We start from the raw sequence: 144179 nt of genomic DNA, 5'->3' as shown, positions 1-144179 counted from the left end.
AAATTCTGCTACATTTTTTTTCTTCTTCATACTACTACAAAATATTAAATTACTCTAGTACCAATAATAATATCCACAATGTCATCTCGGACCCAAAGTAGGTACCGTGGATACCTGTCCATAAATACATACTATCTAGGTAGCGGAAAACATAATATACTTGAACCTTATATACAATACCAGAGTTCTACTTTCTCCATAATTATACATGTACATTCCCAAAACCCATAAAACATCCTAGGGATTACACAAAACATATCCCCCAGCTCAACCACTTACCCTAAAACTAGGACAGTACCACAACCTCCTCTACCTCGGAGCTTGCTCTACTCGTCTGTCTAGATTTCTTGAAATGTTTGAATTCTGGGGTGAGACACCTCTCAGTAAGTGGGATAGATTATCATTAGTGTGTGGCAACATGAGTTCTATTGTGTATCATAAATATATGTTATGCATAGCTAACTGTAACAACTGTATCTTATAATTAGGTAAATTTGTACTCATACTTATATAAATCTGGAGAAATCATATTTTCGACATAAACATACTATGTTATAATAAATTACTAAAAATATGTAAATCATCTACTATATTTGTATAATACTGAATTTTTTCCCTAGATGGATAGCTAACTGATATCATGTATTACCCCCCACATGATTGGGTTATGCAGCCTGTAGGCGGGACCTAATAATGGTTGGCCTACCATGCTAAGCCAAAACTGACTCGTCTATAAGTACGATTATTCTACCTAGCCTAGTCTAGACTGCTAGGGTGCACAAGACTCTTCTCTAGGCTCAATCGACTATCCAATCACCAACACTCTATTTGAGAAGTGTGGTGGCACTAATCTGAGCTGATAACTACAGTACCATGCTCTGAAACTAAATTAAGCCATCAGGGTTCTGCTATCATATTGTATATTTCATAAATAACTGTAACATAACTCGTTCCATGTTTCTGTGTAAAATCTGTCATATTAAAATTTCTGAATAAACTGTTATATATATCTAATCACGGCACTAGGCCGGCTGAGCTATCACGATACTAGGTCGGCTGAGCTGTCACGATACTAGGCCAGCAGAAATATTGCGGAACTAGGCTAACTAATCTGTAATAGTATACTGAATAATATCATATTTTCTATGATGCTCGTGTCATTCTAAAAATCATTATCAAACTACATTTGTTTTGTATAATCATAAAATATTTTGGTCCGTTTATACATATTGTAAAATAATCACACTCATGCCACACAGGTGAGTGTTGCCTTATAATATACTAACTATCTGGGGAAAACATATTTTTTATGAAAAATGATATCATTTCTGTTTTTAGAGTTTACTCAATTCAAACATAAGATTTCCCAAAACAAACAATAATTCGTAAATTTTTGTTGACTTTTGATTATGACAAACCACAGTATCTCATCTGTGTGTTTTGAGTATTTGAGCAAGTTTATGTTTCAGTTAGCACAGCTGATGATGTAATTTGGAAGTCATAAAGAGAACCTAAACGAGCATACCCCAGCGTATTCCAAGGAATTGCAAAGGAACAGTGCATGAAGAATGATTTTTGTTTTAGGTTGTACTTTTATTTATCAAGGGTCTGTAATATTTATTAAGCCAAAGTCTATAATAACTAATGCATGTAGGAACTAAAGCTCAAAACGACCTTAGAAAGACCCTAGGTCCATGCACAAGCACTTAGGATTATCCCCACTATCATATATGCAATCAGGGGTATCTTATGGTCTAAAAATATGACTTAGGTTTTAATTTGACCTGGCTTTGGGTGACCGAACCTTGGTGTTGAAAACGCCTCAGTCGGTTGAACGTAGGGAAATTCAAATAGTTGACCTGACTTCGAGCGACCAAATCGAAATGAATTGAGTGTTCATGGTCGACTGAACTCAAAATGAAGACTTTTCCAACGAGTCGGGCGCCCAAACTTCATGGTCATTTTGACCTCGAGCGACCAAACTGAGAAGTTTGGCAGACTGAACTTAAGACTAGGCGACTAAACCTCGAGCAGGTTGGAAAATCGCCCATACTAGGAAATTGAATGTTTCACTAGGCACCCAAACTTCAAAAGTACCTTTTCTCCATGTGTCTGTTCGGGCGACCGAACCTATAGGTCAGCCGATCGAAACTCTCGGGTTGCTCAAATTTTAACTGCGGTAACACGAGGTTATTAAGGTTAAATTGGTTTAAAACATTTTTAATAATCCCCTATGTGTCTTAACAGTCACTTTTTTTAGTGAGGCTATATATATGCCTCCATTTGGAAAGATTAACAACAAGATTAAGGTTTTTGATGAAAAATTTTCTCTGAAATTTTTAGAGCTTCACTTCCACATACAAGCCCATATACCCCACCCTTTTTTCATTTCTTTGTTAAAACCAATTTGGTGAGAGTATTTTTGAGATTATCTACAAGCTTATACTCTCATTGTGATTGTTGTTTTTAGGAGATTTAAGCCCAAAAGTTCTCCCCATAGATTTAATCAATAAATTCGTTTTGTGGGGAAACTTGTTAAGCTTGTGAGTCTTTGCACTTTATTGCAAGACTCTTGAGCTTGCTTATGTTTTTTGAAAAACATTTTTTTTTACAAGCTTTTTTTGCAAATATCTTTTGTGCTTAATCTTTTGAAAATCATTTTGAGATATTTTATTATACTTTTGGAAATCTTTGAAACATTATTTGTGGTTGATATATTTATGCAGATTGTTTCAAAGAAACTTTGCTAGCACACTCTCATACATTGATTGCACATTAACATAGTATTGAGAGTAGTTTCACATATTTTCATTGAGCTTATATTTCCTATCATATGGAAGTGCATTGGTTATTGCATGTGTGTATTGGTACGAATCTTCTTGTGTTTAGAAGTATTAGAATTGTACACAAAAATTTGATACTCATTGTTATATTCTAGGCGTGGCTTGTGGGGGCGTTGATCTAGCTCGTAAGGATCAGTAGGGCCTTCTCCACCCCGTAAGGAGAGTTTGTAAAGGTTAAGGTCAGCCCTGGAAATTTGATCTAGTTGTAACTGGTGTCGCTCCACCCGTTAAGTGAGCAATAGTGGTAATCCTCGAGCTTGCGAGTTGAGGCGAGGACGTTGGCAATATTGGCCAAACCCCGATAACATATCATGCGTGTACTTTATATTTCCGCAATTTATTTTCTACACTTTCATTTTCAGCACATGTGTGTTGTATGTACGATTCATTATATGTTTTACATGTGTTGATTGGGTTTACGATTATATAGATGGACCCTAGGTTGTGTATTACTGTTGTTGATTTGGATAAACCTAAGAATAAATTTTTAATACCCAATTCACCCCCCTCTTGGGATCACACTAATTCCAACAATTAGTATCAGAACCTTGTTGCACTAGACTTAAATGTTTTTGCAAAAGATAGCAGGTGTATCCCCATTCGGTATGAGACAGTCATTTTCTAGGCCTCATGTATTTTATAGTGTAAATTGCACCCATAGGAAAATTCGAATGAGCATTTTTTTATAAAATCAAAGGACTGGGGGGCTTGGCAGGTGATTGATAAAGGAATTTGTATGCCTGTAAATGAAAATGATATTACTTTGATGCATGCAAATTCATATGCCATGGATTTTCTGAATTGTGCTTTAGATTCTAATATTTTGCTTGAGATTATGGCATGTGCAAATGCGAGAGAGATCTAGGTTGAGCTTGAAAATAGATATGGAGAAACCTAGAAAAAGGAGACCACCACTCCAAAAGTGTCACCCTCAAATAATCAGAATGTGGTAAATCATGGGACAACTACATTAACAGAAGTAGAGGTATATGAATCTATCTCTACCACTATTGATGAACCTTATGCTGAATGTTGTGATGTGTCATATGCTGAACCCTCTCTTGAAAATACTGATAATGGTGCATGTGATGATTCTGGTGAAAAATATTGCTATATATCATATGATGAATCATCTGATATTCCATGTGATAAACTTAATGGCAAAGCATGCATTGATTCATATGATTGCTATAGAAATAAATCTTGTACTGAATCATGCAATGAGTCTAATGATAATGGCATGCCCTTTAGCAAAGAACTAGAACGTACTTTATCTAAAATTCATAAGCTTCTAGTTCAGATGTCTAACCAGAAAGTTCTTTTGAAAAATCAAAACAAAAGAATGGCTAAACAATTAGAGGAACTAAAAGCTTATCATGCCATTTCAGAAAAGAAAAAGATGATAAATATATTAAAACTTATCTACAAGAAGGGAGAAATGGGAGATGATAAATCCTTAGGAATTAAAAAGAAAAATTTTTGTGAAAAGGATTTAGGGTCATCATATAAATCCCATAATCATGCCTCATCATGTAAACATAAGATTAGTAGGCATAGCATTTCACAAAAATTCAAAACTTGTTTACAACATAAAAGAAAAGGGCACATCGGGTTTAATTGTATAGATAGAGGTGCCAGAGGCATGGAAAAAGAAATGAAATGGATTATCAGCAAAGCGAGCCCTGTAAGACCTAAGGAAAAATGGATTTAAATTAATATTACTTAATTATTTAATTCTTCCTTAGTTCCTAGGTTTAAGGGTAGTGAGTCTGTAGGCTTGGGAAGTGGTTGGTGCTTAAAATGAAAATTCTTAGTAGATGCATTCACTATACTTTATATTAAATACTAAGAATCTTAGATAATTAAGTGAATATGAGTATTCCAGTAATATATCCAACCTGAACTTAATACGTATATATATCACAATAATTGGATAAAATATTAAAACACCAGCTATAGTATACTCAAATAAAATCCACTTCCAAATGGACAAGGCAACTGTGCCTGGCATATAATTCTTAATGCTTAACTCATGCAAATACATAAATCTTAAGTTAAGCATACATTTTCCATCGCTCAAGCTTATGGTTTAGGGGATCCATCTCATACTATATATCATTTAATCCTAAACTCATCCTTGAACTTAAAATCCTTGATCAAAATTCAGCCATCACTCTATGTTAAAGCACTCATGATCATAAATGCCTATTATACAAGTGCAAGTTAAAAGACATCCTCCTCGTAATCAAAATTAGAGGCATCCGCTAAGAGAATCAGGCTCCTTATCTAAGTAAATCAAAATATTCCCTTTGTGCTTAAAATATAAAAATCCTCTTTTTTGGTTCACCATCCCATTCATAGGACTCTTTACCAAATCACAATCATATCTAGTAAAAATTATACCTATCCATCGGTTTGTATCCTTGCTACAAATCATGAGCATATCTATAGGATACTTTCCTTTCTCCGAAGAGCATTGTTCAAGAAAATTCATATACTCATAAATGCTCTTTGCCTAAGCAGTTGGACGTATTCAATACCACGTGAAAATCATGAATCATGTCCACTCATAATAAATACTCTTCGAACTTAACAGAAATTTTGATCCTTAAGAGTATTTAATCCTATGCCTATCACACGCATTAAGATTCATAAGAAAAGAGGCAGACATTGGTTTATCATGTTAACAAATATTCATTGTGACTTTTTAGTTTGATAAGCCTAAAGCATTCACTGCCAAGATTAAATCATTGATAATCTTTAGAACCTTGGCTAAGATATTTTGAGATGAAAAAGGCATAAAATGATTAAGTGCATAACTTAGGGGGAGCATTACTCTTTCATGACTTTATAAATTAAATGCTCCCATTATCTTATAACATTTATGCCCATATGCCTTTATGAATTACAGCATTGCACTGAACTCAAAACTATCCACTGTTCTTGACTATTCATATTCTTTAATGGGTAGATTTTATTTCTATGAATTGTTGATTGCTATCTAATTGCATGCGTAGTCTAGAATGCCTCCTGCATGGACGATGTAGTGATGAGAATTGTATGCTGGTAGTTGAATTTAGGTTGTTGCATGCTTTATATGAATATTTTGTTTAGAACAACCATCTATCAGGTACAGGTTCTATAGGAAAATGTCTAATTTACAAACGGCATGCTGCCAAAATTTCGATAGAAATTTTCCTAAAGTAAAACCTTGTACAAAGATGATTATGAAAGTTAAAGTGTAGTCCCAATAGGGGGGGTGAATTGGGTTATTAAAATTTTCTTTATAAATCCTTCTATGAATTCACAACCTTTTGTTAATTTAGCAAACACATAATGATGCTTAGATATTTAACCAATCCATAATCCACACAATCTAAACACAAGAAAAAAATAACCAAATAATCCAACCAATCACAATAAAAAAACTACAATACTTTGTTGATTCCAAACACTCAAAGAAGAGTTTGGTTATAGCCCTGGGTGAATGAATATGATTCAAGCCCTATTATGAATGAAATTTGTTTGCTTTCTTTCAACTAAGATTTTCGCAAACGATTAATCAACGTACTCCCTTTAAGGTTTCCACAAAGGATTAATCAACATACTTTTTTAATTTAAAAGTCTTCCTAACCTCGGTTTTAGCTTCCTGCACTTTAAATACACACCCCACAATTTATATATGCAGAAAATAAAGAGAAAGGGTAGAGAGTGAGACCGAGATTTTTACGAGGTTCAGTTTATACCCAGCCTATGTCCTCCCCTTAGGCCAATACTACCTAAGGATTCCACTATGTCGTTCCTTTCCAGGCGAAACAAACCTTTTACAAACCCTCCTTTAGGGTGAAGCCCCCTCTCCAAGCAATTCCACATGCTTGGTCTAATGATCCAATCAACCTTGAATCGCCAAAAACTACAAGAACAAGAACAAGAACTTGTGTACAAAAGATGCTCTCAAAAAGAGCTGATTAGTACAATTTAAATTACTAATATACTTCAAAGTAAAAATCAATATGTAATGAAATTGAAGCTCAAAGTAAACTTATCACCGGGTTGTTCCTTCTATGATTGAAAGATTCAAACTTTGTGCTCAATTTCAGTGAATAAACCTTAGCAATACTCAGTAGAGAATGTTAGCAAGATGTGAATAAGAGAGCCTTTGAGAGTTGAGAGAAATTGAGAGTATTTGATTGCTGAAAGTATTTCTTGGTAATTAAATCTTTTGCCTTTGGGGCTATATATAGAGTTTAGATAGAGTATTCCTTGTTCCCTAAGTTTACTTGGAGTATTTCCCAAGTTTACACGAAGTTTGGTGCCCTTGAAACTAATTTTAGAAACTTTCCCACACTAAATATTTTAAAAATATACAATTGGCAGTCACCTGTCAAAAAGGGGTTAGGCGCCTGTCGAATTAAAATGAGTTTAAATTTGAAAGTCAATGCATTATCAGTCGCCTGGGAAAACATAGTCAGGCACCTTAGATTGCACAGTTAAGCGCCTGTCAGGACCAAGTCAAGCGTTTGGCAGCATTCTGTTTGCCCATCCTAAAAAACATATAAAGGTTTGTCGCTTGAGATATTTTGGTTAGGCGCCTTAGCATTTCAAATTTTTATTTTTTAAGACTTTTATTTCAAAAACTCATTTTGCTCTTTGGACCTTTTAAATTGTAACTTTGAAAATGATTTTTCAAGGTCTTAAGAGTGAGTCTCTAGGTTTTTGATTATTCCTAAAGAGCTTCAATGCATTCATATTGACTTTAAGTTTGAGTACTTACATAAGATTTCCTTAAGACTCTAAAACATTCAACTCTTGAAGACTCTATGTGTAACCTTGCTTTGAGTCTATCTTGTCTTGAGCTTCAACATTCTTTGTGCTTTCATAGAATTTGCCAAACTTTTATTTGTTGAGCTTTCCTTAGATCATTTGATTTGGATGTAAGCTTTCAATGCATTCTTGTGATCATTTGATGTAGGCTTTTTAACATTCTCTTGAGAATACTTGATCTTGAGCTTCTAAGATTTGTTTCCTGAAACATCACCACTTGAACCAAAGCATGTTAAATTCCTTTGATTTGTTATCATCAAAATAAGAGTCGTAAGCCTTGTTAGGCCAACAATCTCCCCCTTTTTTATGATGATAAATAAGGAGCAAAAGAGAGTGAACCTTAATTAGGCTCCCCCTTACAATAAGCATGCTTGTAACAATAACCATGAAATGTTTCTATATTCAAGGTTAAATTTCAAGTAATTTTATTTTTCAAGATCCATGAATAAAAAAAATAGTACACTCAAGCTCATTATATGTTTAAACAATATACCATGTTATCAAGCTAGCATAATTTTTCTTTAATCTTCTTTTGCTCACAATGTTTCTCCCCCTTTTGACCTCAATCAAAAAGAGAAATAGAAGAAAGCAACAACAACTGTAGATATTGAATCAGCACACACAAAAGAAGATATTGATATTCATCCAGAGTGATACAAAGTGGAAACAAAAATCTAGAGAGATGAACCAAAACACAAAAGTAATGTACTGAAAGTGAAAAAAAAAAAAAAACAGAAATCAATCATCATCATTATCTGCTTCGGCACCATCATCTGCATCAACTGTAGCTTCTTCAAAGTTTCCCATGGAGGCATCATCATCTTTTTCATTTTCCTCAGATTCAGCATAAGATTTTTCCTTGGGTGCATCATCACTTTCTACAGTTTTCTAAGATTCATCATCAGATGCAGCATTACTAAGAGGTGCATAACTGATGTCCATAGGAGCTACACCCCGGGAGGAACTAGTAAGATGTTGTTCCATATGATTAAGTTGCTGATCAAGTGAGGAAGATTGATTCTAAACAACTGTGACCTTCTCCTTAAGAGAATTAAGACCAAATAGCATCTAATTGCTAAAAGGGGTGTAATGATGATAAAAAGGGAGGAACCATGAAGGCATGTTCTCTTCCTGTGGTGCAGCTATGGGATGCTCAGGAACTTGTTGGGGTTTCTTACTTCCTCTATAAAACCAGCCTTGAGTATATTTCTTATATCCCATTGGCTTAAGAGTAGTTGCAGAGAATATGTCATAATGAGTCCTTTTAACAACTTGGAAGATGGTGTGGCTACTTGATAGTGTGCAAACAATAGAGACAAAATCCCACCGTATGGAAGAACAACACATGGAGCCTCTTCCTTCATAATCATCCATTTAATAATGAGACTCAACAAATCCAAATTTTTCCCTTTGAGAAGACACCACATGACAAAACAATCTAGGAATAAGACGTGGTTATGTGATCCAGCTCTTGGTAGGATGTTATAGGTGATGAGTTTGTGTAAGATCAAAGCTTGAAGATTCAGTTGTTTGTAAAGTGGGGGATTTCCAAAATAAATGGATTCTTCCTTCATAAATAGTGGCAAAAACTCCTATGGAGTGAATTCTTGTTTCATTATCCACTATTTTTCAACAGGGTTGCATTCAAAATCACCTTGTTTTATACGAAGTATCTTGCCTAATGATAGAGGAGTGAGATTGATTTGATGCCCCATAAGATCAATTGAAAAACCCACATCCTTTTTCATCATATCAGCATAGAAAATTTTGATTAAATCTAGATAGTATCCAATGGCTTGATTCTTGATGAATTTGTCCCAACCAATATCTTTAAACAAAGATAGGATTTCAAGAAAATCAAAGTCAAAAAAGGCTATGTCAATAACTTTACCAAAGATAGGATCCATGTTCTGAATGTGATTCTGATATAGTGTTTTGGCCTGAGTAGTGGTCAGCCACTTTTCTACTTCATCATCGTTGGCATGTCGAGAGGAGGAAGCCTTATTCCTGGTTGTCTTCGTTCGTGGCATGGTGCTTTGTGATGAAAACCCTAGATTCTGATGAGGAGAGGTTGCTGGAGTAGTGTGAGGATGGAATTATGGAGGAGAGAGGATGGTATGGGAAGGAGAAGGATTTTTGGAGTCAGATGGAACAGAGTGAGGCAACTGAGTAAGTACCAAATGAGGAGTTTTCATGTTTAAGTAAGTGACCCGCCATGAGTCAGGCACCTAATGACTTTATATTCATCGGGCAAAAACATGTCAGGCGCCTAACCTCAATATGGCCAATCGCCTATCCCTCATACTTCTTCTATACTTAAACTATTTCTCTATTATGAAGTAATCCTAACTCACATCTAATAGATATAAACCGATCCTCTGAAAGTGGTTTTGTAAAGATATCCGTCAATTGATCATTTGTATGCACAAATTCAAGAATTATATCCTCTTTTTATACGTGATCTCTCAAGAAATGATGTTTAATATCGATATGTTTTGTTCTTGAATGAGATATTGGATTTTTGGAGATATTTATAGAACTCGTATTATCACACTTAATCAGTATAGAAAAATATTCTAAGTTAAAGTCCTTTAATTGTTGTTTCATATACAAAGTTTGTGCACAACAACTCCCTGCTGCTACATACTCAGCTTCAGCAATGGATAAGGCTATAGAATTTTGTTTCTTAGAAAACCAAGATACTAGGGATTGTCCTAAAAAAGGACAAGTGCCACTAGTACACTTTCTATCTATCTTATACCCAGCGTAATCGACATCCGAATAGCTAATTATTTCGAATCTGGTGTCCTTAGGATACCAAAGTCCTAAATCCATAGTACCTATCAAGTATCTTAGAATTCTTTTAACAACTATTTGATGTGATTCTTTGGGTGCTGATTGGAATCGTGCACACGTACACACACTAAACATTATGTCAGGCCTACTAGCTATTAGGTATAGCAAACTTCCTATCATGCCTCTATAATATTTCATATCCACTGTTTTTCCTTTTCCATCTTTATCAAGGCTTGTTGAGGTGGCCATGAGAGTTCCTAGGGGTTTACTTCCTTCCATGTCAAACTTTTAAAGCATATCTTTTATATATTTGGATTGACTTCTAAAAGTTCCATTCTTTGCTTGTTTAATTTGTAATCCTAGGAAGTAGTTCAATTCTCCCATCATACTCATCTCAAACTCATTTTGCATACACTTTGCAAATTCTTTACATAATTCATCATTTGTTGCACCAAATATAATATCATCGATATAGATTTGTATAATTAGCATGTCTTTATTTTTGGCTTTAATGAATAAGGTACTATCCACCTTTCCTCTTGAGAAGCCATTTTCTAGTAAGAATTTGCTTAATCTCTCATACCAAGCTCTAGGAGCTTGTTTTAATCTGTACAATGCTTTGTTAATCTAAAGACATGATTAGGATGCTTTATGTCCTCAAAACCTAGTGGTTGTTCTACATAGACTTCTTCATTTATAAAACCATTTAGAAAAGTGCTTTTTACATTCATTTGATATAATTTGAATTACTTATGAGATGCATAGGCTAAAAGCATTCTTATAGCTTCCATTCTAGCTACGCGAGCAAATGTGTCATCGTAGTCTATTCCTTCTTCTTGGTTGTATCCTTGAACTACAAGTCTTGCTTTGTTTCTTACAACTATGCCATTTTCATCCTTTTTATTCCTAAATACCTATTTAGTTCTAATTATTGAGTGGTCATCGGGTCTAGGAACTAATCTCCATACTTTGTTTCTTTCAAATTGGTTCAATTCTCCTTGCATAGCAATTACCCAAGAATCATCACTTAAAGCTTCATCTACGTTTTTAGGTTCTTCTTGTGATAAAAATGCATAGTGATTACATAAGTTCTTCAGTGATGATCTAGTAGTTACTCCTCTAGAAGGTTCTCCTATGATTTGATCTTGAGGGTGATTTCTTACATATTTCCATTCCCTTGATAATTCAGGATTTTCTATAGGATCATCTTTTGAAATTTCCTCATTGTTCTCTTCTTTTTCTTCTTTGATTTCTATATCTTCTTATTTTTGTGAAATATCATATTTTTCTTCGTTCTCAATTTCTTTTGCAAAGGGATTGGATTCATCAAAGGTAACATTAATTGATTCTATAATTGTTAGTGTTCTCGTATTATAGATTCTAAAAGCCTTACTATTTGTTGCATATCCTAGGAAGATACCCTCATCTAACTTAACATCAAATTTCCTAAGTCATCTTCGTCATTAAGTACAAAGCATTTACATCCAAAAACATGAAAGTAAACTACGTTAGGCCTTATTCCTTTCCATAATTCATAGGGAGTTTTGTTTAGACTTGATCTAATGGACACTCTATTTATTACATAACACACTGTATTTACTGCTTCAGCCCAAAAATACTTAGGTAGTTTATTTTCATTTAGCATTATTCTAGCCATTTCTTGAAGGGTTCTATTCTTTCTTTCAACAACTCCATTTTGTTGTGGAGTTCTAGGTGCTGAGAAATTATGATTAATTCCATGATCATTACAAAACTTTTCAACATCTTTATTTTTGAACTTTCTTCCTTGATCACTTCTTATATTTGAGACATTGTATCCTTTTTCACTTTGAAGTTTCTTGCATAAATTTATGAACAAGTTACAAGCTTCATCCTTGGAGGCTAAAAATAATACCCAAGTAAACCTAGAGTAGTCATCAACTATGACAAAAGCATATTGCCTACCTCCTAGACTTTGAGTCCTAGTTGGGCCAAACAAGTCTAAGTGAATCAGCTTTAAGGGCTTGCTAGTGGAGATGTGCTCCTTCTTCTTCTTCTTAAATCTGGTCTTAGTTTGTTTTCCTAATTGACAAGCAACACAAATTTTATCTTTAACAAACGGGGAATTAGGGAGAGACTCAAGGGGTGTGAGTAGTAATTAGGGTTGATAGTAGAAGCTGATGAGAGGGGGAAAAGGGGGTGGGGCAGAAGACTGTTCGTTCCTTATTTTTTCCTCTTTTCCGCACGTCCGCCCCACTCACTCTGCCCCCATTCTCCTCCCATCCCCTATCACTCCCCCACCCTTAAATCCGTTACCATATCCCATACTGGCTCTCTTCACCCGCCTCTTCCGTTTACCCCTCCAATCTCCCATCCCACCCCACCCTTCTCATTCTAATCTTCAATCATTAATCTCTCCGCCCTCCACGCCCCCTTTACTACGAAATGTTCCCCCTAGCCGGTTGTCACCCTCGACAATCACCCCCCCTCTCCCCCACTCTAGTCGCCCCCTTTCTAACCCTTCCTAGTCTCGTTGTATCTATCCCTTTCCACCGCTCTTCATCCCTCTTTTGTTTTCTTCTCCTGACCCTTTTCTCCTTAAGTCCTCCAATTCGCTGTCCTTCATACGTACTCATCACCCTGCCTCTGTCACTACTCGTACTCTCTTTTCTACCCCCACCTCCCGTTCCTTCCAGCTGATTCGACCTTACTCGCTCTATTCGCCTTCCCTTCTGTAGCAAGGAGCTGAAACTTGTATAAGAGCTAGTTTTCATATCTTGATTGAATATTTTGTGATTGATTACTTTGAGTTATTAAAGTGTTGAATCTTGAAAACATTGCTGGAATCAATCTAACTTGTGTATTTTGTTTTAATCATTTTGGTTGAATTGAATTGTTGGAAGAATATCAGAAAATCTACAAAAGCATTCAAGTTACCATACTTACACTTATTTATAAAGGTTTATAACTTAATTAAATTTCCACTGAACTTGTATAAACCAAATTTGTGTTGTGTTGAAGTATTGATTAATTGTCCAAATAAGGTTTGGTTGTGTGATTGCTAGATTAACAAGAGGTTAAGAATTCACGAAAGGAATTAAAAGAAATTTTAATAATCCAATTCACCTCCCCCTCCTAGGACAGCTCCTTAACTTTCAATTAGTATCAGAGTGGGGTTATAGAAAATCTTAATTAGTAGCTATATAAAGATCTAGATAGCACATATAGGAGTGGCTCCCTTTGGAGAGAGTCAATCCTCAACTAGGCCTCCCATCTTTTATGGTTTAAATTACACATTTTGGAAACAACGTATGAGAATCTATCTTCAAACAATGGATTGGAAGGCTTGGAAGGTTGTCACACATGGTGACTTAATTCCTACAAAACTTGTAGATGGAAAAGAAGTACCCAAAGAAGAAAAAGACATGACCGACAATTACCATAAGATGTTACAAGTAAACTCAAGTGCTATGAATGCATTATATTGTGCTCTTGATATAAATGAGTTTAATAGGATCATGACATGTAAATCGGGCAAAGAAATATGGGATAAACTAGAAGTAACCTATGAAGGTACTATAGATGTTAGAGATAGTAGAATTGACATGCTCACAAGCGAGTATGAGGCTTTTAAGATGAACCTAGATGAAACCATAACAAATATATACACTAGGTTCACTCACATAATAAATTCCTTCAATGCTTTAGGAAAAACATACTCCACCTATGAAATGATCTGGAAAATCCTTAGAGGACTTCTTCCAATATGGGAACCAAAAGCCACAGTTATAAAGAAAGGAAGAAATCTCAAAAATACATCCCTAGATGAACTCATAGGATCCTTTCTCATGTATGAGATGTCCATGAATGAAAGAAGTAGAAAAACTAAAGCTCAATAATCAATAGCTTTTAAAGCATCAAATGAAAACTCTAGTGATGAAGATGAAGAAGATGAACTAGCCTTCATATCCAAGAAACTTGCAAGAATACTAAGAAGGAAAAATAAATTCAAAATAAAAATCCAAAACTCAAGTTCAAATGAGGAATAAACTAAGAAGAAATAAACAAAGAAAGAACTACCTACATGCTATAATTGCAAGAAAGTTGGACACCTAAAACTGGATTGTCCAAAACTTAAGAAAGATTTTAAAAAGAAAAAGAAAAAGACAATGAAAGCAACTACTTGGGATAATATGAGTACAAGTAGTTCCGATAACGAATCAAGTGACAAAGAGGTTGCTTATACTTGCTATATGGCATGGGATGATGAGGAAAGCTCCTCATCCAAATCTTTTAATAGTTCTTGCAGTGAGTCATCTAATGAATCTGATGATGAAAGTATGCCTTCAAAATGAATTATTCAAGGTTCATAAGATCTTAGTTAATGTGACTAAATGATACATATCATTGAAAAACAAGAATGAAGGTGTTATGAAAGAGTTAGAATCTTTAAGACTTGCTGAAGGTGAAAAAGAGTTAAAAATTCATAAACTAGAAAGCAAGAATGAGAAGGTAATAAAAGAACTAGAAGAACTTAAGTCCAAAACTTCCATGGATAATGAAAAAGACTTATATATTTCTGAATTAGAAAATAAAATCAGCAAGATGTCTCTAGACCAAGTAAAACTACAAGAAAATGGCAAAAACATACAAAATTCAGAAATCTGTGATCTTAAAGGAAAAATTGAAGATCAAGAAAAAATAATTTATAATTTCACAAAAGGAGAATAAAACTTTGATAAAATGATAGGTGCACAAAGAATGTTTTTAAATAAAGAGGACATAGGATTCAATGGAGTTGAAAATACAAAGAAAAAGAACCTCGATATGGGGTACTTTACGGAAGCATCCAAAAACTATGCTAGCACCTCTTCTAATGCCTATAGTCACACTATATGCTACCTATGTAAAAAGAAGGGACATATAAAGTTTGAATGTCCATTAAAGAGGAAAAATGTGAAAGTAAACAAGTTCGGAAAGTAAAAGAAACATCTCTTGTTAAACTATCCGGACCCAAGAAAGTATGGGTACCAAGATGAAAGACTAAATCATAAAGCAATGACATTAAAGATATTTGGATTAGTTATTCCCCTTAGAAATTAAGAAAGTTACTTAATCCAAATCAAGGAAATTAAACTAGTTGAAATGAAAAATCTCAAATAAAAGTTTAAAAGCTCACTGACAATTATATCATTGAAATAAATACAAACAAAATGGCATTCTTGGCCAAAATCATAGGATGATTTGTACGAGGGTTAACTTAGAAAATATTAAGATTTGGAAAGCAATATTCTTATGAAATCAAAAGAAAGAAAATCTGAAGTATTTTGATTAAGAGAAGATATTTAAGAATAAGAAATACTTAAGAAATATGAGAACAATTTGAACAATTGAAGTACAATGCACAATGCAATAAATATATGCTGATATGCTACATGCTAAATGCTGATATTCTGATATGCATATGATACTAATATGAACTATATGCTGATATGTTATGCTAAAATGTTGACATGTATGATTTTTTTTTCCAAAGAAATGATTTTGACCTGACGCATATGAATAATCTTAAGGCTCACTATACATTGCAAATTTGAGTATGAAATTATTGAGCATGGTTATAAAGCATGAATCTTGGCATGATAAGATATTAGTATTGGTATCTATGAAATATATTGGAATCTATGAGTATGATAATTGATTCTTGAGCATGACAGCATATTTGTATCCATGAGCATGTGATAATATTGATATGATATTGATATATGAGTATAAGATTAATTCTTGACCATATTAGTTTACATGCTAATAATATATCACATTATCTCTTGCATGATTGACTAATGGATAGACATAAGCATGTTATGACATAGACGATATTGGTATCCATGAGCACTTAACATGAAAATAATTTTTTTGGAGTATGGCATGATAAATTTAAAAATACAATTGGTATGTTTATAAATACATAGCTTTCAATTGGTATTGAATATATTATAAATTTCATTCAAGGGGTGTTAGACTTGTTAAAATAATGATATCATGATTTATGCTTATTAATGGAAATCAGCGAAAATTATGTTATAAAATCTCTTGTATTTTCTCATGCTTCCTTGGAACTTGTTGTCTATCTTTTCATACATAATGAATGCAAACTTTTGATTACGGTTTCTCAATGCCTTAATATTTATATTTTTCTTATCTTACTTTTTTTATTGATGTCAAAAGGGGGACAAATTTTGGGCAAAAATTGAGCATGATACTGCATACTTAAGATGATATATTGGTATCTTGATCTTGAATGATATGATTATTGATATATGAGCATGATATTAAAATTAATATTGAACTTGATCTTGATATTATAAATATTGTTAAAATGATACTTATTGAAAAGGGGAGCCTTTTTAAGGCTTACTCAATTTTTTGCTCCTTATTTGTCATCATCAAAAAAGGGGAGATTGTTGGCCTTACAAGGTTTAAAATCTTGTTTTGATGATAACAAATAAGATAAACTTAACATATTTGGTTAAATGATGATATTTCATGACTCAAGTATGTGAATACAAAGTCAAATGCTCATGAGGATCATTCAAAGCTTATACTTCAAAGAAAGATGATCAAATGAAGCTTAAAGAGTCAAGGCATGGATTTAAAGATAATCTAATAAAGCTTGAAGATTATGAGAACATAGATGTTAAAGAGGACTTGCTAAAATTTTAAAGTATATTAAAGCTTGAAGACAAGATGGAGCCAAAGGAAGACAAAGCAAGAGAGCTCAAAGAAAGACAAAGCATAAAGACTTAAGAGCTTAGAATCTCAAAAGTCATAAGTCTTTATGTACGTACTTCGTATTTAAATATCTTATGGAAATATGATGAAAGCACTTCCAGGGTTAATTATGGAGTTAGAGACCTTATTCCAAAACCTTGAAAATGTTTTATAAGCAATCAAAGTAAGAGAGCAAAAAGGATTTTGAAAACTAAAATAAAAATTATGAAGTTGGTCTGCCTAGATGACTGAGGTGTACCCTCAGAAGTCTGAAGATGCAACCTCAAACGACAGAAGTTTTACTTCAGACGTTTGAAGAATTTGTTCAAACGACTGAAGAATTAGTTTAGTCAACTGAAGATTTATTTTTTGAAACACAGAACAGGTAGAACACCCTTAGAAGACTGAACCCTCAGTTTAGTCATCTAAGTTGAAACTTCAGAAAACTGAACCTGCAGTTCAGTTGTCCGACCCTATGTCCATACTATAATTTTCAGTGCTTTAAGGAACATCATATGACTGAACCCGATAGTTCAGTCATTTGAGCACTATTTAACAACTAATTTTTTAAATGTTTTAAAAATCCAAATTAAGGTTTCTTATGCCCCAAAATTAATGAAAACTTGGGAAATACTCCAAGTAAACTTGGGCAACACGAAATCAGTTTTAGAAGCCTATAAATACATGGTTTTTCAAATCAAATTATACACCAAGAAAGAAAGAATTAAAAAATCTACTGAAAGCTATCTTGCAAACAAAGCTCTTTCTTGCTCAACACTTTACTCAACTAAATTGCTGAATTTCTGAAGTGCTGATCCATCCTATTTCTGAGTTCTGAGTTGCCAATTCTCATCTAGAAGGAACTCGATGATAAATTCTATTGAGCTCAATTGTATTTCATATTGATATTTAATTATTTAAGTACATAGTGATTAAATTTGTACTAATCTACTCTTTATGAGAGTGTCATTGTACGTAGCTAGTGTTTCTTGTTTCTTGGTGATTCCAGGTTGTTGGATCATTGACCGAGCGTGGAGTATCACTTGGAGAGGTCTTGCTCTAGCCTATTGAAGGAGTGACTGAGTGTGGGGTATCACTTGGAGAGGTGTTCCTCTAGCCTACTAGAGGAGCGTTTAAGTGAAACGACCTACTAAAAAAATAAAATATTTTTCCCTAGTTTTAAATTCAGTCATTAACCTAAATAGTGGAAGGTCAATCATATAAAATAAATCCACATATAATACAATACCAGAGTGTCAAATCATCCCACAATATACAAACATTGCTATTCTCTCGAAACTACCCTTACTAATACCAAGGGTTTACAAAAACATGCTACCCAAAAATACTTACTCTCAAAAAGAGCAGTACAACAACCTCTCTACCTGCTAGCCTGCTCCGCTCGCCTAGCTGGTTCACCTGAAAAACAATTCAACACTGGGATGAGCCAATGCTCAATAAGACGAGACATGCTATTACTAGTGTGTGGCTACTGAGTTATATTTCTATATTTATAATCTGTTTTAAAAATAATATCATGAATAACTAGAATTGTAAATGCTGGTATAAGGAACATATATTAAAATTATATAAATTTACTTTTCATAATACTGCTACTATTTCTAGAAATCTACTTATACTTATAATATTTGAGAAACTTTCCCTGGATGGTTGTATGTCATGATTTAACCCCTCATGATAGGATTGTGCGGCCTGAAGGCGGGACTTGTCTTGGATGGCCGACTAGGGTAAGTCAACTAAACTCCGATAGTCCGATCGGCCCCCTTAGTCCATATCTGATGGAGAGCCTGTCCCGACGTGGGCACGAACGACCTCATACCACTTACTATCTGCTTAAAGTGGTTGCACTCTGAACTGAATATCTGTAGCTACGGTACCGTGCTCTACTGTCTGATCCATCAGGGTCTAATACTATATAGGTAACTAAGATCTATAATATACTATTTTTACTGTGGTTTCTAAAATAATCATAACCCCATAGAATTGATCTAAAATTCTAAATAAACTGACTAAAAATTTGATTTCTGAATAACTGAACTGCTGTCTGAATATTTGTTTATTGGGGCATTATAGTACTAATAAACATGTTATTCTAAAATCACTGAAAATGCATATTTCTAAGTATACTGTACACTGAAAAATTCGTCATTTTATAAACATGCAAATATCATGGTATTTTTGTTAATAACTATAGACATGGTATTCACAAATTCTATAAATATAGTACTGTTCGGTTATCCACTCAAGCCACACAAATGCATATTAATATTATCAAGTTCTGGAAACTGTACACACACACACACACACACACACACACACATATATATATACATATATATATATATATAATCTGAATAATAATTTGATAAAAATATATAATTCATACTGAAATTGTAAAAGAGTTTCCGAGCATAGCATATTTCCCTTACCTGACTACTAGAAAGCCCCTATGGTACACTGGTCCAACACTCGCAGGGCTTTCTACTCAATACCTTGAAAATAACATTTTCCATAACAAAACATCATTATTTCTTTATCTCTGTCGTTTTCTATAACTGCTAGAAGGCCAAAAACTGAATAAAAGGTCTTACCCTAACTCTAGGAAGAAATTCAACTCAATCCCACCGACAATCCGCCCTGGTAAACTTGGAGAGAACTTCGCCAGGAGCGTCGTCGTGGCCTCAGATTGTCAATCCAACATCTGATGGGGCCGAAATTGAAGAAAGATGGAGAAGAGACCGTAGGAGAGAGAGAGAGAGAGAGAGAGAGAGAGAGAGGAAACTTGCATTGATTTTTCTGCGATTAAACTGAGTTTAGGGCTATTTATACTGCGGGATTCATTGACAAGCCACGTCACCTCATCAACGAGTCCTGTAGAAAGTCCGTCGACAAATCTGCACCCTCGTCGATGAATTTCAGACTTCCCACAAATCCTCTATCGGTATATTCTCGTCGACGAGATCCTAAAGAACCCTCGTTGACGAAATCCGTGTTCGTCAACGAGTGCTTGGAAAATTTCTTAGGTTATTATATCCAAAATGTAATGTCATCGACGAACGCGAAGCTGCCTCCTTCTGTTTCTGTTTCCATTTCCCTCCCTCTTTATTATTTAATTATCATTATTCTTCGGGTCGTTACATTCTCCCATCCTTATAAAATTTCGTCCTCAAAATTTACTATTCATATGATTCCTCCTTCTTAGAAGGCAAAGCGGTCTACTTATTTTATTACCTACCCGCACTTATGGCGGAGGAATACCATGGTTACATGGGTAGTTCTGAGAGATTACATTTATAAAAGAAAATTCCCCCAAAACCAAAATACCACCTATCCTATACACTACATTACAATTACATTATACAAAACAAAATAAAATTACTACTACTCTAATCTATACATCACCGCTGTGTTCACTAAATAAGTGGGGATATTTCTGTCTGATCTCATCTTCAAGCTCCCACGAGGCTTCTTCTACCGCGTGATTCATCCACAAGATTTTCACTAATGGAATCCTTTTGCTGCGCAATACCTGCTTTTTTCTATCTAGGATCCGTACCGAAGCTTCTTCGTATGCTAGATCATCACCAAGTTCCAATTATGCATAGCTAATAATATGGGAAGGATCTGGGAGTATTTCCTTAACATAGAAACATGAAACACGTCGTGAATCCTAAATAAAGATGGTGGTAAAGTTAGCCAATAGGCTACTGACCCAATTCTCTCAAGTATCCCAAATAGGTCAATGAACCTAGGGCTCAACTTACCCTTCTTCCTAAACCTCATGATCCCCTTCAATGGTGCGATTTTCAGAAATACATGATCACCCACTTCAAATTCCAGTTCCCGACGATGAGTATCCATGTAGCTCTTCTGCCGACTCTATTCTGCACTGATTCTATCTAGAATGTGTCGAACTTTTTCGCACACCTACTGAACCATCTCTGGACCCAAAACTCCCCTCTCGCCAAATTCATCCCAAAAAAGAGGAGATCGACATCTTCTACCATATAACACCTCGTATGGTGCCATGCCGATGCTAGCCTGGTAACTGTTATTATAAGCAAATTCAACTAGCGGCAAAAATTGAGTCCAGCTACCCCCAAAATCCAGTACACATGCTCGCAACATATCCTCGAGTACATGAATCGTTCTTTCTTTCTGACCGTCTGTCTGAGGATGGAAAGCGGTGTTGAATGCTAGTTGAGTCCCTAATGCCTCCTGTAAGCTCCTCCAAAATCGTGATGTAAAACATGGATCACGGTCCGAGACTATGGATACCGGTACTCCATGGGGTCGAAGAATCTCCTATATGTAAATCTCTGCTAACCTATTCATAGGGTAGCTAACTTTAATAGACAGAAAATAAGTCGTCTTTGTTAGCCTATCAACAATCACCCAAATGGCATTTTGACCATGCGGCTCCGACAGTGACCCAGTGACAAAATCCATGGATATGTGGTCCCACTTCCATTCAAGAATGGAAAGTGGCTGCAACTGTCTTACCAGCCTCTAGTGCTCAACTTTAACCTGCTGGCACGTCAAACACTGTTGCACAAATTTTGTTATTTCCCTCTTCATGCCACTCCACCAGAAATACTCCCATAGATCCCTATATATTTTCGTATTTCTAGGATGAACAGTGTATAGAGATTTGTGTGCCTCTTCTAGAATTGTCCTTTTGATACTATCATCTGTAAGCACACATAATCTGGTGCGACATATCAAAGTCCTATCGCCAAAAATGCTGAATTCCTCTCCCTGACCATCCTAAACTCTGGCTAGCACCTTCACTAATACGAGATCATTTCTCTGAGCAGCTTTAATTCTTTCATACAATGTAGGTTGTACAACCAAACTAGCCATGAACGCCTGAGGATCATCTGCTACTAACTCCACACCAAGCTTCCAAGCCCATCTGAATCGGGTGTTGAATTACTGCTGCTACCTGTGTTGTATCCTCTAATTTACGGCTCAAAGCATCAACCACCACATTTGCTTTACCTGGGTGGTAACTGATGGTACAGACGTAATCCTTGATGAGTTCTAACCACCTTCTCTAGCGCATAATCAACTTTTTTTGTGTGAAGAAATATTTTAGACTCTTATGATCAGAAAATATCTCACACCTCTCACCATATAGGTAATGTCTCCAGATCTTTAGTGCATATACAATCACAGCCAATTCCAGATCGTGAGTAGGGTAGTTCTTTTCATATTCTTTCAACTGCTTGGACGCGTACACTACCACCCTACCATGCTGCATCAGTACACAACTATGCTCTTTCAAAGACGCGTCACTGTAGATAACATAACCATCACCTCCAAATGGAATCGTCAGGACTAGTGCAGTGATGAGCTGCTATTTTAATTCCTGGAAACTCTGCTCGCGGTCTTCATCCCACACAAATCTGGCATTTTTCCTAGTCAAACGTGTGAGAGGTCTTGATAAAGCTGAAAATCCCTCAGCAAATCGACAGTAATAACCTGCTAGCCCCAAGAAACTTTTGACTTCCTACACATTCCTCGGCCTGGCCCAATTCACCACCACATCAATCTTGTTAAGATCCACTGATATACCGTCTCCTGAGATCACATGACCTAAAAATGCAACCTTCTCAAGCTAAAACTCACACTTACTAAACTCGGTATAAAGTTTTTCCTCTCTAAATGTCTGCAGTATTTGCCACAAATGCACCTCATAATCCTCGAAATTCTTCAAGTATGCCACTATATCATCAATAAAAACCACCACAAACTGATCGATTTCCTAGTGAAAGACCCTACCTATTCATCAAGCTTATGAAAACAGTCGGGGCAATCGTTAGACCAAAAGGCATAACGAGAAATTCATAGTGCCCGTACCTAGTCCTAAAGGCTGTCTTTGCTACGTCCTCTACTTTTACTCTCACGTAATGATACCCTGTTCAGAGGTCGATCTTAGAATACACCTGTGTACCCTGGAGCTGATCAAACAAATTGTCTATACGGGGTAGAGGATATTTATTTTTGATAGTAACCTTGTTGATTTCTCTAATCAATACACATCCTCAAAAACTCGTCTTTCTTCTTTACAAACAACACTGGAGCTCCCCATGGCGATACACCGGGTCGTATAAACCCCTTGCTCAGCAAGTCCTGCAACTACTCCTTTAATTCTCCCAATTCAATTGGAGCCATACGGTAGGGAACCTTAGAAATAGGTGTTGTCCCTGGAGGCAAATCTATAGGAAAATCCACCTCGCGTTAGGGAGGCAATCCTGGTAGTTCCTCAGGAAAAACATCTGGAAATTCCTACACGACTGGGGTACTGTCGAGCTTTTATTCATTTTCTAATGTTTCCTTTATAAAAGCCACAAATCCCTGACTTCCATCTTGAAATAATTTGCTTGCCTGTATAGCTGATACTATTTGCAATGGGGCACGCACACGAGAGCCAACGAATCTGAAATCCTGCTCACCAGGGGGTCTGAACATTACTTCTTTCTGACAACAATCAATGCTGGTGTGATTAGCAGCCAACCAGTCCATACCCAGTATTACATCAAACCCACACATATCCATTACAATCAAATCAGCTGGTAGCACTCTCCCTTGAATTTCTATTGGATAGCTTCTAAGTAACCTTTGACATCTCATCACTAACCCTGATGGTGTAGCTACTGACAATGCTATATCTAACAATTGGGTCTCACTTCCAGATAATTTAATGTAAGATGTAGAGACAAAGGAATGAGTGGTACTTGAGTCAAATAGAACAATAACTGGATATGATAAAACAGTTAATGCACATGTCACCACATCCGCGGCAATCTCAGCATCACTCGGCGTCAGAGCGTAAACTCACGCTGGGGCTGCATTCCTCAAGCTGCCTAATGTCCTCCTCAAGCTGCCTAATATCCTCCTCGAGCTGCCTAATGTCCTCCCCGAAAGGACCTGGGAGCTGGAACCTGATCCTGAGGCCCTGGGCATGCACATGCCATATGATCGGGTCTCCCACAACAGTAATATACACCTCTTCCTTCCAGGCACTCCCTCGAATGACGTCTCCCGCATATCACGCACACTGGGAAGGTCTGTATACCTTGGTACTCCCGAGGTCTTGTCATCTTCCTCTAATCTCCTCTATTATGGCCTCCTTTCCATGGACCCCTACTAAAGCCAACCTGATAACCCTGAGGCGTCAGCCTCTTCCTCTGGCTCTGAGCTTCTAAACCCCTCTGAATACCACTCTTAATAATCGCAGCTCTATCTACAACCTCCGTAAATGTCTGAGCTCTGAAGCCAATCACCTGCTCAAACAAGTTCTGCCTCAATCCCTCTTCAAAATTCCTGGCATTTTTCTCTTCATCAGGTGCTAGATGTCGAGCAAAACGTGACAACTCGATAAACCGAGTTACATATTGGGATACGGTCATCTGCCCCTGTACCAGATGCAGAAACTCAGTTGCCTTCACCCTCTAAACGACAGAAGGAAAATATCGCTTGAAGAATAGCTCCTTGAATCGATCCCAAGTCACTGGGACTGGAACCGGTCTATGTTCCTCTATTAGTCACGCTGACCTCCACCAGTACTTCGCCTCCCCTATCAGTTTAAATGCTGTAAATACAACCTTCTGCTCATCCAAAAAAGGAAGCACCGCCAATGTCTCTTCAATATCCTGGACCCAGTTCTTAGCTACAATTGGGTCATCTCCTCCAGCAAAGGATGGGGGCTTCATCCGTGTAAACTGCTCGATCTAACAGCAACGCTCCCTAAAGCTCCTAGCCATCTCAGCCATCACCTACTAGGTGACGCTGTGCAGCACTGCATCGGTATCGGCACCTCCCATACTGGAAGGTCCTGCTCCATCCCTCCCAGCATTCGTACTGCTACTTCCTGGATCCATCCTGAAAACAAGAACACACTTAAGAACCTTATCTCCTGCATAGACCTAATCCATTTTATTCTACTCAAATCCTATATTTATAATTAACTACTCTCCCCATTCTTAACTCAAAATCCAGTTCTGCAACCTAGACACATGACCTGATGATAGTTTACTTTGGTTTTCCTGAAATTGTCACCCCAGCAAAAAACACAGAAACCACTATGAAAAATCCTATACCCAGACCACAGAACAAACCTCAAATTCTTTCTTATACTCTAGTTTTGCTTTCGTTGTGCTCTAAAGTCTACAGAACCTAGCAACCGAGGCTCTAGTACCAAATTGAAACGACCTGCTAATAAAATAAAATATTTTTCCCTAGTTTTAAATTCAGTCATTAACCTAAATAGCGGAAGGCCAATCGTATAAAATAAATCCATATATAATACAATACCAGAGTGTCAAATCATCCCACAATATACAAACATTGCTATTCTCTCGAAACTACCCTTACTGATACCAAGGGTTTACAAAAACATGCTACCCAAAAATACTCACTCCCAAAAAGGGCAGTGCAACAGCCCCTCTACCTGCGAGCCTAATCCACTCGCCTAGCTGGTTCACCTGAAAAATAATTCAACACTGGGATGAGCCAACGCTCAATAAGACGAAACACGCTATTACTAGTATGTAGCTACTGAGTTATATTTTTGTATTTATAATCTGTTTTAAAAATAATATCATGAATAACTGGAACTGTTAATGTTGGTATAAGGAACATATATTAAAACTATATAAATTTACTTTTCATAATACTACTACTATTTCTATAAATCTACTTATACTTATAATATTTGAGCAACATTCCCTAGATGGTTGTATGTCATGATTTAACCCCTCATGATAGGGTTGTGCGGCCCGAAGGCGGGACCTATCCTAGCTGGCCAACTAAGGTAAGTCAACTGAACTCCGACAGTCTGATCGGCCCCCTCAATTCATATCTAATGGAGAGTCTGTCCTGACGTTGGCACGTTCGACCTCATACCACTTACTATCTGAGTAAAGTGGTTGCACTCTGAACTGAATATTTGTAGCTACGGTACCGTACTCTATTGTCTGATCCATCAGGGTCTGATACTATATAGGTAACTAATATCTATAATATATTGTTTTTACTGTGGTTTCTAAAATAACCATAACCCCATAGAATTTATCTAAAATTCTAAATAAACTGACTGAAAATCTGATTTCTGTATAACTGAACTGCTGTCTGAATACTAGTTTATTGGGGCGTTATGGTACTGATAAATGTGTTATTCTGAAATTACTAAAAATGCATATTTCTGAGTATACTGTACACTGAAAAATCCGTCATTCTATAAACATGTAAATATCATGGTATTTCTGTTAATAACTATAGACATGGTATTCACAAATTCTATAAATATAGCATTGTTCGGTTATCCACTCAAGCCACACAAATACATATTAATATTATCAAACTATGGAAACTATACATATATATATATATATATATAATCTGAATAATAATTTGATAAAAATATATAATTCATGCTGAAATTGTAAAAGAGTTTCCTAGCATAGCATATTTCCCTTACCTGACTACTAAAAAGCCCCTATGGTACACTAGTCCAATACCTGCAGGGGTTTCTACTCAATACCCTGAAAATAACATTTTTCAGAACAAAACATCATTATTTCTTTGTCTCCGTCATTTCCTATAACTGCCAGAAGGCCAAAAACTAAATAAAAAGCCTTACCCCAACTCTCAGAAGAAATTCAACCTGATCCCACTGAAGATCCGCCCTAGTAAACTTGGAGAGAATTTCGCCAGGAGCGTCATGGCCTCAGTTTGTCGATCCGACATATGATGGGGCCGAAATCGAAGAAAGATGGAGGAGAGACCATACAAGAGAGAGAGAGAGAAAGAGAGAGAAAGAGAAAGGAAAGTTGCGTTGATTTTTCGGCTATTAAATTGAGTTTAGGGCTATTTATACTGCGGGATTCGTCAACGAGCCACGTCACCTCGTTGACGAGTCCCGTAGAAAGTTCATCGACAAATCTGCACCCTCTTCGATGAATTTCAAACTTCTGAAAGATCCTCTCTCGGTATCTTCTCGTCGACGAGTGCTTGGAAAATTTCTTGGGTTATTATATCCAAAATGCAATGTCGTCGACAAACGCAAAGCTATCTCCTACTGTTTCTGTTTCCATTTCCCTCCCTCTTTATTATTTAATTATCATTATTCTTCGGGTCATTGCATTGAGCATGGGGTATCGCTTGTAAAAGGTTTGTTCTGCCCGGAAAGGGGTGGCATAGTGGAATCCTTTAATGGTACTGGCCAAAGGTGAGGACGTAGGGATAAGCCAAACCTTATAAAAAATGTGGTGTCACTCTCTTTCCCTTTTCTCTTTAATTTTCAACAAATATTAACTACGTAGATGATTTAAATTTCCTAATCATAAAAACTAAGTGGATTGGCTTTTAAATAAACTAAAGATTAATTTGTTTTTGGGACTTGGAGAAACTGAAAGGAAGTACGTTGGTTAATCAATATTAATTGCGGAAACCATAAGGGAGTACGTTGATTGGTCAACACCTAAAACCTTTTAACTGTAGGTTTATTTGAAATTAGATTTTTTGAAAGAGTGTTGAATGTGATATTACTTATCATCTTGAAAGACCAATTTCATTCTCTATAGGGCTTAAATCAAATTCATATATACAGGGCTACAAAAGCTTAAACTTGTATAAAACCTGGTTGTCATATCTTGATTGAATATTTTGTGATTGATTACTTTGAGTTATTAAAGTGTTGAATCTTGAAAGCATTGCTAGAATCAATCTAACTTGTGTATTTTATTTTGATCATTTTGGTTGAATTGAATTGTTGGAAGAATATCTGAAAATCTACAATAGCCTTCAAGTTACCATACTTACATTTATTTATAAAGGTTTATAACTTAATTAAATTTTTGCTAAACTTGTATAAACCAATTTTGTGCTGTGTTGAAGTATTGATTGATTGTCCAAATAAGGTTTGGTTGTGTGATTGCTAGATTAATAAGAGGTTAAGAATTCACGAAAGGAATTAAAAGAAATTTTAATAATCCAATTCACCCCCTCTTGGGACAACTCCTTAACTTTCATGAAGGATTCTCGCAAATCTCTGTACATTTTCGTACTTTTGGGATGTACCGTGTACAGAGAACGGTGCGCCTGTTCCAAGATGGTCTTTTTAATTTCACTGTCCTCCGATGCACACAACCTACTATGAAACCTCAAAGCTCCGTCATCTAAAATATTAAAATCTACTCTATGTCCACTCTGCACTTTATCCCTACTCTTTACCAATTCAGCATCTTATATCTGTGCAATCTAATCTTTTACAGTAAAGTGGGTTGTAGTACCAGTTTAGCAATAAATGCCTAGTGATTACCCTTTATCAGCTCGATACAAAGTCTTTCTAAATCCATTCTGATCTGATGTTGAGCCACCACTACTGATGCTGAGGCACTCCCTGACTTCCGGCTCAAGGCATCAGCTACCACATTAGCCTTCGCTGGGTGGTAACTGATGGTACAATCATAGTCTTTAATCAATTCCAGCCACCTCCTCTGCCTCATATTCAACTCCTTCTGTGTGAAGAAATACTTCAAACTTTTATGACCTATAAATATTTCACTTTTTCCACCATACAGATAATGCCTCCAGATCTTCAATGCATACACCACTACAGCCAACTCCAAATCATGCGTCAGGAAGTTCTTCTCATACTCCTTAAGTTGCCGAGAAGCATATGCCACAAATTTTCCCTACTGCATCAAAACACAAACCAGCCCCTTCTGAGACACGTCTTTATAAATCACAAATCCACCCTCTCCTGATGGAATGGTCAAAGCTGAGGGGGTGACAAGGCGTTGCTTTAATTCCTAGAAACTCTACTTAGAATCATTGGTCCCCTCAAACTTCACATTATTCCTCGTTAGCTGTGTCAGAGGACCTGATAGCCTAGAAAATCCCTCTACGAATCGGTGATAGTATCCTGCCAAACCTAAGAAACTTATGATCTCTTCAACATTCCTCGGTCTCACCCAATTCACTACCACTTCTATCTTGCTCGGATCTACAGAGGTACCATCCCTAGGTATCACATGCCCAAGGAATGTAACTTTTTCTAACTAGAATTCACACTTTCTAAGTTTAGCGTACAATTTCCTTTCTCTCAACTCTTGTAACACCATCCTCAAATGATGTTCGTGCTCCTCAGAATTTTTTGAATAGACTAGAATATCGTCAATGAAAAACACAACAAACTGGTCTAGGTACTGATGAAAGACCCCATTCATCATATCCATGAATGCAGTAAGAGCATTCGTCAATCTGAATGGCATAACAAAAAACTCATAATGACCATACCAAGTTTGAAACGTTGTCTTTGGAACATCCTCTGCCTTGACCTTCACTTTATGGTACTCGGATCGAAGATCAATCTTAGAGTAAACTCGTGTTCCATGGAGCTGATTGAACAAATCATCAATACAAGGTAGAGGATACTTATTCTTAACTGTCACTTTATTAATCTCCCTATAGTCGATACACATCCTCATCATCCCGTCTTTCTTCTTTACAAACAAAACTGGTGCACCTTGTTTAATAATTCCCGCAACTGATCTTTTAATTCTTTTAACTCTGCTAAAGCCATTCTGTAGGGTGCTTTAGAAATCAGTGCCGTCCTTGGAAGTAAATCAACAAAAAATTTAATTTCACGATCAGGAGGTAATCTGGGTAACTCCTCTGGAAAGACATCTAAAAATTCTCTCACTATTGGAATATCAGTAAGTTTCAATTCTCCCTCTAAGATTTCCTTTACACAAACTATGTACCCCTGGCACCAGTCCATCAGTAGCCTCCTCGCTTGAATAGCCGACAATAACCATGGTGAGGAGCGCACACACGACCCAAAAAATCTGTACTTCTGCTCCCCAGGTGGTCTAAATACTACTTCCTTCTTATGACAATTGATGCTGGCATAATTAGCATCTAGCCAGTCCATCCCCAAAATTATGTCAAATCCATGCATATTCAACACTATGAGGTCGACTAGTAACACTCTCCCTTGAATATCCACTAGTCCACTAGATAGCCTTTGAGTGCTTTTCTACAAACCACTACTACTCTTGTCAGTGTAGCCACGGATAATATGGCATCTAGTAATTGAGTTTCTATCCCACACAGTCTAATATATTCCCGAGAAATAAACGAATGTGTGGCCCCTGTATCAAATAAAACAGTAGCTTTAATTGAAAACATAGGAACATACCTATCACCACATTGTTGGCCGCCTCTGCGTCTCCTGGTGTTAGTGCATAGACCCCCGCCTGCGCAGTATTCGTCTACTAGATGTCTTGGGGTACCTGGTTATTTCCCCGAAATTGTCTAAAAGAGGTAGCATTGCCTGGCTACGCATGACAGTCTAGTGCCATGTGACCCAGTCTACCACATTGATAGCAGGCATTCCTACATCTAGGGCAAATAGGGTAGGTCTGATCGCCTTGATACCCACGGCTTCCCATCTCCTGTCTCTAACCCCTGTTGTATATGTCTCCCCTACAAGGGCCCCGACTGGTACCTGCTCGAAGTTAGGAGGCATGGGTCTCTTCCTCTGCCTCTGCACCCCAGCACTCCTCTGCCTGCTTACCTCCACTACGGAGGCCCTATCCACCAATTCTGTAAAATCCTGCACCTTCAAAATTGCCACTTGTTCATAAATTTCCTGCCTCAAGCCTCTCTCAAATTTTGTTGCCTTTTTCGCCTCATCTGGAACCATGTATGAGGCAAAGCGAGATAGCTCAACAAACTTTGCCACATACTGTTGAACCGCCGGTACCCTTAAGTCAAATTCAGGAACTCCTCCACCTTAGCTTCTCTAGTGGTGGCTGGGAAGTATCGATCAAAGAATATTTCCTTAAACCGGCTCCAGGTTATGGCTACTGGTACTGGTCTTTGCTCCTCCAGTAATTTCACAGCTATCCACCACCACTCGACCTCACCAGTCAACCTAAATGTGGCATAGAGAACTCTCTGTTCATTAGTGCAATGCAGCACTGTCGATATTTTCTCAATTTCCTGAATCCAGTTCTCAACTATAGCTAGGTATACTCCCCCTAAGAAAGCTGGAGGATTCATACGAGTGAACTATCTTATCGTACAGCCCTGATCAGTGGATGGGCAGTCTTGTTCTTTAGAATTCCATGCTATTTCTACCATTACTTGTTGGGCAACACTGCGCAGTACTGCATTAGAATCACTACCGCCCATACTAGAAGACCTTGAATCATTACCACCACCAACGTGTGCATCGCTACTTCCAGGGTTCATCCTGAAATAGAATGAAAATAATATGAGAATCCTAACTTCATAACACAACTAATACATCAATCTATCTAAGAACCACAAAATATTATCATACCACCAATCAACTAATTTAAGGTTTAGTCTTACCACTCAAAAACAAAAATCGATGATAGTTTACCATGGTTTTCCTGAAATCATCATTCCGGGAAAATCACAGAAACCACCCCGAAGTCTTTGCCTCCAGGCTGCGAGACAAAACCCTAAATTCTCATCTTATTCTCCTTCATTTCTTAACCTTATCAAGATCCATTCCTATACTCTGGTATTATTTTCCGTTGTACACTAAAGTCTACAGAACCTAACAACCTAGGCTTTGATACCACAATGTAACGACCCTAAAATTCTGCTACATTTTTTTCTTTTTCATACTTCTAAATTAAATTACTCTAATACCAATAATAATATCCACAATGTCATCCCGGACCCAAAGTGGGTACTAGGGATACCTGTTCATAAATACATACTATCTATGCAGCGGAAAACATAATATACCTGAACCTTATATACAATACCAGAGTTCTACTATCTCCAAAATTATACATGTACATCCCAAAATCCATAAACATCCTAGGGATTACACAAAACATATTCCCCAACTCAACCACTTACCTTGAAACTAGGACAGTACCATAACCTCTTCTACCTCAGAGCTCACTCTATTCGTCTGTCTAGATTTCCTGAAATGTTTGAATTCTAGGGTGAGACACCTCCCAGTAAGTGGGATAGATTATCATCAGTGTGTGGCAACATGAGTTCTATTATGTATCATAAATATATGCTATACATAGTTAACTGTAACATAATTAACTATATCTAATAATCAGGTAAATCTGTGCACATACTTATATAAATCTGGAGAAATCATATTTTCGACATAAACATACTATGTCATAATAAATTACTAAAAATATGTAAATCATCTACTATATCTGTATAATACTGAAATTTTCCCTTAAATGGATAGCTAGTCGATATCATGTATTACCCCCACATGATTGGGTTGTGCAGCCCGTACACGAGACCTAGCAATGGTTGGCCTACCATACTAAGCCAAAACTGACTCGTTTGTAAGTACGATTGGTCTACCCGGCTTAATGCGGACTGCCAAGGTAACATGAGTTCTATTGTGTATCATAAATATATGCTATACATAGTTAACTGTAACATAATTAACTATATCTAATAATTAGGTAAATCTTTGCACATACTTATATAAATCTAGAGAAATCATATTTTCGACATAAACATACTATGTCATAATAAATTACTAAAAATATGTAAATCATCTGCTATATCTGTATAATACTGAAATTTTCCCCTGAATGGATAGCTAGTCGATATCATGTATTACCCCCACATGATTGGATAGTGCATCCTGTAGGTGGGACCTAGCAATGGTTGGCCTACCATACTAAGCCAAAACTGACTCGTTTGTAAGTACGATTGGTCTACCCAGCCTGATCCAGACTGCCAAGGGGCACACTTCTCTGGGCTCAAATGACTATCCAATCACTAACACTCTATTTGAGACGTGTGGTGGCACTAATTTGAACTGACAGCTATGATACCGTGCTCTGAAACTAAACTAAGCCATCAGGGTTCTGCTATCATATATTACATTTCATAAGTAACTGTAACATAACTCGTTTCATGTTTCTATGTAAAATCTGTCATATTAAAATTTCTAAATAAACTGTTATATATATATATATCTGATCACGACACTAGGCTGGCAAAGCTGTCACAACACTAGGTCGGCTGAAATATCATGGCACTAGAAAATCATTATCAAACTGCATTTGTTCTGTATAATCATAAAATATTTTGGTCTATTTATACATACTGTAAAATAATCTCACTTATGCCACACGAATGAGTATTGCCCTATAATATACTAACTGTCTAGGGAAAACATATTTTTGCTGAAAAATGATATTAATTCTATTTTTAGAGTTTACTCAGTTTAAACATCAAATTTCCAAAAACATACAATAATTCGTAAATTTCATTCCCATATACCTAAATGTCCATAAAAATCATATAAATATTTTTTATAATCAAACATTGTATTTCAAACCGGTAAATTTCCTAAAATACCTGACATAATCTATCCCCTTATTTGATTCTTAAAGAAAAGCCTACAGGTATCCTAAAATCGTGCCTGCGGCATACACACAAAGCCCTATATCCATAAACCCTAATTTAATCAACTCAGCCCCAAAATAACAGCCATTTAACATTCTTAGACCCACATACTTCCAACAACTAACTAAACTTTAAAAACAACTTTCTTACCCTAATTTTGGGGTGGTGTCTGGAATGCCTGATTTATGAAATCATCGTGGTACCATTGACGGTTTGGCCCTTTTAACCAAACCATTTCTTCTATTTTACCCTTACCCGGCCACGGCAACTCAAAATCATCGATGGTTTTCTGAGCGCTCCCAAAACCGTCGACAGTTTGGCCTTGCACCAAACCAATTTCTCCTTTTTCTTTCTTATTATCATTATTATTATTATTATTATTATTATTATTATTATTATTATCATTTTTCGGGTCTCTACAGGGGAAGGATGACAACTACAATATTGAGAAGTGGCTTGTAACTCCACACGCGAAGCGGCTATACAAAGAACATCTTTCTACTGAACCTATTCTTGGTAAGGTCTTAGACACAACTTTCTTTGAAGAAGACTTTCCCAACATTTTACCTATGTTTAGAACCTTAGGATGGAAAATTTTATTACTTGTTAGGCTAAAGGACTATATCTGAATTTAGTCAAAAAATTTTATGCAAATATGGTTAAAGGAGACACCGTAACCACTACCGAAGTCATGGGAAAAGCAATTGCCCTTACACCATAAACCTTAGCAACAATTTTCAATATCCGACAACGTGAGTTTGAGTGTCTATCTTTTGGACAATCTTGGATTATGGCATAGGATTTCACCCATAAAGAATTTCTACCACTGGTCATGACTGAGGAACCTATCTATTTTGGTCATCCTTCATTATACAAACAACTTAATCTTTGGGCAAAAATCCTCCAAAAGCTGATTATGTACAACATTTTGCCTCAAGTAGGATCACATGACTACATTTCATATTTAGATTGTTTTGTCATGTGGTGCTTACTCAAAGGTAAAAAGCTTGGTTTACCAAGCTTAATTCTCAAATGGAAGCCTACAGAGTAATTCTTCCATATGGTGGCATTCTAAATCTCATATTTGCTCATCTAAACATCACTTCTCCATCTGAACACTTAATTAAGTGAACCCATTATGATCTCTTTTCATCCACTACACTTAATCAAATGGGTTATGAGAAACTTGATCAAGGTTGGTTTCCTAAGTATAATCGTAGATGACTACAGGCTCAAGAACAACAACAACCAGTTCCGCAACCAGCTCAGCAACATGCTCCTCCAACTGATGATGCACCTTCATGGTTCCTTGCTTATCATCAACAGTTCATTGATTTTAGTGGAGAAATGAGATCTGACCTTAGCACACTTCAAGACAATTTTGCATCACTTCAAGTTAACTACTCTTCATTGGATCAACGACTTGGTCATATTAAACAACATATAGCTAGTTCTTCACAAGGAAAGGACCCAATGGAGATAAGTGAAATAGGAACTAAAGATCACAAAAATGAAGAAGATGATGCTGAAGAAGGAGATGAAGAAGAAGGTGAAGATGAAAATGACGAAGATGATGATGTAGATACTAGAACTGTTTAGATTTACTTTTCTTTGAACATTCTATGTTTGTAGTACAAACCTGCTTTGTTTTATGTTCATTTTACATGCTTTTTGGATTTATTACTTATCTATTTAAGCATGCTCCATCATATTACTCTTATGTTTTCTTTTACTACTCTTTGCCTTAGCATTTATATATTTTATTTTACTCTTTTTGATTGATGTCAAAAGGGGGAGAATTTTTTGGCAAGCAAAAATTGAGCATTATGTTTGAGCATTAAGTATGATCCTAATTTCTTATATGATGTGATATTGAGCATGACATCACCGAGCATGATCTTGAATTCTGATATAACATGATCCTGAATTCTGATATGACATGATATTAAGTATGATATTGATAGTAATCTTGATATATGAGTATAATATTGAAATTGATCTTTGAAATATACACTGAGTTAGTATGCATTCATGATATATATGTTTAAACACTGACATACCTTACAAATATTGTTGAGTTGATGCTTATTATAAGGGGGAGTCTTATAAAGGCTTACTCATTTTTGCTCATTGTTTGTTATCATAAAAAAGGGGGAGATTGTTGGCCTCACAAGGCTTAAAATCTTGTTTTGATGATAACAAATCAAAGGAACTTAACATATTTGGTTAAGTGAAAATTCATGACTCAAGTGTTTTAGATCAAGATCAAGTGATTCAAGTTTTTTAGATCAAGATCAAGTGTTGGACAAGTCTTTTGAAAGCTCGAACTCAAAGATAGAAGACATGATGAAGATAAATACTATTGAAGCTTGAATTCAAGATAAACATGAAGAATGAAAGCAATGCATGAAGACTTAGTGTTTAGAAAGTTATAGTCTTAAAAAACCTCATGTAAGTACCTCGTAAATTTCAATATAAATATTTGAAGCACTTAGGAACCATATTGACTTAGAGACCTTTTTTGAAAACCCCAGAAAATATTTTAAAGTGTCATTTAAAGTTTTCCAAGATTAAAGATTAAAGTGATAAAAATCAATTTTTTTGGAAAATTGTATGATTAGACGACTGACCTGACACCATCAGGCAACTAACATATTTATGCTAAAGTGAACAAACAAAACAAGTTCAAGCGACTGATGAAACACTATTGGGCAACTGATATTTTTATGTTGTTAAATTTTGAACATACAGAATAGAGGCAGGAGACTAATCTCATAGGCTCATGCGACTGACCTCATTCTGTGTTTGAATAAAACGTTGAATTAAAAGGCACAAGCGACTGACCCTGTGAATCTCAGTTGACTGACCTTCGTATTTTCAAATTTAAAATAACAAGGGAAAGTTTCCAAATTTGATTACTTCATACCCAAACTTTGAGAAAACTTGGGAAACACTGCAAGTAACTTAGGGAATACGATAATTTACTTTTTCTATCTATAAATACAAGTTAAACCTAAGGATTAAACACACCAACAAGCAGCAATCAATCAAATTCTTATACATTCAAAGCTATCTTGCTGAATAGTTTTGCTGAAAGTTCTTGTTGATTAAAAGCTCACACTTCTTGCTCTTTCACTAAGATTTTCAAATCTACGATAGAACCCTAGTGATATTTTCTTGAGCTTCATTCATTATATTGTTATTTTGCTAAAGTATTTTGATCTTTAACAAGTACAAATCTGCTTTAACTGAAAGTATCTATTGTATGGCAAAAAGTTTGCTACTTTGTATTGTTTTCTTTTTTATGATTCAAGGTTGTTGAATCGTTGCCTAGCAAGAAGGGGTATTCTTGTTAGAGAAGGATCTCCACTTGAGAAGGAGAGAGGTTGTAACTTTGCCTAAGTAAGAAAGTTGGAATCCTCACAGCGGTTGCTTGGGGCAAGGACATAGGTTGCAGGCCAAACCTTGTAAAAAATATGGTTCTTAGGTCTTCTCCTTACTCTCTTTAATTTTTTGCAAGAATATTATATGCATGTATGATCTTTACATTTTGCTAAATTTTGGGGATTGTTGGAATCTTGTTTTTTGATCAATATTTGAAATCAGCATATTATAAATTGTTGGTTAGTTTGAAATTTTCAATAAGTCTGATTTTTAAAAATTAACAACTGAAAGATAATTTGAATTAAAAGTTTTACAAAATCAAATCTCTAGAAATTGCATTTCATTGATTGAAGTAAAAGAATAAATTCTGAGTTTGAGTTTAAACACTGAAGTTTGTTTCTAAACTATCTTAACTTGATTCTTGAAGTTTACCAGCTAGATCTCAATATTAAAAATTGAATTTGACTTGAACATAAATCAATTATCAATAGAATAGTAATTGTAAAGGGTGATTAATTACTAAAAGTAAATATTGTTGAAATTAAAATTCAACTAAGGAATTGGCAATACAAAGCAAATAAAGAAAATTTTAAAATCCCAATTCACCCCCTCCCCCTCTTGGGAGTATACCTAGATTCTCAAAAATTATTGTACAAGAAAGCTTGGGTTTTTGCTCAGACGGATTTTTGCAATGAAGAATATGAGCTTTTGACTCTTGTAATGAATGTGCAAAGATTCTCAAACTGTAACAGGTTTCCGTAAAAATATTTATCAAGAAAATATGTGCGAGAGACCTTAAGCTTCCTCTCAAGGATGATTTAAAAATAAAAGCATATGTGAGAGTAAATGCTTTTGAATGAAATAAACCCAAATAAAAACTTCTTTCAACAATCCCTCAAATGCAATCAATTTGCAGATGAAAGAAGTGAAAGGAAAGATTAAAGCTCTCTTAGAAGAATATTTTTCAAGTGAAAATAAAGAGAGTATAAGAAATAAGGCATAAAATATTTGAAAGAATTTTTGGGCTAATTTGGGGCTAATCAAGCTTATGGCAAGGGTATAAATAGAGTTTTCCAAAAATCTGACCATTAGGCACACAGAGGGTATTTTTAAAAAGTTTAATTAAAAATTTAATTACTTTTAAGCGTTAAAAAATAGCCAAACCTGAGAGGGTCAGTCGACTGAGGAATGTGTCGGTTGACTAGCTTAGGGCAAAATTCAAATTTTCATGGGGTTCAATCGACTGAGCAAGGGATCGGTCGACTAACCTAAGGGGCGATTTTCAAACCCTTCGATACTCGGTCGGTTGTCCAACTGACCGGTCGGCGAGGCTCTAATGGTCGGTCTGTTGGCCTTACAAGATTTAATATCCTATTTTGATGCTAATAAACAAGTATAACTTAACATATTTGGTTAAGTGTTGTTATTTTCAGGACTAAATAAAGAATGCAAGGATAAAGAGTTCAAGAGAGCTTATACTTCAGAAAAGGATCACTATATCAAGCTTGAGGCATGGATTCAAGAATAAAAAGACAAAACTCAACATGGAAACCTCAAAGTTCAAATGAAGCTCAAATTTCAAATGCTATATCTTGAAAGCTCACAAGGATCAAGGAACATGAAAGCCTTATATAAATGCAAGTGATCCAAATTGAAAGCTCATAGAAGTCTGGAAGATCAGAAGTTCAGCAAAGAAGAGCAAGAAACCTTAAAGCCAAGAAAATGTCAAAACAGCTTAGGTCCAAGTCTTTGTAAGTACTTCTAAAGTTTATTCAAATATGAAGTTTTTCATTTTGAAGCATTTTAGGCAAAGAGGCTTAGAGACCTTAAAATAAAACTTGGAACAAATATTTCAAAGTCAAACAAATTCATATTCCAAGATTAATTGATTAAAGAAAAGAGAATTTAAAAATTTGGTTGAAATGCAAAAATATCAGTTGACAAACGACTGTCTGTTAATGGACCGATGACTAGCCAATTTAGTGAAGCTTAACTGAAGACAAAAGTCTGACAGACGACTGTCAAGGTTCTGATAGACGACTGCTAGTGCTAAGTGAGAAGTCTGTGAGTGTTTTGCCAAACGATTGTCCACTACTCTGTGTATATTGAAAAATTTGAAGTGTTCATAGACAGACGACTGTCACCATATGGACAAACGGCTGCCACCTCATTGAGTTGTATTATAACTACATTATACAGGTGACAGGCGACTGCCACTTAAGGGACAGACGACTACCACTTCTCTGTCTATATTTTTTTTTTTCTATTATAACATATGGACAGACGACTACCAGGACTTCACAATCGTTTGCCTTGCAACATTTTTCAAACTTTCAACGGATATAATTTTTGAAATTCAAATTTTTGGAAACTTAAAGAATTTTAATATTTGGAAACAACTCTAAGTATTCCTGGGGAACAAGCAAGCAAGTTTTCTACCTTCATAAATACCCTCAAGGATCATTGTTTCATATACCAAGAAATTAATTCAACTCTCATTCTCTCTCAAAGCCTACTGAAATTCTGAAAGTGTGCTATTGCTCTCATCACTCATGAAATTTTCTGAAAGCTTTGCTAAAGTTTCTCACTGAGTTGTGCATCAAGTTGTTAATTCTTTCATCCATTGAAAGATATCTACGGTGATAAGAGCTTCATTCTAAAATTCATGTTCTGAATTTACTTTAGTACATAAGTGTTTCAAATTTGTATTAATCAGCTATTTGAGAAGCAAGTTCTTGTACGTCTTATTTTCTATCTTTGTAACAGGATTAGTTAACGGTTCGAGTATTGAATCGTTGGCCCAACCAAGGGGATATTGTTTGGAGAAGGCAGGCTCTAGCCTTACCTAAGGAGTGCTTGTAACTGGTCTTGTTCCGCCTGGTAAAGGAACAGTAATAGTAAATCCTTTGGTGGTTTTGCCAAGGGCAAGGACGTAGGCTGTGTTGAAGCCGAACCTCGTAAAAATATATGTGCTCTTTCTCTACTCTACTCTACTCATTATTTTTCTTTTTACAAAAGATATAATCTGTGTGGATACTTTAAATTTTAATTCTGAATGTTTGGTTGTTAAATAGACCGGAAGGTAATTCGTTTTGGATAAATCGGCATTGATTGTGGAAACTGAAAGGGACTACGTTGGTTGATTATCTTTGACCTATTAATCTGAAAGTTTATTTAGAAACTGAACATTAGGAAGAAGAATAATTGTGATACAGGGTTTATAACGAGTTCAGCAAATTTTCACATATATACAAGGTTATTGTTACATAAATTGAGTAATTGATCTTGCTATGTTAATTGTGATTGTATCTAAGTTTTGATTGTTATTATAACTCAAAAGAACTAAGACTAAAGGGAATAATTTTTAAAAAAAACCCATTTCACCCCCCTCCCCTCTTGGGAGGTTATTCCAATTTCACGGTCGATTAAGGCAAAAAAATGCCTAAGATGGTCAGTCGACTGAGTTTTGTAATTCTTTGATTTTTAGCTGAAGGCATGGTTGGTCAATAGGGGGTTATATAACATGAACTAGTCGGTCGATCGAGGTCAGTGAACACCTCAGTTTTTGCCCTGATTTTAACCCAAAAGTTATTCCAAAAGCCCTTGTATGATTTTAGATTTTATGAAAAGGATTTTTTTATTAAAGTGCCCTAAGGTCTATCTACGACCTTTGTCTAAGCATTCATCCATATCATGCAAGATATGCATTATTACACATTAAATTTAAGCTAAATGCATTACAAGTAAAACGTAAGTCTTCTTTTCTTTTACTCTTCAATCTTCATGGAATACGCCAAGTTGAGATGGTCTTTAGGCTTCCATTTTCCATTCCCTTATGTGTGTGTTTGAATTAAACTTGCTTAAGTGCTTAACAATACACATAAGAGACTTGTGTTTTGTCAGCATCAAAACAAGGATCGGACCAAAAAGTCAACAATCTCTTCATTTTTAATCATGACAAACATATAAAGAGAAAAATGGGTTAAGCCTGAAAAGGCTCCCCCTAACAATATGCATAGCTTAAAAGATGAGCATTGTAGCTCAAGCATATCAAAAGATAGAATATATTTCAAATAATCACACATTTAATTTTAGCATTAAAGCACATTAAAGCTCAAATATTTATCCCATTTAAAAAAATTTGCCCTATCAAAAATTTTCCCCTTTTGGCTTAAAGTCATTTATCATTGTGCTCATAAAATTCTTCCCCTTTTGGCATAAAAAAAAGTGCTAAGCTAAGTGTAAAAACAATTTGAGCATTAAAAAATAGCTTAAAAGAGAACTCCCCCTTATTTAATACAAATACTGGCCATAGAATTTTGCACACAAAAACATTATAACTGGTCATTAAAAGATTAAAAAAACATGTTAAACATGGTCAGACCAGAGATATCCACAAACCTTTGCAATTTAAACATTTCATAAGACCCATAAAAAAAATAATTGAGTTTAAAACATACGACATATGATAACATGTATAGGTTTGAGCATAAAATCGGTTTAACTAGTTCACATGCTTTTCATATAAAATTAATAAACCAGCTATGCAATGTCTTTTTTAAAAAAATTAATAATTTTTAATTCCATCACACAAGAGTTTAAAACAGAAAAATCACATGTCATGAATTTCGTTAAGCACACTAGCAATAGATAAGATATATTTTAGTTTTGAAGCTCTCTTGCCAAAATTTTTTTTTTTTCCTTTTTTAATATTTTCAAAAGGTACTAGGGACGATGCTTGCTAAAAAATAAACTTTAATATAAAGCTTAAGCAAGCAATGTTTTTTTGGTTTAACATTTAAGAACAATCCACAAAATACTAGAAAAATCAATTATATAGATCCCGAAGATATCAGAAAATTTAAAAACAAGGATCATATGGCAATCCAAGAATAGTTGTGGCTAATCAATATATTTTTAGTTAAAATATTCTATAAAATCAATAGAGTTAAGCACATGCCACAATGAAGTAAAACACAGATCTAAGCCTTAGAGTAGGTGAGCGCGACTAGATAAAAAGTTAAGTTCAGAGGCCCCCCCTATAAATTTAAATACGAGCTTAGATCCTATGAATTTAAGAATTACTGTGGGTAGAAAGAAGTTCATTATGCTAAAATTACGAGTCATAGTAAGCTATAAGTCTAAGCCAAAGATAGGGTGAGTACAAAAATTGGAATTTTATAAAATCTCCCTCTTTAGATTTGAAGGCTAGCTTAGATGAAATGACCTGCTTATACTTATCAAGACTGCTTTCATTAATAGTGCCAATCAGTATAAGCAATCATTTTAAATCTTTTAGCACCACTATTCTGAATATCTATTAACTAGTTTTATCACATGACCAATATAGTCTTCCTATTGAACACACATGCATCTGAAAATATATATTAAGACATTCTATAAAGTTCATAAACCTTAGAACACTCCATATCTAATCATAAAGCTTTAAAAAGCTGGATATGATGTTCAAGGTTTTCAGACGAGCCTCAATATTCAAAAAGCTAAACATGTATGATGCATATGAGTCATTTATGCTCTTTCTATAGGGATGGAACTCAGCTCCCCAAATGTGCAATGATTATGTAAGGATGAAGTTTAAATTTTCATTTAACATTCACTCATCCTTTCAAAAAAATTTTAGTATGCATCATTTCATAATCATTTTTGCACATGATCTACGAACTTTGATTACTTTGGGAAAAGTCTAACAAAATTTCGGCAGGATGTCGTCTGTAAATAGGACATTTCCCAAAAAGACATGCATCAAAACCTGGTTGTTTTCAACAAATAAATCACTTCAAGCATGCAACAACCTAGAACCACTACCAGTATGCCATTCACAATACGACATCACCCATGCAATTGGCGTTCCAGTTTAAGCATGCAATCCAGTAGTCAAAAGCATTCAAACAAAATTAACTATCCATCAGACAGTATAAGCATTAATCAAGAATGGATAGTAAGCTACAACACTGTTCTCATCAAGGCGTACGAGCATAAAAATATAATCATGAGATCATTTAATTTATATAGCTATGAAATTACAAAGAGAAATGCTCCCCCTTAGTTAGGCACTGTCATCATCTAATGCCTTTTTCTTCTCTTCATTTTTCAGGCTCTTAGCCAAGTGCCTTAAGATTTTCCATGATTTAAACTTGGCTTTGAATGCCTAGTCTTAGAGGACCAAAAAGTCATAATGAATATTTATTTAGATGTACTAAGCCTATTTGCCTCTTTTCTTATGAATTTCAACTCGTGAGAAGCTCAAGTTTAGAATGGCTTTGGAGTTTTATTGTTCATGCATAGGTTTTTATGAATTTTGTTCCATCATCTAGATTGAAACCTATAGCAATCATCTTAGCCATTGAACACCACTTTAAGGATATAAAGCTTTTTTAATGATCTAATTTAAAGTTTGAGAGCTTGTGAAATGAATTTGAATAAATACTCTTAAAAGTTAAATCTCGCATTAAGTTCAGAAGAGTATTTAGGAGGATTTAAGAATGGACAATATTCAAGATGTATTCATGGAAGAGAATACGTCCAAATTGTTTAGACAAAGAGCAGTTAAGGGAGAATATGAATATTTTTAAACACTGCTCTTTGGTCATTTTTTAGTTCTCCACTAATGGAATGTATCCTTTAAATATGATCACAATTTAGAACAACGATACGAACCAACGAGTAAACAAATCTTTATCTAATGTGATCGTGATTTGGTAAAGATTTCCTATGGGGGAAATGAACCAAAATTAGAGACTTTTCAAATTTACACACAAAGGGAATATTTGATTTATCAGATGAAATAACTAAATCCCTTAGAAGATGCCCCCAAATTTGGTTATGAAGGATGTCTTTAAATAAGCACCAGTAGATAAGGAATTTATGATTATTAGTGCTCATGACCAAAGTGATGACTATATTTTGATTAATCATACTAGGCTCTAATATGAGTTTAGGAATAGATGATATATGATATAAGATTAATTTTTTAAAACTCAAACTTATGCAATGGACAAAGTATGCTTACTTTAAGATTTACATTTAAGCATGAGTTAAGTAGTTAAAGTTATTTACCAAAAAAACTTTGTCCATTTTTGGAAGTGGATTTAACTTAGCATGCTTCTGAGATGTTATTCAAGATAATGATTTATGATTTATATCTTAGAAATACAAGATTTCAGATATATTTGATAGTTAAGTCCTCAACCTTTACTTTGAACCACTCAGAGAAATGATATGAATTATGTGGAAACTGACGTCCACTCAAGAGAGATTAATTCATTCCTTTTGGTTCAAAGTTAGCATGCTATAGCCAATATTTACATATTTTAACCAATCACCATGATTTATGTGCATTAAGTTCAGATTGGATATATCATTTGAGTTTTCATATTGGCTTGATTCTCTAATGTTTTTAGTATCACAATAGTGTATAGTGAAGGCATATACTAAGATTAAACATTTTAGGCACAAACCACTTCCTACGCCTTTAGTCATCACAACCTATTAAACTAATCCTAAGATCTAAGGAAGAATTAAATAATTATGTAATTTAAATTTGAATCCATTCTTCCTTTGGTCCTGAGAGGTTTGCCTTCATGACAACCCAGGCCATCTTCTTATCCATGCCTCTGGCACTTTTACATAGACAAGTAAACCTAGCGTGCCATTTCTTTTTATAATATAAGCAAGTATTATGTATATGTGAAGAGTTTTGCTTATATCTCCTATTTCTATTTGATGAGGCATAAGAGTGGCCATGGGAATTAAACGATGAATCCTTTTTGAATGAATTATTTCTTTTAACTCCTAAAGATTCATTTGATTTGTTCTTTTCATTTGTAACTTTGAATTTTATGCCAGGATAATTTTTCATTTGTTTCTCTAAGCAAGTGATTATCAATACTTTTAAGTGATTATCAATACTTTCTTAATCTTTTTTTCTTTTCTAAGATGACATGATATTCTTTTAGACTTTCTAATTGATTTGCCAACCTTTTATTTTCATTTTCAAAGAGGGTTTTCTTTTTAGACTTCCTAATTAGAAACTTATGAACATTGATGAATTTCTTTCATGGTTTCTCATAAGATGTCTTACTTTCAATATTAGATGCGCATGATTCACTACAGGATTTAATATAAACATTATCACATAAATCAGTGCATGCCTTATTAACAAAAACATCACATGAGCTATCAGATGATTCAATATAAGAAATATGACAATATTTGTCACAAGAAATACCCACAATAGTCGTGAGCCCCTGTATCTGTAGACCTCTCAGGGCAACCCCACAACTCTTCGGCCACCTCACCGGCCTCCAGCTCGCTGTCGTTGCTCATGCACTTCACGATCTCCCGTTTGTCGCCGGCGAACACCACCGTCATCAACACCCACGTAGAAAACTTAGCAACTGCCACAGGAGTAACAACCCAACAGCTCCGTCCCTCCAACTCTAGCCGCGAGACACCCATGACCAGCACCCTCCGACAAGGAGCTTACACACACAACCCCATCCCGCAGCCCAGCACGGCGTCACCGTCGTCGTCGCTTCTTCTTCGGCATCGTCGTCACCACCCTCGCCCAACAGTTTCAGCCACATAGTATCTTTGGCCATCCTCTCGATGACTCCCCTACCTGCACACGCACAACACTTTGTTTATATACACATGCATACATGTTTTTTTTTGTTTTAAAGTTCAAATCTTTTTTGGTATTAACATTGTATATATGTTAAATAACGCTTTGTTGGGTTAAAATTTGTTATTTAAATATGTATAGCCTAATGTTTAATAATTTGGGGTAGGTTGTAGGGATTCATTATTATAATATATTTATATACTTGTTTATAGTTTTATTATTGTGTATATTAAATCAATTTAATACTGTTGATGTGTGATTTTTTTTTTTGTTTTTCTATTATTATAGGGATATTTGTTTTATTGTTTAATGTTCAAGTTTAAGTTTTGTTGATTAATATTATTATTGTAAAATTATTGATGTTGTAATACTAGTTTTTGTTTTTTTTGTTTTTATTTTTATTTTTATTTTTATTTTTATTTAAACATCCATGTGTATTATGTTAATATTAATTGGTTTATTATGATTGTCGTAGGATTTTAATAATTATTATCCTTGATTATATTCCTGATGCTAATATTAATTGACTTATATTTATTGTCTTAGGATTTTCAATAATTGATGTCCATATTTATACTATTGTAAATATTAATTGGGTTGTTCTCATTATTGTAGGATTTTTTTTTTTTTTTGTGTGGTGGTAAGTATTCTATTGTTTAGTATTTGAGTGTAGTAATTTTTGTTGTCGTATATTATTAAGTACGTAATAATCATATTATATGTTTAATATTTAGGCCTTTGGTTGTATTTATTTAAATAGGCAATATTTATGTTGTATGTTTAATATTTAGGATTTTTTTATATCATGTTTATTGTTATACGGTATTATAGTTTTTTTATTATATTATTACTGTTGTTTGTTATTGCTGATTGTAATTATTTCGTGTTTATAGTTATGTATGTTTTGTGGTTTGAACCGGTTTCCTATATTTTCATGTTTATTATATTATATTATTTGTTTGGGTTTTAAAAAAATGGATAAAATATTAGAAAAATAAAAAAAAATCATGCAAAAATTAGGAATTTTTTTTAAAAAAAATATTTTGATGCTAGGAAATTATTTTTACACATTTTTCATCCAAAAAAAATAATAGAAAATGATTCCTAAAAATCTCCCAGAAAATTTTATTATTTACTTAGAAAATCACATAAATTTTGAAGCAACTCTGGAAGTTTATTTTCATAAGATATTTTCTCGATTTTATCCTTATAATTTTAAAGAAAGGGTATGAGCTTTTTAAAGCATCCCGTACCCCAGTTTTGAGGGAATATATATTATGTACATTTTTGTGTGATTTATTTTTTCGCATGTGCATTTCATAAATTCACGAAAGGGAGTAATTTTAAAAACTTATTAAATTTAATTGGTGGGATAATTTTCGATTAATTAGGTACCGTTCGTAAGAACGGGGGCGTAGGGGGTGCTCATACCTTTCTCTCGCGTAACCGAACTCTCGATCCTTACCTTGGTAATGCAGACCGATTCTACCCTTAATTGGGTAGTAATCAAGTGTTCTAATTACATTAAAATGTTAGTAGCGACTCCATTCCTATTTTTTCTGAAAATTAAACTTACATTTTTTTTTTCATTCGCCGACCCCGGGGCACCCTCGCTCCTGGGACGTCGCGACAAAGGGAAAGACTTTACTATATAATGTCTTCTTCCTCTTATCTTTAAGCATTACAAAAAATTTTAACCCTAAAAAATTGTATAATTCGAGAATGATTAAGATCCCGACCAACAAAGTTAGACTGAACGAACTATATTTGTCTATTGAATCTTTTTTCCAAAAAAATTTTTTCAAAAAAATCTAAAAACATGTGTTTTCCAATGATTTTCTTAATTTTTAATAGGCGAATGATGAAACCCTAACTTTTTTCAAAGATCATGCATTTCATCAAATCATACTTTTCAACTCAAAGCCTCTTTTCAAAACTCACTGTTTCCACTACTTCCATTTAAAGACTGGTAATAAGAATTCAGTGCCCTTTTCTTGAACTTTAGTTTTCATGTCGATCATATATATTTGACTTTTTCAAACTACCTATTTTCATCATCCATCATCATCATTTAATCATGCTTTTTAAAAATTAAAGTTTTGAGACCAACCCCATTTAGAACAACATTCTAAAATTCTCAAAATTTAATTGAAGTACTTGGACAATGATACTAACATTGAAAGGCCAAAAGATATTTTTTTCTCGTTGTTATTTTTGTTTCTCTATTTGAAATCACACATATAACTGCAGTAACTATTTTACCAATAAGTACAAGGGTGCTAGTTAGTTAATCATCATTGAGATGATTGGTTAATCACCTTCCCTATGTGCAAGTATACTCTTAAACCCTAACTTTGGTTTACAAACCTTTTTCGATATTTTTATTTTTTCTATATTTTCAAAAAATAAGATGGCGATTCCGTGTCATGTACTTTTAACTCTTTTACCTCATTTTTCTTCAAAAATCCTATCGTTTAGGGACACCATTATTTCCTCCCATCGGCACCCCAAACAGAATCCGACGTTGACACAAACCTAATCTCTTTTCAAAAAGTTTTCTTTTATTTTGCTTTAAAAAAAATTAAAATAAAGTAGTGACTCAATTTTTTAAAATAAAAGGATAAGTTAGAGAATCAATGATTTGGTTATCTATGCTTGTTTAATTTCCAAATGGTCACCAAAATGTTGGCTATGCAAACGAGTTTTCAAAACTTGATGTCAACCGTACTCTTCTAGTTAATTGTATTAATCTTTGTTTTTGCATACTTATATGATTATTTTTGTTGTGTATTCTCACATGCTTGGTAGTGAGCCACATTTGGCGAAAATGCATATCATATACTTTAAATTGACTGTTATTCTATAATTTTGTATGGTCGACCATTTTTTTTTTTATTAAATTGACATGCTTTTTTTTGTTTATAAAAAAAAAAATCAATACATACCTAAATCATTTATTGATTAACTTATAAAAGTAATCGTAAACTTTAGTGTAAAAATGGTCTCAAACAAAAACATAATAATACCCAAATTTTACACTAAACCAAACTAACAATCTTATTGAAAATAATAAGAAAATTTTGGTACAAAAAATTTAGATCCCTATCAGGTATCGTTGTTGTTTTTTTACTTTCTATTTCCACTTTTGTAAAATAAAGAAATAAATTATTAAACCATATTTGTTTATGTTGTCATTTTTTATTTTCATTATCAATTTTCAACTATTTGTGAAAAATTGAATACCAAATTTTATGATTTTTAGTTGTTTTGAAAAATTGTTCATAGAAAATTAATATTTAGAAATAATTTTATTTGATTATATCATTCAATTTATGCATACTTTTTAAAATAAAAATAAAATGATCATGTGAGTTCAAATATAATTAAAATAAATATGTACATAAATTTTAGAAATTAAAAATAAGGAAAGGCAATTACAAAATATTTTTACTGTTTTCAATTGTCATGTATAAGATTAATGTTGTAAAGTGATTTTCAAAATATAACAATTAAAAAAAATAATTATATAATTTTCATTATTGTAATATTTTTTAATTTTTATTATAGTTCAATTTTATAATTTCAATCATAATTTAAAAAATACTATTTGATTTAAAGACGAAAATGTATACTTTTAATTGATTTTTAATTTATTTTAACTTTACAAATATTAACCAAACAAATTTTGAATTTCTATTTTTAATTGTTTAGTTTCATTTCTAATTTTCATTTTCATATTAGATAACCCATGACATCTATTTAGTTGTGAAAAATATTTTAATTTTTAATTTTTATAACTTTCAATTAATTATAATAATTTAAATTAATTTTTAAATTTTCTAAGTTTCTTACTAAATAGATAGAAAAAAAATGATAAGTTTGTTTAGTTTTGCAAATATTTTTTTTTTTATTTTTCTATCTAGATTTCAATATAATTACAAAAAAGACATTTCAATTTTTCAAAAATTACACAAGCTAATATTTGACATCATGAATTTTAAAGTCTGAATTTGAATTTATTTTGATTTGAAAGAAACTCAATATATAATCTGTTTTTAAGAAGTTAAAATTTTAAGTATTTTTTATTTTTTATATATAAATTTAGAAAATTGAAAAATAATGTGACTTTCCATAATTAGTGTCCTCAAAATTCTCAGTACTCGTCACACCCACGCGCCGAGCAAGGCGCCAAAGCCAGCAATTGCCATTTTATCTTCTATCCAGAGAGAGTAGACGCAGAGTGCCGCCTCTGCTTCCTTCCCCAGCTGCATCAAGTTCAGCTTGCGATTGCTCCCAAATGACGAAATTATCTATCCTGCGATTCCCAATTGACGGCATTCACCGCGTCGTCGCTCAGAATCGGCTTCCATGGCTTCTCTAGCTTACAATCCCTACTGGCCCGAACTCCAGGCCAGGTTCATGGATGTCCCTGAAGCTCCTTCTCGGCCTCACCGTCATTTCTTTGGTCGACGCAGTCTCTTCTGTTCTTGGCTTCTTGGCACCGAAAGGATTCTATCACCGTACGTTTCATATCCCTAGTCTTGTCTTTCTTGTTTGGACATTCTTCTTCCCGGTGTTTGTAAATATGTCTAATTTGGCTATAGTTGCGAAAAAAGCTATTCTTTCTGGTAATTTCATGAATTAGATTTCGCGCATATCAAAAGTTCTTTTATTTTGTTCAGTTTTTATTACATTGCTACAGTTTTCTAGCACTGTTTCGAATTGCTTAAATGGTGACTGCATAAATTCATTTTGTTGTTTTTGTTGGTGTTATCCTCCAAGATTCTCCAAAATTTCCGTATTTTTCCAAACTGATAGTAGTTTCAAGACAAATTGTTGAAATTCCGAGTATCCGTCCCAATAGTGAGTAAATTAGGAAAGTGGGTAAATTCTAGAAATACAAAAATTGAATTCCGTTTACATGGTATCAGAGTTAGGGTTTCTCAACCTTAGCTAACTATGGCCAGCGGCACCGCCAACAGCAGAGGGTCGACCTCTTCTGAAAATATTGATGGCGACTCAGAAGCCACATCTGTTGGGGGTTTGAATGGACTAGACAACACAGCCTTTTCACTCTCAGTGGAGAAATTAAACGGAAAAATTTTTTTGAGTGGGCTCAATCCATAAAATTGGTGGTTGAAGGACAAGGGAGACTAGGTTATCTTATCGGCAAATGGAGGAAACCAGACTCTATCGATGTTGTAGCCTTGCAAAAATGGAGGTCTGAAAACTCCATGGTCCCCGCTTGGCTCGTCAACTCGATGCAGCCGTCAATCGGGAAAATATACTTATTCTTGCCAACTGTGAAGGATGTCTAAGATGCCATTCGTGAGACATATTCCGACGTCAAGAGTTACTCACAGATCTTCAAGATCAAGACCCGATTGTGGCAGATGAGGCAAGGTGAGAGGCGTTACTGAGTATTTCATGGAGATGACTCATCTCTGGCAGGAGTTCGATCTAAGCATCGAAGAGGAATGGGAGTGCTATGGCGACAGTTCACTATACAAAAAACGACTCGAAAACGAATAGGTCTTCGAGTTTTTGGCCGGCCTCAACCGAGACCTGGATGACGTACGGGGAAGAATCCTTGGCCAACAACCTCAGCCATCAACCCGAGAGGTGTTCGCCAAAGTAAGGCGGGAGGAGAGCCGACGACGTGTGATGCTGAGGCCACAGATGGATCGTTTCGGGCCTAAAATACTAGCCCTAAATTCGAATGGGCCTGAAGTCTCGACCTTAACTTCAAAAAGCCTTGCGGGATCTAGGCAAAAGTCACAAAGAGGAAAATTATGGTGCGGGCACTGTCGTAAGCCAGGTCATTCAAAAGATACTTGCTGGGAGATTCATGGAAAGCCTGCAGAATGGAAGCTGAGACAATATAAAAAAAATCGTGGCTATTAGGCTACTACTAATACTTCAACTGAAAGGTCACAAGGTGAGAAAAACAATAATACCACTCCAAGTGGTTTATTTAGTCCTGAGCAGTTGGATCAGCTATATAAAATGTTTTCTTCAATTCAAATATCAAGTCAGTCTTCCACTGGTTCTTTAGCTCACCAAGGTAATTTTTTGTCAGCCCTAAATACTATATCCCATTACAAATCCCTATGGATAATTGACTCGGGTGCATTTGATCATATGACTGATTCTTATCAATTGTTCTCATCCTATTCACCATATGCTGGAATTCTGAAAGTTAAAATTGTAGATGGATCTCTCTCACCAGTTGTCGGCAAAGGAAGTATTCGCATATCTGATTCTATAACTTTAAAATCTGCCCTACATGTCCCCAAGTTATCTTGCAACTTGTTATCCATTAGCCAGTTAACAAAAGACTCCAATTGTTCTACTAAATTTGTTTCATCTCACTATATTTTCCAGGACCTATCATCGGGGAAGACGATTGGCAGTGCTAAGGCGTATGAGGGACTCTACTACTTTGAGGAGGCAAGAATGAGTGAACAATGTAATACTGCAATTTGTGATTCTGCATCTATTTCTAGAGATAGTGAACTTTTGTTATGACACTTTAGGATGGGTCACCCAAATTTTCAATATTTAAGAAGTTTATTTCCTTCTATTTGTTCAAATAAAACGTCTTCTGATTTTTAATATGAAGTGCGTGAGCTTGCAAAACACCAACGGACTTTTTTCCCAACATCCACATACAAACCATCTCGCCCATTTGTTATGATTCATAGTGATTTGTGGGGGCCCTCACGATCCTCCAATCGCACCCATACGAATGGTTTGTTACTTTTATTGATGATCATACTCGTATTTGTTGGGTTTACTTGTTGAAAGAAAAAACTGAAGTTCGTTCCATTTTTGTTAGTTTTCACTCCATGATTCAAACACAATTCCAAATTGGCATTCAAATTTTACGTACTGATAATGGTACGGAATATTTTAATGATATTCTGGGAACTTGTCTTCAAGAAAATGGGATTGTTCATCAGAGTTCTTGTGTGGATACCCCTTAACAAAATGGGGTCGCTGAACGAAAAAACAAACATATACTTTAAGTAGCTTGGGCATTGATGTTTACTACAAATATGAAAAACTATTTTTGGGGAGATGCTATCTTAACAACTACACATCTCATTAATCGAATGCCGAGTTGAGTTCTTTCCTTTGCCACTCCTCTCTAGAAATTCCAGGAACATTTTCTTACCTCTCGACTCCACTTTAGTCTCTCTCTAAAAATCTTTGGATGTACTGCATTTGTTCATGTTCATGCTCACAATCGGGATAAATTGTAACCTCGTGTTGTTAAATGCATCTTTATTGGTTACTCTCCTACCTAGAAAGGCTACAAATGTTATGACTGTATCTAAAAAAAAAGGTTTGTTAGCCTTGATATCACGTTCTTTGAAGCCACTCCTTATTTCCAAAAGTCCTCTCTTCAGGGGGAGAAGTGGAGTGAAGATCGGTTCTTTGATTTCTTTACTACTGACTTTATGCCATCTACTGTGTCTCCCATTGCATCATTCCCTGACCCATCTACTGAGTCTCCCATTGCATAATTTCTTAACCTGTCATACACAAAAGATCACTTTACCTTAGGGGGAGATGCATAAAAGCAAAACGACACAAAAATACTTGTTTACTCAAGAAAGCCGAACACAAAGAATAGGGAGAATCTCATACTTGAGGCACCAAGAGCGTTGGAACCAGTGATAGCTCTGAGCAACCATGAGCCCACGCTCAATCCCGATCTGGTAATAGATAGTCATGAGCTCCCTTCTGATGAGCCTGTACCTAATGACATCAATTTACCCATTGCAATCAGAAAACAAACCAGGTCATGTACTCAATATCCCTGGTCTAAATATATGTCTTATAAAAGCTTGTCTACATGATATCGTGCTTTTACCTCTAACCTTGACAGGATGACAATTCCAAAGAATATTTAGGAAACCCTGGAAATTCCTGAATGGAGGGAGGCTGTCATGGAGGAAATGTGGGCCTTGGAGAAAAATGAAACTTGGGATGGAATGAATTTGCCGAGAGGGAAGAAGCCAGTTGGTTATAAATGGGTCTTCACAGTGAAATATAAAGCTGATGGGACGGTTGAACGATATAAAGTCAGACTCGTTGCAAAAGGATTTACATAGACTTATGGTATTGACTACACGGAGACATTTGCACCAGTGGCACACTTGAATGCAGTTCGGGTCCTGTTGTCCTTGGCAGCCAACTTAGATTGGCCATTACAGCAACTTGACATTAAGAATGCATTTCTAAATGGCGAGTTAGATGAAGAAGTCTACATGATGATACCACAAGGTTTCAGTAAGAAAGGTGAAGAAAATAGAGTATGTAAACTCAAGAAGTCCTTGTATGGACTCAAGCAATCTCCCAGAGCTTGGCTCGACAGATTTTCAAAAGTAATAAAGAACCAAGGATATCGACAAGGGCAATCAAATCACACTATGTTCTTCCAACAGTCTGAAAGTGGTAAGAGAACGATTCCCATAGTGTATCTTGATGATATAATCTTAACTGGAGATGATATAGTAGGGATGGAAAGATTAAAGAAAGTCCTAGCTACTGAGTTTGAAGTTAAAGACTTGGGACAAATGCGGTATTTCTTGGGCATGGAAGTTGCTAGATCAAAAAAGGGTATTAGCGTCTCTGAGCGAAAGTATATCACTGATCTCCTAACCGAAACTGGCATGCTTGGATGCAAACCTAATGAAACCCGATTGAAGCAGTAAAGAGGGTCGAAGATTGCGGAATACCAGTTGAAAAGGAGAGGTATCAGAGATTGGTTGGTAAACTAATCTACCTATCACATACTAGACCCGATATTGCATTAGCGGTAAGTGTGGTAAGGCAACAAATGCATTCACCAAAAAAGGCTCATCTAGATGTTGTGTACAAGATCCTTAGATATCTCAAGGGCTCTCTAGGCAAAGGATTCTTCTTCAAGAAATGTGAAAGCAAGGAAATAGAAATTTTTACAGATGCAAATTGGGCAGGAGCAGTGGAAGATAGAAGGTCTACCACCGAATATTGCACCTTCGTATGGGGAAATTTGGTAATTTGGAGAAGCAAAAAACAAAATGTAGTGGCTTGAAGTAGTGCTGAAGCTGAATTTAGGGCAGTTGCTCAAGGAATATGTGAAGGACTGTGGTTACGGAAACTCTTGGAAGAGTTACGGATTCCGATGAAATTTCCTATCAAACTCTATTGTGACAACCAAGTAGCCATCAGTATCTCTCTCAATCCAGTTCAACATGACAGGACGAAACATGTGGAAGTGGACCGACATTTTATCAAAGAGAAGGTTGAAGAAGGAACCATCTGTATGACTTATGTACCTACCAAGGGACAAACTGCATATATCTTTAGTAAAGGGTTAGCACGACAAAACTTTGATGGTCTCATTAGCAAGTTGGAGATGATTAATATCTATGATCCAACTTGAGGGGGAGTGTTGAAATTCCTAGTATTTGTGGGAATAGTGAGTAAATTAGGAAAGTGGGCAAAAGTAGAAGATTGTATATTATTCTATAGGGAGATTGTTTCCTTGTTTATAATAGTTGATTGTATTATATATTGTAAGATTGAGATGTACATAATTCAGAATTCAAGAAATACAGAAATTGAATTCTGTTTACACAAATCAGTTGTTTTTTCTTTCTTTCTTTCTTTTCTCTTTCCCATCTCGGTTCCAGGATCTGTTTAGCCCTTAGTGCATGCTAGACAGCAATTATCACATTCAGAGACTGGCTTATCAGAGGACGTAAAAACTCAACATTATACAAGGGCTTATATGTCTCTAATGCTGTCCTGCAATTTTTATACCTTTCCAAAGCTGTTAGCCTTAACCTAAAGTGACTAATCATCTTTTATTTAATAAACCAATGTATATTTTGAAAGCTGATAAGAGATCATTAAGTAGACAAGCAGTATATGTAAATCAGTAATATGCAGGGGGAGATGAGTGGAGGTAAAGAAAAGAGGACTATGCTATAGAGTCTATAACTGAATGAAATCAGAAAGGATATGGTTTTGAATTCCTCAAAAGAGTCATGATGGAAGAAGATATTTTTCGAGATGGCTGAGATGAACCTGCTGAGACTTCTCCCCACTGACGAATGCTCTACAGTTTCTTTCCTACCAAACCCAAAATAAGGTGGTCAGGGTTGATATCTAGAGAAATTTGTGTCCATTATGTAATCTGGGACACTGCCGGCGTAGTAAGAAATTTTTGACAAAGAGCAGCGTCACCATCTGATCTTGAGAAAATTGAAAGAGACTTAGTTCATTTGATGTAATGGTCTCTGTGGGTTGAAAGATTTCCTTGCCGTGGACAAATACGATGCACTCCAGTTGCTCCACAGTTGATGATGGCATCAGAAAGACAAATACATGTATCTTTACTCCAGTCAATCTTTTCCCCCTCAATGTCTTATGCTACCTAAGCCACATGCATAGTGCACAAAACACACATAAAATATAGTATTGATAGTGATTGGGTTAAAAAAAATGTGGGGGAGCCCATTTGCAAATGTTAAACACTTATGGCTGAACATACAAATGACCTCTCTATGTGTGCATGTGTGCGTGTGTGCTTGTGTGTGTGTGTGTCAAAAGGCACTAATACTTTCTACCATTGAGGCAGGTATACTTGCCACCAAATACAGGAGCATGTATTCAAATTCACTCTTCGTATGGGGGGTTATAATTCTCTTATAAAATCCCCTGTGATGTCTATCAGGAAAGGTAATATAACATTCCCTTTCGAACCTATGCTTTTATTTTAGATTTTTACATTGCCTATGGTTGAAACATTACTGTTTCAAAAGAAAAATAAAATTAAAAATCTTGGAAGATTACATTGCTGAGTTTTTATTTGGTCTGTGCCGAGACAGTTTATGGCATTCTGCATTTAATTTACAGAGTTTGCTGCACTGATGCGTTTCCCAATTAATAGCATCAAGTATGACTTAATTATTGAACTAGAAGGCTTGAGTGTTTGAATTGACCTAGAAAACTATGTAATCTAATCTACTACCTGATTCAAATTGGTTTGAATTATTCACTTCAATTTACTACTTGTTCGATTTGGTTGAGGGGTCAAACTCAACTAGCGAAGCTTCCAGTTGTCTTTGCAGAACCTAGTAATACTGCTTACCCTCAATGCAAAAGGAACCTCAAACAGCTTTTTTATAATCTCTGTGTACATTAAACAACACCATGGAATTTTTTTTTAAAAAAAATTATGCAATTTATTTATTTTTTTTTTTTGGGGGGGAGGGGGGGAAGAAAATAAGATACTTGGTTATTATATGTGTATATGAGGGACCTTTTTAGGTCATAAAGTGGATGCTAGGAATGAACTGATACAAGGGTCTGAAGTTGGGGCATAATTTCTTTTTCTCATGGGCTAATTTGAGCCTTCAGGTGTTGATTTGTATGCCTTTTTAGGCACTGGTGTGTATGAGTTTCAAATTTTAAGTTTATAACTCGAACATCTCAAGAAATTTTTTTACTTTATATGTCATTTTTGGATTCTTAGAGGATGCGTTGCTCCTGTACTTCAAATTTTGAGTGGCTCATAATTTTTCACATTCTGATTTTGCAGGAAACTCAACAAACGTCAAAGGATTCTGCAAAGTAGTTTGGGCTGTAGAAGCTGATTTGGCAGATGGTCAGCTTCTGTACATAACTGGGGATCCTAGTGTCTTAGGCTGCTGGGAACCAGAGCTGGCTATTCTAATGGCCCCAACTGACCATCGTAACTTATGGAAAGCTGAAGTCAAGGTAGTATATCCTGGCTGTAATAATTTTCATAATCTATATATGTGTGTGTGGGTTTTTTTGGGGAGGGGGGGTGCATTAACCTCAAACATCTCATTATGTTTCGTACTAGCTACTTCTATTTATTAAAATTTACTCTAAGCTGCCACATGTTGACACTAGTGGTTGGATTGACGTTAAAAGTGTAAAATCTGTTATATAGAAAGACAATATTTATTCTTTTGGAGGGCTTTGCAAGCTTATGAGCCCTACACATATGATTAAACTATGATACCATGATGTACCATGCTTAGCTCAAGGCTCTTTTCCATCTGGAGTTTTCTTTGCCTTTCATCTCTGGGAGGTGTCATTTTTGTGAAAGGTTCACTTGCACGCACGCAAACATAAACACACATATTTGGCTTAGATGCTAAGTAGCATGTTGCACAGGTCATCTGCTTTTACCATCATTGGAACTGCTAGTCACAATCATTGAAGGAAGATACAAGATTAGGACTGACAGTGATCAATTTTTAACCAAACGCAAGTTTTCATAATTGAAGCACTTGGATGTTGTTGATAGGGGTGTACAAAAATTAGCAAAAACCAAAAACCGGGCCAAACGAAACCATATTCCAAAATGGATTGGTTTTTCGGTTGTGGTTTTCAGTTTTGGTTTTTTATTTTTAGTTTTTGGTTTTGGTTTCAGTTTTATAAAGAAACTGAACCAAAATACCAAAATATTCATACTAATTTATGTTTTTTAGTTTTATTTTTATAATGGTCATTGTATATTACATTTTTACTTCTTTTCTCATTTTGACTACTGTTTATTTTTATCCAACTTTAATTTTTAACAACGATGTTCAAATTTTAATAAGAAAGAAATTTTGATAATACACATGGTGGCAGAGAAGAGAGGGCTTTTTTGCATTTTATGCATGAGAGGAAGCCCCCAATACATTATGTTCTTCTCAATGTAGGATGGTCTGCATCCCTCCGGCCCTTCAATTCTTCCGGAACAAAACAATGGTACCTACTCGCATAGAGACCTTGACGCACACATCTGTATCCTATTTTCACCATCTCATGCCCACACAGACCTTGATGCACTCATGAGTCATGAAGCTCAAGAATGCCATGGTTGCACCAACTATTCTTCAGACCTTGATGAATGGAACCTCACTCCCTCTCCTGCTGTCACTGCTTTTTCTTTTTTTTTTCCAGTGTCTCGTGGGTCGATGATTTTCGGGTGTTGTCTCTTATCATAGAGTACTTAGCAGGAACTACTTGTCTAGTGATATTCTGGCTGTCTACTTGGAATTTTAGAGTTTGGAGTACCCTATATATTATTTTTTCGTCCTAGTTCTTTTATTTATCTATAATGATTCATGTTGACAGCCGGTTTAGGGGGCCCATTTTAGTTGCCAACATTTTGGTGACTATTTAAAAATCAAACAAGTATAGACAACCAAGCCATTGGTTCTTTAACGTGTCTATTTATTTTAGAAAATTGTCACCACTTTATTTTAGTTTTGAAAAGGCAAAATAAATGAAAACTGTTTTGAAAAGAGATTAGGTTTGGGAATACTTTTGTGAATAGGGAAGGTAATTCCTTAAATTTTTTTGTTGGAATTAAAAGAACTAGCACCCTATAGCACCCATTCTATTAATGGTTATTGTACTTACTTTGTGTGCGTGTTTGTAGTTCCTCTTTTTGAAAGCAATTTTCTAAAAGAAATGGTTGGACCATGAAAACATTTGAAAAAAAAAAAAAAGTTGCATGGTCAGGCTGGCCAACCGCTTGCAGAGGCCGGTTGACCGCCCCTTTGCAACTTTATTTGATTTTATTTATTCTTTTAAAAAATCCTCCAACCCTTAACCCCTTTGAAAAATACTTTCATAGGATCTATACAAGGGACTTAACCTTATTAAATCTTACTACTTGATGCCTATTCAAAACGAACATGCATATATGCATAAATTAGAAAATAAAGAAGAGAAGAAAATAAAACTTTTTTGTTTTTTGTTTGGTATGGTTGGATCTACAAAGTAGACTGCCTATGTATCCTCAAAAGAGGAATCAAGCCTGTTGAGATTTTGATTAAAATGAATGATCTCACTTGAAGATAGGTCTCTCCCTCTATTTATAATACAAATTAAATACATTTTAATGACAATAATACCCTTACTAACTCTCACTAATTAACCTACTAACACACTTAATAATAATAATAATAATAGACTTAATAATATAAGACATAAATAACCTCTAACACTCCCTCTCAAGCTGGAGCATAAATGTCATATGCTCCTAGCTTGTTACAATTAAATTTAACACAAGCACCCCACAATGCTTTGGTAAACGAATCAGCAAGCTGCATATTAGACTTCACATAAGTGGTAGTAATGAGCTTTTGCACAAATTTCTTCAAAAAAAGTGGCAATTAACTTCAATGTGCTTCGTCCATTCATGAAAGACTGGGTTGGAGGCAATATGAAGAGCAGCTTGATTGTCACACATCAACTTCATAGGTTGAGAATGTAAAATACCCAATTCTTCCAACATGTTCTTCAACCAGACAAGTTCACAAGTAATGTGAGCTATAGCTCTATATTCCGATTCAACACTTGACCTGGTCAACCACAGTTGTTTCTTACTATTCCAAAAAACCAAGTTACCACCAACCAAGATATAGTACCTGGTTGTGGATCACAGGTTGGAATGGAGATAAGTAAGACCCTGATCACAATATAAAAGATCTCTCCTGGGTGCACCTTTGGGATATCTCAAGATGCGAATTATTGCGTCCCAAAGGCCTGTCTTCGAAGAACTAGAAATTGACTTATAACACTTGTTGCAAAAGATACATCCGGTCGAGTGATTGAGATAATTCAACTTTCGAACAAGTCTCCGGTATTGTCTAGGATTAGGTAGCAAATCAACCATATCTAACACTAACTTGTTAGGATCCATGGATGTATTAGCCTGTTTAGATCCCAACAATCTAGTTTCATCCAATAGATCAAGAGCATACTTCCTTTGTGACAAAATAGTTCCCATAGGAGATCTAGATACTTATATACCTAAGAAGTATTTCGACGGTCCTAAATCTTTGGTTTGAAACTTAGTTTGTAGAAAAGGTTTGAGACTCTAAATACCTTTATCATTATCACTTGTAATAACAGTATCATCCATATAAACAACAAGAAGGATCCTACAATGAAGTATGACAATAAAACACAGAATGGTCCATTGCACACCGTCCAAGACTAAGCTCAAGTACTACAACACTAAAACAACCAAACTGAAAACTAAGGTGTAGTCCCGAGAGGGGGGATGAATTGGGTTTTTAAAAGTTTCTTTTAAATCTTTTTACAAATTCACAACCTTTTGTAAACTTAGCAAACACACAAGAATGAGTTGTTTTTTAATGCTTAATTAAACCAACCACAATCCACACTTAATATCAACACAAGTCAATGATTCTTAATGAGATACTTTCAACAATGTCAATCAATCAATCAATCAACCAATTAACCAATCAACAAGTTGTTTAACCAATATATAAGTTTCAACAGTACTTCCTTGATTCAGCGTTTGTATAACTCAGCGTGGAGTTTGATAAGAGCCCTGTATTTATGGATTTTATGCACTTCCTTTTAACCAAGGTTTCCGTAAACGATTAATCAACGTACTCCCTTTAAGGTTTTCGCAAAAGATTAATCAACATACTTCCTTAAATTAAAAGTTTTTTCAATCTCAATATTTCAGCTTCGTGCACTTAGATACACAACCACGCAATTTATATATGTATATGCAGAAATTTAAAGAGTAAGGGTAGAGAGTGAGACCGAGCTTTTACGAGGTTCGGCTATACCCGCCTACATCCTCGCCTTAGGCAAGACCACCTAAGGATTCCCACTATAATGCTTCTTTACGGGCGAAGCAAACCGTTACAATCCTTCCTTCAATTAGGGTGGAGCCCCCTCTCCAAGAGATACCCCACGCTCGGTACAAAGATTCAACCAACCTTGAATCGTCAAAAACTACAAGAGAAACAAGAAACAATTTGGTGTACAATGACACTCTCAAAAGAGTAGATTAGTACAATTGAAATCTATATACTTCAATCAAAATCACAATATAGAAAGATGAAGCTCAAGAAGATATCACCGGGGTTCTTTCTTAGATTGTAAAACTCAGTTAAGAACACAAGAACCGTGGCCTTTAAATTAGCAAAATCTCAGCAAGAGTATGAGCAAGAGTATTCAATGAGAGAGCTTTGAAAATATGAGAATTGAGATTGATTTTCTTGTTGGGTGATTTTAATTCTTGAAATCAACATGTATTTATAGAGTTAAAAAGTATATTTTCGTGTTGCCCAAGTTGCTTGGAGTGTTTCCCAAGTATTGAAAGAGTTTGGAGCCCAAGAAATCTACTTTGGAAACATTCCTTTGCTGTTTTAAATTTGAAAAATCGAAGGTCAGTCGCCTAAGGGGTTGGGTCAGTCGTCTGAGCCTTTAATTCAGTGTATTTCTGCAACACAGTATAGGGTCAGTCGCCTGACCCTGAGAGGTCAGTTGCTTGACCAGGTTCTGTCTGCTTGTCAGTCGCCTGAATAGACAAGGGTCAACCGCCTGACAACTTTGAGCACCCTTCAGTATTTTGGTCATAACTTTTTCTATACAACTCCAAATTAGACGTTCTTGGTATCAACAGAAAACTAAGAGAAAATCCCACAACTTTTATGTTGAACATTTTTAAGATAAGGAGTGTTTGATAGATAACAATGCACATCAATGCGGATATAGAAAAAATAACAGAAATTGGAAAATCCTGTTTTGGTGCTTTTCATTCCAAAAATAATTTTAACCTTTTTGAAATAACTTTTGACCTTATAAAAATATTTTCCAAGTATTTTAAAAGGTATCTAGGTCCAAGTATTTCACCTACGAGCTTCATGCATCCATATTGAAATCGCTTGAAATACTTACATAGACTTCTTTATTCTTTGACATTCTAAGCGCTTAAGTCTTCATGTTTTTCCATCTCTTAAGCCTATCTTGACTTCCAACTTTAATTCACTTTAAGCTTCATCAAATCATCTTTGAATCCATGCTTTAATAGTATAAGGTTTATGAGATCTTCTTTCTTTGGAGTATAAGCTTTCAATAATCCTTGTGTGCACTTGACCTTGTATTCACATACTTGAGTCATGAAATATCATCACTTAACCAAATATGTTAAGTTCCTCTGATTTGTTATCATAAAAATAAGATTTTAAGCCTTGTAAGGCCAACACAAACCATGCTCGAGGAGACTGTTTTAAACCATATATAGAGCCTTCTTGAGCAAACATACTAAGCCCGATTCTCCCTGAGCAACAAACTCAGTTGGTTGCTTAATATAAACCCATGGTTCGAAATCGCAGTTGCGGGTAACGTCGCGTAACGGTCGTGGGTGTCGCGGGTCGCGGGAGATGCGAGTGTTACGTAACGGGAAGCAGGCGTAACGGTCGTGAATTTTTTTCACGCATGCACAATCATGCCAAAATCGAAAAATAAGCATGAAATTCATTAATACATTATTTTTAATGACTTTTGAAGGCTTTCATTCAATCTACAAATGCTTTTTAATAGGCATTATGATTTTTATATTAATTTTAGTACGCTGTTTACAAAAAAGAGCATATTTTTTTTATAGTTTACATTACTTTAATGAGTAAAAAGATGTAGAAATGTAGGAGTCAATTAATTAAAGTCATAAAGTTACTAAAAATGAATCAATAGACTCAATACTCAATATACACATTACACATACATGAATTTAAAAAGTGATTAATATCAAATATTAATAAATAGTTGAAAATACATGAATACAATATTACAAATTTATAACATAACACATGTCACCACCAAAAAGAATGACGTGGAGGGTCTTCAGAATTTGCATCTGTATCTTGAGATTGGGATGAGAAATTATCTCTCCATCCTTGTGGAAATACATAGTTGAATAAACCCAAGTTTGCGTCATTTCGTTGTTGCTCTTTGAAAATGTACTGGTGGTGAAAATCCTCCTGAATAATGTCCATAAGTTGGGGTAGGGGCTGGCTCTGAGTAGTGTGTAGAAGAAGACTCACTAGATCTTGAGATTCCTGATCCACTAGGATAAAAATGTGAGTCACGAGATGCATAATGTGGATATGTTGGATGAGATCCATATGATTGTGATGATGAACCATCTAAACCAAAGTCGCCAAAAGTACTAACCACACCATATGAATCTTCAGTTGAATCAATAGGGTCACCACGAGCACTCCTTCTCCTGGGTTTTGAAGATTGGTTCCCTGGAGGAATACCCAAGTCATAATTTTTAGGTATGTCATGTAGTCCATAAGGATCAGAAGGATGTATATCCCTTGCAAATGATGTCCCTGTGTCATATCTATAATTATATTCTACACCGCCGCCTCCACCACGACGACTGCCACCCCCCCTAACCCCAGCTCCAGCACCACTATTACCATCATCATCTTTTGGTGGGCTCAAACCAAGATTGTCATCACTTTGTGTACGTTCAGGGCTTGAACTTGAATCATCATGCGCGTTTATTGGTGGTTGATCACCTCCTTCTGTAGTACCACCAACTTCTTCATTTAACCAATTTGAATTGTCCTGACCATCGAGTAGTGGTGTCTCTCTCTCCTCTAACCATTGACTTAAAGTATCATTTTCTTTGAAAATGTAGTCCAAATTGATAGGATTGAAACCCTCTTCAATTTCTCGTTGGCTTCTTCTCATTGTACGTCTTAACTTTAACCTCATGTTATAGTGTACGAAAACAAGTTTTTGTAGTCTCATGTACTTTAATCTATTTCTTGTTTTCGTATGGATGAGGCTAAAGGTGCTCCAATTACGCTCGCAATTCGAAGCTGATGTGGTCTAGCTAAGAACTCTGATTGCTATTCTTTGGAACTCAGGAGCACACAAGCCATAATGAATCCACCATTCAGCTGCATGAATAATTAAAAAGAGTTTTATGTTAGTATAGCGTATATTTCAGAAGTCAAATTTGAACATAAAGAGAGAAAATAGAGTCATTCATCCATTATTTAGCTATATAGCCATATTTATCAGGATTTGTTTGTTTCACTGCCCTTTGAGCCAACGGGGTTCCAAAAGTCTCCTGCCTATCTCAATATAACAATAACTAAAAAAGGATGATTGTGAAATATAATTAATTAATTAGATGTATTAATAATTATTTTTGAAAGTATTACAGAATACTAGAACAATTCATTATTCAATTTAATGGAGCCAATACTTACTTGATTAATAGCTTGAATTTGAATATTTATATCGGGTACCAACTTGGTTATCACTCTTTAACCCAATCCATGACTTCTCTAGCAATTTCAGGAGAGGGTGGGGCACCATAAAGAAATTGTGGGTTCAAAAAATACCCTACAATTAAATTTAGAAACATATTAATCAACAGTTTTGTAATGCAACTATGCATAATTTAAAAGTTAAAATAATAAGAAATTGTATTTGATTTACACTTACCAGCAGCGTGCAAATCTTGGTGCAACTGAAAACTCCACCGGTTGTCAATAATTTTCCAATAGTCTTTGTAAAACCGGCAATCTTTTTGAATGACGAACTTCGCCCTATTAATTGTCTCGTATATGAAGCCCATGGTTGGTTTTTCATCACCATCAACCAATTTAAGAACTTTCACTAAGGGTTCTTGCACTTTAATTATATCAGAGACCTTTTGCCAGAACTCTTTGCCTAAGATAATTTTCTTTGAATCATATGTTGGGTCTGATTTTGTCATCCCAAACCTTGAGTTTTTCCAAGCATCAGATGTAAACATTTCCCTTAATGCTTGTTTATGCCTGACAATAATCTCCAAAGCAATGAAATTTGTGGCAAATCGAGTGAGGCCAGGACCAAGTAACTCTCTATTATTTGTGAATTTTTTCATGAAATTCACTGTCCATGTGTGGTTGTAAATAAATGAGGTTATTGTTCTTACATCTTCTAAGACCTTCTTCACGTTACTTTTCTTACTAATATTTTCAAGAATAAAGTCTATGCAATGAGCTGCACATATTGTCCAATAGAGATTGGGCCTCTTCTGCATTAATAATTTTCCTCCTGCCTTCATTGCAGCTTCATTATCAGTCATTACTTGGACAACATTCTCCTCTCTAATTTCTTCAACCACCTCGTCCATTAATCTGAAATGAAATTATAGATTTAATAATTACTACTATTTAATTAAAAACATGCAAGTTCATAATACTATTTGCATATACAATTAAAATTAGGAAATTACTTGAAATAATATTCAGCTGTTCTATTTGACACATCAGAAGCATCAACTGATTTATGAAACACGGTGTTTCTATCGCAATAAACTAAAAAGTTATAATGTGTTTTCTAGTTGGTCCTGACCAACCATCGCACATAAGGGTTACACTTCTCTCCTTCCAAATTCCAGCAAAAGAAGTTATATAATTTTCTATTTCTTGATACTCTTGCTCCAAATAAATTTTAGATATTTCATAGGTTGATGGACCCTTCACCCCCTTTCCAACCTCTGCAGCAATATCAAGCATAGGTTGCATAAATGGAGAGTCAGCTACATTCGCTAGAATCCGATTATAAATTAGGAATTTTCCAACTACTTTTCCTAATTTACTTCTTAAACCTTTCGGTAACTTAGTGTTGATTTTTGGTTGTTTCGCTCTCTTACTTCTTTCTAAAATAGGATCCATTACCTTTAGTCTAGCTTCAAGGGCATCAGGATTGATCCATTGTCGTCCACTACCTCCAACTTCTCGACCACTATAAGATCGAGCTCCTGCTCTATTGAAACCACTAGTAGTACCATTGCCAGAGCCACCTCCCTCTTCATAAATATTATCCCCTCTAGATGTTCTTGCTCGAAATCTTTGTCTCTCTTCCCATTGTTGCTGTGATCATATGCCTTCTTGTCGAGCAAATCTCATACTTTCTTCTTCCAAGTCTTCTTCATCGCTCAAATTCTCAAAATCTCCTCTAATTTGGGCTTTTGCTTCTTCTTGCCTTTTTTGTTTTTCTCGTTTCTTCTCAGCATACTGTTGTAGATGTTTCATCGTTTGTTCTCTGACTTGTGTGGTCACATTTGAGCATTCAGCTACTTGACCTTTTTTATGTGCCAAGTGTTGTTTCAAACGTGTAATGCCCTCTTTAATTATCTTCCCACATAACTTACACATAATAACATGTCTATTACCGTCCACCGTAGTACCAAAATGCCATCTAATACTCACTAGGTAAGTTCTTATTTCCTCTATCACGTGACATATTGATAGACTTAATTTGATGATCTCTACACAAAACATATAGAAAATACAAAGTTACAATCTTTCTAAAAAAATGACAGGAATAATATTGTAATTAGTAATTTAGTAAATATTAAATAATAAGTACTAAATAGTCCTTCTAATTTTAAATACTTATTATGTAAAAATAAAATATAATATTTGATTAAAAATAATAAGTAATGCTTAATTTATTTTTATATTTAAATAAACAAAATTATAAAATATTAGATATTTTATTACAAAAAAATATATTCCTTTATCTTTAAAAAGATATTTTCATTATTTTTTATAACTTGATTTTATTTTCATTTATAATTATAAGAAATTAACATTGTAATTTTAAAGGTGGAAAAGACTTTTGCTCTACTTTCATATACATCGCAGCGTCAATAGAGATCCATACAGTACAAATTGACTACTTAACTTTTTAAGCATTTTCTCAGTATATGGATTAAAATAAAATTTTCCTACAAATTCCAGTAGTAAACTAGTAATTAGTAAAAATATGAATTATTAATATATTAACTATTAGGTTAAAATTTTATTTTTTAAGTTATCACTTTTTACTTTATTTGATAACTAAAAACAAAAAATAGATCATGTAATGATTTATTTTACCTAATTTTAAATTTAAAGTCAAAATGATGTTTTAAAACTTAAAAAATATTTATGAGCAGGAAATATGTGATGGAATTAGATTTTCCTAATTACCTTTCAAAAAATATAAGACAATTAAAATATTTATAAAATAAGAAAAATTTATTTTACATAATTATTATTGTTTTCTAATTTTTACTCTATTAAATTACTCTTTTTTTTAACAATTTAACAAACATAATTTACAACAAATTATAATTAAAAAAAAAAACATAATAAAAAGTTTAAGATGTGGGTGTTGAGTGTTGATTGAAATTTTAAAGCTATCTCATACGCTGAGATGAGCAGAGGCCAAAGAGTCTGAGTGAGACCAAGAGAGGGAAGGGGACTGCCTCGAAGCTTCGTGCGACGACTGGCGGAGGGCTGGCTGGTGGCGGCGAGTGCGACGACTAGTGGAGGTTGCCGAAGGGCTATCGATGACTCCAAGCTCCGTGCGGCGACTAGCAGAGGGCTGGCTGGTGGCGGCGAGTGCGACGACTGGCGGATGAAGCTGCCTTCGGCCACTCTCAAGCTTCGAAGAACTTAGTTAGGATCAGGATTCAGGAAGGCTAGACGAAGACTGCGAAGATGAGTAGATCTGGTCAAGCTTCGAAGAAGTGAAGGCGTGAAGCCTTCTTATTGCTTCGGCGGCTCGGCCAACAAACTTTCAAGGTATGTTTTTTTACTCTTTGAATGTTAGATTGCCAGATGGATGGTTGGGACTTGGGAGAGGGGGAAAGGAGCGCTGTGCAGCAGAAATTAGATTTTGCAAGTTGTCGGCATGTAACGGTCCGTAACGGACTGTTGTGGAGTGTAACGTTGGGGTAACGGCCGTTACGGCTGTGAATTTTTTCCGAACCGCATTATCGGCCCGTATCAGTTTTGGAGCCCTTGATTTACGTTACGTATCGGCCATTACGTAGCGTAACGGCCGTTATTTAAAACCATGTAATAAACCTCCTCCTCAAGGTCACCATGCAAGAAGTCATTCTTCACATCTAACTGATGTAGAGGCCAGTGACAAGTAGTAGCCAAGGATATGAATAGATGTACTGATGTAAGTTTGGCAACCGGAGAAAAAGTATAAGCATAAGACAGACCAAACACTTGAGTATAACCCTTAGAAGCAAGGCGGGCCTTTAGACGAGCCACAGAACCATCAAGGTTGACTTTCATAGTGTAAACCCAGTGACAACCAGCCACTAACTTGTCAAGAGGAAGAGGTACCGAGTCTCAAGTGCCATTCTCATGTAAAGCATTCATCTCTTCAACCATCGCATTCCTCCACCCAGAGTGGGCTAAGGCTTCCGAAATAGATTTAGGAAGAGTAGTAGATGATAGAGCCGTAACAAAATAATAATAATAGGAGGGGATGTTGAGTACATGTGCCTTTACCTTTCCGAACAGCAATGGGAGGATCAACATCATGGAGAATATGATCATCAAACAAGGAAACCAAAGGCGTGGTAGTAGAATTTAGAGGGGACTCTCTTCCTTGGAGTCGCCGTTGTGAATACACCTGCAAATTAGGATGATCAAGATGATGAGAAGGACTCGAACTACATGGAGACTCAAATAGTTGGTTGGGCAAGGACAACAAAGTAGAATCTAGAGGATTAGGCAAAGGAGGAGACTCATTGAGCTCAAAAACATTCAAGGAATGGGTGTAGTAAGGTGTAGACTCAAAGAAGGTAACGTTGGAAGAAACAAAGTAGGGATGCGACACAGTACTATAACAACGATATCCCGTTTGAGTATATAAGTAGCCGAGAAATACACATTTTATAGCACCAGGATCCAACTTATCCACCCTGGGATTTAGTTGATGAACAAAGGACACACGCCTAAATATATAAGGAGGGAGAGAGAATAAAGGTGAATTAGGAAAAATAAAAGAGAAGGAATTTTACCACGAAGAATAGGGGATGGCATCCTGTTGATTAGATAACAAGTAGTAAGTACAATATCACTCCAAAACACTTTAGGTACATGCATTTGATAAAGTATGGTGCGAGTGATTCCAAGAATATGTCTATTTTTTTTCTCTGCAACCCCATATTGTTGAGGAGTGTGGGCACGGGATGATTGATGGATAATACCAAATGAAGTCATACAAGTAGTGAATTTTGCACTGATATGCTCTTTAGCATTTTCGCTTCAAATTATTCGAATTGGAAAACCAAATTGAGTCTTTATTTCAGAACAAAAGGCACAAAATACATGAAATGACTTGGGACGATCTTTTATTAAATATAACCAAGTCATTCTATAATAATCATCCACATAGGAAACCCAACTTGGACACAACTCTACTAGGACCCCAAACATGAGAATTAACTAACATAAAAGGGCTTGCAGCCTTTTTATTGACGCAGGAAACTGAAGGGACGCGAATGTGCTTTCGTAACTGACAAGACTCACTAGACACTGAACTCAAACTAAGAACTAGACATTTTAACTTTTCTAGTGAAGGGTGACCAAGGCGACAATGAATTTGGAAAGCTGTGGCAACAATGTTGGTGGTAGAAGGAGATAGCTGCTCAAACTGATAGAGCCCACTAGCTCCATGTCTTCCACTGATTGTCTTTCTCATCTTCAAATTTTGAATAACCACAAAATTAGGGAAGAATGCCACTGAACAATTCATGGATTTAGTAATCTTGCTAATGGACATAAGATTGAAAGGAAATTTGGGAATATACAAAACCGAAGGAAGAGAAAGAGAAGAAGTGGGATTCATTATCCCAATTACCCTGACCGCAATGGTGGATCCATCAGCAAGAGTAACACAAGTTAAATTTACAGGATATTAAAATTGGAGAAGAAGCTAGGTATACATGTGATATGATTAGTGGTAGCGGAGTCTATGAGTCTATGACCTAAGGACTAGGACGAGAAGTACTAGATCACAGGCATACTGTGGGATTACCTGTTTGGGCAAGAGATCCATAGGAAGTGAAGCTTGTTGTGACGCTTGATACTGTTGGAACTTGAAATACTCTTCCTCTGACATGGATACAGTACGTTGCCCCCCACTCAGCCCCAAAGTTGAAGAGTCGGTGGTGGTTGCATTGGCTGCCCCCAAAGGTGTGAAGTCGGTTGTTAGAATTGGTGTATTCCCAAGAGGGGGGGTGAATTGGAATTTTAAACTTTTCTCCTAGGTTGATCTAGATGTCAGTTGAGTATAACAACCTAGGGTCTTTCTATCCAGTTCCAAATACGCCGATAAATATAATATGCGAAAATTTAAATCAAGCGCATCATTCACATAATAACATACACGTGCGGTAAATATAAAGTGCGACAATATACACAAACACACGATATGTTATCGAGGTTCTGCCAACTGTGCCTACGTCCCCGCCTCTAGCTTGCAAGCCCGAGGATTCCACTAATAGCTCACTTAAGGGTGGAGCGGCACCGTTTACAATCAGGTCAAATTAATACAGGGCTGACCTCAACCTTAACTAGGTCAATTAGTGGAGCTAACCTCAACCTACACGCCTTAACAGGATGACGCACTTAGCTTTCCTAACCGGGTCTAAGCCAATCCGGGACTATTCTAGGGCTAGTCTCTTTCTTTAAGCTCGTGCCTGGAAATACAACAAATGTGTATATAATCAAATGGTACAGTGATTGTGTTTTCGTGTAAAGCAGATATGTACCCAAATACGCGCAATAACATACACCACAATATGATTCAATATGTAAGCTCAATATGGTCTAGATGGTTCAACTCTCAAAAGTATTTTTTATCAGTGTAATGCATACGTGAGAGTTTCAAACAAGCAATCTTTGTATCATAAGATGTTCAGTCAATAAGTTCACACAAAGATGTCAAGTCTCAAGTATTTCAATCAGTAGGATGTTTCAAGCATGTGAGTATCAAATGAAGTATATGCTTGGTTTGCAAAAGATGTGTAATCTTTGTATTTAGCAAATAATATATGAGTGAAAGAATATTGCAGCAAAGACCACTATCTCATAAACAAATATCTCTTCAAATATATTTATCAATATAAACCACACTAGATATTTGAAAAGATTTTGCAAATAAAATACTATACGATCTTCTTAGGATATTGCAATGAAGGTGCAAGCTTAGAAGATCTAACAAAGTCTTCTTAGAATAGACTTATCAACAAAGTCCCCTAAGAATCCTTAGGTTTTGCTCTCAAATAAAATCGTGTTAAGAAAATAAAACAAGAAGAGCAAACCCTTGCAAACAGACACTCAATCCACTTACAAATGATTTAGACACTAATAGAGGGTAAGCTTGAGTGAATGAGGCTAAAAAATGAATAGTATAGGCTTTTGGGTTTTCAGAGAATTCTCCCCTAATCAAAGTGGCTAATCATGCTTCTTTTTCACAAATGATCTCATATATATAGGCATGAGAGAAAATATGACCGTTGGGGACCTATTGGGTATTATTAGGGAAGTTTAATGATGTTTAAAGCATTTTAACCCTTTTAAAAAAAATATTTAACTGCGGTAAAAATCAGGGCAACCCGAGAGGTCCGGTCGACCAGAACTCGGGTCCGGTCGACCAGAACAAGTTCGGTCGACCAAGTCTCATATGGTTCGGTCGACCAGGGGACTTTTGAACTGAGGGCTCGGTCGACCAGGAGAAGGTGATTTCTCAATTTTCCGAGGTTCGGTCGACCAGGCCATTTTGAACTGGCTGGTTCGGTCAATCAGACTGTTGAGATTTTCTCGAGGACCCTCGGTCGACCAGGTAGTTGGAGTACAAAAATGGTCCGGTCGACCAGATGGTCAAAATGTTGACCAGAGAGGGTTTCGGTCGACCGAGGCTTTTTGAACTACCTGGTTCGGTCGACCAGGTGGTCAAAATGTTGACCAAAGAGGGTTTCGGTCGACCGGGGCATTTTGAACTGAAATGGTTTGGTTGATCGAGAGTTGACCTAGGTCCGGTTTGGTCGACCAGGCCAAAATGAACTATGTTGGCCGGTTGACCGAAAGTGCACCAAGTGTGCATTTCGGCCCCGTTTCAATACACATTCACCCTATTCAAGTGCCTAACATACATAGGTGCAATGGTGAGTGTCCTAGGGTCATTTATGGGTCCTTTTGAAGACACCGAAAAAATCTGGTGTCTGTCTAAGGTCATTTTCATTTTGAGCTTACGTATTAAGCCATGCAGGTGATGCATTCAATTATTACAATCAAAGTCCTATTTATTATTACAGACCTTTCCTACTTCAATATTACAGACCCGAATATAAATTACAACAAATTAATTATATCTAGGGTCTTCAGAGTCTTCATTTTCCTCCGGGTCTGCGAGTGCCATCATAGGATATTTCCAAGATAAACCTGCACATCAACTCGGCAGTCATTAAATACTTGAGTATTTGTCATAATCAAAACATGGTATGACCCATAGGGTCAACATCGGTGATGGCTACATTGGCAACTTGTGAAGGTCTTCTGTGGAGATCCCAGCATTGCTCAATAGCATAATTACTCTGTCTACAATGAGTGCACTTGCCAAGAGTACCTCTACCTCGTCCATCTTTACCAACACGACCACTCGAACCACCTTGATAACTTTTGCGATTGTTTGGTAAAGAACTAGAATCACCCTGTGTAGCAAAGGCTGTCCTCTCAGTGCCGGATGCAAAAGCAAGAAAATGTGTGCTAAGGGAAGCATGAAGGGCACGAGAATAAACATTGACAAATGATGGCTGCTCAACACTACTTAGTATTTGGGACTGGACTGCCTCAAACTCGGGTCTTAAGCTAGCTAGAACACAGAGGACTATCTTGCTTCCTTTCCTTCTACATCTCACGAATGTCGTCAATTATAGGTTGTACGATGTTAAGCTCCTAATGAATATGCTTCATCTCTCCAAAATAATCTACAATACTCCCATCTCCTTGTTGTAACTGAAAGTACTCTTGGGATAAATCATACATACATGTAACGTTACTAGAGTATAGAAGCTTGACATAATCCCAAATCTCCTTACACGTATCTAGATGCATACACATTTGTGCAATCTGTGGATCCATTGAATTTCATAAGAGAGAAACAATTAAGGCATCTTCTTGAACCCACACTTCTTTTTTCTTCTCATCAGAAGGATCAGATTGGAGCAAGTGGTCAGATTTTCCTATTCTTGCTAAATAAACCTGAACAACTTTAGACCATTGAACATAGTTCTTTCCATCTAACTTTTGAGTCATTAGCTGTGGCAGCGATGTAGGAAACATATTTTTGGGATTCATAGATTCCATCCCAACACTCATGAATCAACAGCCACATAATGTCAAACAAGAAGAACAATCAAAACTAATCGGGACAATCACAACCTATGTGAAGCACTGACACAACCACGGACGAGGTGAACAACACACTGCCACAGCCTCACAACTGGACATACGAACACTGCCACTACTCCAAGAAACTCACAAAGAATGTAACGGAGTACCGCAAGTGCATGGTCGAAAAAGGTTGGATTTTTGAACAAAAAACAGGCCCAACAGCTGGGTAATATTGTTGATAGAAGGAATCAGAACATGGCATAAGAGAGAAAAAAAAAGTGGCTGAAAACTCTCTCGTGCGCCAGCCCATGGGGCGGCACTGCCGGCAATTGGCCGGCGTGTGGTGGCGCATAGGAGCTTTTTGGGCAATGGGGTTTTGTGGGGTTAGGCTTCAAAGGGTTTTGTGTTTGGGTATATGATTTGTTTTGTGAAATAACAAGGGGTGGAGGTGGATCTGAGAAGGACAACGATGGGAATGGATTTTCTGGCAACAACTGAGAAGAATAGGATTTAGGTTGGATCACGCTCTAATACCATGTTGAGATTTTGATTAAAATGAATGACCTCACTTGAAGATAGGTCTCTCCCTCTATTTATAATCCAAATTAAATATATTCTTATGACAATAATACCCTTACTAACTCTCAGTAATTAACATACTAACACGCTTAATAATAATAACACTAAAACACATAAATAACCTCTAACAAAGCCATCTGTAGTTCCCCCCAAAAAAAAAACATTGTTAATTTTAATTTAAAAAATTGGATTGTTTTGTGAAAACTCTTGAATTTGAATGATTTGGTTTCTTTGGGAGGAAAACCATGAAACCCAACTTGAAAAATATCATTTTATCTTTTAGACAAGAGGCTTTTTAAACAATTCAGCGGCCATATCATGAATGGTTCATTAAAAAGTTAAATTTTCTAAAAGGAAACTTTGATTTTTTGCAAGGAAAACCATAAAACCTAACTTGAAAAAGTGTGGATTTTCAGAGGGAGAATTACAAACCCGCCTTGACATCTTGTTTGGAAAGTTAGCGAATATCCAAAAGTTGCATCATGGATGTATGACTCCAAGAATGCTTTGAAAACTTAGCAAAAACATGGAAGCTTTTATGAAAACTTCACATAGATTCATTTCTTGATGAAAATTTGGTTTTTTATGGAGAAACCATGAAAATCTCAAGTAAAATAGCATTCATATTATAGCAAATGCACTCTGAGTCCAGAGAATAAAAAACACTTGATAATCTGGAGAAAATCAAGAAAAAAAGTGCAAAAATAGCACTCTTGGGATTTGGTGGTCAACCACTTGTAGGGGGCAGTCAACCGCCTGGCAGCAAACGACTACTTTTTCAAAAATGGCAGGGGGTAGTCGACTGCCTGAGTGAACGATCGACCACCTGCAAACACAATTCTACACAGCATGCAAAATTTGACTTTTGAACATGCTTTTTTCTATGCAATTAAGATAAAATCATGTCCAGCACCTTCTAACATGCATATTTGACATGAATTAATGGAGAAATCATGAAGCATTGAACATAAACATACAAGGAAACATCAAAATGCTCCAACATGTCAAAACTCATAAAACAAGTGGAAATGAATAGTAGAGGGTTAAACGTTGACCTTATTGAAGAACAATCTTCTGTAGATCAAGTGGAGGACACCCTCACTTCAATTCACTCCCTAAACACACAAAACGAAGTAAGAGATATGTGATTTTCACTCCTTTTTTCTTTCTACAGAAATCTCTCTGACCCCACGAAAACTCTTGGAAATCTTCTCCTTGGCCCCACTTGGACATGCCCCCTCTCTCTCTCCTAAGGGGGTCCTTTTATAGCCTCCAATTGAATGGAGGAAAAAATTCTTTTGGATTTGAATTTTGAAAATTCAAATTCAAAAATAACTATCAATAATTAACAACCACCAATTGCCAATGTTGTTACTTGACATGTGACATCATTGGGATACGTGGCAAACCCAAATTCTCTAGTCAATCATAAAAATATAATTCAAAAATTTGAATTTTGCTGGGGCCGGTTGACCACCTGAAAGAGCCAGTTGATCGCCTGAAAGAGCTGGTCGACTGCCTGTGGGTGGCGCCAAGCAAACAGAGGTGGAGGGAAAGCCGGTAGATTGCCCAAAAGGGCTGGTGGACCGCCTTAGTGAAGAACTTTTCTTTCTCTTTATATTTCTTTGATTTTTGATATCTTCATTTGAGTTCAGATTTGTTTGGTCAAAAAATGAATATCGACAATTAAAAATAAGAAAGCTCTTCCTTCTCCTTCCCATAAAAATCCACCCTGAAACGATTAAGCCAACCATAATTGGGTTCCACAATTTTTTGCGGGCGGAAGTTCAAAAGCCCCACATTTGGCCATTCATTTTTGGAAAATGAAATAAAAATATTTAAAAAAAAAAAAAACTGATTAATAACCAAATTGACTGATTAACTAGCAGTTTGTTATTCTTCAAACTGACCGTTTTTGGTTTGGTTTTGGTCTACAATTTTTGAAAACTGATTAGTCTGATTCGGTCTTCAGTTTTGGTCAAAACTGAACTGAACCGGATGATTTCTCCCCTAGTTGTAGAGAATGCACTCTGTTTGTTTAAACCATTTGAGTTTTTCATGGAATATATACAAGCATATTATACACCCTTGTTTAGGATATCCAAACATGCAGGCAGATCCAGAACGAGTGCAATCTGATGCCAGAATGGAGTACTCAGGACTTTTGTTTCCTTCATGGTCTTTTTTGGCTTGTTCTAAAATGAATAGGTTCTTGGTCTGCAATCTTGCTTTTGTGTATGAAATTGATAGGATAGACCTTTTTCCACGGCAGCTAGGGTTTGTTTTTTGGATCTTGAACAGATCCTCTCATGAATTTTTATCTCCCTGGTCCTCATTGCAGGAATAACTGCTGATATCAGTTATATCCAAGCTGAATGCATGAGACCAAATGGATCCACCGAAATCATTGGTGATTTAGGGAAGCAGAGTAAGTTTGAAAGAGAAAATCTGCACCCCTTTTCAGAAGGGTATTTAAGTCTTGACAATTAAAGGGGTATCGCATCTTATTATTTAGCTTATTATAGCATTTATCATGGAAAATAATTAAAATGTGGCTGAATGTAATTTTCCCTGTTTATAATGCTTGAAATGGAATAGGATTCGAAAGGAATTAGTTTATATTCATTAGGGGTTTCTCCTGTGTTATAATATCTTTGTTGGTTTACCTTGTTCTTGCAGTGGAGAATTGGTCAAAAATCTGGGTGTGCTTTATTGTGTTAATCTATTATCCTAATGTTACAATAGAGTCTATATGATTTCTGAAGTCATGTTACGGGATTCTTATTATTAATGGAAAAGTTATTTAATTAACTTTTAATATTTACTTTGAATGATAGGAAGGAATGTTGTTATTCAAATAAATAGTTGAACTTATATCTTTCTTTTTAGCATAATTCAAGTGTAGATGCTTGAGATGCTTTATTAGCTAGTAATCACAGCGGCAAATATTTACCGGTTTTGTCTACCCAATCATCTTCTTTGTGTTGGCAGATAGCTTGTGGCATAAATTTCAAGTATAACTATTTTATAAAAGGAGATACATGGTCCTCATGTGATATTATTTGGAGACCAGGACCTGAACGCTCTCTCTCAATACCTTTACTTAGAAAACAAGATAAGAAAATTGTAGTGAGGGATTCATGGATGAGATTTGAGGCCACAGGGCCTTCAGTGCCTTTGTGGGGGTCTTGGATGGAGGAGGCAAATCTAACCTTGCAGCCTTTAATCTCAGATCCAGCTAGAGGTAATTGTCAGTACATTCTGTCAGATACTACTCCTTCTCTTGTTATGTTTCTGAACACTCAAATGTTTCCAGTGTTTTGACAGATGAATGCAAGATTTTTAAAGGCTTTAGAAGTGATTCTTTAGAGTCAAAGCAATTACCTAATGAAATCCCTGTCAGGGATGACCAATGCTCTGGTAATGAGGGTGCAGTTAGTGCTGTTAGCATGGGTGCAGAGTCTATTAGGTCAATTTCTCAAGAAGACCAGCCTGTCGAGGAGCCCTGGTTACTACATTCATCTTCTTTCTTTATTGTGCCCAAGAAGAAGATGGGTTCTGATGAAATCAAAAGGAAGGAAGCTATGCAAGATGAGGTGCATCTGCCACAGTTTCCTAATCAGCAGCTTATGGATGTGGAAAATCTGTTGCCTGAAGAAGGGGCTAGTCAAATCTTCATGGATGACTCTATTTCTACTGTTATTCTTATTAACTCTTCAATATGTACGATGCAAAGGATTGCTGTATTAGAAGACGGGAAATTGGTTGAATTGTTACTGGAACCAGTGAAAAATAATGTTCAATGTGATAGTGTTTATCTAGGGGTTGTCACAAAGCTTGTTCCTCATATGGGTGGGGCATTTGTAAATATTGGGAATTCTAGACCATCTCTTATGGACATAAATCATAATCGGGAGCCATTCATATTTCCTCCATTTCATCATAGAACAAAAGAAAAAGAAATTGATAATTCTGTGTTTGGTGCGAATAGAAAACAACCAGGAGCCTATGAGAATGAATGCAGTTCACATGAAGATATCGATGTAATTGATGATATCATAGAAGTTGATTTTCAGGATGATCCATTGCAATTTGAAAATGATGATTTTGAGGAGCATGAAGTTGAGAATGACTTCTGCATTCCTGAAGTTCTTAAGGAGAATGTGAATGGTGGTATACTGAATCGTGCTGGCGTAGAAGCTGATTTTGAGGACTACATAGATGGAGCAGAGCAGCGTCTGGAAGGTGATGCCATTAATAATTCTTGTTATGTTGAAACATGTGGTCTTAATGATTACCAAGTGAAGGTTTCCAGGCATGCGACCATCAACAAGAAGTGGGCCGAAGTGAAGAAAGGCACTAAAATAATTGTTCAGGTTGTTAAAGAGGGATTGGGTAAAAAAGGTCCTACTCTGACTGCTTATCCGAAATTGAGGAGCAGGTTCTGGGTAATTCTTTCTTCATCACTCCCTTCTTCCTGGGATATTTGTTCATCTGGTCAATTATCAAAACGTTGATGAGGTTGGCTTTCGCTTGTTTCATTCTTTTGTTTGCAGATATTGATCACACGATGCAATAGAGTTGGTATTTCAAAGAAAATTTCTGGTGCTGAGCGTACTCGCTTGAGGGTCGTAGCAAAAACTTTGCAGCCTCCAGGTTTCGGTTTGACTGTAAGAACTGTGGCTGCTGGTCATTCCTTAGAGGAATTGCAGAAAGACTTGGAAGGCTTGCTCTCAACTTGGAAAAACATAACAGAGCATGCAAAATCTGCGGCTCTTGCTGCAGATGAAGGTGTGGAGGGGGCAATTCCCGTTATTTTGCATAGGGCAATGGGTCAAACACTCTCCATTGTCCAGGATTACTTTAATGAGAAGGTAAAGAACTCATCTAAATGTATTTAACTCGTGATCTTCTATTTATCTATTATGTGCCTTTTAAGTGCTTTGTATTTAAGAATGTCAAATAAATATTTCTTTATATTGTGATCTTAGTATGATGTTTCTTCAGGTGATGCGCATGGTAGTTGACTCTCCAAGGACTTATCATGAGGTATGCACCATACTAGAACATTTGATTCAGGAAGAAAGTGAATGCATGTTGAATGCTTTTTCTTGTTTTGCCAATTGCTTAGGATGCACGGTGCAGGATAGTAGGACAATTCTTTCTTATGTTATGCATGTTTTTATGCATTGGATGATTGGCAATGCCGTGCAGTGGGGGGAAAAAGAAGAGGGAAATTCACAATTCATTATTAAATGATGTGGTAGTGATTTTTTATATATGCTACTGGGTAAATAGTCAGTCAAAACATTTAGGTCAAGTTAAAAGCAAAGTATATATGTATTTGAGGATTAGTTAAATTTATTTTTATTTTTGATTTATAAATCTTTTATATCTTGTTTTCTTAACTGTCCTAAGGCTGAAGTTAAGAGGCCCTCCTCAAACGGAGAGCAATGCCAGTGATACAGTGGTTTTGGAAGCTAGTTGATGAGCACAAGCCAGTAGTTAGAGAGAGAGAGAGAGAGAGAGAGAGAGAGAGAAGTTAAGAGGTCCTTCTCAAACTGAGAACAATGCCAGTGACACAGTGGTTCTGGAAGCAAGTTGATGAGCACAAGCTGATGGAGAGATAGAGAGAGAGAGAGAAAGATGAATTGCTGGATTTTTGTGAGGTTACTGTGTTAAGCACTGGAGTTTTCAGTTTCACTGGAATTTCACTACTTGGCTCCTCACTATACGGAGATACTATTGTAAGGCTGAAGTTAAGAGGCCCTCAGACTGAGAACAATGCCAGTGATACAGTGGTTTTAGAAGCAAGTTGATGAGCACAAGCTGACCGTTTGTTTGTTAATCACTGGAGTTTTCAGTTGTCACTGGACTTTCACTACTTGGCAAATCACTAAAAGTTATGGAAATACTGTCATAAGGCTGAAGTTAGGAGGCCCTCCTCAGACTGAGAACAATGCCAGTGATACAGTGGTTTTGGAAGCAAGTTAATGAGCATAAGCCAACAGTTTTATGGAGAGCTTTGGGTCCTTTCTGTTCTGAGTCTTGTATGTTATGACAAATAGACGGAACAATCTCAGTCTGACAACTTTGCAGCCATTGGAGTTTGCCACCTGCATCCCCAGAACTGATATCTGATCTCACCTTTCAACCACTTCCACGGCTCAAGGAAACACACTCATTTCCATGTGGCATTCTCATGATTTTGAATCCAAATCAAGAAAAAGCATTTTTTTTTTGCAATGGGTGTTTTCGAATCAAGATACCTTTTTGCAAACATCCTAACCAAGTATTTAATTTTTTTTTTTAAATAAAATTTATGGATTTTCTGTTTTCTGTGTTTTCAAATGCAGAAATATATTTTTGAATTAACAATACAGGCTCTGATGTTCTGCAGCAAATCTATCAATTAATATCTGTTATCTTTTTATCTAATATCTGAGTTGTGTATCTAGATAAGTGCTATATTCTGTTTGCTTACTTTCTGAAACAGAGTCTTTATGTTTTTGAGCTTGTGCTGACTGGGTAAGATGGAGGAGCAGTATAGCTAAATCAAAATAAAGAAATGAACAAGTCCACAGTAAGTTAGGAGTAGCCCTTGTTGAAGAGATGGAAAATGAATTTTAGTTTAGGAATTTGCAGCATAGACCAAATAGCACAATGGTGAGAAATAGTGCTTTGGTTGAGGTTAACGGCAGTAGGAGGCTGAGGGGCAGAATATAGACCTAGGAAACCTTGGATTGAGCTAGTAAGAAAAGATTTGATGACCCTTAACTTTGGAGGATATTGCCCTGAATTGAGTTGAATGGCAGAAAGGATTCACTAACCAACCGCAAGTTGTGTGGCTTAATGCTTTGTAGTAGTTGTTGTTAATGCTGTTGCTCTCTTTACCTGTTATTGATGCCCAAACATTGATTTTGCCATGTTATTTTTCAGGTGACTAACTATCTTCAGGAAATTGCCCCCGACCTTTGTGATCGAGTTGAGTTATACAAGAAAAGAATCCCTCTTTTTGATGCATTCAACGTTGAAGAAGAGATCAATAATATCCTTAATAAGCGGTAATAATCGGTCAGCATTACTTACGGTTTTGGTTGTCACATTATGTATGTCCAAAGAAGCATTATTAGTTACTGACATAAAGATGTCATAATATATTAAATTATTGTGAAAAAAGTATTCTATTGTTTTGATATTAAAGATAATTTCAGATATAGTTTTTATCAATATGTTTATAAAAATTGTAGTCATGATTGTGACAACCAACGGTTAGTAAAGATGCATTGTAGTAGCCTAGTAGGGTTTTGATTCTGTGCAAATGTAATACCCTGATTAGAAATTTTGTCGATCCCAATTTCTTTTTTGTGTACACATCGATATCTAAAAATGAATGAATTACAATGCCATACTGGTGCCATTTACTCATGAGTGGCCATAGCATTCTTCTTCTTTCAATGCCTACTATAATCATGATTTCAGACATGAACAGAATTTGCAAAATTCTAGGCCTTTTGTGCCATTATTTAGCTCATTTCTTATTATGTTTAGTCATGCTTTAAAGTTCAGTTCATGTCTTCTACATCTATGTGTTTAGTCATGCCTTAGAGATTGCTGTTATGGGCTTTCTCCAGGGGAATGATCCAAGTCTGAGACATATCATCAACTACTTTTCCTCCCTCTTTTATAGCATATAAATATCAAGCATAAGAAGAGTAGAATGCTTGCTAGCCTCCAGCTTCGTAGTAACCTTCTATTCTTCAAATGATGTTATGCTCATTCAGCTTTTGCAAAACTTAGGAGATCTGAATCCTGTAGCTTTCCTCACACCAAACAAGGAGTTTCTCTTGGTTGCTTAGAGAGGCTGCATGCACTCAGGTGTCTGGTTCCCAGCAGAAGAATCTTATGAGTTGAACTAGTTGAAGCAGTTGGGAGGTGGTCTCCAAGTTCAAGCCAAAGCCATGTGATGGGAACCAAGATAGGCTTTGACCTTCCATTAGTACAATTACAATGATAAGATGCATAATTAAGCAACTTAAAACTCGACATTCTGTGGCCTAAAATATTAAATCAAATGAAAACAAATGTATTGCCAATCTAGATTTTTTGAGGATTCAACCTCCATTCTATATACTTAACCAAATGTAAGATGAATATGCTATTCAATACTTGTCTACCTTGCAAGCCCCCAGAGCATGGGATATTAAGTTGAAGCATGAGATAAATAAAGGAACCCAGCCAACTAAGGCCATTTTGCATTAGACTTGTACTAATGCCGAGTTTTGTGTAGCTCACTTACTCCTTGAATCAGAAGTATTTTATCAAATTTCTCATGTCATTTTCTATTCTCAAACTTGGCTACTTCCCATGAAGTTGTTAACCATAATTCTATATATCATTTTTCCTATCCTGATTCATCAATAAATATCCCATTTTGATAGGGTCTCGCTTGCAAATGGAGGTTCTCTTGTGATTGAACAAACTGAGGCATTAGTCTCTATTGATGTAAATGGAGGACATGGTATGTTTGGTCGTGGGATTTCACAAGAGAAAGCAATTCTTGATGTCAACCTTGCAGCGGCAAACCAGGTATGTTGGCTGCAAACTTTAGTGGTCACTATTTTACATGGACATAACAGTATAATGGGCTAGATAAGTTTTTTTTATACTTGTAATGTCAATAAATATTTTCACGAGCATGCTGCTATAGAGTTCTTAAATATATTTAGAATTTTTTTAGCTTTTCATATTGCCTTTGTCTTAAAGACTAGTTGATGTTTCAATTTGCCAGAACTAAAATTATTTTTTTTGAAATATTGGATTAGTTTGTTCTGTGCAACTATGAAACAATATTGTGACAATTAGTCAAGGCGTACTTGTCTAACAAAGTTTCTTAACATAGCTTGTGGTTGTTGCGTACTAATATACTTTTGTATTATAGATCGACTTGTGTAAATGTGTAAAATTATTGTCATGCCCTTTTATGTCCCACATTGAATTTTCATGTACATACTTATGAACTAGTTGTTAACTATCTTATGTGTGACTTACTACCATCTCGATCTTGATGTGTTTTAGAGAGACTTGGTTTTGTAGGGCTCAAACAAAGGTTCATTAAGGGGAATATTGACCTCCTAAGCCTTTTCCCAAGCTGCCCAGTTGTATGCCATGACACATCTCCTTTTTCTTCTCTCGCCCTGTCGGTCAACAATCTATTTTTTTTTTCACTGGTTGAGACGTAATGTCGCATTCTTTTATTCAAGGATGACAACTTCCATATGTTTGCTCTACTATATACATACCCATACCATGGGGCCTTTTGGTGCTTTAGCAATTGAATCTCTCTCGTTCTCTCTCTCTCTTATCCCTCTATCTTGGAATTCTTCAGCTTAGGGATTCCCTCTGTTGTAAGATTTTCTTCACCTGCCACCTCTCATGCTAAAGCTTAGTAGGGATTGTTTGGAACCACTTATGCAGATGTGCTTTTCAAAATAAGTGTAGAATTTAATAAGTGTTGAACTGGTAAAGTGTTGAAAGTTATAAGTGGTATTTGGTTTTAGTTAAAATAAGTGGTATTTAGACACTTACTTTCCATATGAGGTACTGTATGATTATTTTAAAACATATTTTAAATTACAAATATTAATATTTTTTAATTAAAATTTTCGTTAATAATTATTTTAATTATTTATAATTAAAATATAAATATTTTATATTAAAAAATAATATAATATTATTTCTAATTAATAATAATCTTGTTATTAATGTATATTTATAACATATTACTATCATATTAAATTAAGATAAAAATAATATTATTAATTAAATTTAAAATTGTAATTTTTTTTTTTAATTTAAATTAATAAATAGTTCTTGTTCAATCCAAAATTGAATTATAATAACTGATATATATTTTTAAATATATTTTATTTAAATAAAAATATTAATATATTTATAATTAAAATTTTAAATGATAAATATATCAATTTTCTAATTAAAATTTAATATTTTCTATTAAATAAAATAGTATAATATTATTTATTCATTAACAATAATCTTGTTAGTAATGCATATTTATAGCATTTGATTACCACATTAATTTATGTTAAAATAATATTAATAACTAAATTAAAATTTTAGTTTATTAATGTTAAGTTAAATTTATAGATGGTTCTTTTTATTCATTCCAGAATTTAATTATATTTTATTAATAATTAATAGGTTATAATTCATAATAAAATAATATATGATTAATTTTTGATTAACAGCTTAATTAATAATTATAGTAACTGTTATTTTTATTTAACATTTAAATATTTTCATTAAGTAAAAATAATATAATATTATTTTTCATTGACAACAATCTTGTTCTTAGTATTATTAATTAAATTAGAATTTTTAATTTTTAGTATTAATTTAAATTAATAGATGGTTCTTCTTCTTCATTCTAGAATTGAATTATGCTTTATTAATAATCGATGTATTATAATACATAATAAAATAATGTATGATTATCTTATAATGTATTTTTTAAATTATAAAATAACCACCAAATTTTCTTTTATTTTCAAAATTGACCCCACCTATGAACGTGCCACTTATAAGTTGACCAAAAAGTTATCTTAGATTGCTTCTCAAAATTCACTTAAATGGTTCTATAAAAAAATTTGTTTTGGAAAAGCACTTTTTACAATAAGTGTTTGTTGTAGCACAAGCCAAACAATACGTTTTTGTAAGAGTGCTTATTTTAAGTGATGAGTGCTATAAGCACTTTTTTTTAAGTGCTCCCAAACAGGGGCTTAGGGATTGTCTAGTTCTTTTTTTAGAATCTCTTTAGAACATCCATCACTTGTACAATGTAGACGGGGCCTTTTTGCAACTCTGTTGGAGTGAATGTGATTGTATACGGTAATGGAAAGAGAAGGGAAAGCAATCAACCATAATCTTTAGACACTTAAACTACCCAAGACACCAAAAGTTGGGCAGACTTGGGTGATCACAACACCAAAAATCTTAGGAATTCGCTACCTACATGTCCCATATGTTCTAATCCTCCCGCTGGAAGATGTTAAGGAGAACCCCCCCCCCCCCCCCTAAAATACTTGATCAAGTGGGGCCACCATCACCAATGGTTCTTGCATGCACCTTGGTTTTATAATCTCAAGGGACTACCTTAACCTTTTCAGGTAACCCACTTGCAAGTGGGAATAGTGACTATGCTGTTCCTTTTAAGTTTGGAAGGACATGATAGTCGCGCACATCAGCCCAGGGAGATCTTTCTAACTTGAATCCTATCATTGTCTACAATGAACCACCTTTTTGGGGATGTGTTCCTATCATGCCTCCTACAAATGCCACCCTTGTGACTGGTTTAGCATGGGAGATCGACTTTGTTTGATCCTTTGGATCTCACGTTTGTACTTTCAAATCCTATTACATTCAATTTCACCCCCTACATCAATAAGGAGGAATGGAACAAGATTGTGGAAAGGAAATAGAAGAAGTTTTTTATCTCCATGTGAATTTCAATTTTTGTTGCACATTAGATTGCTTCTCAGACTTTCCTAAGGACTATCACACCCAAATTCAAGTGTCCTTAAAATTGATAATGCCAAGGAGAATATGTTGAAACTTCTACAGATGTCTAACATCTATGGGTTTGATGACTCAACCTCAAGGAATCTCTAAGTCTTTGTTGAAAACTTGGAGTCAAATGTGTCACCTTTTGGCGAGGATTTATTTTCTTCTTTGGCGAAGGTGACATGGTGACTTTCATGGACTGTGCAAGGGAAATTAGGACTCTAGAAGGGATTTTATAGGCTGCATGGAATGTTTTCAGGAATGGGTGGTAAGCATCTAAATTCCTTTTTTCCTTTGCAAAGGACTTCGTAAGGAGTAGCACGACAAACTTATTGAGCTTCTTAAGCTTATTTGAATATGTTTGCTTGGATTTATGAGGAGGTATTGGGTCTAGATGAAAAGTTAATGATGCGAAGATTGGAGGTTACTTTAGGGAATGAGCTAGTTAAGTAGTCCTAACTAGCTTTTTGATTAGAGTAAAGTGGAGATCAAGAAAATATTAGAGGTTGGATTCATCAACCCTATTCAATGCTTTGTATGGCTGCCAAATACAATTCTTGACAAGAACATCTTGATTTGAGTGTGTGGACTTTAGAGACATCAATAAGGCTTGTCTCACGAATGATTTCTCTTTTCATAATATTTTTGCCTCAGTAGATGCAATTGTGGGATATGAATTGTTGTTTTTCGTGGATGGTTCCTACAAAATGTCCTCTTTCATGGATGGTTTAAGTGGGTATAATAAGATGACTTCGGCCCATGAGGATATGGATAAGATTGCCTTTAGAACCATAGTTGGTAATTTCTACTACATGATCATGTTTTTCGAGGTTGAGAATGGAAGAACAACATGCCAGTGGTCTATGAACCCATCACTACACTTTATATGAGATGATGCATAATATCATGGAAGACTACTGGATGACATTGTACTAAAATCCATGGTGAAAGATCACCTAATACAATTGAGGAGAGTGTTTGGTCCATGGTTCAAGCTAAGGATGAATCCTCTTTAAGTGTGCCTTTAGGGTTTCATTTAAGAAGTTCTTGGGTTCATGGTTAATTAGAAGGATATTTACCTTGTCCCCTACGACAAGAAGAAGGCTGTTCAAGTAATGCCTCCCCCAATCCACTAAAAATAACTCAACAACTTTATGAGCAAGGTGTTATACATAAGGAGGTTGATCCAAGCCTTGGTTGAGATCTCAACACCATTTAAGAACTTGTTAAAGAAAGATGGCCCATTTGAGTAGGGAGGTGAGCAGGAAGCTTTTGATAGAATAAAGAGGATGGTTTCTATCGTAGCTACCATAACCATGCCAATGAAGGATATTCTCATGGGGGTGTATCTCACATCACTAAGAACTTTGTGAGGCCTACTGGAACAAGAAGCAATGAAGAATGCCCAATTTATTACTAAATTTGATATTTTCTTGAGAGTGATGATAATTACTCCACTCAAAAGCATTGCTTGTCACTTGTCTTTGCCACTAAAAACCTTTGGCATTATCCATTGGGCACAAGATACTCTTGGTGATGAATCCTAATTTAATCAAGTACCTTCGTAGTTCTCACTATGCCAACTCTTTTTGGAACAACAACCAAATGGTTCTTACTACTTGGTTGACGTCATGGTTGCTTTGCCATAGCTTAAGCTCTTGCATACCTTTTGGCCTAGTTTCATCTCAACATGGTGAGGTTATATTTGACACCATTGCACGAGGAGTCCTGACTTATTGTAACCAAAAATCAAAGTAGGACTTATATTTTGATGTTGAACGATTGCTTGAGTAGTCATTGGAATGGTGCTTATATCACTAAGTTTAGTTGATGATTCCATTGAGTTGAGTTAAAAGCCTCTCTCCCTAATCTAGGTCAACAAACCATCTCCTCGAGGCATGGTGGAAATTTCATATCCTTGACTACTATTCTAGGGGAATTATTTCTAAAATCATACATTGGTCAAATCTTAATCATGCGTCAACAACTCCAATTTTTGGTTGAAAGAACATCTTCATGGACTTGGGTTGAGATTCTCTCTATGGCTTTGGGTCCAAGAGTGCTATCCTTAGAAAAAAGTTTCAACGCTTCCCCAATGGTGTCAAGACATGTTTTTTTGGAAATTAGATGTGGATTGAATCTCATTGGTGCCTTGTCAAGGTCCAGCCCCTAGAAAAAACATTGGATATTCATTGTACAAATAATGAGGCAGAATATGAGTTTTTCATACTTGAACTTCTGGTCATAACTAGTCTTAGAATCTAAGCTTTATGCATACATGGTGAGTGTATTCTTGTTGTCAAGTAGATGAAATGGAACTTTCCTCTTATGGAACCTCCAATTGCTCCTTACATAGGTGCATTCCCCGAGGAATAAGTTTTGAGCCATCAAATGTGTATATGCACCAAGGTTGCTAATCAACATGCAAATGCCTTGGCTACTCTAGTGTTTGCATACTGGTCCTAAAAGGTAAACACAAGTTTGGCATTTCCATCTATTTCCATCTATAGGAGAACTTTCACTTGTAGAACAATGAAATTGTTAGTTTTTTTATAGTAGATGATATCTTGTATAAGAAGGAAATTCTTTCAAGGAGCTGGTTTCTTATAAAATTATGCTAGTAATCCTCACCCTTGCCCCTTGAAAGGGCAAAAGGCATTGACCTCCCTTGAGGTTTGGCAAAAAAGACAGGGTCCTCCCTTGAGGTTTAAAAAATTCTATAGACTTCCCCTAAGGTTTCAAAACTCCCATGGCCCCCTCCCCCTTACATTTGATTTTTGGGACACTTACACCCCTTAAAACTTTATCTTTTTGAAAAATATAAGGGGAGGTTAATATCTTTTTGGCAAACCTTAGGGGGAGGTCTATGAAATTCTTGAAACCTCAAAGGAGGTCCTTGGGATTTTTGAAACCTCATGTGAGGTTGGTGTCTTTTTGCCAAACTTCATAGGAGGTCAGTGTCCTTTACCCCTACAGTTAAGGGTATAATAAGGTGCTATCTTGGTGTGTCTCCACTCAAAAAGATTATAAAATGTTGAGGCAAGGGCATGAACATTATTGAGGAAGGTCTATCCTTTATTGTGAACTTAAAAGGTTTGGAATCTTTGGATACTTCTGGTGCACCATGTTTAGTGATGCATCTCAACTTTATATCATGTGTGCTAATTGGGGATAGCCTTTGACCCTTAGGAGTGTCACTTATTGAAAGCTCATAAGGATGCCAACTTCTTTCAGAATGGGGTACTCTCCGTTGTATGTATATATTTATGTAGTTTTTCTTCCAATAGTGATTTAAGGCAAAAGTGAAATTCATTGCCCTTGCTAAACAATGTAAGTTGAACTAAAAGATCCAAAATACACTAAAAACTCTTTTTAAAGAGTTAAGGAGTTTAAAACAGACAAGTTAAGGAGTTTAAAACAGGCAAAATATACCAATACACAAGATTGTGTGTGCTTGAAAAAATTCACGATTGTTACACCTTCTTGCTGTTATGTAACATTTGCTACTCTCAATTCTTGTTACTCCTGTTATCGCTACGTTATGCTACCTGCTACCGCTAGTTAAAACCATGCTTGAAATAGAAACAGTACATCTGACTAGTACTTGGCCAACAGCCGAAGGTTGAGTACTGCCTGCAATAAGCTAGTCAAAAGAAGATCCTTCCAAGGAGGTTTTGCTTTGTCAGCAGCCAATCATGTGTTTTGTGGACTTTATGTACATAGATTCTCTCCTAAGGTGTTACATAGTCCATGAAATTCCTGTAGCAGGCACTGTAATTTGTAAATTGATCAATCAAAAACTGAGCAGTGTAACTCCTCCAATCAACATTCAGTTATAAAGAAATTTCATTTGTAAAATTTTTCCAATCAACTTTCAGTGAATAAAGAAATTTCATGAGTAATATTGTAACGTGCAAGGCTCTTCTATTGTATGTATTCCATGCCAAGTAATGAGAGGAAAAGAGGAATATTCAGTTTATATATGTTTATGAGAAGCACTATTTATTTGTGGTTCCTTTGAATTTTCTGTTGTCTAAAGGAAAATAAAGAAGGAAGACAAAGAGTTCCCCCATTCATTCACTGCAAGTCATCCAAGCATAATCATAGGTAAGAAAAGAGAAGCATGTGCATAAAAACACTTGAGGAAGAATACATCAACCAAGTCAAGAGGAAGAATACATCAACCAAGTAGAAAGTTAAGTCCTGGCCATCACGTTGAAGGTGTTTTGTACCATCACGTTTAGAGGTTTATCTTTCATTGTTGTGGGTGTCAGCAAATGGATTCTGTCACCACATCTCTTTGGAAGACATGCACCGGGACTGGTTGGCTCTGTTGCATTCAGCTTGATTTTTGGGCTTAGGCTGTGAGAGTTGTAATTATTTACTTTTGATGTAAAGGGTGGATTTTATTCTCCCTGATTTTTCTTTTTCGTTTTTTCTTCTTGTATATTCTTCCCTCTCTAATAAAATTTCTTTGTTTGCCAAAAGAAAAAGTTTCTTGGTCTTTTAGATAAAGATGGATGAATACTTGCTAGTGCGATTAGGCGAAGCCATGTTACAACTTGCTAGTGTGTAGGGGGTTCTTGAGAGGGGAGGAGAGTTCTGTTGCTCACAAATAATGGATGTTCTAGTGACAAAGAGGAGATATAGGCAATTGCCAAGAAGCTCAAGTGTGGATTATGGCATGTGAAGGTGTTCAGATGGATGAAGGATTAACTAGTGGGTTCCTAATTGGAGGTAAATTGGCAGCATGGTTCAAGTTAGCCCCTTGAGGTTATGAAATCGTGGTGGATGTGGGAACCATTTAACTGATGGTAGCCTACTTATTTAAGTATTTTAGTGTCCTCCTAAACACCTTTTGTTGGAGGTTTGAAAGCATCTACAATTCTACATTATACAGGCTATGTAGGTGGCAAAGTCTAGACATTCTTCACGGTCAGCAGGAGATCGACAAAATCCAACCCATTCTTAGTATCTTGAGTAGGTTGAATATTTGAGTGCCTACTTTTCTCTTAGCCATGATCTTGCGCGCGCACACACACCCAATTATTGACTGAGTTCGGTCATGACACATAATTAAGGTGAGAGAAAATACCCTGATTCAAGCCCACCAAGCCAGGCCTCTTAGAACATCTCACAATTGGGATTGGGAAAGACCCCATCACATGTACTTGTGGGCAATTGCGAAGCGCACTGCCAATTTTGACTTGCAAGAATACAAACATAATATAATTAATAATTAATTTAAAACTGTGCATGTGCAAATTTGACGTTGCTTGTTCGTCGATTCCACAATCTACAGCAAAGCAGTAATATTGCACATTTACAAATCACAACCAACCACTGCCAATTTTGACCAGCAAGAATGATAACATAATATAATTAATAGTTAATTTATAACTGTGCAAAAGCAAATTTGATGTTGGTCAATTCCACAATCTTGAGAACAGTGGTTATTTTGCACGTTTACAACTAGCAAAATGAGTTTGAATTCCGGAAGAACTTGAACTAAAATTAGACAATCCTGATTTTGATGTGGAAAATCTGGAAAGATGAAGTGATTCTATGCTCAAGGCGCTAAGAATGTGAAACTTCAGTTTGGTTTGAAGGTGTACAATGAGCCAATCAATATTAATCCAAGAGGAGGATCCCTTGCTTGTCCGCTCCCTTCTCACTCTCCTCTTGACAGCATCCATCCTCACTATTGCTATGCTCGCATTCTTTCTTAGAGACTCCATGCATCCCTAGCTCATCTCCCCTTGGGATTTGTAGCAACCTAACCTCCAAGAAGATATCTGTCAACAAATTAGAAATTGCTTGCATCCATCAAAATCGTGTCACAAAATGATGTGCCAAGGCCTGATCGTATCCAAAACGAAGTGCTATATGGAGTGGAAGTATAACTGACTGGACACGCACCCATTCAAGTGGGTAAAAAAAATTTAAGTTTTAATCTTCCAAAATTTCTCAACTAAATATCATGTGAAAATTCTCCCAGGTAGATAACTACCTGTGAGACCTTGATAGAGGGCGAGGCGGCAGATAATGGTGGAAGATGAAATCCTTCTCATGGTTAATGAAAGTCTATATGCGTCTCTTAGGAAGAATCCTCGGATCATGAATTAAAGTTAGAAGGAGAATCCTGAGTTAAAGATAGAAGGAAAATAGTGCTTGGGAGCAGTAAACTACTTCCAGGGAAACATCTACAAGAATGAAGACTCAATGTAGGTCATCTATACAAATTGACCCATCAATCATAAATCTTGTCTCATTATACATATCCATGTGATGGTTCATGGAACCTTAGAAGGCATCTATTTCAAATGACCCTTCTCTACTTTCATGATTGTAAGAAAAACTCCTAGGCTAACTTCCTCATCTTGGCACATGTGAAAGACAGCAAGAGAGCCAAGAGCCAACATTTGACCGCCTGACCCCATCATCTTGAATTGGGAGAGCTAATAGCCAACTTGTGATCCCCTGACCCCTTCCATCTTGAATTAGATGACCATGTGCATGTCTTGCTTCAGCACTGGAAAAGGAAGATCCAGTAGATGAAGATTGTCCTTCTAGGGGTACTACAATGTCTCAATTCTGTGATGCATCCTTGTAGGAAGGTAATGGTTGTCAAATCTACCTCATCAAGACCATCAATTTGTCTCAAATCTATCTTTGTAAAGCAATTCAACCTCATGACATCATACACATCCACTGGGGTTAATTCGGTCTCACATTAATAGACCAGAAGAGCATAGGTCATCATCCTACCAATCAGGATATTTTAGCACATGTTCATATCTTTATTTGGTTGAATATCTAATCAAGCACTAATAAGTATTGCATCCAGCAACCTTGCCCATCAATTTTTCCCTTGCAACTGGATGCAATTGTGGTGCACTGAATCCCCCCAATCGGCATAGTGATCAAAGGTGTGTGAGGTGCATGTTATGCATGTTTACCTTATTCTTTTTTTAATCCATCTTTTAATCTCAGCCATCTGAATTGTGTGTGTAAAAAATGGTGAAAAGCAATGGTAATTTCTTCTTTTATTTTGCATATGATGTCTCTCAACTCTATGCGAGTCAGCATTCTCTTGCAAAAAAAATAAAAAAAAAAAGGAAAGAAAATTCTCAGTATCCCATGAAGCTGGCAGGGAGCTGCCTCTGAAGGCTAATCCTAGATTCCCAATGCCAACTCTCATTCTCTTTCTTGATTGACAAAAATCAGTGATTCTGCTGCTCTTAGTAAGAGCAGCTGTTTTTTGCTGTTACTTTGGAATTTGGCTATTTTCCCCAAAATTTATGCTCTTCTCAGTCTTCTTTTCTTCTTCTTCCTCTAGCCTCGTCTGCAGCTCTTTGTCAGAGTTGTATCTCTCTTCTTCTTTTTTTCTTTTTAAATTTAATTTCTCCCCTTTCTGTCTTTTGTTTTTTGAATTATTGGCACTCTGTTAAATTTCTGATATTCTGCTCTTTGTCTTCTTTTCTTATTCTTTCTTCTTCTGGACTGCTCTGCTGCCCTTGGTCAGAGCTGCTCCCAGCCTCCTTTCATCTTTTTTTATTTTTTTTCCTGTTTTATTTGGAACCTCTGCAGCTTTTTCTCGAAGCACTTCTTTCTCTTGGCATTTCTTCTTTTTTATCTGAAATTTCTTGCATGAACACTGAGTCCTGTTTTCTGGAATTTCTAGGTCAGAGCTGCTCTGCTGCTGCTTTTTCTCTCTTTATTTTATTTTTATTTATTTATTTTTCTTGCTGCTTATTTCTGCTTCTATGTTGTGGAATTTAAACCATGACATTGCATATTAAGGAAAATTTGTTTTATAATATTCATTAATGTTCAGTATTGAATATTTTTGGTTTTTTTTAAAATTCAAATATTAATGGGAATGTATACAAAATTTTTTGATAAATGTGTACCTTATCTTTGTGAGGTGTGTGCCTTTGCTTTGCATCTAGGCTCTTGATACCCTTTATGCCTCAATGTGGCTTGTGCCTTTGAGTACTTTGCCAACTCGCTTCTCCCTACACTTCTTGAAGCATAGCATTAAAATCTGAAACATAAGCACGCCGGTTAAGCTGCTGCTTTAGCATAATTGACTGAAGTGCTGACCTTTGCCTTGTTGTCCTATACCCTTTATGCTTCTTCACCTCTGCGTAGAAGGATTCACTTGTGATTGTGTGGTCTCGGCATTTTCCTTGCCATAAAGTGATGGAAAAACCCCAAGCTTGTAGGTGAATAGATTCCTGCTTGTCTAGTTTGGATGAGCAACCTTCCTCACTTGGGCTATCTATTCCAGATGAAGTGACTTATATCCAAGTTGGAATTTCCTTGCTTTTGAGTTTCTTCATATATGTGGAGTGCCCTTTTGTACAGTCCCAACTTTCTTTGCTGTAGTCCTCACACATGCTATGTGTATGAATGCATGAAATCCTACAACCCAAGCCAATGAGAAATGAGGGGTTAGTCCAAACATTTGTGCTAATAATACAGTGAAGTCTTTGATATCCCCCATCATTTTGTCCCCATAGGGTTAGATTTGGTAATTTCCTAAACAGATTATGGCTGTAGTTAGGACTAACTTTATGACTTGAGCAAGATTCTTGGCAATAAGTGGGAGCTGTATTCTCATGTCCTAGGTCTGCTCTGCCTTGAATATTGCTACCTGTCACAGTCCCACGATGGATGCATACTAGGGAAATCTTGGACTTACAAGGATGGTTTGGGCTCCAACTTTGTGAGGCGCCTTTTATAGGACAAATCCATGAGGCCAGTGGGCCAAAATGGACAATACCTCACTCGGGTTGGGCCCAAGACCACTACCCTGGGAGTACTATCATGTGGGACCAAGCTGAGGCACTTTGATGAGGACGTTAGAGGTTAGACAGGGTAGAATGTCACAATCCCACATCCGATGTATATTGGGCAGACAATACCTCATTAGAAAACAAACAAAAATATGCATGCATGCATGTATGACTGTTTGTGTATAAATATAATATTTTCAATCAGTTGTTCATAGCTTCCTAATGTAACATTGTCATTTTATTTTATAATATTCTATTATAGTACTAGTAAGTTAAGTTTTATTGACAATATAATTATATTAAAGTAAGATAAATAATTTTTTTATAATATAAAACATAGTTATCGTTGGTTTTTTTTTTTTTTATTCAAATAAGATAAGTATTTGTTTTATAATTTTATATTATAGTTAGCAGGAGGGATTTGGATCCTTGGTGGGAGGTGGATCACCTAATAAGGCAGGAATGCGGATACATATAATATTCAGGACAGATGATTTTTGGCTGGTTGGATTCAAGTTCTGCCCTTTTCGCTCCAAATCCGTCCTATTTACATCCCTCGTGATTGAAGCAGGGGAATTTGGTTGATAGGCAAGATTTCGGAGCTCATCACTTGTTACAATACGCTTTATGGTATTTTTTTTTTCCTCATAAGAAAATTTCTCTCCTTGTTCTTTTATTCAAAAAATAAAAAATAAAAAATTCTTGAGCTCACAATAGCCAGCCAATGTAGAAGCCATCCCCATGGTAGCTAGCCTCTTAGGAGAGTCAATCCCTTTGTGCAGGGGCAAGTCCTCATCTGAGGTGAAGGCCATATTCCACAAGGGCAAGCCCCTCAGTATTTAACCTTGTCAAGTTCCATGTATAATTTTTTACCATGCATGAAAAGATTTTTTCTCTTTTTTGTTGAACGAGCATGTTCTATTCCTTTTGCATTGAACAGAAACAAGTATTTTGAGGCTTACCTTGATGAATGGATAAAGATGAGCCTCATTTAGCTTTTGGCTCCATGCTGTTTGCCCTCTACTCTCCTTGGAGTTCACTCTCAACTCGTCTGTCCGCTTTTTTCGAGTGCTCAAAGAGAATGGCATGCATATCTCTCCCCATCCTTCCCAAATGCTTCTATTCTTTCCTGCAGTATTTGATGCTTGTAATCATATATGTGATCATATCTTTTGTGCTATGCCCCTATTATATCTTAGGAACAATGGAACATCCTCCTGTTTTATTTCCTGAAACTCGAGCTACCCTGCTTTTTCTAAATCTCCTACTTGGCATTGTTTCTCTTTTGCATTTAACAAATTTTGATGCACAAAAACTTCTTGAGTTACCTTGCGGACTTCTCATTTGGGTTCCCAAGGGGGCAGGGGTTGTTAAATGTAAATGTGTATTTTCCATCAATTATAAATTTGTTCCACATTTAACTTGTGTGTTCATAATTATGATCTATTTGTCAACTATCTAGTTCTTGCATCCTAGCAGGAGTTTGAACTTGCAACATGCATGCGCAGAATTGGTTGTTGGGCACATGGAGGGTCTACCAATTCCAATCCTAGGATGCTCTTGAGAGTCTTGGTTTGATGTACTTAAACTAGGGTTTGTTAAAGACCCCTTAGTCTTTTCCTAGCCACATGTCATTTGCAATATGTGCTCCAGGTTTAACATTGTTTTGAGGCTAACACAAATTTGCCTCTCCCTGACCTCAACCACCTCAGTTTCGGTCTTTTGGCACTTTGAGCAATTGAACTCTCTCTCTCTCTCTCTCTCTCTCTCACTCACACACACTCACACACACACACACACATGCACATGAATCCGCCCTTTCTCAGAGTTGCTCCAGCTCAAAGATTCTCTCTAGCCATCAGAGTTCTTTACATGCTCCAGTTGCTACTTCTCATGCTTAAGCTTCCTAGTGATTTTGCCTCGTTCTGTTGGAGCCCTATTTAGTACAGTGTAGGTTCTCTACCCCCTTTTCAAGAACTTCCCTACTACCAGCATCAGGAGTGCTTCCGTTCCGCAGCCTGAGAAAGAGGAGGGTATAGTTTCACAAAGCTAATTAATAGCTTTGACTGGGTGGGTGTTTGTTATCCATTTTACTAATGAATAGCTTCATGAAGTTAATCATAGGATTAAATGCTTGTTTTAATCATTTTCTTTTTAATTTTTCTTTGACTGATAAGAAACTTTGAATTTTTGCAACCTATTAGAGGTTAAGATATATTTCTGTTCTGCTCCTACTCACCTTTGTTTTTTTGAGGTGGGGAGGGGGAGGGGGAGGGGGAGGGGAAGGGTTGGTGGCCCGATGGAATAAGAGGGCAAAACAGTTTTAGGAGGGGAAAAAACAGCAACGAAGATTTTTCTTTTTTAAAAGTTTGACAAGGACATTTTTTTGCCATGTTGGTTAAGCCAACATATATGTGTTCTGAATGCTGATCCTGACATTGCACCTGTGTGATTGTCTTTTAATTTCTTGGCATTGACAGTGACACCTTTGCTAGTTCTGGCCTTACATGGTTATATTTTGTTGACTGCTATTGGTTTTTTTCTTTCAAAAGGTTCAAGATAATAGCTAATACTATCTCACCATTCTGTCTCTTATTTTTGTTTGGACAAAATAAGTTACTTAGAAATTTATTGACAATCGACATAATCGACTATTTCAGATTGCAAGGGAATTACGACTGAGGGACATTGGTGGCATTATTGTGGTAGATTTCATCGATATGATGGATGACTGTAAGTTATTTTTTTTTTCTTTTTAATGCTTCAAAAAATTCTACGGTCCTATGATTAAAGATAATGGACAATCTCTTGAAAAACATGACAAATTATGCTTCCTGCGATTATTATTGAGTGTGCATTCTCTGTCTCTGTCTCTCTCTCTCTCTCTCTCTCTCTCTAATGTTGTCCTTCATTTTTTTTGTTGACCCCATATTATCTTTCAGCAAATAAAAGATTGGTCTATGAAGAAGTTAAGAAGGCTGTCGAGAGGGACAGATCAATGGTTAAAGTTTCTGAGTTGTCGAAGCACGGACTTATGGAAATAACAAGGAAAAGGGTATGTTAATTGGTTTTAAATGGATGTTTTCTCTTTATTTATTCTTAAAGAAATTATGCAAGGGATGAACAAAAATATGCAAGATATATTATAAAATTCATCCCAACTATAGGGTTACCTTGATGGTGAACCTCCACTGAATTGTGAATACCACATTATATTCTCTTTTGTTCTGAGGAAAACTATGGTACAATGTTGGACAGGTTAGACCCAGTGTGACATTCATGATCAGTGAACCGTGCGCTTGCTGTCATGCAACTGGGAGAGTTGAAGCTCTGGAAACCTCCTTTTCAAAAATAGAACATGAAATTTGTCGATTTCTTGTAAGTAATAGTTTACAATTATGGAAATGCTTGTCTTTTTCTCTATATAGTGTATTAATTCTAAAATGTGACACAAGAAATGAGTAAAATTTGATGATCGTACTGTTGGGGATGGAACATGGAAATTCTTGTAATTTTTTTTTTCTTTTAATTAAATATGCTTACCTAAAGACTGGCTTCCCCTTGCCCCTCTGTCCCCCAAAAAAATAAAATAAAATAAATAATAAAGCATCAAATTTTTTTAACAAACATAGGTTTGAGAAGCTTTCAATTTGTTAGGTAAGGTTTTGATATTGTAGTAATGATAATGTTTCTCCTGCTTATATCAGGCAATGATGGATAAGAAACCAGAGCCAGAAAATCCAAAGTCCTGGCCAAGATTCATACTGAGAGTTGACCATTACATGTGTAACCACTTAACTTCAGGGAAAAAGACAAGACTTGCAACCTTGAGCAGTTCTCTCAAAGTTTGGATTCTTCTAAAGGTATGCCTGGTTGGCAATGATTTTCTTCTCAACTTCTTTTCAAGCATTAGGATCCTCAAATCAGAGAATCACATTTGTTCTTAAATGATCCCAATGCTTTCCTGGGCTCCGCTCTGTAACTCTGTTGATGGAACAAGTGCAAGGAAACTGGAAATAAAACGGTTTTCCCTCACTTTTTGCACCTATGAGTATTCACCAAAGCACAACCCTACGTAACTGTTTATTTTTAAATAATTTCCCCAAATCCCTTTTCAACATTTTTGGTTGGATAATGTTTCATGTGAAAAATGAACTACTTTTTTCTGATAAACTTTTTACTGACATCAAAAGTTCTAGGTAACTGACTTTTCTTTAATGTTTGCCACATTTCATTTCTCTGCATAGGCTTACTGAAAACCTTTAAAGGAACAGGGTTTCAGGCTGCGTTCACATTTCAGCCAATTCCTGTTTCAAGTAACTGCCATTATACATGGCGCAAAGCTTTGCTAGTTTTGAGTTTTCTAGTTCAATTTTTTTAGATATAACATGCTTAAATACGTATACTGTTAGATCAACTATCCCAAAGCATTCACATTGAATTAATAACTGCAGCCTCTCAGCCCCATCCATGTGCTGAGCCTCTATTCGTCATCCTCATAAATTTTCAATTCAGCTAATTGTTCCTTTCTGTTCGGAGAATTTCTTATTGTTGCCTGTGCATAATAATAAGTTTGCCTCCTCCCCATTGCTTGCATCACATTCTCTTTGTCAAAAATGAATATTTGAGGTTCCATGAATATCTTACTATATACAATGGAGGTTAGGTGTGCAATTAAATCGAAACTCGAGATATTGAGTTTGAGTTCTGAGAACTAATACCCCAAATTCAAACTTGAGCTTGAACCGGTGAGAATAAACTTGAATTGAGTCCACTCAAATTTAAGCTATTCAACAAAAGTTCTGTTCAGTTGTCACCCTACTGGAGCTCCTGTGCTGCGCATTATGTTGTGGATTCTCAGTAATATCAGGGACTTCTGTATGTTAACATAGAAAGTTGGTTTCTTTTGATCACCTCAGGTTGCCAGAGGTTTTACCAGAGGTGCGTTTGAGGTAAAACCAATTACAGATGACAAAGTGAATGGTAATCGACATCAAGTTCCCATTTCCATGTTGCAATCTGCAGAGGCTGGAACTTATAATCCCAGCAGAAAAGTTACTCTTTTTCCTGTCAAGAAATCAAAGACCCATGAGAGATGAAATTGCAAGATTCGTTGCTTTTTTTCCCCTTTCTGTTCAAAGACACTGGTTTTGGTTCGTGCATCTTTTGTTGGTGGCGGCATGTAGTTGAGTCAGGTAATTTCCTCCACCTTTTTTTTTGAATTGATGAATTCCGTTCTAATGAAGCTTGGCCATGCAATTGTTATGTTTCTCTCCCCATTGATTAATAATTGTATTAATTTCTGTAGCTGTTAAATGCGGTTGAGGAGCCCCATAGAACACGTTAGTTTTTTTTTTTCCCCCCCTTTTCTTTTCTCCCCATTGTACCAATTAGAGTTTCTTGTAGCCAGTTTCGAGCTATTACCTGAGGATAAATATTTCAAGCATTCAATGAAGAGAATGGCCAATATAAGCCAGCAGACAGCAGTACTTTATTGTTGGGGGCCAACATAAGCTCATAATTCTTGCGTTTCCGTGTTGGTGCATTTCTAGAACGAACTTGGTTGCAACATACAATTTCTTCAAAGCATTCATTTCACCATATAAAACCCATTGAGAATATTTTTGGGACAATGTTGAAAGGGTTCATGCCACTGCCTGGAACGCAAATTTATAGTGTTGCATATAAGATAAAATAAAATTGCATATCAAGAGAAGCCCTCAAAAGATGAGAACAGAACAAAACTATGTGCAGGATGAAAACCTAACAGATAGAAAATTGGAGAACCTTTTTTGAACACTTCTAGTAAATGAACAATTTGAGTTCGATAGCTCATGCAGATGGTAGGTTTTTTCCTTTTAGGAAAAAATAATGAGGATGAAAAAAAGAGATGAGGGTCATCTGTAATCTGCATTCTTATCGCATTGGGGGGCGCCTTTGGATGAATTGAATGTTTTGAAAATTCATAGAATAATAGATTTTAAGTGCGGAAGCAATATTAAGCACTCAATACAAACAAAAAGCACAAGCACAATAACATCAAGTTTTTAAGTTATTCGGTTAACATGATATGAGTCTACTCCTCAAATAACTTTCTTAGGAATTTTTACTATATCATAAGCTTATAAGAAATTGCTCACGTGATATAGGGATAAACTTGCCCAACCACAATGAATATGTAACCCAAAACTCGCAATGGATACAAAATTCAAAACTAGTCATGACGTTAGAACAACTTGTAGGACAAGCATGATATCACAACCTCTTGTGGTACCAAGTTAGAAACTCTGTTTTTGTATGTTCTTGGACTTTTGAGTTTGATGACTTTTTAAGTCCCAGGAAATGCTCAGGTTGATTGTATTTGTTTTGAATTTATTTTGATAGGGAGCTATGACTTTTCCTCTCTTGGGTATGCTCAGAATTTCTGTACATATCCATTTTGATCAATAAAATCAGATAAAAAAAAAAAGCTAAAAACTCTGTTGAATTGCCCATACATCTCTTGATCTTATCATACACAAGATGTACGAACAATATTTTAGAATTCAGATAGGATGGTCTATCGATTTCTTAATCTCCCAAGGGTTGCAGGGTAGTAGTCAGTGCCATAAATTTTTCCCTTGCACTGGGGAAGCATTATAAGTTCCAATTTTTAAACCCACGTTTTTGTCCAAGGCTATAAGAACAATCCCGTACATCACAATTGAAGTAGTAAAAATAGCAATTTTCTGGAATGAAGTCTACTACCAAATGTTTAGAAAATTTAAGAATATTTTTATTTTTAATTATATTATACATGACTGCTGAATATGTTAGTTTTAGTTGCTTGTTGCCAAAAAATAAAAACAAAAATATCAATAAAAATAAAAATTAAAAGAGACAGTCTACCCCCCTTGTGATGTTTTTGCTTTTCTCTGGTGAATATGTCGACAAATCTAAGTCTAGTGGGTGCTAAAACATGCCACGAAATTGTTCAGTATTATTTTCATTCTCTCTCTCTTGTTTACATTGCACAATAGTGCCAAAACAGGATAGTTTCTTGTTGCTGACAAAAAAATTAGCAACAGCTTCTCCAATTTTTTTTGGAAACCACTAAGTGGTTTTGGAAATTGTGGCAATGTTGCCGTTAAAGGATGCAGATGGATGAAGGTGGCGAACAGGAAGGGGAGAAGAGATTAAAAGTTAAAAGGAGATTTAAGAGGAGAAGCAGCCCTTGGGGAAGCTTCTGGAAACACAAGAATGGGAGAATCCCATGCTTTGTGCTATGAACTTCTAGTTACAATTATTCTTTGATTGCCCGTTTGTACTCTTTACATCTTTTATTGTTTTCTTCCACTTTTATTTTCCCAATTGATTTTCCTTTATTTCCACTATGTGTTACCAAGCACGTTTTAATTTTACTTTAGTTGAAAATATTAACCAAACACATTTTCAATCTTTAGTTTTTAGCACCGCATAAGCTATTTGTTGAATTCTTCTTAAGAATCTTAATAACAAGGGAAAATTGGCTGAGGCCTTAAATTCATTAGAAGAATTCTACTACAACCCGTCAATGACTTCCAGGAGGGAACACTAAAATGCCAGCAGACCAAAATGAGAAGGAAACCTTGGACTGATCGATCAAGTACCCACTAATGAGAATGATTGGATTTACCCAAATGAAACCATACTGCTCGATCAGGCCCATCAAGAGAGAAATCCAACACAAAACTAAAGGCCTGTTTATTATTACTAAAAGTTCTTATTTTTTCACTTCCAATTTTCAAAAATACAAATTTATAAAATGCCAACTTCATTTGTTTTGCAGAAATCAAATTTTTGGATGAGCAACTTCAGAAATATTCTTCTATTAATGTCTTTCTAATTTTGAAGAAGTGAAAATTAAGGTAGCTTTTTGTAGTTTTTTGGAAATTTAAAAAAAAAAAAAAAATACTGTTTTTAACAACCAAAAAAGACCTCTAAAATCCAAAAGATTTCAGATGATGAAACAGGACTGCAGGCTTCTCTAGAAATAACAGTACTCCCGATAACACTACTCAATGTGGTATGCAAAAACAACCAATTGACACGCTAAAATTAATCAAAAACAACAAAGAACAAAGCAGAGATACAACTTCTTGTCACCTGATGCAGCAGTAACACGAATAGGAAGTAAATGGCAGAAGAACATAGCCAGAGACATGTTTAGGAACTAACTGGCAGATGAAGTGCAAGTGTTAATGCCGTCCTTGCAATCATTGGTGAGATCATTGAAGGTCTCAATCTGCTTTTTCCCCCTTAAGAACACCTCAGTGTCAACCGACACCCTCATATACCCATCGAATTCAATTGGAACCCCATTAGTGAGCTTCATTGTCTCAGAATACCACTCACTATTCTCATCCCAGAGATCCTTGTATTCATCAAGAAAATGAGTAGAGTACTTGCCTTTCAAAGGATCGAAGAAAGATTTGTCTGGTTCATTTGTTGCAATATAAAGGTTTCTCCCATCCTCAATCTTGTCTCTCAAGGATGAGACAAGTGCATCGGGTGAAGTATCTGCTGCGAGATTAGGCCACAAATCCTTGTTCTTTGCCTTCTCCCCTCTAACAACATGAACAGAATCAAAATCCCAATTTAACTTTGATGCAATCGCAGACACTATGTCCATCAACCGTCTAGATTTCCACAATAGGTGCCATGGTCTTTGTACAACAGATTCAGTCTCCCCTTCACAAACCCTATACCAGTAATTATCCGGCTCCACAGACCCAAACTTCCTCATAATCAAAGTATCCTTCACATCATGTAGCTTCATGGGTGTGATTCTGAAGTCCTCCACAAGAAAAAGACTCAATCCGTCTTTCTTCTGCCATTTATTCCAGTCAGACCAAAACTGACCGTGGTCCAACACAGATGCTGACTCTTTCAAATGCTCAAAATCAAAGTAAAACCTGAAATCCTTTCCTTCCTCATCCTGATTTGAGGATGTGTAAATTGAAGATAAACAAATGCTCAAATCCATGATCAACGTTCTGTTCAGATACTGAGCTTCACCCAACGCACACAGGAAACTCCATAGATAGTGATTCATGCTCTTGCACCTATCCCCACCACCGCTATAGATCAAGAACTTCCCATGACTGAACGAACCCTCAGATTGAACCTCAGGAAGGGTATCGTTTACTGTTTCCCCAACTACAGGCAAAGAAGGAACCTTTTCTTGCTTCCCAGTGTGCTTCTCAAATCCTGGTTTTTGATTCTTCTTCTTCTTCCTGGCATTCACCCCTGTATGGTAGTCTCCAATCCCAATTACAGTAAAAGTGCAGCTTGGGGACCTAGAAATCACAAATCTACGGTAATCCTTGTAAAATGCCGCAGCCTTTCCCTCCTTTGGTCTAAATCGCCATGCCATGTCACAAGTGCTATCATTTGATCCCGTAACAGGCTTACCAAAACGGTAAAAATGGATGTCCTTAAAGTGTTCTATAGCAGCCTTCATCATCGTATGAAAGACATCTGGGTCCGAACAGGCAATAGGTTTATCCGTGATTCCCTCACACTCGGGAGAGGCTGATTCAGGTACCGGTTGATCAACATCGGTGATGTTTATGAATGAGGCAAATGCTGACTGATTCGTAGGCATAAAATCCTCACCAGTCTTGACAACAGTATTATCCGATTTAAAAGTGGCATTGGAAATTGACGTGAGGAAAGTTGTGATCTTGGTCGATGGATGGAAGAGTGGGTCTTCAGGTTCGTAAGTGGCAGCAATGATGGTGAAGATCAAGACTCCAACAACAAAAAGTGCAAAACACAGGTTTCCAATCATCGCGAGGGCATTTTGCCCCAGGTTCTCCGGCCGGAAACTCCCGGTTCTGGATAGCCCCGACCGACCAAACATCATTGAACCAGTGTCTTAAGAATTCAACCTAGCTCTACAACGAGGAACACGAGATCCAAAGAAACGCAAAAAATGAAACAATAAGAGCTCGAATTTCAAAAAATTAAAAGTTCGAATATCAAATAAAATCGATGAAAGAGCTAAAAGAGACAGTGAACAAACAGCAAATGTAATGATTAGGGTGAAAAACTAGGGTTATAGATCAGGAGGCGAATTGATAGCAGCTCAAACGAATGGAAAAAGAGTGTGTCCAGACCTTGAAACCTACGAGTTGTGAAGGATTCAACAGAATCGTAATCAAATGAATACGCGACCCTGGAAGAACAAGGGAACACAGTATCAAATTAATCTACTAAGATTTAATGATTTCATTATGAATTAAAATCAAAACACGAGTACGGCACATGAAGATCGAACATTCGGGCCTCCATCCAGTAGCGAAGATTTCATACCTTGTTCAGGCGCGGATCAAATCTGCATTCGCATCGCCATATCTCTCCGCGTCTCACAGGACTGGACTGGACTGGGAGTAAGAGATCGGAGCTGGGCTGCTCGATTCTCCATCATATTTCTTTTTTGTAATTATGTGCGGTCAGATGAGCGAGGAATCAGAGACTGATGGTGATAAACTATAACACTGGCCTTTAAAGTGAGCGGTGGGCGTTGTGCGCCTAGTGATATCCTGTTCTGCTTCCACGTGTGTAGGCAGATATTGCGTGGATGGTAGGATCCGAGTGGGCGTATTGCGCATCGCGGCGCAGATTGTCTTTTCCAGCTGTCCTAAACAAATAACTTGGCCAACGGGAACTGGTGGAAGACAATACGCACCGACGCTAACAGGGGCAAAAATGTAAAAAAGTCACAGCACGTCTTAATCAGCCGTAAATAACTAATTAATTAATTAGATTTATTTATTTATTTTTCAAAGGAAGCATCTCATTAACTAATAATTTAACCTTCAAAGTTCAAATTATATATACACAATTATAACAAATTAAAGGCTCCACAAATTCCAGCCACAAGAATTATATTTAATGTGAAAATTTTTTAGGAAAAATGATAAAAAAGAAATAAATTTATCTAACAAAAAAAATACTGCAACTCTTGTGGCATATTTTGATTTCTAATATAAGTCTATTTGGATAAAGATTTTAGGGGAACAAAAATTGTAGATTTATTTTTTATTTTATTTTTATTATATTAAATAAAAATTAAAAATTAAAAAAATTAAATTTTAATGATCTGTAAAATCAAATTCGTGTGTATTGATTTGATGTATTTTTAAATTTTTTTTTAATTTTTTAAGATAACTAAACATGAAAAAGTGAATTGTTTTTTTTTTTTTTTAAAAAAAATTTTTGCATTATTGTATTTGTATCTTACAAGAGTTCCAGAAACAATTCCTTATTTGAATTTATTGTCTGAAGTGCATCCAAGAATTCTTTGATAGCTCTGATTTAGAAGCACCTTGGTTGCCTCACTCAATTTTCCTTCAAAAACAAAAAGAAAAAAATTGCTGCTTTGATTGTGTGTCAGGTTCAACGTGGGAATCAAGCTTCAAGCTATTTAAATTGACTCGATGCATTTGGTTGTAGAACTCTTCCACTATAGCATTTATATTGACATAACTTGTAAATTGTTACTCTTGGTTTTGGTCAATGAGTGTGAACATTGCATGTTTTCATTTTTCATTTTTCATTTTTTGTTCTTTTATGATTTTTTTTTTTTAAATTTTTTTATATGACTTCTATTGTGATAAATGCCCTCAAACATGCATAGCAGATTATATATTTGTGTATGAAGAATAAAAAAACACAATGCAGCAAATGATGAATATATAGAATTAAACCACAACCACAACAAGTTAATGAAAGTAAGAACAACCACAACGACACCAAGAATTACATGGTTCGACAATGCCTACATCCACGGAAGCAAACGACAAGAATTCAGTAACTTTTCATAGAAATTACAAGAGTAATACAAGAATCCTCACAATTCTCTCTTCAACCACACTTGGCACCCTTGGCACACAAAATGCACAAAAGTACACCATATACAACTTATTCTATGTATATATAAGCCTCCTCGAAAATTTTCCCCCGAAACCCAACCATATTAACATCCAAATATTCAAAATTCAAAAGTCTGTGCATGCTGTTTCGAGCCAATTCATCGACGAATTCAGATAGAATGCAATTGTTTTGAACTCTGTATCTTTCAGTCAACGAATTGGGCCTATTAGTCGACTAATTGCTGCTGCTCCATCAACACAGGTGATTTCAACTATGTTTTCTTCCTTGTTTATGCACTCTTCCAAGTATATGAGCCACAAAAACATAACAATCTCCACCTTGGCGAATATACGCCCCTTAGGAGAACCTAAAAACATATCTCATTGCTCCACCTTGACCTTTGGAATGTTAGGTTTGGACCATCTCCCTTCCAGCACTTGGAGACAAACACCAAGTCCAAGCAACGTCGCTTGAACTTGTCGATGGCAACTTCAACTTCTACCATCAACCTTGATACAGATGTAGATTCAACACCTAAAGACTTCACCCTAGGCTTCCAATAAGACTATCTCACAACAGTAAACACAAAAACTGCTTCAAGTCTTCTATCACCAAAGTCCACTGCATAGTCTTCAACAAATCTCACAACTGACGATCCACTCTCTTGCCTGTCGAAACAACTCATTGCACAATCATGGGGAATTTTGACATATCCCGAACATTACAACCCATCCTTGGGTACCGAGAGGTAAACGTTTCACAACGATTCTCCATAGAACCCCCCTGAGACGGCAAACGAAGTCTCCCTGCGGTTCCGTTCACAAAGCCACCTTGAGATAACACTAATCTCCATGCAGCTCTGTCCATGTCAATCGGCAAACCAAAAGCCATCTTGATCGTACCCAACATATTCATGTCAAAAACTTTCAACAAAGTTCTCAACTGATAAACCTCAGTTAAAGCATTCCTAGCCAATAACATGTCATTCACACAAAATAGATACATGATGAGGATCATTATGCGTTACCTTTTGTCATTTTCAGATGTTACGATACGTGGACGACGTCCAGATGTCCATGTTTCCTTCGCCGACATGATAACACATGGACGACCTCCAGATGCCCCTTTTGTTCGTTGCTACGAAGGAACTCATGGTGTATCTAGAAGAAGTTTTAGTGTGAGAAAGACCCTAGTAGAGATGCCGAAGCAAATCTGAGATCAAGACCCCTTATGGGCCCCACATGGATCCATATTAGGCCCCACACGGTTGGGCCTCCCCTTTGACTTACTTTGTATTATTGCAAGATAACTTAGCTTGCAAGTGAACTTAGTATTTAATATGTGTTGTAAGTTGTGTGCTTAGTATTTAATATGTGTTGTAAGTTGTGTGCTTATTAAGTGTGTCTAGAAAATGAGAGTTTTTATTATGTTTGAAAATTGTGAGTGTGTTGAGAGTTGTGTCTCCCATGCTTACATGGGAATTAATTGTGTGCATTTATTTTGTCCCCCCATGCTAGCTTAGCAAGTTATGTTTATGTCTTCCCCTTCCCTATGTGAAGTCTCTATATATTTCCATTGTAATTGTTGTAACAATAGTAAGCTAGAGAATATATTGTTATTCAGTTAAAGACTTTGTCTTTGTGAGCTTGTTTAAACTTGTTCTGATCCTTGTGATTGAGTGGTGAGAGGCTACGTTCGTTCTCCCCGGAGATCGGGTGGTGAGAGACCACTAAACTATCCAACGATTCCATTCATTTCCCTCTTTCACGACCTCTATCCATCACCCACACGACCACTACCAGGTTACTCCACACGGCCAACAATACATCATTTTATTTGTTGCATATTCATCCATATATCAAAGTGTGCACAAAGGATTGCAGAGATAGTCTAACTTGTGAAGAATAACATCAAGATATCCTTCATAGTTATTGGTAGTGTCAATATTCACTTGGACCATCACAAGTGCACAGCAGTTCCATTGCAACTCAAGGCTTGGTTAAGGAATTCTATGGTGTGTTTTGAATTTGTGGCGAATCAAACCGAGTTATCCAACGATTTTCTTTGGTAAGATTGTTCTTTATTTAACCCTTGAATTTCTTTAGAACCCTTGTTTAAAGCCCCATAATCCTTGGATAAGAAATAGCCTTGAATCCTTGTATTTTTATTCAAACCCATAGTAGGTCAGTCAACTAACCATGACAGTCAGAAAACTAACTTGGGTCGGGCGACTAACCTTGATGGTCAATCGACTAACCTGCTACCGACTCTCAATATTTTTGTCTAAATCTCAAATAGTCAAATAACCCAACATTGCCACTCTAGAAATCTATAGAAATCTGTTCCTAGAATTCTATAGGTGACTAACCCTGATCCATAGTCGATTGTAGTCACCTAGAATCTGAACTTTAAATATTATTTTACATTGTTTAAGTCCTTGTTTAACCTTGTGAGATCCCATGCTTGAAATCTGAACTTCCATGCTTAAATATCACATCTAAGCTATTAGATTTCATGATTGATACTTGCTAGCTTATAAATCAATTGTGGGAATATTGTTGTGCTAATTATAGAACTTTTATTCTTGAAATATTGAAATAACATTTTTCCGCATTTTAACGTAATACCTTTGTGAAAGAACTCTTGGGACTTATCTCTGAACAACATCATACACCTTTTCAAAATCCTGGAACATGTGAAATATGGCATGCTTTATTATGTTTATATTGATTTACTGAATTCTTACTTTAAAGTGTCTAGTGTGTGTATGCTTGATTATGAGGGTTGAAATTGTAGGACATAAGTCGACCATCTCCATCCTGCATGATCTTGGGGGTATTACCATCTTGTCCTGCATTAATACATCACTCCACTGAATCCTATCATCCTCTTCAACACTGGAAGCCTCACCAACTCACACACTTCGTACGTATGCAATACTTCCATTTCCTCCACTATAGCACTCATCCACCTATTTTTTCCTTTGTCATGCATTGCAAATTGAAAAATAATAGAAACCTTGCTGCTGGTAGTAATGAATGCATAAAACTCCAGAATACTAAATTTATACCTGAGTGGTGGTCTGATAGTGCACATGGGCCCACAATGATTTTGTTGGTCTCCTGAGCTGAAACTCCCTGCAATATAAACTATGTCATCTATGTCCTGAGTCTGTTGCTCCACCTGCATGACATGCCCCTTCATACCGTGATATGGTTGACCCAAGATAGAACTCCCCACATTTCTGCCCTGAGTCCCTAACTCCACCTGAATAACATGGTTGATGCTACTGTAGTTTTCTGGCATTTGTTTCTCTTCCTTTACCCATGTACACTGTCTCATGGCTTTATCACCAAAAGTCATGTCCTCGATCACCCCTTTGTTTACCACAAGATCACCCAGCTTGCACCCACCTTTCTTATACCCCAAAAAGATATACTGTCCAAACATAACACCAAGCCTAGATCCTACATCACTAGAATAGTGCACCAGTGGACATCCACTCACAATCGAGTAGTCTATCGCAAAATCTACCCACAATTCACTTGTAACTCTCTCATCTAGCGATACTTTTGGTGATCGATCACACAAGAAACATGCCATACTTACTAACTTCACCAAGAAGAATCCTGCAAATAACTTCTTGAACAAAATCAGCGTACTCAACCCCAATGTTTGACTTGAGGATCTTTCTCCCGGTCCCCAAACATCTGAATACATGTAGTCACCCATATGCTTTAACTACATATGTCATAGATTATCTGACTCAGATTCTACAAGTGCAGCTCCACCTACAACCGTAACACCCTACAGTGCATAGATATTTCCCGCTACCTTTTCTCCTTTTATCACTATCGAGTCACCTTCACATACTTTCATTTCTCCACTTTCAGACTTGTAACTATATCCATTACAGTCTAAAGTACCCAATGAAATTAAATTCTTCCTTAGACTCGGTACATGCCTTACATCACATATGGTATAATAACCCGAAAAAAAATTTTAAAAAAAATAATTAGTTAAAATTATTAATCAATTAAATAGTTAAACATTATTAAATTAAATAGTTAAACATTATATATATATATATATATATATATAATATTAATATATTAATATGAATGAAAGCTTTAACATTAAGCTTTCCTGAAGACTACTTACCTGAAGAAACAAAGACGTCCCAGAACGAATTACTCTCTTCGTCTCTCTCAGTTTGTCTCTCACTCCTTTGTCCTCCTTTTCTCTCTCCTCAATTTCTTCTCCAACACTCGATCGATCGAAAAACGGAAGATACCGCTAGATTCTTAACTCCGCCACCAACATTTCTACTAGAGCAAATTTGTCGTAGAAGTGGTGTAGGCACCACTCCTAAGGTAAGGTAATATTTCCCTATTTTCTCAATTTCTCCTTAGATCTTTAGCTAAATCGACGATCAGGCACCACCACGGGGTCCTAGTCGCGATCGTTTACATTTTGACTGGAGTAAATTTTTAATTTGAGTTTTCTAAGCACCACTCCAAAGCAAGAGTGGGATTTGGGGAATTAAGTAAATTGGTTATATTTGAGGGTATAATTATTTATTTGGAATTTATACGCTTAGGAAATGTTAAAATAGCATTTTATTTAGGATTGATTTAATGAAACTAAAATTTTTGATTTAGGGTTCGAATGAGCGCCGCAGGTATCTTTTCGGGGTCCCTGTTGGCATAATTCAAGAAACCAGGTAAGGGGAAATATATATTAAATCAAATTTTTTTGAATTAAATGGAGAATGGAATATGTTATGTATATACAGGGTTATGTTTTTGGTATGGATTTAAAATGTCAACCGTTTAAATTATATTTTCTGAGCCTAGAACTGTTTATTAGATACGTATATGAGAAATTGAACTGATGAAAGTAAAAGATATTTTTAGGATAATTATGTAAGAAATGAAAGATATATTTTCAGTATATAAATGTTAAATGTAGGTTGACTTATTTTACAAGAAATATATATAAATTTTACTACTAAATAGTGTGGCATTAGTAAATAGGAATTTTGTGTGAAAATATGTTATATGTATGATGTAACGTCCCTCATTAAAATATAACAAAATACATCAAATGGTCAACCCAAACCCGTAAGTAGCGGGGACACCTGTCAAACACAGCGAAAAAAAACCTAGCAACAGTAAACATAAAATCACAATCATCCAACCATAATGCATAATACCAAAGCTTTCTATTAACATTAATATACTGTACTACTATACATTCTCATATACATCAAAATATCTCTAGGGTCAAACATAAAATAATTCTAACCTTAGTACAAAATCTTACCCTCCTCATGGGGTAATCTCACTAATCTCAACGGCGGCCTTGACCCGCCAGTCTCTTAGGGGCTCCTGAAAAATTTAATATTGTTGGGGGTGAAACACTTCTCAGTAAGGGAAAATAAACTAAATACAGTTGTGTGACAACATGAAAATTTAGTGCAATTATACATATACTGTACATTTCATAAGTCCGAAAACATTCGTCATATCATTCGAAATAATCATACATTTTCATATATGCTAATAACTCATAACGTACATAAACATCTGCTATAACTATAATACTGAAAATCAACCCACGATGAATAGCTAGCTAATGTCATGTATTACCCCCCATGATGGGTTGTGCAGCCCGAAGACGGGACCCAACAATGGCTAGCCGACCACTGCCAAATCAAATATGTATGTAAGTACGATGAGCCCACCACACCTTGGTCCGGACTGCCAGGTGGACGTCCACACTCTACTGAAAGCCACATCGACTATCCATCTCCCATCCCCTCGTGGGATGGTTAGCACTAATACAGCCTCGTGCCAAAATCTACCCATAGCTACGGTACCGAGCTCCTGGTCTGAACTAAACTAACATCCTGGTTGTGATAACATATAATACATGATCATAGATAACATCATTACGGCCTCGTGCCGAAAACATAGATACGGCCTCGCGCCGAAATCATACTTATGGCCTCATGCCAAAATCATAGTAAATATGGCCTCGCGCCAATAATATCAATACGGCCTCGTGCCAAAATCATATAAATACGGCCTCGTACCGATAACATAAACATGGTCTCGCGCCAAATACATTTCAGGTATTTACATTTGAAAATAACTCATTTATCATATATTCGTCAACTCAATATAACATAACCCATCTTTCCAAAGCACTTGAAAATGTATTTTACTCGTAAAAGCATTCATATCATATCTCATTTTATGTAAAATAATATTCATGCCACACATGCTCTATTAAAAGTCATACTTCATATTTTAAAATCATGATTTTCTGACATCTCATACATACATATACTTTTTAAGCATCATAGTAGTATTTTCCCAATCATACATTTCATTCATAATAAACGAATATATCATATGCTTTTTTGAAAATAAATCTATTCATAATCAATAATAGTTTGCATGGAAAAGAATTGCTTTAGTTTACTCCCTTACCTGACTACTGAGAAAGCCCCCAAAATATCCTAGGCTAACCCCGTATGACTTCCTGATCATCACCCTGAAACTCAAAACCCCCAGTACTAAATATCAATATTTTCATGCATACATCAATTTCTCTAACTACTATAAAGTCTAATTTTGCTTAAAAAGCCTTACCTCAACTCTAGGATGATTTCCAACTTCGTTTTCCCGATGATCCGCTCCAGCAAACTTGTAGGGGACTTCGCCAGGAGCGTCGTGGTAGCCTCACATCTTCGATCCGGCATAAAACCAGCCCAAAATCGAAGAGAGAGAGTGAGAGAGCCAAAGGGGAGAGAGAGAGTGTGGAGAGGAGGCTTGCAATTGAAGATAAAAATCAGATTTTTCATATTTATAGGCGGCGGAATTCGTCAATTAGCCCGATCTTCGTTGACGAGTTCTTCGTAAATTTCGTCAACGAAATCCACTCCTCATCGACGAAATTTAGTCAGCTCAGAAACCCCCTCTCAGCATTTTCTCGTCGACGAAGCCCTGAGTTCGTCGACGAAATCTCTGAAGCCTTCGTCAACGAAATCCTGTGTTCGTCGACGAAGCTTGGCAGCTTACTTCTTTTCCTTTTTCCAATTTTCCTTTCTTTATTATTTAAATTTCATTTAAAATTCGGGTCGTTACATATGAGATGCAAGATATACAGGAAATGAACTGAGTATGAAAATGTTATATGAAATATGTTGCATGTGAGTGTTAATGCAACCATGTAAAATAGCTTAAAGATGTTGGATAAAACAGCTAAAAAATGTTAGATAAAATAGCTTAAAGGTGTTCGGTAAAACAACTGAAAAATTATGGGTAAAACAGTTGAAAAATGTTGGGTAAAATAGTTGAAAGATGTTGGGTATGTTATGAAATGAAATGAAAATGAAAATGAATGAAACAAAAATGAAATGTGAAATGTGAACAATGTAAAATGGGAAAGAGTCACGTAAAGTGAAACGCTACGAAATGACAAAGCTGAGAACATGAATAGATGTGAATTACAGAATAATGACTGACAAAATAACGTATTATGATATTATCAATATTTATGTTAGTAGAACATGTTACGTTTAGGCGAGGCAAACTTTTCGTCCAAGGGCTTGCTGAGAAAGGTGAGTGCCCTAGTTGTATCAGGTGTAGTAGTAAGCTGCACAATGTGTTAGGGTAGAGGGAAACTACTTGTGTGAGCGGGTAGATTACCCTATTCTTGGGAGCCTTCGCCGGTAAACTTTTGTATGAACTGTGTGAGTATGAGATTAATCTATCACTTGAGGGTTTACTGAGTAAGGTGAGTGCCCTGGTATGCTTCAGCTGTGACCTTTGGGTTGCCTAATGTATCAGAGCAGAGGGGTGCTACTTGTATGAGCGGGTAATCACCCCTATCCTTAAGTAATCTCGTGGGTAAAATATCTTACATGTGTTTGAATAGGATCAAGAAATGATTTTAGAAATTATGTTAATGATTTGCAAATGATGTATATTACGTTATTAAGCCAAGCACACTTAACCATGGAGTTTTTATGGGAAGGCTCCCGAAAAGAAAGATGCATCTTATTGATATGGGTAGTAATATCTAATTCTCTTAAGCCTTTCTTCCACAGGGTGTCACAATTTCCCCAACTTACAGAACGCGACGTCCTCGTTGCAACCCATATTTCCAAACCTAGGCAATGTGAATCTCATCACACTTCCAGCTGGGTAATTCCTCTAATACCATTTTGTAACGCCTCGACCTGAGTCTGCCAGGGAGCACTACATCTCTTCTCCTCCACCTAGACCAAACAATAAGGAGGCAGACCTTATCGGACTAATGACTGGCCCCACAGACCAACACATGTCATTTTAACTCTGTTTTGTCCTCACACATACACTTCCTGAGAAAACTTTCCAGAAGGTCACCCATTCCAAAATTACCCCAAGTCAAGCACGCTTAACCGTGGAATTCTTATGGGAAGGCTCCCGAAAATAAATGTGCACCTTGTTAATATGGGTGATAACATCAAATCCTTTTCAAGCCTTTTTTCCACAAGGTATCACAGATACCATGAAACAGAGCAGCGGCAGGAAGGAAGAAAGAAGTAGCGAGAGGAAGAAGAAGATTAAAGATAGAGCCCAAGAATTTTCTTATTCCACTTACAATTACAAACTGCAAACTCTGTATTTATAACCAGAGGAAGAAGGAGGAAAGAAAACAGAAAGAAGAAAGAAGAAACATAAAAACAGAAAAATAAAAACTAACAAAACTAACTAAACTAACTATTGTTCATTGTTCTGTAATATCATTTATATATTCAAATAAACATAAGATGAAATCAAACTTTAACCTAAAAAACTTGTTAGACATCATAGCTCGTGGAGTATATACATGTGCCCTGCAGCGGATATACGATATAGAGTCAAAGGGGGGTGAATGGCTTTTTCCACGTATTAAAAATTTCTCTCTACAAAACAATAGTCTTAACAAGATGGCAAACAATTATATCACAATATACAAAATATAAATCATGCACAAGATAAATAATAAAATAAAGAGTAAGGGGAGAAAATCTTAACACCGGGTTTTAACGTGGTTCGACACCGAGCTTACGTCCACGCCTTAGCACCAAGCTAAGAATTCCACAATCCACTATAAATGTCCTTCCCAAGCGGAGCAAGCCTTACAACTCGGGTACACAACCCTACTCTCAGGAACAAATCCCTACACGCTCACAAAGAGCTTTCGGCTCACAAAGAACCCTCACCAAAATGGTTCACAAGAACCTTCCAACAAATGGTTCACAAGGAACCTTACAAGATGATGGAAATACAAAGGATACTCCACAAATAAGCTGATATAAATTACAAACCAAACCTTACACACTCTCTGAAGGATTTTATCAAACAAGATTGGAAAGCAAGAGAGTTTGAGCACTTTTGAATGAATGAACTAAATGCAAAGTGCCTAGGTTTTGTAATCAAAGAGATTTTTCACTAAATGCTTGTATAAATCACAAAAATCATACTAAACAAGTCTATGGACTTGTATTTATAGACAAAAACCCCTTATAGCCATTAAATATCCTTTGGGAGTAATTTCCAAACAAAACAAGCCATTTTCTAGCCGTTGGTATTCTGTCATCATCCCAAACCGTCGACGGTTTTTCTAGGCTCTTTGAAACCATTGACGGTTTCATGAATACGTCGACAATTACCCAAAATCAGAAAAAGTCATTAACACGAAAGTTGTGGGATTTTTTCTTAACTTTTCATAGACACCAAGATTGTTTTATTTGGATTTTTCTATTAAAAGTTATGCCCTAAATACCTAAAAATGTTCAAGACTCAAGACTACACTACGTTAAACGACGATCGCTCGGTTTTTCCTTATCAAGAAACTTTTTGATGACTTAAAACGTTCTTGACCAAAAGTATATGAAATATATTAAGTATAATAAAGTTTAATACTTACCCAAATGAGTTTCCTTTTGAATATAAGATATCTTGTTTGATAAAACACATTAAAAAGCTCGTTTTGTTATCTTATATATCAATATGTCCTTTAATGAAAATATGCTAGACTTCTTGAAACTTTTGAACATAAGATTCATTTAGATAAAATCAGGACTAAGTATGAAGATGTTCAAAATACCAAGATGTTGAAAACTTGTCCATTTGAAAAACATATTTGAGTTTAGGATTCTTTTAACAAACTCTTTGATTTTAACTTTGAAAACTATGAATTGAGTTTGTGACTTTTAGTGCAATCATATAAATTCAAGTGTCCTAGTATGCATGCATTGCCTCAACTCTTGCTCAGAAATCATGTAAGAAACACACCCGCAAGAACTACAAAATGTTCCTAACTTACGCGACCCTTATTACATATAAATTAATAATTAATCTTCTGATTGTGCTTGGGTCCTTCCGAATAAGTGTTCTTTTGATCTTCCTATTTGCACGTCAACTCGGTCTGATCTTTACCTTTGATCCAGTACTTCATGTACAAGTACTTATACTAAACATGATTTGTAAAGATTGGAAAATACTATGAACAATATATAGGTTAAAATCATTAAAACACTTAAAACAATGATGGTGTAGCCACCAAGGCTAACATAAAAAATTTACACATTTACTAATTAAACATTCAAATATTCATGAAATTTAATAAAAACCCTAACATAAAAAATTTCCAATTCAAATTGAATGACTTCAAAATTAAAACTAAATTTAATAATCATGCACATTGATAATAAAGTATACACATTCATCATTTATATATTGAAAATAAACATGACATGAAAAAAAATCCTAACCTCAATTTAGGGGTTCCACAGATAATACTTCAAATCAATAAATTGACTTCAATATAAGCAAATTCAACATACAATATAGCAATTTCTACTTCGAACTATTAAAAAAACTCTCAACTAAAATATCAAATTGTAAAAGATCTAGGGTTTCAAACAAATCTGATGTTGGAAGAACATATATCATTTTTGTTACTTAAATAATGATCTCTCAATGTTCACAAGGCTCAACGTTTATTGAAACTATATGTGTGTTGCAAACAAGCAGGCACTCATTCAACTACTACTCAAGCCTCGTCGTCTGTCCGTACTCATTTCCTCCTCTCGAGTTTGTGCATAGGAAAAAAAAAAAAGTTTTAAACCAGCCAAAAAGCTTTGGTTCATCTAGTGTTTTTTTTTATTAAAGTTAAAAATGATACCTTGTCTAGCGTTTTTTAATCGACACATGTACTAAAATATGCTACTCCGTCCAGCATTTTTTAATTGGTCAAGTCACACCCCAACTTAAAAGATGCTGATGTATTTAGGTTTTTTAATTTAATATATACTAGATGGACTAGAGATATTTGAGAGGCATCAATTTGGGGAAAAATTTTTATTTCAAATTTTTTTAGAACAATTTACACTAAAAAAATATTAAAATAGGAACAAACTCAACGATTGCAAATTATAACACTACCCTTTAGAGCAGTGGGCATTGTGCGCCTAGTGTGACCCTGTTTTGCTTCCACGTGAATGGGCAGATATGACGTGGATGGTAGGATCCGAGTGGGCGTATTGCGCATCGCGGCATAGAGTCTCATTTCAAGCTGTCCAAAACGGAACTGGTGCGACTTTGGCTGTCATAGGCACGTGGCAAAAATGTCAAAAGGTCAGAGTACATCATAGTCAACCGTAATCCTAGGAGCTGATTAGGTTTAATTAATTAATTAATTAATTAGATTTATTTATTTACTTGCTTATTTATTTTTTAAAGGAACAAATAATTTATCCTTCAAAGTTCAAATTATATATACACAATTAGTCAAAACAAATGAAAGAATTGATGAAAATGGAGCTAAAAGAATTAAATTTGATGTGGGAACTTTTGCCTGCATCACATGCATAAAAAAATCTTCAAAGACTAATTGTAACACAATCATGTTAGGTTAAACTATATCCATCACATTAATAATTATCTAGAAAGATACTGCAGTTTTTATAGCACATTTTGATTTAGAGCACATTTTCATATTTTATGTCATACGCTTATATATACAATTTTATTTTTTGTAGGTCTTTACTATTTCCTAAAGGTCGATCTAAATGACAGGAAGTTCAAGTAATGTTTCGGTGACGGTGTTGTTGTATATAGGGGGGAATTATCACCAGAGTAAAAGGTGTTAGTTATAGTACTAAGTCGGTTCGACCAATTCGAATTGGTCATAGGAGTAAATTAAATAAATTGTAAGCGGAGATATACAAATATTTGCATATCGATCCAAAACAATATGTATTGCGGGTGATCGTAAGATACTCTATGCGAGAGTTCAATGATATAGTCTTTTATGAGGCTATTCTCGTAACTGATGATTATGATCTGCGCATTATGTTGGATGCACACTGTGTAGGTCCCCTATATTTAACTATGTAGTTATATTTCGAAACCAATCCTCACATAGGTGTCGTCACAGATAAGCAGACGGGGACGTCTACCAAGCATGTGGTTGAAGTGGAGGAAGACACCCAACAAACACATCATGTGAAATGACTGCGGAAGAAGGTATTGAACCATACACGAGTGCAGAGGTTGGTGGAAGGCTTGCGGTGGATTTCAATGAATGTCCAAGATCGTCGTTCGAGCCGCCGACGTATGAACGACCTATTCTTCACACGAATGATCAGGGAGGTTGCGAAGAAGTTTCGGTAGAAGGTCCAAGATCATTGTTTGTCATTGTGAACAACGCATTAGACGAGGGGATGAATATTACAAACAATGTTAATTTAGAAGATGTAGACACGTAAGAGCTAGAAATGGGTGACGGGTTAAATGAGTTCATCAATGATGTGAACCCACCCCACCCCACCCCCTAGTGAAAAGAATGATGCCACGTACGACGCCCAGTTCATGGACGAACCTCTAATGTACGCTCAAATTGACGTAGATGCTGTATATTTATCACGTGAAGAGGAGCTTCCTATACAAGCGACTCATTGGGATGAATCGTTTGAGCTAGGTAGGGGGATGCTATTTGGGTCAAAGGATCAATTGTTAGCGGTAATGCGAATATATCACACTAGAACCCACTATGACTTCTACGTTGTGCAGTCCACTCCAGTGTTATGGGTTGCTAGGTGTAAGGAGTTCAATTACAGATGGAGAGTGCGTGCAATGTATCGAATGAAACACCGATTATTCGAAATCACCCAATACGGTGGTCCACACACGTGTTTGAATGACTTCTCTCATAAGACCATAACCAAATCACATCGTCCCTTATTGCTAGAGAAATAGTGAATATGATAAGGGAAAATGCATCGACATCAATCTCCACATTGAAAAAGTTCATAGATCATTGTTTTGGCTATTCGATCTCGTATAATAAGGTCTGGTTGGACAAACAGAAGGCAATTTCCCAAGTAGTCGGCGATTGGAAGATGTTCTATCAAACTTTGCTGAAGTGGATGGAAACGATGTGCGTGTACAATACTGGTACCATAGTCAAGTGGAGGTAGACTCCTATTCCAGGTTGTGAGGACACCGCAACGTTTGTATCTGCATTTTGATTGTTTGCAGCATCTATTCAGGGTTTTTGTCACTACCCTCCCATTATATGTATATACAGGACACACTTGTATAGTAAGTATAAGGGTAAACTCCTAATTACAACATTTTCAAATGCAAATAGGCAAATATTTTTCCTTGCATTTGCTATTGTCCAAGAGGAAAGGCTGGACACATAGAATTGGTTTTTGTGTTATCTCCATTTCATCATCGATAGGAATGACATTTGTCTGATATTAGATCGGCATCTAGGAATTCTTGTTGCAGTGTAGCATAATCCTAATTGGCAACCACCACAAGCTCACCACCGATTCTGCCTTCAACACGTGGTTAGCAACTTCAATACAAAAGTACAGAGTCTCAATCTGAAGTGCATGGCTGAGCGAGCTGGAAGGGAGCATCAGGTAAGAAAATTTGACAAGCAGATGGAGAGGATATACGATGAGGGTGGAGAACTAGTAAGTCATTTTTCAAGCAGATCCCTCCTTATATATGGACTTAGTGCCACGATGGTGGACAAAGGTATGGGAATATGACCACTAACCTTATGGAATGTTTCAACGCCGTCCTGAAAGGAGCTCGTAGCCTCCCAATAGCAACCCTTATGCAACTAACATTTTATTGCGTTGCACATTATTTTAATAGCCGACGAGAGGCTACTTGTAACGCAAGATCTAGAAGAAATGCATTTACTCTGCATATCCTGCTAGTGATGGAAAGAAGGAAACTGAAGGCGACTAGACATCAAGTCACGACATTCAACTGGTCTAGGATTACTTTTACCATCACAACCACGCAATTGGGGCCATATAAGGAAACAACGTCCAAACTTTGAGCATAAGTAGATGTGAATTCTCGTGTGGGAAGTGGCAAGCTTTACACTTTCTCTGTTCCCACCTTCTCGCTGCTGTATAGAGACATGGATAAATGTCGTCCAGTATGTTGAGTCATGTTGGAGCACTGTCGAGCACTATGCGACATATGCCATGAATTTTCATCCGATTATGCATGAGGCGTATTGGCCAGCATCCTCATTATCGAATTTGCAGACAAATCCTGCACATGCTCGACATAAAGGTCGGCCTAGGAGCTCACGTCTATGAAATGAGATGGACACAAGGCAAGGTAGAAAGAAGAGCACATACAACATATGTCATCAAGAAAGACATAACTGCACAAGGTGTCTGAGAAGAACCCAACCTAGGGATGCAACTTGTGATGCCCCGAACCCGCCACTAGGGCTCGGGGTGTTATGTGTTCCTTCCACCTATCTCTGATACCACAATCATCATGCACGCAACGAAATTAGTAATACATCCTCGATTAAATACTAGAGTACTATACTATACAACCAAAAAAGGCATATCGATTCCACTATATTACATATCTTGAACTATAAAACATAACCAAAATACATCTAAGTTTCTACAGCAACTCACACTATGCTATACTATCAACCCTGCTCTGGAGCTTCCTAAGATTGACCATAGAAGGTCTTGTAAAAGATGAGTTCTATATTGGGGTGAGACACCTCTCACTAAGGATGGAATAAATTATTATCAGTGTGTAGCAACATGATTTTTAGTGTATACAAAATATAATCATTTTTTAAACGACAAAAAAAACTTTTAAGACACTTATAGATTGTATTCACACATGCAACATCTTTTATAAGCAAGAGTTCCTGAGGATTGGGGAGATTACAAGCCCATAACATGTAACACCCCTTTGCTCTGATACCTTATGTAACCTTGCCTATTTAGTTTGGGTGTAGCTACAACTGATACCAATCAAGGCACTTGCCTTACTCAGCAAGCCTTCGAGTGGAGAGTTTACTTCGCCCCAACCACACGTAATACCACATGATAAATTACATTAAATACTTTGGTATAAATAACTTTCACATGCAAACTATAACTCACACCTATATCAATATTATAAAATGTAAGCTATTAATACTTTTGCAACTATAAGTTGTGTATAAATACTTTGCAACTATACTTTATGAACTGTAACCTTTTGAATACTCATACTCTGCTTTCATATATCCTACTCTATTATACTCTAGTTAAATCTACAAATATGAATATAAGAACTCACTCTCGAATGGATAAACTGTTGGTGTATATGTGTGCAATGCCCACCTCCCATGAGTTAATTGGCACACTTACCTGACGTATGGTTCAGATGAGGTTGAAGTGGTAGACCACAATGGTACTACAAAGACAGAAAACGTTCCCCTCTAAGACATAGGGGTCCAAGGACAGCGCCCCCAGTGGGGGGGGGGGGTATGGAGGGCAACACCCCCCGAGACGATATGGCCTATCCAGTGTGAACGGTGGGCACGGTATGTCAAAGACGGCCACTAATTTTAAAGACGGACACTAATGTCAAAGACGGTCACTGTTGACCTTATTGGTCACGCCCGGTTTTGATTATGACAAATACTCATTGTATCTAATGAGTAGTTGAGTTTTTGTGCAGGAATCAAGAATGATAAAATCAAGATGTGCACAAAGCAAGAAAGGCTTGAAGACAATTTCATAAACTCTTAATTATAATATTTTCCAGTGAAATTGTCTGTAATAGTAATTAGGGTTTTTCGGTTTGTAATAAGCTCACACACATCACATGAATGATTTACTTTGTAAGCTCAAACCGAACCATAGAAAGATCTTAGGGTGTACCTTCGGTCGACCGACACCGGACTTTTTCGGTGTCTTCAAAATTGGACCCCAAGTAACCTTAGGACACTCACCTTTGCACTTGTATGTAATAGGCACTTGAATAGGGTTTGAATGTTGCAAGAAGGGACCGAAATGCACACTTGGTGCACTTTCGGTCGACCGGCCAACTCAGTTCAATTTGGCCCGGTCGACCGAAACCGGTCCGGGTCAACTGTTTGACCCAGGCCCGGTCGACCGAGAACTTATAGGTCATTTGACCTCGGTCGACCGAACCTCCTGGGGGTCAACAGTTTGACCCGCCGGTCGACCGACCATTTTTGTTCGTCAACAACTTGGTCGACCGAAGGGTCTCGGGAAAATTCCCAGCGGTCCGGTCGACCGAGCCATGTAGTTCAAAAAGTGTCCGGTCGACCGAACCTCGGAATATTGAAAAATCGCCCTGCCCAGTCGACCGATCCCTTAGTTCAAAATTCCCCCGGTCGACCGAGCTACTTGAGTCCCGGTCGACCGAACCACTTTTGGTCGACCGGACCTCTCGGGTTGTTCCCATTTTTACCGCGGTTAATATTTTTCTAAACAGGGTTAAAATGCATTAAACTCCATTAAACTTTTCTAACAATACCCTATAGGTCCCCAACGGTCATATTTTCTCCCTTGCCTATATATATGCCTTCATTTGCAAAGATTAAAGGTGATTAGCCACTTTGATCAGGGAAAGTTCTTTGAAAATCCAAAACCCTATAATACTCATTCTTAAGCCTCCTACACTCATACTTACCTTCTCATACAAATTAAACCCTTTGTAAGTTGATTGAGTGCTAGTCTAAGTAGGTTTGCTCTCCCTCTCATATTTGATTGTTCTATTATCCTTGAGAGCTAAACCTTGAGTATTCTTAGGGGACTTTATTAATAAGTCTATCCTAAGAAAACTTTGATAGATCTTCTAAGATTTGCACCTCCATTGCAACATCTTAAGAAGATAGTATTTGTATTGTGGTTGCAAAACATTTTCAAATATCTACTGTGTTATTAATCTTGAAAATATTTGATGAGATATTTGATAGTGTGATAAAATCTTTGTTGCAATACTCGTTAACTCATATATCTTTTGCTAAATACAAAGATTGAATATCCTTTTGCAAACCCAACTTATACGTTGCTAGAGCTTCATATACATATGTGTATTGAGAAAACTTGTTGATTGAAATATATGAAGTCTGGATGATATCTTTGCTTGAGCACTTAGATTGAATATCCTGTGATACAAAGATCATTTAGGTTTGCACTCTCACGCACTCATTACAACGAAAGTAAATCTATTTGAGAGTTGACATCTTAGACCACACTGAGCTTACAAATTATTTCATATTTGTGGTTTATATTATTGCGCGAATTTGGGTACATATCTGCTTTACTTGAAAGCACAATCACTGTACCATTTCAATATAATACACATTGGTTGTATTTCCAGGCACGGGCCTGAAGAGGGAGACTAGCCCTGGAATAGTCCCGGATTGGCTTAGACCCGGTTAGGAAAGCTAGGTGCGTCGTCCTGTTAAGGCGTGTAGGTTGAGGTCAGCCCCGCTAATTGACCTGGTTAAGGTTGAGGTCAGCCCTGTGTTAATTTGACCTGGTTGTAAACGGTGCCGCTCCACCCTTAAGTGAGCTGTTAGTGGAATCCTCTAGCTTGCGAGCTTGAGGCGGGGACGTAGGCACGGTTGGCCGAACCCCGATAACATATGGTGTGTTCATTTATATTTCCGCACTTTATATTAGCCGCACATGTATGTTATGGGTGAATGATGCGTATGACTTAAATTTCACATTATACTTATCTACGCATTTGGAAATTGAATAGGCAGACCCTAGGTTGTGTATATACTGCTGTTTATCCGGCTTAACCTAGGTGATAAATTTTAAAATTCCAATTCACCCCCCCCCTCTTGGGAATACACCAATTCTAACAGTCACTGATGTTAAAGTTGGCCACTAATGTCAAAGATGACCACTAATGTCAAAGTCGGTCACTAATGTCAAATTCGGCCATGGTAGGTGAGCTACCACCACCTACCATGGTAAGTGAGCCACCCATGTGCTTTTTCCACGAACTAGAGGCTATAAATAAGCGCCCCCCCCCCCCCCCACAAGAGCACTATACACATCTCGATTGCAAGATTGTGTCCTCTTTTATTTTTCTATTTGTTGTCCTTTCGCCATTGAAGCTCATTTAGTGAGTGCATGGTTGGACATATTGTTGTAATAAAACTTTGTGTTATCTCTTCAATCGTTTCTTCAAAACAGATCTTGGTGTTGTTATTCTACGTGGTATCAGAGCTGAAGGCTACTAAGAAGGAACAACTATAATTGTTGAGACATTGCAATGGCAGGAACTTCATCTTCCGCTACTGCATCTCCACCAGCACTTCGGATACGTCCACCAACATTCACAAAAGGAAAGCTAGACGGCACGAACTACACTTTGTGGAAGTTCAAGATGAGTGCTATTCTTGATTTATATGAACTACTTGATACAACTCAAGGTATGGATCCAGAACCGATTGGCACGCCCGATCCCACCAATCCTAAGGTAATCATCCCTCTATATGCTGCCCTCGTCAAAGCATGGAAAAGGCAGAATGCAGATGCACTTTGTGTTATTGTCACAAAAGTATCTAATTTTGTATATATGTTGATCCAACATACATCCAAGGCTACAGATGCTTGGAATGGTCTGAAGAATCAATATGAACCAAGGAACCAGACATGCATTCAGAACTTGGAGAATCAACTTACTATAAAAAAAGCTACATGACGGAGAATTGGCAGAAGTATTCATCACCAGAATCAAAAATTTGTGTGATCAGATGGCGATAATGGACATAGCAAAGACAAGTGAGGAGTTAGCTCTAAAATGTATTCGAGTGTTGCCATCAAAATATGACAGTCTGGTAACTTCTCTTAACACGCAGATTAGAACTCCTACTGTAGTAACCTGAAGAATTATGGTATTTAAATAATAAGAGAAAGAGAGAAAGGAAAGTGAATCTTGAATTTAAAACAAGGGTCTCGTCGACGAACACAGGACATTTGTTGATGAATATGCTTGAGGGGATCGTTGACGAAGATGTGTCTCGTCGACGAGAAGATACTGAGAGGTTGTGTATTTAGTTCTGAATTTCGTCAGCGAGGAACAGGTGTTCGTCAATGAACTTCCTTCGTGGCCTCGTCAACAAAGTGATGTGTCTCGTCGACGAAGACCAGTGTATAAATAGCCTAAACTCGATTTTTCTGTAGAATTTTCACGCAAAATTCCTTCTCTCTCTCTCTCTCTCTCTCTCTCTTTCTCCCCTGTTCAACCCTTCCTCCTTCTCTCTAGGATTTCAGCTCGAATTTTCGTTGGTTCGACAATCTAAGGCTACCACGACACTCTTAGGAAAGTTCTCTACAAGTCTGCCAGAGTGGATTGTTGGTGGGGCCATCTTGAACTTCATCTCAAATTCAAGGTAAGGCTTTCTATTCAATATTTGGTTTTACTACAGTTGTAAGAAATGTGTACTCGAAGAAATACTGAAGTTTTATTTAGGGGGGATATTGTTTTCAGGGTGCTGAATGGGGAATGCTGCGAGTGCAGGATTGGTTATTTTAGGGACTTTTCAAAAGTCAAGTAAAGGGATAAACTAAGTCAGGATTTTTATGAAAATTTAATTATTATTATTCAACATTTAATTTCAGATAAATATGTATATTATAGAATTATGTTGGAAATACTTTTGTTGATCAGAAATATGTTTAATATCTAAATTTGTGTGGCATAAGTAAATTTACCATGAAAATGTTATAATAATACAAAATTTTTATATGATACATCGGCGTATGGGCCAAAGTTTTTATATGATATGTCGGCGTACAGGTTAGGGAGTTTATTATGAAATATCGGCATACGAACCGAAGATTTTATGTTATGCAATACCAGCATACGGGTCATGATCTATAAAATACGAAATGCCGACGTAAGGGCCGTAGATTTTACGATATGTTATGCAAAATTATATGATGGTATTAACTTGACAATTATTATTATGAATAGTCATGTATCACTATTTGGAAATATGTTATATGTTATTAAAACCTGGTTGGCTTGGTTTAGGCTTTCACGATGCATGGTATCGTTGCTATATGATCACTATCATGATATGTTAGTGCTACCGCTAGTCGTATGGGGTAGTAGGAGATTGGTAGTCGATGTGGTTTATTGTAGTGTTGGTGCCCTTAGTGTACAGACTAGTAAAGGCAGACCTTCGGCAGTGGTCGGCCAGCCATTGTCGGATCCCGCCTTCGGGCCGCACAACCCAGTCATGTGGGGGTAAGACATGACACCAGCTAACTAATCATCCAGGAGGTTTTCTATGTATTATTATATGAGATGAATTATGTTTATGGAAATCCAGTATGTTATATCATGTGATGATTATATATGCTTTTCCCAAATATGATACAGACATTTTTATCAAGTATGTGTATGTACTGTTATATATATAATACGAAAATACTCATGTTGCCACACACTGATATTAGTTTATTTCCCTTACTAAGAGGTGTCTCACTCCAAATTATATATGTAGTAACCCTGAAAATGATGGAATTTAAACAAATAGGGAGAGAAAATAGAAACTGAAACAGAAGGGGTCGTAGAATATGGTCTCGTCGATAAATACAGGGTCTCGTCTACGAAGGTCTTCAGAATTTCATCGACGAACACAGGGCTTCGTCGACGAGAAAATACCGAGAGAGGTTTCCGGCTGCTCTGAATTTCATCGACGAATACAGGGCTTTGTCGACAAATTTTATGAAAGACTCGTCGACGAATCTGGCAGTATAAAAGGAGGGAAATCGGGATATTTTGTCATTTTCACCGCGCCTCTCTCTCTCCTCTCTCTCTCTCTTTCTCTTTACGTCACTCTCTCCCTTCTCTCTTCGATTCCGGCCCCACCAGTCACCGAATCAATGATCCGAAGCTACCACGACACTCTTGGCGGAGTTCTCTGCAAATATGACGGAGCAGATCATCGGGAAAACAGAGTTGGATTTCATCCCAAATTCAGGGTAAGGCCTTTTAGCTAGTTTTTGGCTTTCTGGCAGTTATAGGAAATGATATAGACGGAAAAATATTGATATTTTGTTCTAACATATGTTGGTTTCAGGGTGTTTTGTAGAAGGCCCTACGGGTGTTAGGCTTGTATTCCCTATGGGCTTTCCAGTAGTCAGGTAAGAGAAATATGCTATGCTAGGTATTTATTAAAATAATGTACAACTTATTTAATTATGAAAATTATGTATTTATGTATGGTGTGGCTTGTGATTATGATTATGGTATGGGTATATGTTTTACGAATGTTAGTTTCATGATTTTATGAATTTCAGTATTATGATCATGCAGTTTCAGTATTATGATTATTCAGTTCTCAGTATTACGTATGAATTACAGTTATAGTTTATGCAGCATCATGAGTATTTTAGTACTTCAGAATCATGACAAATCAAATATATATATATATATATATAGAAATATATTATATGATATCAGACCCTGTTGGACTTGCAGCTACAGAGTACGATACCGTTGCTACAGATATTATGTTACTTATTTAGTGCAACCACCTATTCAGATAATACGTGGTAAGGTTGACCACCTAGGCCCTTGAAGAGGTTAGGCTCCCCATCTAGATATGGGTTGAGGTGGGCAGGTCGACTGATGTAGTTCGGTGATTTATTCCTGATTGGCCAGCTAGGGTAAATCCAGCCTACGGGCCGCACAACCCTGTCATGAGGGGGGCAAGTCATGACACACAGATAGCCACAGGGAACAATTTCAGTTACTATTACATACGTATGGATTTAGAGTAATAGGGACTATACTTATGTACACTAGAAGTATTTTAATTATAACCATAATACTGTCATGTTAAGCAATAGGAAAAAGGGGTGGTGTATTCTATTATTTGTACTGTACTTGTACTCAGTTATTCATGTGTATATGAAAACAGATTTCATGATATATATATATAGTAGCTCATTTGTCACACACTAGCAATAGCATATTTCTCCTTACTGAGCGTTGGCTCATCCCAGTGTGGATATATTTTTCAGGTGATCCAGGTAGGCAAGCAGACCAGGCTCGCAAATAGAAGGGCTTCAGTAGTGCCCTGCCAAAGAGTGGGTATGTTTGTTTTGGGAGTGTTTTTGTACATCTCAGTATAGTTGAGGGAATTTTTGGGATAACATATATATGTGTATATTTTGGGGAAAAACATGGTAGCACTCTGGTATTGATATTGTATGATATGGACATGTCTATTCAGTTTATGCTTTTTGCTGCTTAGGTTTATGATTGCGTTTTCTTCAGTATGGTATCAGTGCATGTAAAATATTATAGTATGGAAAAAAAAAACCCATTTAATTAATCAAGTCGTTACAATATAAATATTTCAGGAGCCCTAGATAGGAGAGCAGATAAGGCTTCGCAGCGCTAGAGTTCGATAGTCCTACCTTACTTGAAGGGTGAGTTATTTTGCTAGGGTCAGATGGTATTTGGGTGGTGACCCTAGGACTCTTTTTGGGATATTTTGGGATGTGTGTAATCATATGATGGTTGTAGTAAACTCTGGTATTGTGTTGATTGATAGTTTGGTATGTGTATGATTTTACATTTCCTGGTGTTTAGGCTTTCGTGTTGTATTTCTAGTATTTCCCTAGTACTCATGAGTCCAAGTTGATTATCGTTTAACAGGATTATTATGTTGGATATTATTATTATGGAAAAAAAATGGTTATATAAGCAGGTCATTATAGTTTGGTATCAGAGCCTAAGTTTTAAGGTTTTGTTCTACAGTCTAGAGGTAGGACTTCCGTAGTGGTTTCTGTGTTTTTCTTGGGGTGACGATTTCAAGAAAACCATAGTAAACTATTGTTGGGTTATGTTCCTAGAATATAGGACTGTATTTAGAAATAAGATGGGGATGTTAAGATAGGGAATTATGTTAGGCGAGTAAATTAGAAGGAAAGGGTCTCTAAATCACGTTTATTGTTTTTAGGATGGACCCAAGAGGAGGTAGTGCCCATGCGAGCGGTAGTTATGGAGTAGGACCCTCGAGTGCAAGCGGGACTAATTCTAATGCGGTACTACGCAGCGTGACTCGGTAGGTTATAGCTGAGATTGCTAGGAGCTCTAGAGAGCAGGGAGGCCCGTCTGTAGGCCATGGATGCACAATAGAAAAGTTTACTAAAATGAATCCTCCAGAATTTTCAGGAGGATTTGATCCTACAGCCGCTAAAAATTGGATGCAAGAAACTGAGAAAGTCTTGACTGTATTACAGTGTATAAAGGAGTAAAGGGTCCTCTTCGCCACCTATAAACTGAGAAAGGAGGCCAAGAGGTGGTGGACTATTGTGAGACTTCTGGAGCAGCAGAGGATGATGCCAATAATTATGACATCAAACTGATTTAAGGAATTATTCTTTGACAAATATTTTCTAGCCACTGTCGGGGAAGCTAAGTGGAAGAGTTCCTAAATCTGAAGCACGGACAATAGTTGGTCTAGCAGTATACGGCGCAATTTATAAAGCTTTCTCGCTTCGCTCCATATATTGTTCCTGATGAGGTGAAAAAGGCGAGATAGTTTGAAAGAGGTTTGAGGTGAAGCATATATAAGCAGGTGGTGGTACTAAAGATACAGGATTTTCTGAGCTAGTCAACAGAGCAGCCTTGGCTGAGATTAGTGAGCGTATGGACGCAGAGGAGCAGGGATAGAAGAAGAGATCTGCTTCTTCAAGCTTCTAGCAGGGACCTAGGCAGGGTTAGTGGAAGAGAGGAAACTATGGCAGAGGACAGAGGCAGGATACTTGGGGTCGTGAGGTTCAGGCAATGCAGAATCCTTTTGTCTGTCAGACTTGTGGGAGGAGACACTAGGTAGAGTGTCGAGTAAGGAGAGTTGTCTGCTATCATTGCGGTAGACAGGGACATCTGGTGCAAAATTGCCCTACACCACCAGATATTGCTTCTTCTCCGAGACTGTATCAAGGAGGCTATTAGGTGCCACGTGGAGGCCAGTAGAGGAATATGGCTCGAGCCAGAGTTTTTGCTTTGACGTCAGGTGATACTGAGACAGCCGGCAATGTGGTGATAGGTATGGTTAGCATACTTTTATTTAAAATTATTGCATTATTTGATTTAGGAGCCACACACTCGTTTGTTTCTATGGAGTGCACCAAACTATGTGGGGCAGAAACACAGATGTTAGACATTGAGCCCTGGGTCAGCAGTGAGGTGTAATAGGGTGCTTCGTGGTTGTCTAGTTGATATCCAAGGGGAAGTTTTTTCTACTGATTTAATAGTGCTGGACATGCATGGGTTTGATGTAATATTCGATATGGATAGGCTAGCAGCTAATTTTACCAGTATAGATTGCCATTCATGAGAAGTAATATTCAGAACTCCAGAAAGACCAGAATTCAGGTTTATAGGGTCGCGAGTGCAATCTTCGCCTCAGTTAGTTTCAGTTATTCAGGGGATGAGATTGCTCCTGAATGACTGTCAGGGATTCGTGGCATTTGTGAAGGCAATGTCGAGGAATGAACTGAAGCTCACTAGTACACCAGTAGTAAAAGAGTTTATAGATGTTTTTTTAGGTGAGCTACCAGGTTTGCCACCTGATCGTGAGGTAGATTTTCCTATTGATCTGCTTCCAGGTACAATGTTGATCTCTAAAGCACCCTACCGAATGGTACCAGTAGAATTAGAAGAATTAAAGAATCAGTTGCAAAATTTGCTTGATAAGGATTTTATACGGACCAGTATATCTCCGTGGGGAGCTCCAATGTTATTTGTGAAGAAGAAAGACGGGACCATAAGGATGACTATAGATTATAGGGAAATTAATAAGGTAACAAGCAAAAACAAGTATCCTCTACCACCCCATATAAATGATTTATTTGAGCAGCTCCAGGGTACACAGGTGTATTCTAAGATTGATCTTAGATCAAGCTATTATCAAGTAAAGGTAAGGGTAGAAGACGTCTCGAAAATAGTTTTCAGGACTAAATATGGGCATTATGAATTCCTCGTTATGCTGTTTGGTCTAACGAATGCTCCTGCGATATTCATGGATTGATGAATAGAATCTTCCACCAATATTTAGACTAGTTTGTGGTTGTTTTTATTGATAATGTACTAGTTTATTCGAGGAGCTATGAGGAGCATGAGATGCATTTGAGGCAGGTCTTACAGATACTCAAGGAAAAGAAGTTATACTCCAAGTTCAGCAAAAGTGAATTCTGGCTCGAGAAGGTTGTGTTTTTGGGGCATGTCATCTCAGGGGATGGAATTTCTGTGCATCCTAGTAAAATTGATGCAGTAGTGAATTGGGTTAGATCGAGGAACGTCCAGGAGATTAGGAGTTTCTTGGGGTTAGTTGGGTATTACCGTCATTTTGTTGAGGGATTCTCAGCGTTATCAAGGCCTCTGACACAATTGACTAGGAAAAATATCATATATGAATGGGACGACAGCTGCGAGCAGAGCTTCCAAGAGCTTAAGCAAAGGCTCATCATGGCACCAGTGTTGATCATCCCATTAGGGGGTGAGGGTTATGTTATCTACAGTTATGCGTCCTTAAAGGGACTTGACTATGTATTGATGCAGCATGGCAGGGTGGTAGTGTATGCTTCCAGGCAGTTGAAAGAATATGAAAAGAACTACCCTACCCATGATCTTGAATTGGCTGCAATAGTACTTGCATTGAAAATTTGGAGGCATTACCTATATGGCTAGCGATGTGAAATCTTCTCCAACCATAAGAGTCTAAAGTACTTTTCACTCAGAAGGAACTGAACATGAGGCAGAGAAGGTGGTTGGAGCTCATTAAATATTTTGATTGTACTATCAGTTACCTCCCAGGAAAAGCAAACGTAGTAGTTGATGCACTGAGCAAGAAATCTGTGGGACCACCGCTGATAGCTATGGAAATTCAGTATCTGATTATAATGGATCTAGAGATACATGGTATAGAGTTGGTCGAGAGTGATCCTTAGGCATGTATTGTTAGTTTAGTGGTGCAGCTTACTCTATAGGAAAGGATTAAAGCTACTCAAAAAGATGATCCAGAATTAGAAGAGGTAATGGTCATAGTACAGAGTGGTTAGGGAGAGGAGTTTAGTATCACAGATGACGGGGCTTTGCGGTTCCATTCCAGATTATGTGTTCCTGCTAACGCTGATATCCAAAAGACCATCTTAGTAGAGGCTCACAGATCTTTATACATAGTTCATCCCAGCAACACGAAAATGTATAGGGATCTGTAAGAGTCTTATTGATGGAATGGTATGAAGAAAGAAATTGCAGAATATATAGCGCAATGTTTGATGTGCCAGCAGGTAAAAGCTGAGCAGTAGAGGCCTACAGGTCAGTTGCAGCCACTTTTTATCCTATAGTGGAAATGGGATCACATATCTATGGATTTTGTTTCAGGGTTGCCATCGGCATTGCATGGCCAGAATACGATTTGGGTGAATGTTGATCATTTGACTAAGACCGCCCATTTTCTTCCCATCAAGATCAATTACTTCCTTAATCTACTGGCATAGATTTATATTCAGGAGATAGTCCGTTCTCACGAAGTGCCAATGTCTATAGTGTCAGATTGAGACCCGCGTTTCACGTCATGATTTTGGAAGAGCTTGCAGGAAGTTCTAAGGTCTTAGTTATCTTTTAGCATGACATTCCATCCTCAGTCAGATGGGCATACTGAGAGGATGATTCAAATATTAGAAGATATGCTTCGAGCTTGTGTGCTTGACTTTGGGGGTAGTTGGACCCAGTTTATGCCGCTAGTGGAGTTCGCGTACAATCACAACTATCTGACCAGCATTGACATGGCACCATTTGAGGCACTCTATGGTAGGAGATTTCATTCTCCTTTATATTGGGATAAGATGGGTGAGCGGCATTTTTTGGGGCCAAAGTTAGTACATTAAGCATATGATAAGGTTCGACTCATTAGAGATAAAATCAGTGTAGCTCAGAGCTAACAGAAGAGTTATGCCGATAATCGCGCAGGAAGTTGGAATTTGATATAGGTGATCATGTGTTTTTGAAAATAGCTCTGTTAAAAGGGTTTATAAGATTTGGAAGGAAAGGTAAGTTTAGCCCTAGATTCATTGGCCCATTCGAGATTCTAGAAAAATGGGGTCGATTGCCTATAGGTTAGCTTTATCACCTGTGTTGTCCAGGATACAGGATGCATTCCACATTTCCATGTTAAGGAAATACGTCCTAGACCCTTCTCACGTAATCAGTTATGGTGAATTAGAGCTCAGTGATTCACTAGTTTATGAGGAGGTACCAATACAGATTTTGGACAGGAAAGAACAAGGATTATGTAATAAGAAGATTCCTATAGTGAAAGTCTTGTGGAGAAATCACACAATAGAAGAAGCTTCATGGGAGCTCGAGGAACAAATAAGACAAAAATACCCGAAATTGTTCCATGGGGTTTAGTCATAACCAGGGAAAGTGTAAGCGATTGTGTGATATTTCTTTTGCAGGTACATCTAGTAGTTTAGTTAGTAAGTAGTCTTTTGGTTTTCGGAGAATTTTTATTTTATATATGTAATCTCCCAAGACTCTGAATGTAACCACGATATTCCTCCGCCATAAGTGAGGGTAAGTAATAAAATAAGTAGACTGTTTCTTTTTAAGGGATGATGAATCGCATGGATAGCAAATTTTAAGGACGAAATTTTTATAAGGAGGGGAGAATGTAGTGACTCTAAGAATTATGGTATTTAAATAATAAGAGAAAGAGAGAAAGGAAAGTGAATCTAGAATTTTAAACAAGGGTCTCGTCGACAAACACAAGACGTTTGTCGACAAACATGCTTGAGGGGATCATCGACGGGGACGTGTCTCGTCGACAAGAAGATACCGAGAGGTTACGTATTTAGTCCTGAATTTCATCGACGAGAAAGAGGTATTCGTCGATGAACTTCCTTCGTGGCCTCGTCTACAAAGTGATGTGTCTCGTCGACGAAGACCAGTGTATAAATAGTCTAAACTCAATTTTTCTACAGAATTTTCACGCAAAATTCCTTCTCTCTCTCTCTCTCTCTCTCTCTCTCTCTCTCTCTCTCTCTCTCTCTCTCTTATTCAACCCTTCCTCTTTCTCTCTAAGATTTCGAGCCGAGTTCTCACCGGATCGATGATCCGAGGCTACTACAACACTCCTGGTAAAGTTCTCTACAAGTCTTCTAGAGTGGATCGTTGGTAGGGCTATCTTGAACATCATCCCAAATTCAAGGTAAGACTTTTTATTCAATATTTGGCTTTACTACAATTATAAGAAATATAGTACTCGAAGAAATACTGAAGTTTTGTTTAGGGGGATATTGTTTTCAGGGTGCTGAACGAAGAACCCTGTGAGTGCAGGATTGGTTATTTTAGGGGCTTTTCAGAAGTCAAGTAAGGGGATAAACTAAGTTAGGATTTTTATGAAAATGTAATTATTATTATTCAGCATTTAATTTCAGATAAATATGTATGTTAGAGAATTATATTGGAAATACTGCTGTTGATCATAAATATTTTTAATATCTAAACTTGTGTGGCATAAGTAAATTTACCATGAAAATGTTATAATGATACAGAATTTTTATATGATATATCGGCGTACGGGCCGAAGTTTTTATATGATATGTCGGCGTACGGGCCAAGAGTTTAATACAAAATACCATTGTACAGGCCGAAGGTTTTATGATATGCAGTACCGACATCCGTGATCTATAAAATACAAAATGCTGGCGTAAGGGTCGTAGATTTTACGATATGTTATGCAAAATTATAATGATGATATTAACTTGACAGTTATTATTATGAATAGTCATGTATCACTATTTGGAAATATGTTATATGTTATCAGAACCTGGTTGGCTTGGTTTAGGCTTTCACGATACACCGTACTATTGCTATATGATCACGATCATGATATGTTAGTGCTACCGCTAGCCGTACAGGGCAGTGGGAGATTGGCAGTCAATGTGGTTTATTGTAGTGTAGGCGCCCCTGGTGTACTGACCAATAAAGGCAGACCCATCGTCTTACAGACTTTTGCTTTTGATTCGGCAGTGGTCGGCCAGCCATTGTCGAATCCCGCCTTCAGGCCGCACATCCCAGTCATGTGGGGGTAAGACATGACACCAGCCAGCTAATCATCCAGGAGGTTTTCTATGTATTTTTATATGAGATGAATTATGTTCATGGAAATCCAGTATGTTATATCATGTGATGATTATATATGTTTTTCCCATATATGATACAAATAGTTTTATCAAGTATGTATATATAATGTTATATATATAACACGAAAATACTCATGTTGCCACACACTAATATTAGTTTATTTCCCTTACTGAGAGGTGTCTCGCCCCAAATTATATAAATATTTCAGGAGTCTCATATATGGGAGGGGATAAGGCTCAGCAGCGCTAGAGTTCGATAGTCCTACCTTACTTAAAGGGTAAGTTGTTTTGCTAAGGTCAGATGATTTTTGGGTGGTGACCCTAGGACTCTTTTTGGGATATTTTGGGATGTGTATAATGATATAATGGTTGTAGTAAACTATGGTCTTGTGTTGATTGATAGTTTCATATGTGTATGATTTAACATTTCCTATTGTTTAGGCTTCTGTGTTGTATTTATGGTATTTTCCTAGTACTCATGAGTCCAAGTTGATTATGGTTTACCAGGATTATTATGCTAGATATTATTATTATAGGAAAAAAAATTGTTATATAAGCAGGTCGTTACACATGTACTAACCTTTGAGGAATTCTGGTCTTTATTGCTAAAGGAGGAGATGAGGCTGAGAACTAGAGGAAATGAAAGCAGTAGTGCTTTCACCGTGCAGATCAAAGGCAAGGACAATAATGTTGAAAAGAAGAAGGGAAAGAACAAGAAGAGATTTTCTGGTACATGCTACTACTGCAATAAAAAGGGGCATGCAGCCAAGGATTGCAGAAAGTGTATCCATGATGAAAAGAACAGCACGTCAAAGCCTACGTGGAATATCAGACATGTAGCAAATTGTGCTGAACCAGAATTAGATCTTTTCATGGTTACAGAAGAAATGTACTCAACTGCTCAAACAGTACCATGAGATTGCTCATGGGTACTTGACAGTGGAGCTTCCTGACACATGACCAGCAAAAAGGACTAGTATGGTTCCCTTAAGCCTCTACATGAACCTATGAATGAAATTTTCGGAAATAATGCAAAGTGTCCAGTAGAGGGCACTAGATCCATTTCCTTAAAAACCACAAATGGTCAAGGTAAAACTCTTTTAGATGTCCTTTATGTTCCTTAAATTAAGAGGAATATTTTATCTGTAGTTGCTATTACTGACCATGACTATGAAGTACAATTTATGAAAACAAAAGCTGAGATCATTGATAGCAATGGCAGCATTGTGGGTGAAGGTATTTGAAAGAATAACCTATATAAGTTTATGGCACTTGCCGCAACAACTAGAGGTACAACAAGCAGACTTTGGCATGAAAGGTTTAGACACATCTCCTATGCAATTTTGAAGGAGATGCAGAGAAAGGAAATGGTGGTTGATCTGCCTGTAGTAGTTGATACTGCAGAGCCTTGTGAAGCTTGCATGCTGGCCAAGCAACATCATATGTCATTTCCACAAGAGAACAACAACAAATCAAAGCTCCTTCTAGAGCTGGTACATGCAGATCTCTATGGTAAAATGACTACTCCTACACTAGGAGGATCTTTCTATTTTATGCTGTTAGTCGACGATTATAGTAGAAAGATGTGGGTGTACTTTCTTTGTGATAAGGCTGAGGCTTTTGTAAAATTTAAAGTATGGCATAAACTTGTTGAAATTGAGATAGGTTTTCAGTTAAAGAAACTTCGAACAAATCGAGGAGGCGAGTTCACATTAGTGGAGTTCAACAATTATTGCAATGCATTTGGCATCAAGCGCCAATTTTCAGCACCAAAAACTCCACAATAAAATAGCGTTTTGGAACGGAAAAATCGCACTGTGATGGAGATGACCAGAGCAATGATGAAGGCACAAGACCTTCCAAAATCATTTTAGGCAAAAGCTGTTAATATAGTTGTGTATATCCTCAACTGATGCTTCACTAAAGCTTTAGGGAACAAAACACCTCACAAAGCTTACTTTGGTAGGAAACCCTCCGTTTCTCATCTTAGAACATTTGGTTGTAGATGTTTTGTGCATGTTTCAGATGACATTTGAAGGAAGTTAGATGACAAGAGTCGAAAGTGCATCTTCTTGGGATATAGTACAGAATCGAAGGCATATCGTCTGTATGATGTAGAGGCAAAGAATATTGTCACAAGCAGAGGTGCGGTATTTGATGAAGGACCACACTCAGTGGGAGATAGAAATCGGCCCACTTTTTCATCAACCGATAAAGTAACCCACCATGTGCCTCACTCAGAGTAGCAGATTGAGGTGAATGATGAAGAAATTCAAAACCAGTCTGTTGTACCAGTAGCACCTGTTCAGAAACCACACCTTAGGTGGGTACAACAGCTCTTTGATGAAGGCAATCCAAAACCTATGAATCAAAGTTCACAACCTGATGGACCTTGAAGGTCGAAGAGAATAGAGGAACAACAACAATCAGTAGAACACTTGGTAAATATGGCCTTAATAGCTGATATAATCAGTATAGTCAAGGAACCAAGTAGCCTAGATGAAGCGCTAGCTGATCTGAAATGGAGAATAGCTATGGAAGCTGAATATGAAAGTATCATGAAAAATGATACTTGGGAGATTGTGGATCTTCCTTCTCATAGGAAGATAATTGGCACGAAGTGGATATGAAAGGTAAAATATAAAGATGATGGTACTTTAGAGAAGTTCAAAGCACGCCTTGTTGCACAAGGATTTTCTCAGGTGGAAGGTTTTGATGTTACTGAAACCTTTGCACCAATAGCTCGTATGGAAACAATCCGTCTGGTTTTGGCTACTACAGCACACAGAAGCTGGGTGCTATTTCCAGTGGACGTGAAGTCTGCATTCCTCAATGGTCATCTTAAAGAGGAGGTTTATGTGATGCAACCACCTGGATTTGAATTGCCAAATTCAGACAACAAAGTGTGCAAGTTGAAGAAAGCCTTGTATGGGCTAAAACAAGCCCCCAGAGCTTGGTACCAGAGCATTGATTATTTCTTCACCAATTATGGATTTTATAGAAGTACCCCTGATACAAATTTATATATACTGAAGGAGAATGGGATGTATGTAATAATTGTACTATATGTAGATGATCTTGTGCTTACAGGTGACCACAAGGAGAAGATCAACAACATTTGTGAAGGCCTATGCTTAGAATTTGAGATGATATACTTGGGGCTGCTCCACTTTTTCTTAGGCATTAAAGTGTGGCAGCATCCAGGAGAAATCTTTATTTTTCAAGAATGATATGCTCAAAAGTTATTGAAGGCCTTTGGGATGGTAGAATGCACTCCAGTGGTTACTCCAATGGAAGTAAACATTAAGCTCTCCATTGAATATCCCTCTCCACATGTTGATACAAATAGGTACAGAAGTCTAATTGGGAGTTTGGTGTACCTGTGCAACACAAGGCCCGATATCAGTTTTGAAGTTAGTATTCTGAGTAGATTTGCAGATAAGCCACGAGAAATTCATTAGAAGGCTGGAATGAGGGTCCTCAAGTATATAAAAGGGACTCCTCATTTTGGCATCTCTTATACATCATGGAACTCCCTAATTGGATATTGTGACTCCGATTGGATAGGAGATATTGATTTTAGAAAGTCAATTTTTGGATATTGTTTTCTCTTTGGGAATAGAATTATCTCATGGACAAGCAAAAAGCAGCCAACAGTGTCGCTATCATCCACAGAAGTCGAGTACAAGTCAACTTGTCTCACCTCATATGAAGCTGTCTAGATAAGAAGACTTCTTATTGATATTGGGATAATGATAAATTTTGCAACTCTGATTCACTGTGACAATCAAAGTTGCATAGCTATCAGTAAGGACTCGATGTTCCATGCAAGAACCAAGCACATTGAGATTCAGTATCACTACATAGGAGAATTCATTGAGGATGAGGTTGTTGAAATGGAGTATTGCCCAACAAAAGATAATCATGCAGATATCTTCACCAAAGAATTGGGTAGTTCTGACTTCCAGAATCATCGGGATGCTCTTGGTATTGGTCCAAGATCGTAGGTGGACATTGAGGGGGGGTGTTGGTGTATATGTGTGCAATGCCCACCTCCCACAAGTTAATTGGCACACTTACCTGACGTATGGTTCAAATAAGGTCGAAGCAGTAAACTACAATGGTAATACGAAGACAGAAGACTTTCCCCTCCAAGACACGGGGGTCCAAGGCTAGCGCCCCCAGAGGGGGGTATAGAGGCAACGCCCCCCGAGACAGTATGGCCTATTTAGTGTGAACGGTGGGCACGGTATGTCAAATACGGCCACTAATGTCAAAGACAACCACTAATGTCAAAGACGGCCACTGATGTCAAAGACAGCCACTAATGTCAAAGTCGGCCACTAATGTCAAAGACGGCCACTAATGTCAAAGTCAGACATTAATGTCAAAGATGACCACTAATGTCAAAGTCGGCCACTAATGTCAAAGTCGGCCATGGTAGGTGAGCTACCACCACCTACCATGGTAGGTGAGCCACCCATGTGCCTCTTCCACGGACCAAAGGCTATAAATAATACCCCCACCCCCCCCCCCCCACCACCAAAGCACTACACATATCTTGACTGCAAGATTGTGTCCTTTTTTTATTTTCTATTTATTGTCCTTTCATTATTGAAGCTCATTTAGTGAGTGCATGGTTGGACAGATTGTTGTAATTCGATTGTTGTAATAAAATTTTGTGTTATCTCTTCAATCGTTTTTTCAAAACAAATCTTGGTGTTGTTATTCTACATAAACGACATGCTTCCCCCAATGACGGGTTGTGTAGCCCGTAGGCTGGACTTAACCCTGACCGGCTTGCCACCAGGCTAAGTCAACTATACTCCATCTCTCCTAGTACGACTGGCCTTCCCATGCTGGTCTAGACTCCAGGGAGAACTCTACACTTCATTGGCCCATTCGATTATTCAATACCAACACTCTCCTCGAGACATGTGGTTGCACTAACTCTTCATTACTGTAACTACGGTACCAAGCATGCTATGGTCCATCGGAGTTCTTAAACCATACATTACAATTTAACAATAATAATACTTTATACTTTACTTTCTTTTCCACAGTTCCAAAAATAGTATAATACCCACACATTTCAGTATATCAATATATCATACTATAAACTTATAACTTTAATTAAACAATAATATTTTTCTCATGCCTCACGATTTGAGTGTTTCTCATAATTATATAAACTACTGAAAAACCGGTCGTTTTATACCCAATATTTGTTTTACCGAAAATACGGGTTTAATCATTAATCATCCCCACAATTAATTTAACTCTAAATATGTATTTAAAGGAAAAACAGAGATAATCAACCCTACTCACTTTAATTATTTACAAAAATACGTATAATAAATCAAACAAATAATTTTAACCGATCAAATCATTCAGAAAATCTACTACAATAATCCAGAAATCAAATACTTTAATTCAATTAGTTAAACTTTAAAATAAAAATTATTATAAAATCCCTAGGCTCACAAACACCAATTTAACTAACTTATAATAATAATAATAATAATAATAATAATAATAATAATAATAATAATAATAATAATAATAATAATAATAATCCAAAATCCAACTTTCATATACCAAAATATTTAGAAAAAAGTGTATATAATTCTTGTAATCTCATAATACAATTTAATCAGTTAAAATATAAAAATTCCTCACATAATTTATTCCTCTTACCTTATCTGAAGAGTGGTGTCTACGACGCTCCTATGAAAAATCAACTTCGATTAAAATGTTTGTGGTCGAATTTGGAACCCAAAGGTATTTTCCGTTCTTTGATCAACACACGTTTGGCCAAGGAAATCGAGGAGAGAGGAAGTGAGGGCGTGAGGAGAGAGAGAGAGAGAGAGAGAGAGTTGCATGAAATAGGGGGGTTCTGTTCTCTGGATCTCAGATCAATTGATCTAAGTTATCTTTAACATATATATAATAATATATTACATTATTATATTATATTATAAAATTATATTATATTAATATATTATTATATTATATTATATTATTAATTATTATTAACTATTTATTTATTTATTTTTTATTTTTTATTTTTTATTTTTTATTTTGGAATCACTACCCAGCTGGGCCGTCGCATTGACTTCTTATGCACTTATAGGACTTTTACTACGCATCATGTTCTTTATATATTTACTGTATTGCACTGGTGTCTTTTGCAGGATCGATCCAGGGTCGTCTGATCGAAGTGTGTTGACAATGGGTAATGATCACCGGTCCATCCGAGCGTGGGCTAATTGTCACACAGACCCCTTGTATTGCCGAGGGGGCATGTTGTTCATCAAGGTTCGATTAGATGTATACAACCTCATCGTTAGATGGAGACATGATGCAAACTTCTACGGGATCTATCGTATTGCCCATATCCAGTTGGATTGGCATCCAGTGACCTCCTTCGTGGAGTAATGGAGACCGGAGACACATGTTCCACTTACTGCACGGGGAGGTGACTATCACACTGCAAGACGTTACGGTTTTGTTCGGGCTACCGATTGATGAGAGGCCTGTTTTTGGGCTTACCGTCGGAATAGTATAGGGCCCTGCAAACCGTCAGGGAGGACTAAGGACTCGCACTGCACCATATGTGCGAGTGTTTGTTAGGGATGGTGCCACCAAACAGCAAGTTGGTTGGTGCGCGCATCCGCATGCAGTTTCTCAAGGGTGAGATGTTTCGTCAGCTCCCGGCAGATGCAGATGATGCTACTATAGTGTGCCACACCCAAGCCCATATGTTGCATTTAATATGTGTGATCCTATTTTGCGACCTTTTCATGGAGTTTCGTGCATTTGATGTTCCTTCCACTACTAGCAGACCTAGGAGAGATTCACTCATATAGTTGGGGGTCCGCGAATTTCGCGTGGCTTTATAGGGAGATGTGCCGCATTGCACACATGTCGAGGCGGGAGATCTCAGGCCCGCTACGCTTACTATAGGTTTGGGCTTGGGAGAGATTCCCCTCCTTAGCTTCTACATGCCTTAATTTCCTACAGATTGAGAGGGGACTAGACAGTCGTCCAGTTGACCCAGTCCCACTCGCATTCCGGTTAGTAAAAACATCATTTACAGTGCGTTCGTGCTATACATACTATGAATACTAATTCGTAGTACTTACTAATCGTTACATTCGAAAACTTAAATTTTATTTTGTACATATGGAGGGATGATATGAGGGCACCGTCAATTTCGCAACACACATTGCCCTAATACAGGTTTGAGTTGGGCATGCACTAGAATCACAAGGTATAGTGCGGCAATGAGTAGCATATCATAGTCTTTTTCTACCAAATACGTATAGTTCGCTTACATTTTACTTATGTTTAAGTGCAATTCATATGGACGTCCTACACACCTAAAATTATAGCCGACCTACCCACCGATTGGGTAGCCCGAGTGCCACTCATATGCTTTCATATTATCGAGTGGTATCTCCCTGACTGAGTTATGCGAGAGTTTGGCAATCGACAGGGCATTCTCGACTGATTCTTGACATCGGGGGTAGACGTACATAGGGAGGACCTACATGACAATGATGGACGCAGTTGAGGGGTGACGGACTGGGCGACTGCGCATGGGATATACGTGACTACATGGGAGCATCGGCGAGAGTACATTCTACTGGGAGTGGCGGAGGATAGTATGATGTGTCCAAATGACCCATACTTTACCTGGTATAGGTCCATCACACAACGCTTCGTTAATAGGATTGTTGCTGTCTATATAAGCCTCATAAGAAGACTTTAACCCACACCTACTTTTAATGTGTACGTTACAATGTCAATGTGCTAACCAATTTTTTTCGTATACAGCAAGCTGACGTATTACATGAGGTTGATCTTGTCTCTCCAAATCCCATAGTTCAGAGTTTAGTGAGAGCTGGATTGGAGCTTGTCCACGAGGATGGCCGACGGATCCCTACACCTCGACCTGCCCCGCCTAAATGAGGAGGTCGACCATCTCTAGTATGAGGTGGTCGA

The 144179-nt window shown here is 36.5% G+C and overlaps 2 protein-coding genes across 5 annotated transcripts; one reads left to right on the top strand and one right to left on the bottom strand.

Moving 5' to 3' along the window:
- Positions 1-49873: 49873 nt before the first annotated feature.
- LOC131149879 (ribonuclease E/G-like protein, chloroplastic) lies at positions 49874-108255 on the top strand. 4 transcript variants are annotated; one of them, XR_009135313.1, is made up of 15 exons: positions 49885-50231; positions 56348-56448; positions 57311-57489; positions 77340-77592; positions 77676-78796; positions 78905-79222; positions 79356-79397; positions 81288-81412; positions 82790-82937; positions 97390-97462; positions 97672-97784; positions 97988-98107; positions 98437-98592; positions 99649-99924; positions 100038-100249. XR_009135313.1 is itself a non-coding variant. In XM_058100670.1 (14 exons), the coding sequence occupies exons 1-14, from the start codon at positions 50080-50082 to the stop codon at positions 99826-99828; spliced, it is 3081 nt and encodes a 1026-aa protein (XP_057956653.1). In that variant the 5' UTR covers positions 49874-50079; the 3' UTR covers positions 99829-100249. The 4 variants fall into 4 exon arrangements, 2 of the variants coding, with proteins under 2 accessions (XP_057956653.1, XP_057956654.1); XR_009135314.1 differs by lacking the exon at positions 100038-100249 and adding an exon at positions 107671-108255 and having other exon boundaries at positions 49913-50231; XM_058100670.1 differs by having other exon boundaries at positions 49874-50231; positions 99649-100249.
- Positions 102710-105285, bottom strand: LOC131149881 (uncharacterized). The gene is made up of 3 exons (XM_058100672.1): positions 105065-105285; positions 104869-104927; positions 102710-104646 (listed from the first exon to the last, which is right to left on the bottom strand). Exon 3 carries the CDS (start codon positions 104613-104615, stop codon positions 102921-102923), a length of 1695 nt encoding a protein of 564 aa, XP_057956655.1. The 5' UTR covers positions 104616-104646; positions 104869-104927; positions 105065-105285; the 3' UTR covers positions 102710-102920.
- Positions 108256-144179: the final 35924 nt, after the last annotated feature.

This window comes from Malania oleifera, chromosome 2, assembly GCF_029873635.1.
Source record: "Malania oleifera isolate guangnan ecotype guangnan chromosome 2, ASM2987363v1, whole genome shotgun sequence".
Classification (NCBI taxonomy): Eukaryota; Viridiplantae; Streptophyta; class Magnoliopsida; order Santalales; family Ximeniaceae; genus Malania; species Malania oleifera.
This window is presented reverse-complemented; position numbering and strand designations above follow the sequence as displayed.

Excerpts from the sequence above, each read along its gene's own strand:
- LOC131149879 (XM_058100670.1), top strand. The coding sequence starts at position 50,080 with ATGGCTTCTCTAGCTTACAATCCCTACTGGCCCGAACTCCAGGCCAGG. Across the intron at positions 77,593-77,675 it reads AATCTCAGATCCAGCTAGAG|ATGAATGCAAGATTTTTAAA; the intron begins GTAATTGTCAGT and ends GTGTTTTGACAG. Across the intron at positions 81,413-82,789 it reads AATAATATCCTTAATAAGCG|GGTCTCGCTTGCAAATGGAG; the intron begins GTAATAATCGGT and ends CCATTTTGATAG.
- LOC131149881 (XM_058100672.1), bottom strand. The coding sequence starts at position 104,615 with ATGATGTTTGGTCGGTCGGGGCTATCCAGAACCGGGAGTTTCCGGCCG.